General features: G+C 41.0%; 8 protein-coding genes, 1 long non-coding RNA gene and 1 other non-coding gene across 19 annotated transcripts; 5 read left to right on the top strand and 5 right to left on the bottom strand.

Moving 5' to 3' along the window:
- The first annotated feature begins 10,451 nt into the window (after nt 1-10,451).
- Nucleotides 10,452-36,669, top strand: LOC127774019 (serine/threonine-protein kinase TOR). The gene is made up of 58 exons (XM_052300289.1): nt 10,452-10,615; nt 10,742-10,797; nt 11,629-11,967; nt 12,038-12,112; nt 12,769-12,941; nt 14,790-14,888; nt 15,095-15,254; nt 15,414-15,557; nt 15,644-15,816; nt 15,889-16,084; nt 16,154-16,351; nt 16,957-17,109; nt 17,931-18,052; nt 18,130-18,229; nt 18,314-18,409; nt 18,493-18,623; nt 19,810-19,912; nt 20,469-20,651; nt 20,728-20,820; nt 20,914-20,949; nt 21,766-21,867; nt 21,991-22,101; nt 22,404-22,566; nt 22,651-22,772; nt 22,881-22,933; nt 23,129-23,252; nt 23,761-23,943; nt 24,774-24,926; nt 25,231-25,383; nt 25,468-25,539; nt 25,625-25,759; nt 25,834-25,895; nt 26,094-26,191; nt 26,725-26,834; nt 26,929-27,102; nt 27,189-27,254; nt 27,944-28,012; nt 28,086-28,196; nt 28,515-28,655; nt 28,735-28,863; nt 28,961-29,126; nt 29,271-29,485; nt 30,951-31,157; nt 31,965-32,078; nt 32,157-32,348; nt 32,556-32,636; nt 32,721-32,795; nt 32,879-32,945; nt 33,359-33,519; nt 34,010-34,183; nt 34,276-34,404; nt 34,488-34,571; nt 34,656-34,717; nt 34,795-34,867; nt 35,075-35,209; nt 35,857-36,027; nt 36,121-36,386; nt 36,507-36,669. The coding sequence occupies exons 1-58, from the start codon at nt 10,570-10,572 to the stop codon at nt 36,523-36,525; spliced, it is 7,398 nt and encodes a 2,465-aa protein (XP_052156249.1). The 5' UTR covers nt 10,452-10,569; the 3' UTR covers nt 36,526-36,669.
- A 3,016-nt stretch (nt 36,670-39,685) lies between these two features.
- On the top strand, nt 39,686-47,072 carry LOC127773467 (nucleosome assembly protein 1-like 4). Its single transcript, XM_052299532.1, has 11 exons — nt 39,686-39,823; nt 44,553-44,615; nt 44,707-44,802; nt 45,234-45,326; nt 45,513-45,567; nt 45,681-45,744; nt 45,899-46,112; nt 46,190-46,354; nt 46,445-46,488; nt 46,675-46,812; nt 46,896-47,072. Exons 1-11 carry the CDS (start codon nt 39,686-39,688, stop codon nt 46,960-46,962), a joined length of 1,137 nt encoding a protein of 378 aa, XP_052155492.1. The 3' UTR covers nt 46,963-47,072.
- A 37-nt stretch (nt 47,073-47,109) lies between these two features.
- Nucleotides 47,110-49,276, bottom strand: LOC127772742 (uncharacterized). Of its 3 annotated transcripts, XM_052298704.1 has the most exons (4): nt 48,957-49,276; nt 48,718-48,837; nt 48,211-48,279; nt 47,110-47,564 (listed from the first exon to the last, which is right to left on the bottom strand). In XM_052298704.1, exons 2-4 carry the CDS (start codon nt 48,760-48,762, stop codon nt 47,406-47,408), a joined length of 273 nt encoding a protein of 90 aa, XP_052154664.1. In that variant the 5' UTR covers nt 48,763-48,837; nt 48,957-49,276; the 3' UTR covers nt 47,110-47,405. The 3 variants fall into 3 exon arrangements, 1 of the variants encoding a protein (XP_052154664.1); XR_008017461.1 differs by lacking the exon at nt 47,110-47,564 and adding an exon at nt 47,572-47,972 and having other exon boundaries at nt 48,211-48,837; nt 48,957-48,985; XR_008017462.1 differs by lacking the exons at nt 47,110-47,564; nt 48,957-49,276 and having other exon boundaries at nt 48,018-48,640; nt 48,718-48,832.
- A 4,506-nt stretch (nt 49,277-53,782) lies between these two features.
- On the top strand, nt 53,783-60,354 carry LOC127774746 (DNA replication licensing factor MCM6). Its single transcript, XM_052301035.1, has 18 exons — nt 53,783-53,962; nt 54,075-54,224; nt 54,467-54,607; nt 54,904-55,066; nt 55,148-55,341; nt 55,424-55,619; nt 55,712-55,789; nt 56,185-56,414; nt 56,825-56,939; nt 57,131-57,205; nt 57,285-57,425; nt 57,551-57,754; nt 57,830-57,991; nt 58,198-58,253; nt 58,334-58,458; nt 58,551-58,673; nt 59,424-59,554; nt 60,045-60,354. The coding sequence occupies exons 1-18, from the start codon at nt 53,886-53,888 to the stop codon at nt 60,174-60,176; spliced, it is 2,493 nt and encodes an 830-aa protein (XP_052156995.1). The 5' UTR covers nt 53,783-53,885; the 3' UTR covers nt 60,177-60,354.
- A 6,756-nt stretch (nt 60,355-67,110) lies between these two features.
- LOC127772729 (uncharacterized) lies at nt 67,111-70,017 on the bottom strand. 3 transcript variants are annotated; one of them, XR_008017458.1, is made up of 6 exons: nt 69,257-70,015; nt 68,714-69,173; nt 68,580-68,632; nt 68,304-68,460; nt 67,667-67,765; nt 67,111-67,484 (listed from the first exon to the last, which is right to left on the bottom strand). It is a non-coding gene; the product is annotated as an uncharacterized LOC127772729 (long non-coding RNA). The 3 variants fall into 3 exon arrangements; XR_008017457.1 differs by having other exon boundaries at nt 68,580-69,182; nt 69,257-70,017; XR_008017456.1 differs by having other exon boundaries at nt 67,112-67,484; nt 68,580-69,173; nt 69,257-70,010.
- A 61-nt stretch (nt 70,018-70,078) lies between these two features.
- On the bottom strand, nt 70,079-84,949 carry LOC127772728 (uncharacterized). The gene is made up of 2 exons (XM_052298686.1): nt 84,841-84,949; nt 70,079-72,744 (listed from the first exon to the last, which is right to left on the bottom strand). Exon 2 carries the CDS (start codon nt 72,700-72,702, stop codon nt 70,639-70,641), a length of 2,064 nt encoding a protein of 687 aa, XP_052154646.1. The 5' UTR covers nt 72,703-72,744; nt 84,841-84,949; the 3' UTR covers nt 70,079-70,638.
- Nucleotides 76,249-76,355, bottom strand: LOC127775245 (small nucleolar RNA R71). The gene has a single exon (XR_008017921.1). It is a non-coding gene; the product is annotated as a small nucleolar RNA R71 (small nucleolar RNA).
- Nucleotides 84,950-93,566: 8,617 nt separating the features above from the next.
- LOC127772535 (cyclin-A1-4) lies at nt 93,567-96,496 on the top strand. 4 transcript variants are annotated; one of them, XM_052298468.1, is made up of 11 exons: nt 93,567-93,734; nt 93,909-94,297; nt 94,384-94,523; nt 94,742-94,837; nt 94,939-95,072; nt 95,171-95,246; nt 95,321-95,397; nt 95,478-95,511; nt 95,595-95,744; nt 95,834-95,968; nt 96,062-96,496. In XM_052298468.1, the coding sequence occupies exons 2-11, from the start codon at nt 94,150-94,152 to the stop codon at nt 96,143-96,145; spliced, it is 1,074 nt and encodes a 357-aa protein (XP_052154428.1). In that variant the 5' UTR covers nt 93,567-93,734; nt 93,909-94,149; the 3' UTR covers nt 96,146-96,496. The 4 variants fall into 4 exon arrangements, with proteins under 4 accessions (XP_052154428.1, XP_052154430.1, XP_052154429.1 ...); XM_052298470.1 differs by having other exon boundaries at nt 94,163-94,297; XM_052298471.1 differs by having other exon boundaries at nt 93,602-93,734; nt 93,989-94,297.
- A 1,563-nt stretch (nt 96,497-98,059) lies between these two features.
- On the bottom strand, nt 98,060-102,174 carry LOC127773179 (cytochrome b561 and DOMON domain-containing protein At3g61750-like). Of its 2 annotated transcripts, XM_052299208.1 has the most exons (5): nt 101,810-102,174; nt 100,224-100,626; nt 98,725-99,008; nt 98,545-98,620; nt 98,342-98,429 (listed from the first exon to the last, which is right to left on the bottom strand). In XM_052299208.1, exons 1-5 carry the CDS (start codon nt 101,987-101,989, stop codon nt 98,407-98,409), a joined length of 966 nt encoding a protein of 321 aa, XP_052155168.1. In that variant the 5' UTR covers nt 101,990-102,174; the 3' UTR covers nt 98,342-98,406. The 2 variants fall into 2 exon arrangements, with proteins under 2 accessions (XP_052155167.1, XP_052155168.1); XM_052299207.1 differs by having other exon boundaries at nt 98,060-98,620.
- A 1,378-nt stretch (nt 102,175-103,552) lies between these two features.
- LOC127773081 (serine/threonine-protein kinase AGC1-7-like) lies at nt 103,553-107,340 on the top strand. Of its 2 annotated transcripts, none has more exons than XM_052299095.1 (3): nt 103,553-103,747; nt 104,515-105,361; nt 106,139-107,340. In XM_052299095.1, the coding sequence occupies exons 2-3, from the start codon at nt 104,559-104,561 to the stop codon at nt 107,073-107,075; spliced, it is 1,740 nt and encodes a 579-aa protein (XP_052155055.1). In that variant the 5' UTR covers nt 103,553-103,747; nt 104,515-104,558; the 3' UTR covers nt 107,076-107,340. The 2 variants fall into 2 exon arrangements, with proteins under 2 accessions (XP_052155055.1, XP_052155053.1); XM_052299093.1 differs by having other exon boundaries at nt 103,554-103,747; nt 104,521-105,361; nt 106,139-107,339.
- Nucleotides 107,341-121,363: the final 14,023 nt, after the last annotated feature.

Genomic DNA, 121,363 nt, shown 5'->3' on the forward strand with positions numbered 1-121,363 from the left:
CTACCATGCACACTTCTCGAAGTCCCTATCGTTGGTGTAACCTCTTTCCCCATCATGCAAATCTTATCTACGGCTGTGTTTAGATCCAGGAGTGTAAAGTTTTGTTATGTCACATCGGATATACAAACACACATTTGAAGTATTAAACGTAGACTAATAACAAAACAAATTACAGAATCCGCCTGTAAACTGTGAGACGAATTTATTAAGCCTAATTAATCCGCCATTAGCAAATGTTTACTATAACACCATATTGTCAGACCATGGAGCCATTAGGCTTAAAAGATTCATCTCGCAATTTACACGCAATCTGTGTAATTAGTTATTTTTTCGTTTATATTTAATACTTCATACATGTGTCCAAACATTCGATGTGATAGGATAAAAAATTTTGCCAAGGGATCTAAACAGGGCCCACATCATGTTCATAAGTCTCGTTTCCAACTTCATCATTTAGCAGGCCGTTGTGGACTTGTGGTCTCCATCTCTCCCTACAAGGCTACAACCTTATCTTCACCAAGGTTGATCGGGCATTTATAATTAGGCATAAAACCCTTGTAATAAGATGTGAATGAACTTGTCGTGCATGAAATTCTCTCTCATTCCTATGATCAACAGATGAACAACGCATGTATTCTCGCAAATCCACTAATTTGGAACTCGTCACTATGGTCATGAAGGTAGTTACTCTTTTGAGATATACTCTATGAAGCTGTGTAGCACATCATATTCTCTCTACCTATGAAACTATTTAAACTAAATATATGCCATAACAATATCGACATACACATATCACTTACCATAAAAATAATTATTTATTAAAATTTCTAGTTAAGTCAATTTCAATTTAATGCATGACCTAGATTCATCAAAACAGTTATTGCTTACTAAAAGAAGTGCAGTCTCTAAATAACTCTAACATTAACAGGTGACCTAAGTTTATCAAATAGTATCCCAACCTCCCATAGTTACAAACTACTGTGTGAGGTACAGGAGACCATGCTAGCACTTACATGAACTAAAAAAAACAACTGCAACATAATCTAGAACAACAAGAGAGCATTGCATTTAGCAATTCAAAAAACCATGATGATAATCTACCATCTTAAATAGAGGAGATGTAACACTTAAATGAACTCAAAAGGAGAAATGAAATATCGAGGTCTAAACTAGATCTCCACCGACTTCCTCATCTCCTGGATCCTCGCTGCTGGATTTGCCCCCGCCGGCTGCCACCTCCTAACCTATTGCTTCGTTTTCCCCCACTGCCAACTGTCGACACTGCAGAGTTGGAGGAGTAAGGCCAAGAGAACAAATTGCAAAGCACAACCAGTGGACAAAAATCTTTAAGATTTGAGGATGGATTTTTTATCGACAGATGGTTAGAAATTTTGTTGGCATACATTGTTATCTGTGACCAATGATGCGGAAAAACTAATCTGTGTAGACACGCAAATTCGTTAACTCATGTATGTTGCAGCGCACCAGGCTCATACATGTGTTAGCTTCATGCAGCGTGAATTTTTGTGTCGGGTCTGCTTTGTGGGCCGGTCAAAAAATGGATTTGGATGAAAAAATCACGAGTTTGTGGTATTTTTCATGATTTCTTTTAATCACGCGTGCATGGTTTTATTTTTGCAATTTTTTTTCAATATTTTTGTAATCACGTGCACACACGCGCGCGTGATTCAACTCAAATTTTGAGTCAAAAGTTTCTAAAATTTTTGTTAGAAGTTTTAAATTTTGATTTTGAAATTTTTTTAAAATTTAATTTGAATTTTTTGAATTTTGATATTGAAGTTTTCAATTGAGTTTAACGTTGTTAAATCCAACTTAAAAATTTTCAAATCTGAGTTGAAAGTTTTCAAAAATATTAATTTGAAAGCTCCAAATATTGACTTAAAAGTTTTCAAATATAAGTTTAAAGTTTTTAAATCTTTGTTTTAAATGCTTTCAAATCTGAGTTGAATGTTTTTTAAATCTGAGATAAAAGTTTTCTAAATTATTTATGTGTTTTTCTAAAAAAACTAATAGTAAAAATTATCATTGGTGCTACCTAGCACCATTAACGGTAAGCAGGAGAGGGGGGCACATTAGGAGCACCCCATGATGATCAAACGATCTATCGATTTGGATTCAATGAAAAAGAATACAAAGAAGCTTAATGAATAACATAATATATATGCGCTTGATATATATATATATATATATATATAGGACACTCATATGGGGCACCATGGTGCCCGGGCACCATGGTATGAAATACACAAATTCGCCCAATTTTTTCAAAATTTTCAAATTATGAGTATATACCTAGTTATAAGTATTCGATCATACCCATACCTAGCAACAAAACAACTGAAATTTAACTTTATTTCACAATCCAATATTACATACCTAACTAATTATATGTTTGGATGTTATATACCTAGAATCAAATTCTAATAAAAACATGTTTAAATTCAGTTCAAACTTGTTTTGAACTAGTTAGTAAAGTAGTTAATGTTAATACCTAAACATTTGAAAAAATTTCAAACTCATTTGAATTGAGTATATACTCAATTTGAATCATGGAGCCCGGGCACCATGGAGTACCAAACAAATTTATAATATATATATATATATATATATATATATATATATATATATATATATGTACATATATATATACAAGCAAGTTTTAATTACTAGTAACTGACATAGCCATATATGTAGGGCTGTCAACTAGCCGAGCTTGAGCGAGATTGCTTGTCTGAGCTCGAGCTCGAGCCGAGCCTCGTCAAGTCTCGAGTTTTTAGTCAGGCTCATGCTTAGCTCATTCAAGCTTCGAGCTTTTTCTCGAGAGCTTCGAGTATGTACAAAGCCGTATCATACGAGCTTGTACTACTAAGGCCCCGTTTGAATGTCCTCAAAAGGGTGGATTAAATTTTGGATTGAAGTGGCCTACTTTTCAAACTGCTAAACGGTGCGTTTCGTGTGATTCTATATGAAAGTTGTTCTAAAATATTAGATTAATCCATTTTTCAAGTTTGTAATAATTAAAACTTAATTAATCACACATTATTACCACCTCGTTTTGCGTGAAACACTTAATCTTCATCTTCATCTTCAGGAGATTCAAACACCACCTAACACGCACAGGACAACATGCAAGCTTGTACTACTAGCATCGGGCAGACAATATGTGAGAGCTTATACTACTAGCACTGATAGAGATGCACGTGAATCTATCATGCAGCTTTTTATTGGGGAGTGTGCTAGTGCTAGTAGGAGTACTAGGCTGGTACGAATGATTTAATACTCCATATAAGACAGGTGTGGGCTTACTGCTAGCCCATGGTGCATAGATATAAAATAAGTCAAACATATGGAGTAGTAAGAAAATAGCATGGCACTTTTTGACTGTAGGTGAGTAGCTGAGCTCGTCGAGCTGTTCGAACTCGGTTCAATGAGGCTCGCGAGCCTTAGTGCAAGCTCGGGCTTGGCTCGTATGATGGTTGAAACGAGCTCAAGTTGAGCCTAAGACTAGCCGAGTTCGAGTAGCTTGCGAGCCTCGAGCTTTTTTTTAACACCCCTACATATATGCCAGCCGGATACGTTCAGTTCTATTTTGTTTTTTTCCTGTACACACAGGGCTGAGTGGTAGCTAATTTCAGTCCGGCTGGCTAGGTACGGAGGTACCCAGAGCTGATCCAGATGATTAGTTTAGAGGATGAGCTAATCTTTTTCCTCCTCCAACCCCTACTCTTTCCCTCCTCCCCTCTCTCCTCTCCATGGGATTCAACCCCTAAACTTTTGTGAATATTATTAAAAAACTTGAGTAGTAGTAGTATATATAACAATGAATCAAATGATAGGAAAGAATTAATAATTGCTTAAATTTTTTTAATAAGACGAACGGTCAAACATATTAAAAAAAAAGCCATCGGCAACAAATATTTAGGGACAGAGGGATTAAGTATTGTACCATTACATGCTCATAAATTGATCCATCCATTCATCCATCTATGACATGGCAGGTGGTCCGTCCATCCATTCAACGAACTTCGGGCATGTTTAGTTGGGGAAAATTTTTAGATTTGGGGTCACATCGGATATACGGACACACATTTGAAGTATTAAATATAGTCTAATAATAAAACAAATTACAAATTCCGCCAGGAAACTGCGAGACGAATTTATTAAGCCTAATTAATCGATCATTAGCAAATGTTTACTGTAGCACCACATTGTCAAATCATGGCACAATTAGACTTAAAAGATTCGTCTCGTAATTTACACGCAATCTGCGTAATTGGTTTTTTTCTCTACATTTAATATTCCATGCATGTATCCAAACATTCGATGTGACAGCGTGAAAATTTTTGTTTTAGGAACTAAACAGGGCCTTCATCCATCTATTTGTATATCCATGGATATTTTTATATGCATATGCATGTAAATTAATCCTCATGTTGAGTTGTCAAGATCTCACTCTTTTTCCCTTTCTTTTCGGTCGTTCATATCTACTGCTGCTTTTGTTGTTGTTGTCGTTGTTGTTGTTGTTATTCATGGTTCATTTTTTTCCTTTTATATATTCACTCCCTTTTTTAATAGACTATAAGAAAAATGCTCGTGCGTTGCAACGGGTGAAGATTATTTTAATCTTATAATTGTTATATGGTTTAGCTTGGGCAAAATTCACCGTGGAAATTCGCTTGGATATTTTATTTTAGAAAATCATGAAATGCAGTTAGGAGTCCGACTTTTATCTCAAATTAGCATGCGAGTTTTTTTAAAGATATTTCTTATACAACTCCTTTGGATTTCCAAATTAAAAGCAAACGAACTTAAAATCCGACTGAAATACGGATTTGTATTTCTAAAATCAAACGACTTAGAAAATGACTCAAACACGGATGACGTACCAAAATACCGGCAAAAACATCTTCAACTTTTATAATAGTAGAGATTTGGATGATTTAATTTATGATATTGTCTTGAGTGTATTTAGCGGAGAGCTATTTTCTTGAGTTGCCCTCAAACGATTCTCATGTTGTTTTTTTCCTTGCAAGAGGTTAGCTTTGTGTGTATATCCAACATTTGTTCCATGCATAGGCAGATCTGGATGTTTTGCTCCTTGTTTGGTTGTCTGGCTGTCCTTTGCAGAAATAGCCAATTAGAGCTTCACAACTCGGCCTAGCCCAATGGATGCAATGCGCTGCACGCGCGGGTGCATACAGACTGGCGCATGCGCTGCACCCACGCAGAGGGTCAGTGCCCTGCTCTCTCCCCCTCCTCATTTCTCCCCCTTCCAAAGAAACTAGGGTTTGTTGCTGACGAGCTCACTACCGCCAGGTTAGTCGCGAAACAGCTCACTATCGTTGTCATCATTGTCCATGCCGTCTTCTCCTACCTCCAGCTCACTAGACCCAGGGGCGACGAGCTCCAGACTGCTTCATATCCACTAGACCATCGGATCCGGCGGCCATGAGCCTGAAGCCATCAGATTCGGCAGCCTTGAGCTGGTGGCCATCGGATCTAGCAGCTCCGATGGCGGGGCGCAAGTAGCGATCGGCCGCAACGACGACGGGGTGCAAGCGGTGGGACAGAGCAACGAGGGCACGGTGAGTGGCGGGGCCAGATGAGCGATGAGCGCGAGCTCAGCGGAGCAGCGGCGAGCATCAATGGCGAAGCGACCTTACGTCGGTGAGGAGTGCAAGGGGACGTGAGCTTTCTCTTTTTTATCTTCTTCATTTGTTATATTTATCCAAGCCTAATATATATACTAATATGCGCGGTTGATTTACTGTATAGTATAATCTCAATTGATGAATCGCTTTAAAAATGCTCATATGATAGAATTGCTTAAATAATGCTCATACCACGAATTTATATGAATTTTCACAGTGAAAATAGTGATATAGAACAAAGTCCGTCTAGTCTAAATGGTATGAAATTTCATCCACAAGTCTTAGTGGTAATCATCTCACCCTAAAAAAACATCCATACAACCCATGCAACCAATCAAACAAAATCTCTTTTAACTGTATCTCTCGTGCAACTAACCAAACAAAATCCTATACTAACTAGACTAAACCGATGCAATAACCAAACAATTGCTTGTGTATTCGCTTAGTGGAGAGGTGGAAATGAAAGATTAGGTCAAACCTAGCTTGGATGTATATGAGAGGGATAGGGCATGCCAAGTCCATGCGAGCAACCCAAACAACAAAAGTTGTTGCCCTTTTTTCTAACTGCCTAAGTTGTTGTTTTGATCTTGGTTGAAGACTTCAAACTTTCTTTCTGGGGGGGGGGGGGGGGGGGAGAAAATGGCAGACCTGACTAATGTGAAGGGAGTTGCATGCTTGCAAGCATGTGAGGAGGCTTCACACGATATCATCAAAAGAAAGGAACAATTAATGCAGGCACCGCTAAGATGCCTCTAATTTATAATATGGCTAGAAAAAAGTATCCGTACGTTGTAACGGGTGAAGTCTATTTTAGTCTTATTATTGTTATATGGTTTAGTTAAGATGTAGAAATTCGCTTGGATATATATTTTTAGAAAATCATGACCTGCAGTTAGAAGTTAGCATGCAAGTTTTTTAAACAGATTTCTTATATAATTCCTTCCGTATTACCAAAAAGCGATCGAACTTAAAAATCGACTCAAATACGGATATGTATTTCTAAAAGCAAACGAACTTAAAAACTAACTCATGTACGGATGACGTACCAAAATACCGACAAAAGCATCTTCAATTTTTATAATAGTAGATATTATAGCTGGTCATTACACATTACCTTTCTCGTAAAAAAAAACATTATCTGGATCGTGGCCCATGCAGGCCTTGAGGCCGGATGTCAGCCCACTCGCTATCCTCTATCCGGTATCTGTAATACCTTTTCTTTTTTCTTCTCTTGGAACAAGCGAACAATAGAGATTTTTGACAAGCGAACAGTAACAGATTTTAGACAGGCCTTGAGGATCTCTTGGAACAAGCGAACAATAATAGAATCAGATTGGGAGATGAAAAACCGACGACGTACGGATCTTTTTGACAAAAACATCTTAAACTTTTATAATAATAGAGATTTACCTATATTTCCTAATAAACCAAAACGGCTTATTAGGAAATAAAAAATAATTTAGAGGTAAAACTTTTATATATTTATTCACATCGACTTAAAAACCAATGCTAAAAAGAAATCATGTTGAAAGTATCTTAAAATCAATTTCAAAAATTGGCTTTTGCTTTGGCTTAATAGGCCAACCGATGAGGCTCTACATTAGTTTTGGTCACACCTGAATAATGCATAATGATTATCAGCAGTTTATGCCATCTTTCAGCCGTCGAATTGTGCAGTTCTCCTGAAGCAATAATCCATCTCATGTGTTTTTTGGGACTTATGTTTGCTGCACCAAGAAAATTACTGTGATGTTCCTGAGAAAGGCTTTGTTAATTGAGGGAACTTTTAGCAATCAAGCTCAGATATTATTGGTTTAGCTTTAGTTTTTATAACTCAGTTTTGTACAATTTAATTCTTGTTGTTACTGTAATAGAGATTTACATGTGACGAGTTTATAATCTCAGTGTGCACAAAGCTTCTAATACGAATTGACATGTTTTCTAACTGTTGTAATAATTACGACATAAATTGTTTGTAATGAAATCTTTAAACCTTCGCCGATTCTCTTGGTAAAAAAAAAAAAGAAAGCGAATTGCACTTTAATCACTTTGTATTACTTAAGTTCAGTTTGGATCATCCTCTATCCAAAATTTTCATTTTGTACTAGATATTTTTACCACTTTTTATTTTGTCACATAAAGTCTCTTCACGAGCACAACAACATCATCAAGCACATTGGCACCCTCATGCTGATAATATTCCCTATTTACGTGCATGCCACATTTTTGTAGAAGGAGCAGTCAAATATGGCTAGACAAAAATATTAAGGTGGCCCAAAGTATAATAAAGATAAAAAAAAAGAGTGAAATACATAGCAGATCCCTAAACTTATGGGGTGGTGTCACTTAGGTCCGTGAACTTAAAATTTGCACGTTTCGTTCCGTGAACTTGGTTTAATATATCATCTCGGTCCAAACGTCCTTTGACCGTCAATGTGGCATGCCACGTAGGCAATATTTTTGCTCTCAGCCCCCTCCACATCGCAACACGTCACATATATCTCCTTGTAGCTATATAGTGACAGTGTGACACCAGAATCCCCCCAAAAAAATCCTCGTTCTTTTCTCTCATTCTTCTCCTTGCATGTATAAAAAATGCGGTCCCGGTTAGCAATTGCCATTACTCTGCGCTCCAAAATGAACTTATCCTTGCACAATGGGCACTTGTTCAACAACACATTTTTCGGTGACTTCAAGATGAGGATGAGCTTGGAGAATCCATGGGGATGCCTAGCGTGTAAGCCGCATTGCGCTGCCTCCCGCCGCTAATCCGACCGCACCGTGCTACTGCTAACCCCGCTGCACTATGTTGTCTCCTGCCACTAATCTCACCGCTGAGGCTGCCACAGCCGTTACCTCTCGGCCTCCTTTCGCTAACCTCACCGTCGAAACCCTAGCCGATTTAAGGATATTTGGGAGGATTTGGGTTGAAATGCACTGGTCAGGGCGAGTTATGTGCGAAGGTATATGTGGAGGGGGCAGAGCACAAAAGTGTTGCACACGTGGTATGCCACGTTAGCGGTCAAACGTGGTCAAAGGACGATTGGAACGAGGATGGTACATTAAACCAAGTTCACGGACCTAAACGTGCAATTTTCAAGTTCACGGACCTAAGTGACACCACCCGACAAGTTTAAGGATTGGTCATGTATTTCACTCAAAGAAATAATTAGTCCAAAGTGAAAAGATTGGATAGAAGGTGGTCCAAACTAAGGGTGTGTTCAGTACCCCTTTTCCCAACCCTCCTCCCTCGTTTTCCGCGTGCACGCTTTTCAAACTACTAAATGGTGCGTTTTTTCGCAAAAAGTTTCTATACGAAAGTTGCTTAAAAAATCAAATTAATCTATTTTTTTAAAAATAGCTAATACTTAATTAATCATGTGTTAATGGACCACTTCGTTTTCCATGCGCAAAGTTAGTGTTGGGAACAAGGGCTACCAAACACACCCTAAAACTTCAGTAATAAAAAATGGCACAAAGTACAACCTCTAGGCCCTCTTTACGTAGACTTATAGGGTCATTTAGATCGGTGCCAAAATGAACCTTACTAAAATTTGGCAATGTCAAAATTTTGGCAAATTGACAATATTGTCAAAAAATTGGTAGGATTGGCTTAATAATGATGCAAAAATTATGTACACATTTCCAATATTTGGTAATAAACTAAATGTAGCCATATAATTATCAATTTTAACAAAGAAAATATCATCAATCTGAACATACCCATAATTCAGTTGATGAGGTAAAAAGTTTAAGTCCAAATAAGCAACTTTTTTGTTTGGTTTTTTAAAGCCACAAGCCGCTTTTACATTGTAAGCCAACGGCTTAGTTAGGCCCCGTTCGATCTCTCAGTTGAGAGAAAAAATTTCAACGTACCTAAAAACGAGAAAGCTCATTAGCACATGATTTATTAAGTATGAATTATTATAGAAATTAAAAAAGAATTTATTTGAATTTTTTTAAACAACTTTTATATAGAAACATTTTGTTAAAAACACATCATTTTAAAGTTTAGAAAACATGCTAACGGGAAACAAGAGAGTTGAATTTTGGAGTTGAGAAAAACAATCGGGCGTTAAAGAAGTTATTTTAGTTATGTGAGGTAGATGTATGACTCCATCATAACACTTAAAACTTATGATTTTAATTTCACCGGCTTATAACAAATCATGTACGAGTAAGTCAGCTAGCATAAAAGCCAAACTGAATAAGCCTTAAGCCTTTATTGGGACCCTAAATCAAATGCTACCCCCATGGTAAAGGGGATTGAAGAGGGGATAAACCCAATTACTAGCTTTGATGGTATTATTTACCCGGGTCCTTTTAGAAAACTTATTTGAAGATTGAACCGTGATAAAAACTAATCGTAGAAATAAAGCCTTTTACTCAACACCACTAATGTTTACGCTTTTGTTAATGAAGACCTCAGCGCCAAGTAGTGTGGCGCTGAGCTATGATGATTTGGCACATTCTGGCTACATCGGATGGAATCTCAGCACCAATATTAATGACGTTGAGAAGTTATAGCTCAGCACCATCGGGGTTGGTGCGGAGTAAAAGGCTGATTTCTTTAATTAGTTTTTGCCATGGTTCAATCTTCAAATTAAGTTTTTTAAAATGGTCATTTTGTCAAATTTTGGGGTAAAATCTCCTGTGTGCCTATTGCCGAACGAAGCCACTTCTTCCTCTCAGTCGCCCCGCCGCCAATCGATCCCCTGGGCCCCGCTCCCTGACACCCCCACCCTCTGTGCAGTCTGCGCTCTCATCTCCCTACCGCTCCTGTCGCGCAAGCCAAGCCAGGTCGGGAAAGCTAAACCCTCCCCTCCCCCCTCCCTCTATCTCCGCCTCGGCCGCTCGCCGCCGCGTCGGCTCTGGAGCCGCCGCCGCCGCCGTCGCCATGAAGCCCTCGCCGCACTTCCCGGAGATCGGGAAGAAGCCCAAAGGTGCGCCCCCCTTTTCCCTCGCGGGTTACCACCCCCCCCCTCTTCTCGTCGATTTCACCCCCCCTCGCCCACGGATTCCGCTCCTGGATGCGGCTGAATAATGTCGGGCTCGCTCTTGTTGTGCAGATTTGATAGCCAAGGAGCACGGGTTCAACATCGCGGCGTACATCTCGTCGGGAGCGGTATGTGCTTCGCCCCCCCACCGATTCCCGAGATTCCATTTTTGTTGCTGTAGAACGCTTGTTATGGCTCCCCGGTCTAGGGTTTTGGGCGGGAGCAAAGGTTTTGGTGGGGCTCTAAATTGGTCGAATTCGCCGTGCTGAGTTTAGGCTCCCGAGCCCGATGTGTGGATTTTTCCCGAGCATTTTTGTTGCTCACTAGGGCACGTCGCTAGTGCTGGATGGATGGATATCTGGGCATTTGTATAGTTGAGGTCTTCTCATTTTCTTATCCGAAACCAGTTGGTTTTATTTCTTGTCCAGATGTGCTGCTTGTATTGCTCCTGAGTAGTGGGGGTGGTATAGGCGCATGGCGATTAGCCTTTTGGAGTCAGCTTGATCTGGTTCCTTTGCTTGCGGCAACAACACTATGAAATAATTCGTTTCGCCTGTAGTATCGTGGTCATGTAGCTTCCTGATATATGTGTAGTTGATTGAGGTGGCGTTGCCGTTTTGGGGAATCGACAAGGTCGGGACTGTTACATGGCACATCCTGCAAGAAGACAATGAACGAGTGCTGCTATTATGAGGAAAATTATGTGAAGTGAATAGGCCCAAGATATGCTTCACCTCATGGTGATAATGCAGCATATATTCCAGTATTCCACTAATTTTGTTTTTGGCGTTCGTTTTGATGTTTATGCTTTCTGGGGTGTTTACTTCCCGAATCCCGTGGCTGTTCTTTTGTTGAGTTGACTTGTACCTCCTCTATCTTGAACATGGAGTACTGTTTCTAAGTGTACAAATCTTCTAGTTGTCTATAATTGATTAAGTGTGTTTGCTGTTCACCACTAGGATGTTATTGCTGCCGCCCTAAGAAAACATGTTGAGGAAGAAGCTCGAGATCTGAGTGGCGAGGCTTTTCTGAGATTTATGGAACAGCTCTATGAACAGATATGTAGTCTCTTGCAAAGCAACGATGTTGCTGAAAATTTACTTGCTCTTCGTGCTATTGATGCTTTGATCGATATGCCTTTCGGAGAAGGTGCTTCAAAGGTTTCTAAGTTCGCAAATTTCTTGCGAACTGTTTTTGAAGTCAAGCGTGATCCTGAAGTTCTAGTTCCAGCAAGCGCAGTGCTTGGCCATTTAGCAAAAGCTGGCGGTGCAATGACTGCAGATGAGGTGGAGCGTCAGGTAAACTGTAACTATTTTTCATTTTTCTTGAGCATATTTTTATCACTATGCTAACAAGCACATCTTTTAGATTAAAACGGCTTTAGGATGGCTTGGTGGGGATCGAGTGGAGTATCGCCGCTTTGCTGCTGTCCTTATTCTCAAAGTAAGTTTAATCACCCAACTTTTGTATTTGCTACACACTTTAATCAAGCCTCCCATCATGAAAGCAGATAAATACCTCATTTCAATTGTCCTTTTTTTTTTGCACATTTCTATTTTTCTCACCTGGTGTGCTGTTGGTTGATATTTGGACCCCTATTTCTAAAACATTTGTTTATGCATATTGATTGGCATTTTTTTTGTCTACTAAACATGAATTATGTGTATATGAATCCTTTGTCCAACCTTATAGGGGAGAAAATAGCAACAGGGCCATCGGGTTCATCAGCCTTGTGTCCTTGTCCATGGTGCACTGTGGTTAATTTGTGGTAGTTTATAATGTGTTAATATCAGGGAAATCAGTGGCAATGAAGTCAGCTTAAGTTAGGGTTAAGGGCAAGCTTATATTGTTCTCAACTAAGCAGGAAAGCTGTCTAGACTTACGGGATCTTTTTTTATGTCTGTTAAACCTGGCAAATCTGCCGCTGAAACACTCCTGGTCTTATGTTTAGACTTTGTTGTATCGTGAATATTTTGAATCAAATATCTGATATGAGTTAGTTGGTTTATTGTGATGGTATTAGTTGAATGTCATGCAAATGTTACTCTGGTAAGGCACTGTACCATGTTTATATAAATATATACTTTATCTTATTGTAGGAGATGGCTGAAAATGCATCAACAGTTTTCAATGTTCATGTTCCTGAATTTGTTGATGCTATATGGGTAGCACTGAGAGATCCCAAACAGGCTGTTCGTGAGCGAGCAGTGGAAGCATTGCGTGCCTGTCTCCATGTTATTGAAAAACGTGAGACACGTTGGCGTGTGCAATGGTAAGCACAATTTTGTCTTCACCACATTTGAAATTTGAGTAACTCTATGATCTGTCTGATAGTTAAGATGATTGTTTGAATAATTTCTCTATACTCCCTGAAAGGGGGAGCTGGTGTGCAGGCTCCACTGATTTTCTGTGGATGGATCTTGTAGAAAATAGTTTGTAATTTTTATTATTTTTTAAGAAAATAATTTCACCTATATATATATATACTATAAGTGGATATATCTAGTTCATACGATTTTATTTAGTTTCAGATTTCAAAGTAATTATTTGTTATCTTCAAATTATAATATATGACATGTATAATGTATTTATATGAAAGCTTGTGCAATGGATGGTTCATTACGCTAGCTTGTTTTGATATGTTTACAGATGGTCAAAATAATTATTTATATCTTTACGGATGGTCATTATGTATGTTTCAGTTTCATGACATAAAATTCACATGTAATTTGGGGTGATTATTAGTGCTATGTGCGACACTAGTAAATGAGCATGCTCTCAATTAGCAAACTGTGCAAATTTGGGGACCTAGTTGAAGCTTGAACTAAAGTTTGGGTACCAATAGTTAGACTTGCTCATTGGATGATTCTCAATATGGTTGGTGAATGCATAGATGCTACTCTTCCAGCAAAAAGCATATGGTGTTTGACTTCTTTCAAGTCAAACTTTTGAAACTTTACTTTCACTTAATTTAAGATACTTCAATACTTGGTTTGAAAACATAAAAGATGGTATGTGTAGATTTGCCTTGGAAAGTACTTTCATGATATTATAAACTTATTAGAGTTCATGCTTAGTATAGCAATAAAAAGTTAGGTTCAAATTTACATCTCAAAGACTGTAAAAAAAAATTTAAACATCATATGATTGGAGGGAATATGTTGTGGTGAAAGTCTCACCTTGAAGACTAAAAAAAGTCAAACATGATATATATTTGACCAGAGGGAGTATGTCACTCTTTCTACAGAGTAATTCATCTTATGTAATGTGTTATGACGATTGTGAACTGCCATTGATATACATGTTTGTCCATGTAGCTTTCCGTTTTTGCTGGAAGGACTGACATGATTCATTAACAGAAATACGTTAGCAGTGTGCTACTATAGTTGTTGCTGTGGTGGGTGAAGTACAGTCCACATTAAGCCACGGTTCCTTTGATTGGAATATTTTCTTTTTCTGTTTGGAAAATGCCTCACATGCTAAGAATTCTATTCCAATTGCTTACAAAACTAATGGCACCCTTATTAGCTTCTTACATCCATTTCCATCTTTGTTCATGTTAACTACTACTATCTCTGTAGATTTTTATAGGGTGTATTTTATTTGAAAAAAAGTTTTCCAGATCAAAATTTAACCATTGATTTCGCATAAAATATATTCTAACTATCTACAAAACCAACATTTTTTTCAAAGTAGATTGAAATATAAGTCTATTAGTGTATGTTCATACACTAAATGTATTTGTATTTGACTAATTGCTGGTCAATTTTTTAGAAAGTTTGACCTTTTCTATCGAAATACGCCTTACAAAAATGAATGGAGTGAGTAACGTTAAAAACTAATCACTTAAGTCTGCTAGTCTGACTCCCTGAATTCACTTTCCAAGAGCGTTGTTGACAATTCAAACTTTTTTGACTCAAATTATATGGGGCCTGCTCTACTTAAAGGGGAATTATAGAATCCTGTTCTGTCCCTAAAGGTTATTAACATTTTTCTGCCATCAGCAACCTATGTAGCTACTTATGCTAGATCATGAGTAATAATGTATAAAGTGCCTCTGTGGTTGGATATCACTTAGCCTTACCATTTTGCATGTCTTCTCATTTTATGATTATGTTAGGTATTACCGCATGTGTGAAGCAGCACAGGTTGGTCTTGGAAAAAATGCCTCTGTTCATAGCATTCATGGCTCGCTATTGGCTGTTGGAGAATTATTGAGGTAATACTGTTTAGTTGGTAGGGATTTATTTATTTAATTTTCCCAACATAATCATAGTTTTTGTTGCAAGATTTTTCTTGGATTTGGTTGTTGTATCGCATTATACTTTATTTGTCTAATTTTTTATTTAAGAACATTGATATAGCAAAACAACTTAAAACGATGCCAACTTATGTAATTCTGTTGTTGCATGAAAACTATTGCAGGAATACTGGGGAGTTTATGATGTCTAGGTACAGAGAAGTGGCTGATATAGTCCTCAATTACCTAAGACACCGGGATCAGCTTGTTCGTCGTAGTATAACTTCGCTTCTTCCTCGAATTGCTCACTTCCTGCGTGACAGATTTGTGACCAACTACTTAAAGGTTTTCTAACCACCATTAGTCCTTGAACTGAAATATTTCATCTACTCTTCTTCACATTTCCTTTTCTTGTGTATATCTTACTCTTTACACTTTGCCCTGAAGTCATTACCAAAAGACAGACATATTAAAATGGTACCATAATGCTATTCTTATTCTCAGATTTGCATGGATCATATCTTGTTTGTTTTACGTACACCGGATGAGCGTGCTAGTGGCTTTGTTGCTCTTGGAGAGATGGCTGGCGCTCTTGGTGCTGAACTTGTGCCCTATTTGCCTTTAATTACCTCACACTTGCATGATGCGGTATGCCTCAGAACCCCTAGTTTACTCTAGTGTTTACTTGAATTTTGCCCTGCTTTCTTTGTGCATGACTGCTTGTTTTTATGCAGATTGCTCCTCGTAGGGGACGCCCATCTCTTGAGGCAATTTCTTGTGTGGGAAGTTTCGCAAAAGCTATGGGTCCTGCAATGGAACCTCATATACGTGGTGGACTACTAGATGCGATGTTTTCTGCTGGTCTTTCTGATAAACTTGTAGAGGCACTTGAGTCTATAAGTACCAGGTATTATTTCCTTGATTGAGCCATCCATATTATTCTGTCTTGGCCATAATTTCACATTTCCATTTCCTACAGCATCCCATCTCTACTGCCAACAATACAGGAACGATTGTTGGATTGTATATCTCAAGCACTGCCAAAGTCATCCGTGAGGCCTGGTGCTGCTGTTGGCCGAGGAAGCAGATCAAGCAGTTTGCAGCAGTTTGTGGATTCTGGTGGTCCAGTTCTTGTGCAGCTTGCATTGGGGACTCTAGCAAATTTCAACTTTAAGGTTTGAAATACTCAGCGAAGTTGTGCATTGCTACTGTCTTTGAGATGTCACAATATGAATTGGTTTCAGGGTCATGAGCTTCTGGAATTTGCTAGAGAGAGTGTCATCCTTTATCTGGAAGATGAGGATTGCAGTACCCGTAAAGCTGCTGCAACATGCTGCTGCAAACTAGTTGCGCATTCCCTTTCAGCTTCGTCTAGCTCACAGTTTAGCTCAAACCGGCCAAATCGTATGGGAGGAGCTAAGCGTCGCCGCCTTGTAGAAGAGGTCTGTCTCAGATTTCTTAGTGTGTTATTGTTTCTTTGCCATGTATTCAAAACATGCTTACTACTGGACATGCTTGTTATAAAGTATATAATTTTTTTGGGAGATTGCATAGCTGAACTACTGAAGCGAACTGTTTAAAATGAGAAATTATGAACTGCAATTTTATGGGAATATTTCAAATGCTGTGTCTGGAAATATGATTTCAGTAACCAATGCAAACATGTGTTGCAAACTAGTGGGACAGGTCGGCAGTTCAAATCCTAATCCTAACTGTTTGTTATAATTGATACTTCTATTATACTTGACTCTTCACATAGTTCATGATTGGATCTAATCCATCTAGGGTGCAACATTGCTACATACAAACAGGACATGCAAAAGAGGAGCTAGTTATTTGCTAAGAGACATGAGTCCATTGCAATGCCACTCATCTTCAATCCGTCAATCTTTATAGTAGAGAAATATTTTACGGGCTGGGACTTGAATCTGTGTAATTATGCACTTCTATGTTTCTATGTTGTAAGCACGGTCAATGATGGTCTGTTTTCATAATTTAATCACGTTTTGTTGCTTATGTCTATATGCATTCTTAAATTCCTCTGCAGATTGTGGAGAAACTTCTTATGGCTGCAGTTGCTGATGCTGATGTTGGTGTTAGAAGTTCTGTATTCAAGGCTCTATATCGGAATCCATCTTTTGATGATTTTTTGGCCCAAGCTGACATCATGACTTCAATTTTTGTTGCCTTAAATGATGAGGTATACCATATTACTCCCTCCGTCCCAAAATATAAGGCACCCACATGTTTAGGAAAATCAACATTTGTAATTTTTGAGTTTTGACTAATAATTAAACTAACAGTATGTTTAGTAAGCACGGGTGTGTTATCATTAGATTCGTTTTTGAAGTACTTCCATGTGATGTTAATTTCGTAGTTGTTGATATTACGAAAGGCTAACACACTTATATTTGTATATTTTGGGATGGAGGGAGTACACGATTATCATATAGTGTGGGCCACTTACATTGTACATGGTTCTATCAGCCATTTGGTTTACCTCTTATCTTTTCTTTATGGATCTTTGAAACAGGGTGAAAGTACTGTTATTGTTTTTTTTATTATAGATTGTGAGGGTCCCTTTTTGTATTTCACCATTCAGTAACATTTGAACATTGAACTGGACCCAGTGCTCTAAAAAGTCGGCGATAGGTGCCACCTAGGTGCCTATATTACATATATATCTGCATGACATTTATGTGTGCATTTGTGCATATTCATGTCGATTTATTACAGTACATCCTTTGTACTCCAGTATTTATGAATGGGTTCCTTTTGTGCAAGTATGCAACAGAGGTGGGATCATCTTGTGCCGCTTTGGTGAATATTGAATGACATCATGTATCTTGTGACTATTATGTGCCTTTTTAGTAGTGTATCCAAGTTTGGTATCTTCTACGTTTTAGCAAGAACATCATATTCTTTTTATTTGGCAACCTTAACATCTTTTACATAGTTTAAATCTCGAAATGTAATTGTCCATGTATTTGCTGATAATTTTATTTCTACCCTTTGGCTTAGGAGTACCATGTCAGAGAATTGGCAATATCAGTTGCAGGTAGATTGTCTGAAAAAAATCCTGCTTATGTACTGCCTGCCCTTCGCCGTTATCTTATACAGTTGCTCACATATCTTGACCAAAGGTTTGCTGCCACAAAATTTTTGCCTCATATAATTATGTTGCTTTGGCATCTTCTGAAAATCTTTACTATTCATACAGTATGGATAGCAAGTGTAGAGAGGAAAGTGCTAGATTGTTGGGTTGCTTAATTAGGAGTTGTGCACGACTCATTCTTCCTTATATTGCTCCAATTCACAAGGTTAGTAATAAACAAAACCAGTGTTATTCATTCTTGAGATATTCTTACCTTCTAGAGTTCTAGTCTAATTTCATTTTCTTCCAGGCACTAGTGGCTAGGTTACGTGAAGGAACAGGACCGAATGCTAATAATGCGCTTGCAGCAGGAGTGCTTGCTACTGTTGGAGAGTTGGCCAAAGTGGTACGTTCTGTTCTCGAGCGTGCAATCTTTTATATTTTGTTCAGTTATCTTGCTTGAACACTGAAGTTAGCTCTTCATGGTAGGGTGGTTTTGCAATGAGGCAATATCTTCCTGAGCTAATGCCTCTAGTTGTGGATGCTCTTTTGGATGGAGGTGCTGTTAGTAAAAGGGAAGTGGCAGTAGCAACCCTTGGACAAGTTATCCAAAGCACAGGGTATACTTCTGATCCTTCATGCATCCATGCTAATTTATATGTTTTGTGCTAAATTCCTGTCATGTTTGCAATTCTTAATTGCATGAGTTCTGCTCTCAAATTCTGTCTGGTCATCTTTTGAAATTTGTTACCGCTTTGACTTTCTCATAAGTGGCAGCATATCTAGTGTCTGTAAAACACTTAAGGTTTGGTTGTTAAATTATTATGGCTTTAGTAAGTCTTGCATGACTCTGAATAATAGTTATTATCCAAAACATCACTATTTTTCTTTGTGCGAAACTTTGGATATTTGCCAATCTAAAGATTGACATTCCAAAAAATGCCACCGGACAAATCTAATTAGTGCACAGTGAATGCACATTTCAAATGGCCTGCAATATATATACACCACAAGTGTTGAGTGTTTTCTAATGAAAAGATAATGCTATCATGTAGTCAAACCCATTGCATACATACAAGTAATATCATATCAATAAACAATTACATATACATTGCAAATAATGTATTAGTTTAACAAAACATCCTGCAAATAATATACACATACTACAGTAGATTTAAATTCTCGATAGAGAAGGTAATGCCATTCTAAAAACGAGGTAATCATCTGTTTGCCATTTTCACCATTTTTTAATTGATGTGCCTCTGGTCCAAATGAATGATACTTAGGCCCCTCCATTCGTTCCTTTGTTCCTCCCTTAGGAGGTCATTGTGTCCCCATTCCCCCTCTTCTGTCTAAATGTGTCAGTCTGAATCCTCAAACTGTGAGCACTCAATGTCATAGTGGGGTGAGTTGGGATGGATGGGCTGTGTTATTTTTTGTCATACTAGCTTATTGCTTGTGTGTTGCTATAAATATCAAATAAATATAGTAATGTAAACTTAAAAGGTAAAAGTATTCTCAAATCCAAAAACTATGTACGAGATGTCTAGATCACATAAAATCAATTAGCAACCTAAATTTGTAGAATACACATACCATACGGAGGGAGTACTTCCCTTCCTTTCTTCTGGGCAAATATGGATGTGGACTCCTGATAACATCTAAGATAGCTGCATTTTATTTTTAAACCTATATACTTTTGTTCATATATATATTAGTAATCGTTTCCATTCAATATTAAATGTATTATGGCAGCTTGGGCGTCACTAATGTTTTCTGAATTATTTTTCATGGATGTTCCACCAGCTATGTTATCTCTCCTTATAATGAGTATCCTCCATTGCTTGGTTTACTCTTGAAATTGCTGAATGGCGAATTGGAATGGTCTACTAGACTGGAAGTGCTGAAGGTATTTATTCATTCGATAAATTCCATCAATACCTCTCTACCAGCTTAAACTACCACAAAACCCTGCTGTTTATAATCAATTTTTGAGAACACTACCTCTTTGTAGTACAAAGCATGAAACTCACGAAATCACACTTTCTTTCTTTGAAACATTTGACGAAACTACTCCCTTTGGATAGAAAGAGCCTGATGCTAGGCCCACTCATTGAAACCACACTTAATTATTATGGAACATCTGATGCTAGCTAAGGAGCTTGACAGGACGGTCCCTCTTGTCAGTGTCACATGTAGTCTGTTTCAGCGGAAATGACCTATTTGTATGACTAATGTCATGTGTTGGTCTGGTCTGTCAGGCTCATCTAATTAGATGAGAATGCAGTTTTGTGAAAACGCTTGAAAACATTAAGTATGGATTTCTGCAGTTGTTCGTTAAAAAATGTGTCATGTTAGCACAGTTTTGTGAAAATTACTCTTTCTATCTGGTTCATGCTTACTGGCTTTCTCAAAATTAATACTACACCCTTGATCTGAGCAGTGAGGAAATATGTTTTTCCTAGGTTTTAGGTATTATGGGTGCATTGGACCCGCACGCACATAAGCGTAATCAACATAAGCTACCTGGTCAACATAGGGAGGTCTTGCGGCCAACGATGGAAACAGCACAACATATTGTTTCCATGGAAGAACTGCCAACTGATTTCTGGCCATCCTTTTCAGCATCTGAGGACTATTATTCAACAGTATGTTCTGTCTTGCTTTGTGAGGCGTAATAAAAGTTTGTACATTAGTCTCTGTGATATTAATCTTCTATTGCAGGTTGCAATTAGTTCTCTCATGCGGATTCTTCATGATCCTTCCCTTTCAAGTTATCATCAGATGGTGGTTGGCTCTCTTATATTTATTTTTAAGGTAATATTTCTATTTTTATTAGCGTTTTTCAACAAGATTTTGTTTTTTTCCACTGTAATAATTATTTTCTTCTTCTCTATGATACACTTATAGTCGATGGGACTTGGCTGTGTTCCATATTTACCAAAGGTGAGTGCCTCTCAACTTGCTTTATTGTACTGTAAATTCTACAAATTTTCTAGCAGACCCATTTTGTTTCACATGGTGCATAGATGCATCATGTTCCATATTTACCAAAGGTGTTCAATTCTGCTCTTGTTTGACCATGGCCCACTTGGTCTTTAGCTGATGCCGTTCCAAAGCTCACAGCATTTGATTTTATAGTACTCCCTCTGTTTCATATTATATCGCTTTGACTTTTTTCCTAGTAAATTTTTTTAAGTTTGACTAAGTTATAGAAAAATATAGTAACATTTTTAACACAAAATTTTATATTATCAAAATATATTAGAAGTTGGTTTTAATTAAACTAATTTAGTGTTGTAAATGTTTGCTAAATATTTCTATAAACTTGGTCAAACTTAAATAAATTTGACTAAGAAAAAAAGTCGAAGTGACTTATAATATGAAATGGACGGAGTATATCATTTGTTAGACAAGCAGGCATAGCATTGAGAGCCTGCTGCTTCTGAAAACATGACTGATTTTGCCAATTACCAGTACACTGCAGTATTAAAGTTTCTGAGTTGCGTCCTGTCAAACTAATTCATGATGTTATGCGGGTTAGAGGTTATAAAGAATGGAGGAGTGTAAATTTAACCACTGGATACTGTTTTTTATGAGAAAATGTCTTCAAAATGTTAGCCATATTTTCTGCTTCCTCTGATGGTAGTTGCCAAGTTGTGAACTGAGGCAATATAATTATTATGGTTTTGGATGCAAGACAATTTGTCATTGTGGGAAAAGGCCCAGTTGTTCTGAAATGCTTTACCCTTTCTTCTGAAGGTTCTCCCTGAGCTATTCCGTGCTGTTCGCATGTGTGAGGATGGTGGTTTGAAAGAGTTCATTACCTGGAAGCTTGGGACATTGGTATCTATTGTTCGACAGGTAAGATGGTCCTTTCAGTGTTGCGCTTTTGCTTATTGTAGTTATTGGAAGATTCTTAATTTCTTTCTATTGCTGTTGATATCTCATATATTGCATATTTCATCAAGCTTATTTATTTTACAGCACATTCGGAAATATTTACAAGAAATACTCTCTCTTGTGTCTGAATTGTGGACTTCCTCATTCAGCTTACCTGCACCAAATCGGACTGTCCAAGGTCCACAAGCTTCTCCGGTAATAATACATTGGGCTTTACTTGTCATGTGCTCTTGTTAATATTCTCTGTTGTCTGTATAATGCTACCACAGCTAAAGTTCTCCTAACTTCGATGAGGCATATGGTAGGCCAATATATTTTTGTCATGTCATCAGTTAGGAAGTTAGCAAAACAAAGAGCAATCTCTGCAAACTAATAGAGTACAATAGGAAACTTATGCTCCAATTCTTATGAGATGCTTGTGCATGGGAATTAGAATTGACATTTTTTCCCCATCTATATATACTGTTGTTTTCTTAATTACCATCTTGTGTCTCCAGGTTCTTCACCTTGTTGAACAACTATGCTTGGCACTGAATGACGAATTCAGAATGTATATACTTCACATATTGCCAAGTTGTATTCAAGTCCTGGGTGATGCTGAACGCTGCAATGACTATTACTATGTTCCTGACATATTGCACACCCTAGAGGTGTTTGGAGGTCCGTCTCCAGTTCTGTTTCTTCTTATGTCCACAACAAATCATTGGTCAGTTTTAACTTGTTATGATGAATTTCTCCTTTTAGGAAATTTGGATGAGCACATGCACTTGGTTGCTCCAGTACTTGTTCGGTTATTTAAAGTGGAGCTAGTTGATATCAGACGCCGTGCCATTGTCACTTTGACTAAACTCATACCTACGGTGCAGGTTGGTTATTGTTCAATTTTAGTTTGACTATTATAGTTTTTACCTAATACACAGAAACTTCTGTGCCTTTCTTCTGTACATCATGTGTTCTCAACATATCTTGTCCAGGTTGGTACTCATGTTTCGGTTTTGGTGCATCATCTAAAGCTAGTTTTGGATGGGTAAGACTTCTGGTGACAAGTAACATTCTATTTCTTGTGTATTATGGTTGTATCAAGAAAACATTGAGGGATTATGAACCACTATTTCTTGTTTTCAGACCATGTTTATGAGTATAATGCTTATCATCTGTTTGTCAACTTTTGTACTTTTTAGTTGTGCATCACCAGATTGTTAATTTGTCTTTCTGTGGCTAGAAACAATGATGATCTACGGAAAGATGCAGCAGAGGCGCTTTGTTGTCTTGCACATGCTCTTGGAGAAGATTTTACAATATTCGTGTCATCAATACACAAGCTTCTTGTGAAGCACCATATGCGGGTACTTGTTTAGTTTGGACAAAATCTGCTTAGCCCCCTGAAGTATCAGGGTTTGTCTACTTAACCCCATGAACCTTGAAAAACAGTTCAAATAAATCACTAGAGTAGTTTTTAATTGGTTTTGCTATGTAGATGATAACGTGGCAGCTGGTTATTGCTTGCATGGCCGACATGTTAGCCCATTTTACGTAAACCAACCCAACCACTCCCTTTCCCTGATAGGTGAACCCGGGAACTACTCATTAGTTGTGATGTGCTTCAATGCCAGGCTGTCTTGTTGAAATACATTTAACCAAATCCATTGCCATCTCACTGTCCTCATCATTATTCATGCGACCAAAAGTCCAAAACCACTCTAGGGAATTATTTGAACTGATTTTTGTACTTCAGGGTTTAAGTAGACTAACCCCAAACTTTAGGCGGTTAAATAGACTTTTTTACTTTTAGTATTTTGCACATAGCATTTTGAATGGCTTGGTCTAATTTCTAATTACTGCTATCTTTTACAGTACAGAAAATGGGATGAGATTGAAAATCGATTACTAAGGCGAGAGCCACTCATCTCTGAGAACTTATCAGTACAAAAGTACACACAATGCCCGCCTGAAGTCATTAGTGACCCTCTTGATGATTTTGGTGGTGTTCCTTCTGAGGAGGCTGATGAAACACAGCGGCAACCAAGAAGTCATCAAGTAAGATGCTTTGTTGTTTGGAAAACATTGGGACATTGGGACACTATGTATTCTCTGTGCCATTGTGCAATTTACTAAAGTTCTTTTTTTGTTAAGTGTAGTAGTGTGTTACGATTTTTTTTTTTTTGGTAAAACTGCTTTCGGACATTTGGCATTTGGCAAAAAGCATGATGTTTTTGCATTCTGAAAATATGAAACAACTGTGAGACATGACAATCGGATGACATTTTATTTAACCTTAATTTTATTTGCCAAAAAAACCTATAAGAATCCTTGTTTGCATAGCAACTTAAAAAGATAAGCATAGTGCAGCATAGCACAACCACCACAAACCAAGCCTAATTGTTATTCACTGTTCAGCTTGGTTTTAGGGCTCCAGGCTCGTCTTAGTTCATAAAACCTTCTGACTTTGTTGAAGTCTTCAACTATGCTTTACCTGTGAAGATCTTTGATCTTTTTGGGAATTTCAATCTTACCCAGCTGCTCTGCATAGCTTATTAGTTCTGAACCTGCAGTAAGTGTATTTGTTTAGCTGAGCTGCTCCCTGTATCAGTTAATTATGTTTTGAAAAATGAACATCCAAGAAGTAGCGGGTGAGTTATTGTGAAGTGTACTGTTGGTCGTTTTGCCTAGTTTGCATCATATTCGATAACTGTTACTCTTAAGTTCCTGTGCGCCCCTTGTCCACACCTAAAATAAACTACGTATTTAATAGGAGGGGATATCCTCTAATATTTTCTTTCATGTATTAATACCCTGCATTTTCGTTTACTTGTAATATTAAAAGTTGGTTTGTTCTTTTTTAACATTAAGGATTTTGACTTCTACAGGTCAATGATGTTCGACTGAGAAGTGCCGGTGAGGCTTCTCAAAGGAGCACTAGAGAAGATTGGGCTGAATGGATGAGGCACTTCAGTATTGCGCTTCTCAAAGAATCACCATCTCCTGCTTTACGCACTTGCGCAAGACTAGCACAACTTCAGGTGAGATAGTTCTTACCAAACGCTCGAGGAAGCTTAGGGTAATACTTTCGCATCCATTGATTCTCCTGTATAAGCTCTCATCCACTATACTGCCTTTGCCAAAGGCAAATAAACCACCTCGGACGTCAGGGTGTCCTGTAGCATTTCATATTGTTTTGTTGCCACGGCATATAGGCCTAAAATGCTGTCCCTGATCAAGCACAGCAGTGCCACTGAGAATGGATTCATCTGTGTTCACTTTAAAAAGACCAGCTGCTGGTGGGGTCACAACTCACTGCTTGCTTTCCTGATGCAAATTTTTCAGCCTTCTGTTGGTCGTGAGTTGTTTGCTGCGGGCTTTGCAAGTTGCTGGGCCCAAATGAATGAAACATCCCAGGAGCAACTTGTGAGAAGTCTCAAGACTGCATTCTCATCTCAGAACATACCTCCAGAAATTCTTGCCACACTGCTGAACTTGGTAAATTACTAAATTTACCATTAGATTTTTTAATCATTTTTACACTTTGTCATCTTGCTTCTAATCGGTCCTTTGCGTAAGTAGGCAGAGTTTATGGAACATGATGAGAAGCCGCTTCCAATTGATACAAGACTGCTCGGTGCACTTGCTGAAAAGGTTAGTTTTACTTTATGCATCTTCGGCAAATTTTCGTGTTCCCATGTAATCTCTGTTTCTGTTGAAACCTTTGAACTTTTTTCAGTGTCGAGCATTTGCAAAAGCACTGCATTATAAAGAAATGGAGTTTGAAGCTGTATGTTCCAAGAAGATGGGTGCAAATCCTGTTACAGTTGTTGAATCTCTTATTCATATTAACAACCAATTACACCAGCATGAGGTTGGTTTCTATGTCATACAAAGCTAAGAAGAGTTATGTGTCGTGGCTTGTTAATCCTCTTGTTATTTATGCAGGCAGCTATTGGGATATTGACTTACTCACAACAACATTTAGAAGTTCAATTGAAGGAGTCCTGGTACAGTTGCCACGAACCTATGATCCCCTGCTTTATATTTTGTTGGATTAAACACATTCTTTTTACATTTTGTAAAACTATCAAACACTTTTGAAAAATTTAACTGTAATGATATATGTAAATTTTGTGGAAACATGGATCACTCTAGACTTCATCTAAGATCTTGCTTCAATGCTTGCTCTAATTTTGTGCAATCAGGTACGAAAAATTGCACCGTTGGGATGAGGCCCTGAAGGCATACAAAGCAAAGTCATCTCAAGCATCTGGGCCATTACAAAACTTGGATGCTACATTAGGTAGGAATTTTTTTTCTGTTTTGTTTCTTGTGTTGCATTCCCTTCCATTCTAAAATAGTCGGCACTTTCCCAATTCCTCTTATCAACCTTCCTCACTTTCACTACTGTCATTTTGTGCTTTTATTATGGAGGGCGTTTATCATATTCTATAAAAATATGATTGCCTGTACACAGACTGTTCAAAGTGTCAAGTAAACAGAAATGGCAGATTTTTGTTCTCTCTTACTACTCCCTCCGTCCCATAATATAAGGGATTTTGAGTTTTTGTTTGCACTGTTTGACCACTCGTCTTATTCAAAAATTTTTGGAATTATTATTTATTTTTTTTGTGACTTACTTTATTATCCAAATTACTTTAAGCACAACTTGTCGTTTTTTATATTTGTACAATTTTTTTGAATAAGACGAGTGGTCAAACAGTGCAAACAAAAACTCAAAATCCCTTATATTATGGGACGGAGGGAGTTGTCATTTTCGGCTTTCTTTTTGCATATGCAGTGAAAGTAGCTAAATGAGATGCATTCTTCTGTCAGGTCGAATGAGGTGTCTAGCAGCCTTGGCCCGTTGGGAAGATTTAAGTGCATTATGCAGGGAGCAATGGACTGGCTCAGAACCATCTGCCCGACTAGAAATGGCTCCGATGGTTGTGGATATATCTTGTTATCAATTTACTGTGTATCTTTAACTTGTAGTTCTGCTAATTTAAGTTCTAATTTCCTTTTCTTTTTTTTTTCTAGGCTGCCAATGCTGCTTGGCATATGGGTGAGTGGGACCACATGGCTGAATATGTTTCTCGTCTGGATGATGGGGATGAAAACAAGCTCCGGATATTGGGTAACACAACAGCTAGTGGTGACGGAAGCAGCAATGGTGCTTTCTTTAGGGCTGTTCTTTCAGTTCGTTGCAAAAAGGTATGCTTGCATATTTGTTGATTTCTTTTTCCATTTCTTCTTGAAAATTTGGTCATGCTTTTGGTTACTTGGCATTTGTTTTGCAGTATGAAGAAGCTCGTGTATATGTTGAGAGAGCTCGGCGGTGTTTGGCTACAGAACTTGCAGCATTGGTATAACATTATAGTCAAATATATTCTTTACATAATCTCCATTATTCGAATTTTCATATTATGGAGACATTTGTTTTTGTTCATGTTTAGGGATTTGCCATTGGTTTTTGGGTATTGTGGGGTGGGGCCCTAAATACTAGTAGCTCTTACTGTCATAGGCAGTGGGCCGAGTTGTCCAGGCCCTAGGGGTAGGGATCTGTTCTAGAAGGAAATTTCGGTGATCTTTTCTGAGACCTGGAATAAATATTTGGAAAACAGACATAATAGTATTCACGGGTCAGGTTCTGGTTGAGAATGCTGTAGAATGGACATTGAATTGTTAGCTGATAGGATGTAAAGGCTAAAAAGATGAACTTCTGATTTTTAACAGACTGTATAGATCGTTTCGATGGTTGGATGAATCATACAACCACTGATCAAGGGGATAAATGGTGACAAAGTAAATTTGAATGTGAAGCAATTAGGTGTAAACCTTGGAACTCAATATTTATAAGATAATATAACAGTTGAAATATCTCTCATGTGACTGGTTTGAATAAATTGGTTAAGTAATTTTCTTTAGTTCTTTTTTTACTTAGAAAGCAAAGGTGAATGTTTATAGTACTGATGACTAATATCCCCTCTTAGAGTTCAGTAATTGTAACAGAACATCCTTGTTTTCCCTTTCGTGATCCTATTCTTGTGACCAGGTACTTGAGAGTTATGAGCGTGCTTATAATAATATGGTGCGGGTTCAACAGCTTTCTGAGCTGGAAGAGGTATATCCTCATTTCGGTTACTTTCTAAAGAAACTTATTGTCTTGCTAACCAAATATATGACCTGGACTTCAGGTGATTGATTACTGCACTCTTCCAATGGAAAGTCCAATAGCTGACAGCCGGAGGGAACTTATCCGTAATATGTGGAATGAGCGTATTAAAGGAACAAAACGGAATGTTGAGGTCATATTATGCTTCTTTTAACTGCCTTGTGCCTTATACATATACTCCCTCCGTCCCAAAATATAACAACTTCTAGGCTTCAATATTTGTCCCAAAATACAACTTCTCCACCTACATTCTGTTCTCTTCTCAACCAATCACAACCTTCCACCATTCAAATTCCCTACCTACCTCCTCTTCTCAACCAATCACAACCTTCTTCTATTTAATTCCACCAACTTTCTTAATACTCATGTCTAACCCTCAAACTCCTTATATTTTGGGACGAAGGTAGTATAATCTTTTTCATATTGGCTATGCTGACTAAAAAAATTGCAGGTGTGGCAAGCCTTACTTGCTGTTAGAGAGTTGGTTCTCCCTCCTAATGAAGACAGAGACACCTGGATAAAATTTGCCAAACTTTGCTGGAAGAGTGGCCGCATTAGTCAGGCTAAATCTACCTTAGTCAAACTCTTACAGGTAGGCTTTAGTCATTGTTCATCAGTGTGGCTGTGCTACTCCCTCCTATAAAATAGTTAATTCCTGTGTCAAAATGCAGTTTGATCCAGAATCTTCCCCTGAATTGACGCTGTATCATGGACATCCTCAAGTAGTCCTGGCATACCTGAAGTACCAGTATGCTGTTGGAGATGAGCTTAAACGAAGGGACGCGTTTTGCAGGCTACAGGTGAGCTTGTTATTGTCCTTCGTCTTTGACCCCAAGTTGCAGAATTATTCTGCATTTAAGTGGTTTTTTATACTTCCTTTTTGGTTTTGTGGTATAGGATTTGTCTGTGCAGCTTGCTACCGCAACAAATAGTTATTCTGGAACATTAGCAAGCCAGGTTGCCACATCAAATGCTGGAGTACCACTTATTGCTCGCGTCTATTTGACACTTGCTAGCTGGAAGAGAGCATTATCACCTGGGTTAGACGATGATTCTATTCAAGGTCTGAATAACTTCAGTTTATTTCTCTCTTGAGGGGTGGGTGGGCAAGATTGCCTACCAAAGTATTGAGACTTGAAAAAATAGTTATTTTACTTTTTGTCTGCCTGCCCGTTTTGATGTAAATATACTTTTTTTCTTTATCCAGAAATATTGGTCTCTTACAAAAATGCCACACTTAATGCCAAGGACTGGGGCAAGGCATGGCACTTATGGGCCTTGTTCAACACTGAAGTCATGTCCCGCTATACTTTGCGTGGTCGACCAGATATTGCAGGAAAATATGTTGTTGCAGCAGTAACTGGGTATTTCTACTCTATTGCTTGCGCATCCACGACAAAAGGTGTTGATGATAGCTTACAGGTAAATCTTTTTCCCCTTTTCCCCCCATAAGGCTGATTCTGAGCAAGAGCTTTTTCGAATGAAAAATTCTCATCCTTGAGCATCTTTATAGTTACTATTCTTCATGAACATTGTTAAAATTGATGGAAACTTAAATGATGACACTTGTTCGTTTGTGACCATAGTACTACTCCCTCGGTCCTAAAATATAGCTACTTCTAGCGTTCAAAATCTGTTCCCGAAATATAGCTACTCCACCTCCCTCATCTCAACCAATCGCAAACATCTCTCATTTAATTTCTCCACCTACTTCCTCATATCGAACCAATCACAACCACCCCTCATTTAATTTCACCTCTCCTTAGTCTCCGTGAAAAACTCCAGGGGTAGCTATATTTTGGGATGGAGGGAGTATATTTTATAAAGTTTGTGAATGGAGATTAATGTTGTTTATAGCCATGAACTTCTAGAAAAAGCTTGCATCTACTGAGACTTAGCCTAAACTATCACTGGTCAACAACTCTTTTAACTAAAATAATTTCTACTGTGGTTTGTTGATAGTCTAGGAGATAATTCTTCCTCTCTTTTTTTTCAAAAGAGCATAGCAGGAGCTCTGCCCATTTCACTTAGAAGAGAGGAGAAACAAAAAAATACAAGATAGAATCGATCATGTTACATGCCTCGATAGAAGCAAATGACAACTAAAAAGACCAACATAAAGAGAGAAAGGGATAAAACTCTCTCAATGGTTCAGCGTGTTGCCGTTTGATCTGGAAGCTATGCATTGGATGCTGGAGCTAATTGTTGCATACTCTCTTGAACCGAGAACGAATGCTGCTTATTTAATTTTTGGCAAAATTGGTTATATAGCATCGAAAGTTCACGTTTTTGGTTTTATAGCACCGAAAGATACCGGTTCACTTTAATAGCACCCAAAGTTCACCCCGTTCCCATTTTTAACACTTCCGTCAATTTTCCGTCCGTCTTGATCGTAATTGACCCAGCCACGCACACGATATGACGTTTCTACCCCTCATTGACATGCATTCTACTTGTACTTGTGAGGGGTAGAAACGTCATATCGTGTGTGTGGCTGGATCAAGACGGACGGAAAATTGACGGAAGTGTTAAAAATGGGAACGGGGTGAACTTTGGGTGCTATAAAACCAAAAGCGTGAACTTTCGATGCTATATAACCAATTTTGCCTTAATTTTTTTTACTGATGGCAGAACTACAGTGGTGTGAATGCAGAAAAAAATAATTCTATATGATGTCTTGTTGCAGAATAATTTTGATAGATGGATTTTACAGTGTTCTAAAAGGCAGCGACCTAAATAGCGTTTGCCATTTTGCCTATTCAGATAGCTGTCTAACCTGAAAAGTCAGAGATGACTAGATGGATTGCAGGATGCCGAGTAGCTCGTGCCTTATAAAACACTGGAATTTTGACTGATGGAGATTATTTCTGTGCAACTGCTTTTGTAGGATATCCTTCGTCTCTTGACTCTTTGGTTTAATCATGGGGCTACCTCAGAGGTTCAAATGGCACTGCAGAAAGGCTTTTCACTTGTCAATATAGAAATGTGGTTGGTTGTCCTTCCCCAGATAATTGCAAGGATCCATTCAAATAATAAAATAGTGAGAGAACTGATACAGTCATTGCTGGTTCGAATTGGAAAGGATCATCCACAGGTTTGCATTTTTTCTTGACATAGGTTCTGGCTAATGACTGGGAGTCTGAGAGGCTCCACTTGAATATCTGTTCTGACTTCTGAGTGCAATTTACTACACCCTCTCTTCTCGAGTAGACGACATTTTAGAAAACTTGCAGTCAAACCTTGAAATCTTGAGTCGCTAATGTATGAAAAGAATATTAAGATTTAATATATGCAAACGACATTAGTAGATTCGCTATGACAAATACTTCTGTGCAGTTTATATTTCATAATAATTTTATGAATATATAATTAGAAAAACAATAATCAGACATGTGCATCGAGACTTCCAATGTCCTAAAAGACAAATAAAAATGAACAGAGGTATTATATATTATGCTGTCCTACAGCAACAGTACCAAACTTGCTGTTCTTGGTTTAACGATAGGACATGTCATCTATTAAAAGGAATAACCTAGAGAAAATATTAAAAATTGAAGGAACTGAATTTATAGCACAGGTCTGCAGGAGGCTTGATGAAATATTTTAAAAACAATGAGGAAATATTTGTCTATTTTCTCACTTGTTTGTCTTCTTTCAATGTTTTACTTATGTCCTGTTTTCCTCCTTTCTCCAGAATTGAATTTGCTTAGCCTTCTAGTAGTTATATGCATTTCAAATAGTTGTGTATATCCTAATGCTGCTGAAACCTGCAATACCAGTTAAAACAAGTATGACTGGTGACCACCTGATAGGAACCCATTAGAAAGTTTACCTACATTAGTCTTGACAGTTATTTTACATGACCTAACTATTGTTTTGGTTACTTTGCTATCTTAATCAGGCATTGATGTATCCTCTGTTGGTTGCTTGCAAATCAATAAGCATATTAAGACAACGAGCGGCGCAAGAGGTCGTCGATAAGATCCGCCAACATAGTGGAGGTCTTGTTGATCAGGTTAGCATCAGCACCTATGGGGTCTGTAAAAAATATTCATTTCACTCCTGATATTTCTGTGAATGTTCGTTGTTCCAGGCACAGCTTGTTTCAAAGGAACTGATACGAGTTGCCATTCTGTGGCATGAGATGTGGCATGAGGCTCTTGAGGAAGCTAGCAGGATGTATTTTGGTGAGCACAATATTGAGGGAATGCTTGCAGTGCTTGAACCATTGCATGCAATGCTCGAGAGGGGTCCTGAGACAATAAAAGAAAATACTTTCATTCAGGTGGCGACATCTTCAAAACTTAGTGCCCTATGCCTTAAATACTTTACTGTGACACCAATCCAGTTCTTCCTGGAATTTGGGTTGTTTTTCATATTACTTTCAGTTTGTCTTAAGAAATAGGTCACCTTTTGTACCTTAATGTCTTTGGTAAATAAGTTTATCCTGTGAAGTGTTGGATAATAACTTATATCATCATAAACTTTCCAGGCTTATGGTCATGAATTACTGGAAGCCCACGAATGCTGTTTAAAATATCGGGCTACAGGAGAGGATGCTGAGTTAACTAAGGTACATCAGACTGTTAGTGCAAGATAAGTTATGTTGGTTCCTTCATGGATATTGGTTGAAGTTAACATTTTTATTGTTTTTTAGGCATGGGATTTGTATTACCATGTTTTCAGAAGAATAGACAAACAGCTTCCAAGTCTTACAACTTTGGATTTGCACGTAAGCTTCTTATATTATTATTGTTTGGCTGGCAGTTTCTTTTCATTTTCTATCCCTTGTTGACTTTTCAATGTTTCTTTCAGTCTGTGTCACCCGAGCTTCTTGAGTGTCGAAAGTTGGAGCTTGCTGTACCAGGAACTTATTCTGCAGGTTATTTGACTAGGAATTGTTTCTATATGTTGTTCTTTAGTTCTTATCGAATTCATACTGCTTTCTTTTCTGCATTATTTAGTTTCCATAATCGAAAATTTGGTTTATCAACATTTTGGGAATAAATGGTTTACATTTGCTATCTGCGTCAACATTTTAACTATTTGTACTAGCCTTCATATTGTTTTTTGATATGTTATTACTGGAACCATGTGAAATAAATCTGTGAAACTTGAGGCCTATGAAGTCAACAAGACAATTTAATCTGATTTCAAAATTATTTAAGTTATGATTGGGCCATCGATAGTAAAAAAGATAGTTTGATTTTTCAGTGCTATTAGCCTTTGTAGTCATATTTTCCTTTTGTTATAAGGACATATTTTGAAATAAAAAAAATGGATCTTTGCTTCCAGATGCACCACTTGTGACAATTGAGTATTTTGTTCCTCAATTGATTGTTATAACATCTAAACAAAGACCAAGAAAACTGACAATTCATGGAAGTGATGGCAACGATTATGCATTCTTGCTGAAAGGCCATGAAGATTTACGGCAGGATGAGCGTGTAATGCAGGTTTGTATATATATGACAATCTTTTCTTGATCTGATTCTGTGAGTTCTTTTGATCACCATAGAACCTGGAATGATGAGCATATTTTTGTATTCTGTACCCATCAATTGCTTTGAACTCCATTCTCCTATGTGGAGGGGGCAGCTCTTTCGTTTTTCAGTACCCTTGTGCTGCTTTACCATATGAATAGTAATGTTTACGAATCGTCATTTTCTTTATCTTCGATTATACACAATTAAGGAAGACTAGTAATCAGGACTTGATCAATCTAGGATCTTGCAAGCCTATGTAGAACTACACTGCTATGAACCCACTTAGTGGATGAAACTTATCATTTGAACATAAAATAACACTTGACATTCAACTCTAGAAACATCCTATGATTATAATTGTAAGTGCCAATAGTACTTACCTACCCTAGATTAGCTGGAACCTGTCTTACTTCTGTGAATATTTTAATTTTATACCTAAATATTTTCCTATTCATTTTAGCTTTTTGGCCTGGTGAATACTCTGCTGGAGAACTCTAGGAAAACTTCAGAGAAAGATCTGTCAATCCAAAGATATGCTGTCATACCTTTGTCTCCTAACAGTGGTTTAATTGGATGGGTTCCAAATTGTGACACACTTCATGCCCTGATCCGTGAATATAGAGATGCCAGGAAGGTTTGTCTGATGCAACCACTTCTTTTCTTCTGTAAGAAGAGGGAAACACTTTTATTTTTCATTGATCATTTAGCGTTTCCTTTTCTTTTCAGATTTTCTTAAATCAGGAGCACCGATGTATGTTGAGTTTTGCACCTGATTATGACCACTTACCCCTCATCGCCAAAGTAGAAGTATTTCAGCATGCCCTAGAAAACAGTGAAGGAAATGACCTTGCAAAGGTACTGTGCTGTTTTTGTCATGCCAAATTGGTGCTTTCTGAGACAATGTTTAACATTAATCTACCTGAACAAACTTGTGTCAGGTTCTCTGGCTTAAAAGCCGAACCTCTGAAGTATGGCTTGAGCGGCGCACAAATTATACAAGAAGTCTGGCTGTTATGAGCATGGTATGATTTACTGTCATGTTCTGTTTTTGTTTTTGAATTAAATGTTCTTTTCCATGTTAAGATGCTTCAATGGTGATTTTCTAGGTTGGCTATTTGCTTGGTTTAGGAGATCGGCATCCAAGTAATCTTATGTTAGATCGTTATAGGTACATCTACAAAACTTCTCTTCCTGTTCATCATTGGGCAATTGTTTTCATTGTGTCTTCTTTTTTTGTTGCTTCAGTGGAAAAATATTACATATTGACTTTGGCGATTGCTTTGAGGCTTCAATGAATCGTGAAAAGTTTCCCGAAAAGGTAAGGAGGTGTTCTGGACATTATCTCTCTCCAATTAATAATTTATTCTGTAGCTCGATGATGTATCATTTTATGGTCTTCCTTTGACATCAAATTATTTTTCATGTGAGGTTGTCATTATCTCGTACGCATTGATCCATAAGAGTATGGCATTTTCATTATTGTATGCTATTGTTGTTTATATATTATTTGCAATGTCTGGTACAGGTTCCATTTCGCTTGACTAGAATGCTTGTGAAAGCCATGGAAGTTAGTGGTATTGAGGGTACCTTCAGAACCACTTGCGAAAATGTGATGCAAGTACTTCGAACAAACAAGGATAGCGTTATGGCTATGATGGAGGTAAGAACGTTGTGTTTTATATTGCACATTGCATCTTAATACTCAGTTGAACTCGTGAATATTTTTATGTTCCATGCACTTCTGCAATAATCTGTACGCTTGTGAAGTTGTAATTTTTGCATAGGATGTAGCTCTTAAACTTAGTTTGCTAACAAGTATAGTTTCTTATCCATGTATACTCTGGACTGAGACACCTGGTGTTTCGAAAAACCGAACCAGTGTTACATCCTAATGTACTTATAGGGATGTTCGTTTTTTATTCAGTTTATGAAAACTGTTTGCTTTGTTCTATTTTGTTTAGTAATATCCAAATACGGATGTTAATAAATTATTTTACGAAAAATGTGATTCATGGGGTAGTGTAAGGCTAGGGCCATAAGGGGACTCTTTGATCTGAAACTTGAGAATGCTGGTTGTAAGAACAAGTCTGAACTGACCCATTTTGGATAAACGTTTCTAGAACCGTTGCCGAGAAACCTTTGTTTGCATCTGGTTCTGTCAGGCTTTCCAAACCCTTATCACATGAACTCTTCCTCAACAACTGCATTACTAAATGCAGTTTTATGCTTCATCTGCTGTACCTACCTCCTTACATATTTGGTGACATGTTATTATCAAACATTCATTAACTTGTATTATTTTTTCAGGCATTTGTGCATGACCCATTAATCAATTGGCGTCTGTTCAATTTCAATGAAGTCCCTCAAGTTACAAACTATGGAAATGCTCACAGTCACACAGTTGTCAATAGCGAAGAAGCTGCTAATCGGGAGCTCATGCAACCACCCCGGGGAGCTCGGGAGAGAGAACTGCTACAGGTCTGCCTTCTCTTTCTCAACCTTGACTGTTCAGCTAGTCATTATAGTATTAACGACGTACCGAAATATTAAGCGTTTTTTATGCTCATGCAGGCGGTCAATCAACTCGGTGATGCTAACGAGGTTTTGAATGAGCGTGCCGTAGCTGTGATGGCACGAATGAGTCATAAGCTCACAGGGCGCGATTTCTCTTCCGGATCATCGTTGTCGGGGGCGGGAAGCTCCACCCAACATGGTAATGAGCATCTGGCTTCAGGAGACACTCGAGAGGTGGAACCTGGTTTATCCGTTAAGGTTCAGGTTCAGAGGCTTATACTTCAAGCGACTTCGCATGAAAACTTGTGCCAAAACTACGTCGGGTATGGTTCCGCAATTTGTTTACCAGGCCCCATGTTTGTCGTACTGCCAGAAAAAAAAATAGTTGACCACTGATTTTGTCAAGTTACTCACAGTTTGCTTGTTTCTGCTATGTTCCACAGGTGGTGCCCGTTTTGGTGAGCCTTCCGTAAGCAGTGCCATGTACATATTGTAAATAACGTGTACATATAGATAGATATCTTGTAAAGAGTGTTGTATTTGGGCAGTGTACATGTACCAGAATTTCATTTGTTAATGAAAGCCGTCATTGGCATCTTCGTGTTATTGGAATTGCCAATTTTTTTGGTGGGTTGCATGAGGTCAAAGCTAAGCAAGAGTTCCACACTAATGGCCGCTCGGCAGACCTATGATTTTTATCGTGGGTGTGCCCACTACCCACACAATTCTAAAACCTAAACCAAAAATCTTAAGCGAAAAATACAATTAAGCCTTGATTTATAAAAAATAATATGCCTTGTTTTTTTAAAAACCCTAACTGATTTCTTTGATTTGTGTATTCTTTTTGGCTCAAAAGACCACATATTCGATGGCTACTCAACAAGGCAGTGTGCATACACAACCATCAAATCTTTCAGTTTAATTTTGTACAGGTCTCGGTATATATAGGTTTTAGGGTGTAGTGTTACCTTCTTAACTTCTCAGTCGAAGTGAAAGGAACTGTTGATTCGTTGAAGCCTCAGAGTATTAGTACTCGCTCCGTCTAAGAATATAAGAATTTTTAGAGTTGGATACAGTTATTAAGAAAGTAGGTAGAAGTGAGTAGTGGAGGGTTGTGATTGGTTGCGAGGAGAATATAGGTGGAGAACTAGTTATATTTTGGGACAAATTCTGACAGCTAGAAATTGTTATATTTTGAGATGGAGGGAGTAGCAGACTATTGATTCGGTGAAGCCTGGACGGTCAGAGTATTAGTATAATAGCATGATACAAGCCAGTTATAAACACATATGGATGAGAGGATCGAGTATTAGTATAATAGCATGATACAAGTCAGCTATAAACACATATGGATGAGATAAGAAAAGAGAGAGAAAGAAAGCGGGTTATAGATTCGTAGCCACTTGCAGGACTCCAAAATGATATGTTTATATGAGAGGTGGGATCATATATTAATGGTGTAATATATATGCATAGATAACTATTGTATGAATGAGCTATTAAATTGGGTATATATAGTTGGAGTTAGTAGTTGGCTGTATTATTAAACTTGCTCTTAGAGCAGCTAGGCTGGACCGTAGATTTTTTATTTTTTTTGGACACAAGACCGTTGATTTCTTCGAAACTTGATAGCTGCCTGCCTCATTGTCTTGCACCTTTGGCCTTTGCTATTGCCGCTATGGCACAGGCACCAGCCCGGTAGTAGCTAACACCTTCTACCTCTTGCGGCAGCTCGTCTCCTAGCCGCGGGGGGGCTGCACCGGCGCCGCCTCCCTTCGTGTTTGGCACGAGAAGTGAGCCAGCCACCGTGAACAGAACGATGCCCAGCTTGTTGTCCGCACGCAAAAACCTTAAATCTATAAAGATTTTAGTTTTCGGTGAGGTACGGCCACTGCACGCTCCTCCACCACGCAATCACGGTACTGCATGCTGCGCTGTTCAATCGCTATGCCGTCGTCCAACGTACGGATGGAAACATCGCTTCTGGTCGCGTATTAAGTTCTCTGTGTTTAGGTTCCAGTCAGCCATTAGATCTCTTCCCTGTTTATCGTGCTAGTGTTGCTTTCCTGTTAATCTCGCGACACATGTATATAGTGAGCGGTCGTGCACGCATGCAGAAGGAGGAACGGCGTTTCCTGGGACGACGCTCTGCAACTGGGCATGAGAAGTTTCGAGCACAAGTTCTATAATCTGTTCACCTGCAATTGCTACTCATTTGTGGCAAACTGCTTGAATCGGCTTGCCTACAATGGCTCCGTGAAGTGGAATGTGTTGAATGTGGCTGCTCTTGTTTGGTTGCATGGCCAATGGGTGGATAAAATGCCTGTTGTTCGTTCATTCTTTACTAATAGGGATGGCAGCCTTCTCTTCTCTCTTGATTGGATGGTTCGTATTTGCTGTATACTACATGAAGGATCTAGTGTGCTGACTGTTTTAAAGAACATTTGCACTGAATCCTGTGATGAATTATGGAACGAACCAAGAACTCACTGAAATGATTCATTCTCATGATTATCATGGAATAAATCACACTTTGTATTGAACTTGGAAGAAAACACATGTTACCTACGACACAAATGTGCTACATGTTATGATGTCCTCTGTTTTTTTTGGTGATCCTAAATCTAAGTTGGTGGCATCCTGCAAACGGTGGACTCCTTGTTCTTATTAGGGTTTTTATTTATCCATTGCCATCGCCGTTCTGTTAATCTGTCAATCGTACGCAAAACGAAGGCGGTTGCTGCACCATGTTCACAAATTCACGACCACATGGCGCGGTGAAAATTGCCGGCCGGTCATCGTGAGAGTTCGTAAGGTGACATGGTTGCTTTACGACTTTGTCACGTGTGTGTGGATCGCCCAACAAATAATGAGCTAGACCAATCATAAAGCTAATAACTCCTCCTGCTCCCACCTAACCTAACGCGACACATGAAAAAAGCACGCAATGGGAGGGAGACACGCGGATATGATACCAGACCGGCTGCCATGCCAACTCCTTTGCCTTTGCGAGCAACAGCCTCGCTGAATTTTGGAAGAAACTGGCCCACTCCAGCGAAAAAAAGAAAAAAAACAGAGCAAGGAGAGCAGAGGAGCCGATCACGGCCCTGAAGTCTGAATCGAACTCGCGGCGACCGGCGGGGCAAGTCCAAACTCCACACGAGCGCGAACCCGCATCCTATTCGGCCACATCTCCCTCCCGCGAAATCTGGGCCATCCGCTCTGTCACTTCCCCCACCCTTTATCGTCGTAATTAATATTTGTGATGAATAAATTGGCTTTGCAAATGATTTAATTAATGAATTGGTTTGAAAAGATGTGTGGATGTTCGTGTGAGTGTATGTGACTAATTGGGGTCATGTTGTGATATCTATGCTCAGGAACGGTTGTTTTGTCTGATTGTGTGCAGGTGACTTGAGGTCAGCCTTGATCAATGATGAGGACCATAACTATGGTTAGGGAGGAGCGGGGGTTTAGTGCGGTCGGAATACCGTGTGAGAAGGTGACTAGAGTCAAGATTCTTGGAGATCAACTTTGATCAACGATGGGGATCGGGACTAGACTCAGGGAGAAGTTGAGATCCAGATAGTAAAGGATACCGGGTGACAAAGTTGGATACGAGATGGCACATGGTGGATGGGCACCGTGTGGAAGAGATCTTCGCAATGGGCTTCACGAGATGTGTGTGCAGGCGTCGGCGTTTGCGAAGAAAATTGGAAGAAGAATTGGAGTGAAGCATATGGTTGCTACAGTACTTGAGGTACTGTAGTGTGTAGTATACAGTATGCACGTATGTGTTGTACATGTGTACTGCAGGTGCTTGTCGACATGGTCCAGAAATAAGCCTGCCAATGGGTTGGCATCCACCCCGAATCCAACCCAACCCAAAGTGACTATAGCAAAATTGTCACTCCAATCCAGACCAAGAATTCCTTGAGCTAACCCCACCCAACCCAACCCACAAAGTTGCTCAGTCCAAATTCAACACAATCCACGGGTGGAATCCATTTTCCAATCCATACCCAATCCATGGCAGGAAGCAGAGCAGAGCAGAGCAGTCGGCGAACACTCACACTGCATACAGCTACTAGCATACTTACAAATAACATAAGCAAGATGCAAAAATAATCAATCAACGCTGCTAGCATACTTAGAACTTTTGATGCTTTAAGTAGTGCCATCCAACAAGTTTTGGCAACTAAATATTACAATTATCACTAGAGATTCTACTAGAGCAACAGGCTCAAGAGAAAATCTCCAACAAAAAATGCTATCAAGCATTACAAGCCTCGGAACCATGTATAACTGAACACCAACAATTTCTTCATGTCTCAATCTTTAGATTGCCTTCTAAGATAACCAAAACCAAAAACCCTTCCAATTCTCAGCCACACATTCTTGCAGATGACAGTAACCTGAAAGAAGTAGATGTCATCAGAAATTTATATCTAGGAATAACTAGAAAATTGTGACTTCGTTGCTTAAGAAAGCAAATATACAAAATTACAATAACATTTTAAATAATGTGACCTTTGCAGTGTTATCAAAACAATGTGCCAAATTGAATCAATTGGTAAATAATGAATAGTAACATTTTATATACAAACAAAATAGGCAACAAAGTGGTAAACTCAAATTTGGAAAAATGCAGGTTCAAGAGAAGTATTCCATTCCAAATTTCCAATACGCCAAAGGAAAAGTTGAATTTAAAGTTGCATATATGTATATGGAAAGTCACCTTTCCATCTTCTTCACTTCACCACCTGAATAAATCAGGACAAATTTCCACCTGTAAATGATATATGATCACTACTTCATGATTGAAATACACAGAACATTTATGGAGGAATCATTTATCACTATTATACCTTCAGCACCTGGAATATTGATCAAAGGATCGTTGGCTTTAATTAACCAATCTTTCGCACAAATGAGAGCTTCAAGCATTTCAGGTGTTAACGAACTTCGTGTGTCACCAAGTATCCTGCCCCCACAACTGAATGCTGATTCGGAAGATACAGTGCTGAGGGGTATTGCTAGGAAATCTCTGGCCATAGATGACAATACCGGGAATTTTTGAGCATGTCTCTTCCACCAGTCCAAAACATCGAAACTCTCACTATCCTCCTCAACATCTTCTTCTAAATATATGGCAAATTCTGATTTCGTTTGCTGTGCAGTCCTCCTTCAAGACTTGTATAAAGCAAACTCTTCCTCGAGTTTTCTTTTCTCAAGAACAGGTGATCCAACACTGCTGCTGCCTTCACGAGAATGTGAAAGCATGTGAATATCATTTCTTCTTACAAACCCTTCGTATTTTTCATAATAATCCTTCAACCAATCTTCAGCAGAACCCACTTTTTCGACAATCTCTGTCACACTGTTAGATGTTTTCTCATAAAAGAAATTCAAATAATCTCCTTTTCTTCTTGGATCTAACATTGTGGCAATGACAAGTGCAGAGTTAAACCCACTGTCCCAAAATTTGACAAACTTTGAGAGCATAGCTGCAGCCAATACCTTTAAAATATCACTAGTCTGCCAATCAGGGTCATTCAATGCATGACGAATTTGTAGCACCAAGGGCAAGAACCTATGTGCTGTTGGTTTCCTATCTGCTGACACCGATAATGTGGCTTCTTCAAAAGCTTTAAGAAAAGCACAAATTGATTCAACTTTCTGCCATTCTTGTTCAGTCGGTGCAACTTCACCATGTTGATTTGCATAGCTATCCAGGACAGATCTGTACATTAATCCTTCTACAATCATTTTATAGGTGGAATTCCATCTAGTCGGTGTATCAAAAGAAAAACTCAACTTCGAAGGAAGATTTTTCGAGTTTGCCATAGAATTGAAATCTTGCATTCTTGATACTGAAGAATCTAAATGCTTCAACAACTCACGTAGCTTGTGTATTGTAGGTTTAATTATCTTCATACCATCCTGAACCAAAATATTTAGGATATGGGCACAACATCTAACATGCAAATGCTGACCCTCAAACATCAATGCATTCTTGTGATTCTTTATCAACTCTTGACATGCAAAATTGTTATTACTAGCATTATCTAAAGTTATAGTAAACAGTTTGCTTCTAATGCCCCAATATGTCAAGCAACTCATTATAGCTTCTTCAATGGCGAATCCCGTGTGGGGATACTTCAATTCCTTAAAGCTTATAATTTTCTTCTTAATGTTAAACTCTCTATCAATATAGTGTGCTGTGACAACCATGTAGCCTATATTTTGAATTGAAGTCCACATATTGGATGTTAGACATACGTGCGAATCAAGATTATGTAATTCAGCGCAAGTCTTCCCTCATTCGCTCATACAAGTTAAAGGCATCATCACGAAGTGTTTGACGCCCCACAACTTTGAAAGTTGGCTGCATGGACTCCACCCACTCCAAAAAATAAGGATCCTCAATTTTCTTGAATGGCACCTATGCATGAATGAAGAATCTGACCATTAGCTCCCGGCTTCTCTTAGGATCAAACACGAAACCTTCCCCAGTCTGTTTCTTAATTGTTGCAAGGAAGTTGATTCTAGCATCACCATCAATAGCTGGACATGATTCGGCTATGTGATTAATAAGGTGACTTGTTCCTGACTTTTTGGTGGCTGTCAATCTTAAGCTACAATATTTGCATTGAGTCTTGGGGACACCATCTATCATTACAACCTCTTGCTGAAAGTGTTCCCATACTTTAGCTCTCTTACGTGTTCTTGAAGATTGATTATTATTTGGACTATTAGTACCTGAACTCTCTGACATTTGTATGGACATATTTATTATTGAGTTTGTTCAATTGCCTGCATAGAGGAAGAAATCTAAAATCAAGATAGTTGAAAGAACATGGTCTATAATTATTTTTTTCACACATTGTACACGTGCTACAATCTAAAAATTGCACACTAAAATTCCATTGACCATAGAATTAATTTGCATCTCAAAATCATATCAGGACTCAATCTGTAATGATATGTTAAATAATTTGCATTGGGAGATGAAGGGAACCTGCATTCACTATACCTCCTTATCTTTTTCTTGAAATCTTGGAACTCCTGCACATAAACCCATCGAAGATTGTAATTTTGAGCAAGTTAACTCCTCAGTAAAACCAACAAAAAAAAACAAAATCTTATAGAAACTATCACACCAATCACACTGTTCACATACGTCGTGGTACTTGGGCTTCTCCACTTGGGCTTCTCAGGGAGATTGGCGACGCGGCCGGACCGCCGGAGCATGACATCCTCGCCAGCGCCCGGCAGCACACACACCTTCCTCTTCTTTTTCTTCACCTGCACCCGCAACCACCAAGATCAGGAAGAGACCCAAAAAAAAACACAAACAAAACAACCAAGATAGATCAAAGACCGAGAAAAACCAGGGAAAAAGAAAAGAAATGGTGGTGGGGGAGGGAATCTGACCGGCGACGGCTTGGCAGCGGATTCGCGGACGGTGGCGAAGAGGTGGAGGAGGCGAAGCAAGGGGAGGGAGCGGTGGCGGCGGAAGGAGTGGAGGCTGGAGCCGTGGACGACTGACGACGCTAGGTTTGGAGAGTACCGGACTGTCTAGTGCATCCAAAGAAATCCATGGACTGAATCCAATTTGGATCCAAAAATCAGAAACCAAAAACCAATCCAGTCCAAACCGTTTCCACCTCCACCCTAACCAGTCCAGCCCATTAAACTCCTCAATCCATTTCCATCCATCCAAACTACACCCAAAGCTGAAACTAATCCATTGGGCCCATTTCAATCCAGCCCATTGGCAGGCTTATCCAGGAAGCATATGCATGTATGTGTGGTGCATGGCATGCATATGTGTGTTGATCTGATTGGTTGGTTTTGGAGCCCAGCTGGTCTACACAGTAGATGGGGCTCATTGGTTGGCTGCATGCCGAGTGGGCCGGCCCAGGAAGCAGCAGCGAGCGGTGAAGGCCTACGCATGAGGAGATCGAGTCCGACTCGGTGTGATTGTCTGTGGCCGGTGCGGCTGCAGGTTTTGGAAATTGTATTTTGGTTTGGAAATCGAGGGATGAGTCCTATTAGAAATAGGAGCTCTACTCCTATTTTGAGTAGGAGTATTTTTGGTATGAATAGATGAGAGGTTGAGGCTAGAAGCATATCGACTTTTTGGAGAGAAAAGTTAGGGTTTGCTTCGAGACTTTAATTCTTGTTGGGAGAGAAAATTTAGGGTTTGCTTCGAGGCTTTAATTCTACTTAAGAGTTTGATCCTAGTAGGTTTGTTTGGTCTTCCGCTCTCCCCGCCTTGCTCGCCTAATCCGAAGCCCAAACTCTCCTCGCTCGAAAACTTGCCGCCTCATCACGCCGGAGAGCATCATCACCGCCATCTCCTACCGCAGCAGCCATGAACAGGATCGGTGAGCACTCGCCTCTCCCCTACTTCGCTTTTTGTCACACCCTTGCTGTTTTTTTGGGTGATTCCGTGATTGGGGTTTATGGCTTATTGTTTGCAGTGGCGGGTTTCTTATGCAGAGCTCTCATCGGAGGACAAGGCTAACCTCGTGGAGACACTCAAGGTATAACCTCTTCCTCTCTCGCTGTGATGATCACTTCAATTGGAGCGATCGTGCAATGATGTTTTGTTGATTCGGTGATGTGCTTGTGCAGAACAAGCTGCAGGCGTTGGTGGAGCAACATGTTGACGTGCTCGAGAGCCTGGCTCCCGCAGTCAAGAAGCGCGTTGATGTGCTCATGGAGATTCAGGTAAAGACAAAATTGCTAAGACTAGAGAGAGCTTCGATTCGCAGCATATTTTCGTTCATCCTACTGTTTATTATGCAAACCCATTGTGGTGTACATAGTGACAATATCATCAATGAAACATGAGATTGACTACGAGTTTTTGCATGGTTTAATTCCCTCTGATCCAGAGGCTTCCTTATGCATATTTTAGTATTGTTATGTTCGTGAGTATAAAACGGTTGGATTAGATGTTTTATCCTTTATTATCTGTAGTTGCTTCTATACTCTTAAGAAATTACAAACTATGCTCTCGTATGCCAGTGATATCCATTGATTTCGTAAATAGATTTTTTTACCTTAGCCTTTTAATGTTATTTAGTTGATTGTGTTATATTTGCTACAAACTTTATTCCACATATTTAAAAGTTTCTAAAACATGTTAAATGTTTCAGAGCCAACATGATGAACTAGAAGCGAAGTTCTTCGAGGAAAAAGCTGCTCTAGAAGCTAAATATCAGAAGCTTTATGGACCATTGTACTCAAAGGTAACACATACTTTTTGTTGCAATGTAACGCAATCTGGCCTTACTCACTTATCTTTCCTTTCAAAAAGAGTTGCATGTTTTGTGTACATGCAACTCTTCTCTAAGAAACATATCTTGAATTATGTTTCTGAGTTTTCAATATGATGTGTTGTTCTGGTGACATTTTTTGTGCTTGCAAATTTCCAGCGTTCTAAAATTGTGAGTGGTGTTCTTGAAGTAAAGGGCGAGGCCGAAGAAAGAGGTGATATATCATTCTTGTTCATACAATAGGTGTTCTGGGCATGTCTGGGGTTATTGATAGATTCGGTACCCTTTTAGTTTTTTCTATAATCTTGTTACGATGCTTCCATGCAGAGGAAAAGGGTGTTCCATATTTCTGGATCAATGCAATGAAGAACAATGAGATTCTTGCTGAGGAGGTGAGAGGCTTTTCTAGTTTGTAAATTCCCACTTTCCAAAGTTATAAATGTTTATGCTGTCATTAGAACTTGAGCTTATTTATTTGTTAAGTGTGCCGATTTGCTTAGTGCTGATGATTTTTTAATGATTTTTTTTCCTTTTCCACTGCCACGGATCCATGAGAGTGATGAGGAAGCTCTGAAGTACCTTAAGGACATCAAATGGTGCAGAATTGATGATCCAAAGGGTTTTAAGTTCGAATTCTTCTTCGATACAAATCCCTTTAAAAATCAAGTGCGGACTAAAACATACCACATGATCGATGAAGATGATGAACCCATCCTAGAGAAAGCAATTGGGTATATATCATTTTGTTCCTGCAAATTTGTGTTTTTGTTAGGATGAAAAAAAAATCTCTCTTGCATTTCCTATTTGAAATATTCCCTGACTGCTTTATTTTTTAGACTAAAATCGAATGGCATCCAGGATATTGTTTGACACAGGTGCTAACAAAGGAGAGTTCAGAGAGCACTAAACCTATAACAAAGATTGAAGAATGTGAGAGCTTCTTTAACTTCTTCAGCCCCCCTCAAGTTCCAAATGACGACACAAAAATTGACGAAAATACCGTAAGTTGAACAAGTAATTATTCTATATACATTGATTCCTAAAACATTATGCCCAAACTTATGGCCTTTTTGGTTGTTGCTTCTTAACAGGCTGAAGAATTGCAGAACCAAATGGAACGAGATTATGACATCGCGTAAGCTATTATGCTCCATTGCATTCTTAACCGATTAGAATTTTTTTTATTTTTGGAAAGGAGAAGCGATTACTATTGTGTTATTATGCATGATGTATACTGAAACACAATTCTTTAAATTATTTATGAACAGCATACTTCATGCATATATTATCTGGTTATAAATTAGCTTGCCCATATTGCCAGATCTACTCTCAGGGATAAGATTATACCACACGCTGTTTCTTGGTTCACTGGAGAGGCTGTTCAAGATGAGGATTATGGGACTTCTTGGGTGGATGATGAAGAAGAGGATGACGACGACGATGAATATAGTGATGAAGAAGCATAAGGCATTCAAGTGTCGTTTGTTCTACTGGGGTATTAGAACATCAGATGCTTTTATCTCTATTGTTATCCCTCTATTTTGAACGGAAGGCTGGCAGAGTTGCTGGACAGCAGGATGAGCGACCTGCGGAGTGCAAGCTGCAGTAGTTTTTCTGTCTTTTTTTTTATCTTAGTTCTCCGAAGTCAGATGGAGTGAAGGATATGTAACTACTAAAAGTTGATTTTATTTTAAAGAATACTAAAAGTTGATTTTCCAACTTTTCTATGTGCTTTTTTATTTTCTCCCATTGTTGCCATATACAAGCGCGACGCGATGCGGCGCATGCTAACATCTGCATAGGGTTAGTAAGAGGCATATCAAAAGCAACAACATCAAATCAACGCCAAGATGAAGGAATCCAAAAAAAGAAGTCCCAAATTTTCATGCTTCACCGATCACACACAACCACACAAACACAGGAAAGAAAGTGAGGCACCTTACCCACCGGACCATGAACGGTTTGGCATAGCCCTCCACCAGCAAGTCCACCATGCTGGCGACGCCTCCTTCCTCGAGCAGCTCCACTCCTCCTGTGCCGTGCCCTGTCCCGCTACCTTAGTTGTAATACCGCTGCAAGCTTCAGCGTGGCAACGGCAGCCAATGTCACTGTGAACTCCGGTGGTTTCCTCATCTGGCACTCTACCTTGTACCCTCTCCCCGCTCCATTCCCAAAGGCCGCCAGTGGGGAGAGAGGAGCGGCGCTGACAGCCTATAACCATATGCAGGGGCTACATTCACTATGAAAGGTTTTGAGCAATAGACAGGATTAACCGAATTCGGTCTTGCCTTTTCCTAATAACAATTCATTCCTAAGTTTTGACTAACCAAACTTTGCTAGAAACCGAATTAATTAACCAAAAGACTGAATGCACACCCGTAGACAGGAATCAATTATATAACCAACTTATTTACTACGGCACTGTAACTAAACACTTTCTCTGAAAGTTTCCTGCATGCTTGGAACCAAGAATATACATATATATAGCTATTAGAAAAACATTGATCCCAATTGCTGTAAACAGAAGTACATCACTGAAACACATGTTCAACAGAACAATTTCCAAGACAAGCTCATCCCTGAATCAAAACTTACACTGGCATTCATGGTAAAACGAACCTGATACAAATACAATCACATAAAACAAAATCAATTGCGCAGGATAAAAACTGAAACAGGTATGAACATGAACTATGAGAATCAATCAAAACATTGAAGATAAAATATTTTCTTCCTTTATAACATAATGTGTGCAATTGTATCACAAGATAATTCAGATATTCCTCAAATCTGAATCTTAATGAGCTTACAAAGTTACAACTTACAAATCAACAATAATCAATGGAGTAACCATCACCTCAGTTCTGTCGATAGGCAATATAATTGGCCAGGTGTAGAAGTGGTGCTGCCTTCTCTTGATCAAATCCTGAAAAAAGTTGTTCCCTTGCATCAGAAAGCAACTTTTCTGCAAACCCCCGTGATTTCTCCAGCCCAAGTAATTTCGGGTATGTCGTCTTGTCACTCGCCAAGTCCTTCCCTGCTGTCTTGCCAAGCTCCTCAGAAGACTTGGTCACATCAAGTATATCATCAACAATCCTATCGACCTCGCATACATGCGCAAACGTTCAATCTGCTCATAAGAGCGACCTCCCAAGATTGCCCCAATAACCATTGATTCCTCAAGGATTTGATGCCTATTCTTTTTTCTAATTAAAATGTTTCTAATCCAACCAATACACTGTAATTTCTTCAGTAAAATTGTGCTTAACCAGCTGTGAGCTGTGAGCCTAAATGATATCTCGAGTTAAATCTTGCTACTTATTTTCAAGTATTATACCACATGAGGGAGAAGCAAAAGCCTCACCTCATGGTCGCAATCGACCATATGCTGCTCGGAGAGCATGTCCATCTTGCCCGTTGCTAGGTAGCTCGCTCCCTCTAGCGCCCCGGATGCGCTGAACGACCAGCACGAGCTGCACGATCCCTACAAAAAAAGTGAGAAACACTAAGACAGCAGATAAAATCTTGGAATAGAGCGGTCCATGAGTCAAAGGGGGAGTTCTTGGTTTGGGGGGAAAATCGGTGGGAGCCAGGAGGGGGAACCTGGTTCTTGACAGAGCTGACGGCATCGTGGTCCCTCGAAGCGAAGTCGTCGGTGGGGAGGACGGCCGCCTCGTGGGCCGACCCGCCGAGCTCCTTCAGGAAGGCGCGGCACGACGTGCGGAGATCCAGGTAGGTCCAGCGAAACTCGGCCAGGGTGAGGCCGGAGAACTTGGTGACGTCGTGGACTGCGGAGGGGTCGAGCGGCTGGTGGCGGCGCGCGCGGTGGAGGTTGGCCTTGAACACGGACAGTTAGTACGCGCGCTCGTCGGCGTCTCTGTAGGACTTGCCGAACCTCTGCACATGGCATGCATGCACTGTGAAACCGGGCACCAGCGGTGGAAGAAACAGGCACACGACATAGTCAAAGGCGAGATTAACAGTGAGATTACCGGCAAACCGCGTTTTCCCGGTCGCAGACGCGCTCGCGAGGAGCCGTAATCGCAAGACAACGACGTGTAAAAAAAACGAGGTAGCCAGAAAAAAATTCAAAAAAAGAGAAAATCTGTACGGTTAGGGGAGTTATTGATTGATTGATGATCTATCCACCTACCCCTCCGAAGCACATCTTAATTCTTGACAAGGAATTTTGTTGGCACATCTTTAATTCTTGACAAGAATATTTTTTTGTCATCTTGCTGCATGGCTGGCATGAGTGTCGCAGCCTCATTTTTTCTCATACTTATACTTATAAGCCAAAATTTAAAATTTAAAAAATTATTTTAGAGTTTATTTTATAATATTTGTTTTTAAATCGCTAAGAACATATATATATATATATATATATATATATATATATATAAGTTTTAGCCATAAATTATTTTTTGTTACTAATAAATCAGACGGATAAACATACGTATAAACAAAACGATGGGCTCTATCTCTTGAAAGTTTGTAGAAAGGTCCTTTTCAACAAAACAGCGGCGAATTGAGGAATGATTTATACATGAAAATTCATGTAGTGTATTTTAAAACGGATGGTTGATTAATTCATTACCATTCTCACGCAACATACCTCATGTTTGAAATATAATACCAAAAAATGTGACAACATGATGATTTGGAGAATTTGAAATCTTATGGGCGAAGTGACACGCCATGTGGATAATAACATATAAAAAGTCATGTTTATAAGTAGAAAGGCTATTATACTTTTTAAATATATTTTTTCAATATAAATTTGTGCACTTTAAGCGTATGTGTTTTCCGCGGCAAAGCGCAGAGGTGTCGTCTACACTAGCATGGGTTCGGTCATCTGTAACGGGCGGCAAGCCTCATCTCTATTGAGTAGGGCCCCCGTCACAGAACAAAGGTCACTGATGTGGTAAAATATCTCAATCGGGCATCCGGCCATCACGGATGACACACATGTCAATCGGACCAACACAAAAACCCATCATACATGACACTCATCTCTAACGGGTCTAAACTATAGCCTGCCACAGATGAGTATAATCCAAAAAAATAAATTTTGTTTTTTGCTAGCCTCAGGCGCCTCTCCCAGGTTGGGCCAATATTTTCTGCACACTTTATCCTCACTCGTGTGCACCCGGAACGGTCATCCGTGACGGACACCAACTTGAGGCCCGATTGAGATATAGAATGTTATCTCAATCGGGCCTAAACTACGGCCTGTCATTGATATGTGTCATCCGTGACGGGCCTGAGTTTTATGCCCATCTAACATCTCTATATGACCATATCTCAATCGGACGTTTTTTTTGGCCCGATTGAGATGGCTTTTTTATGACGGCCCGCTAATTCCAGATATGTTAGAGGCCATCACAGATGGAAGGTTTTGTAGCTAGTTAGTTCGACTACGCGAGCAGCCAACACTGATGTGTGTGGATCCGCCAGGACCAAGTTGACTCTGAGACGAAATTCTACAATTGCTCCGTCTTGCAGCAACTGCCTCTTGAGTCATTAACATGACGGCGGCCTCACAGGGTGTTTTGCTCCTCCGCTCGAGAGCGTTGTGGTTAATCAGTTGATACTAGGGATGCCTGCTTCGGTTCAGTATTGTGGAGCAACATATAACTTCCTGGTCTAGGTATTATCATTTTTCTAGGACAACATTCAATTCGCATGGTAGATATAAATTGAGTGCAAACTGTAGAGGGTAGAAACAAAGCCTTCAATATCCCTGTCCATAGTTAACGCTTTGGTTCTCCTCCATGTAAATATTTTAGGCATAGTAGAGAGTTCCTCAGACAACACATATGGTGCCTCCCTGAGCTATGTATTCAGAAATGTCGCTCACAAATTTTCATTTAAGCTTTCATGGCTTTGCTTTTTAGGGATACTTCCATCCACCATAGAATCAAAAGTGATAATTATTGACTGCATGTTAAGTAGTGAGTTAATTAGCATGAGAATGGAAGGCATTGGGATGCCATACTATCCAGAAATATAACATGAAGCTAGTTCAACTCAATTCTCTCTGCACAGCCTTATGTGGTGAGAAATACCCAATCAAAGAGAACATGGATTGCTATTGCAACACCAAACTATGTTCGTCAACAACATGCAACCCTATAGCATCCAACTAATGGGTTGCAGGTCAACTAAATGCAGGGCCATCTTAGGGATCTAGGCCGGTTGTCTTCTAAAATATAGAGCCGGTCCTAACCGAATGTAATACGTTGTAGAATTATCGTCTATGGCAAACTATTCTAGACACAAAGAGAGGAAAATGATATGTAAGGGCCCAAGAATTCATGCTATTTTTCCTTAAAAACTCATATGGGTAATTAGTCCTTGACAACTTTGTAAAAAAATAACAACTCCTTTGTTTTTCCTTATAACTGTCCATAATGCAGCCCTACCTTTGATAGATGAATATTCACACCAAGGTCAAGAAAAACCAAAGAATAATTACATTTTTGAATTTCTTATGAAACATTGCAATATTGAATTGTTGACCTAGTTAGGTAGTATTTTCGACCTAGTCAAGCAGTATTTTCTTTAGGTGGATAACGAGGATGTAAATTTTGATTAAAGGTAGAAACTTCAATATCTCTAGAGGGGGAATATCATGTTTTTCCCTAAGAAAGAAACAAGGCTTGTGATGTAATTTTTATTTGCAATTTATTTGTTTTGAGGAAATGTTAATGTAATTTCAAAACCGACAATGGGTAGAAGGCTAGAACGAACAAGGAATGGCAGCCCATTTGCATAAGACCGCCTATTGGACCAAAGCCCAACTGAAGAACCACGAGTCTCACGAGTGAGCTGATACCATTTTTTCAGTGAAAACAATTAATTCTATGTGATAGTCGACTAGTCGTAAATTGATTGTAGACCATAGATGGTAGAAACAAGCCTTCAATATCCTTATCCCTAGTAACACTTTGGTTCTCCTATTGGTGAATATATTAGCAGAGATAGGCAGCTAGCTCCTCATAAGTTGTAACCAACACATATGGTGTCTCACTGAGATAAAGAATAAAATGGTGCTCACAAATTGCATTTTAGGTTTGTTCTCAACTTATCATATCTTTTGCTTCCTAGGGATGTATATATTACTTCCATCCACCATAGAATAACTGTGTGTTAGCTATGAGTTAGCATGCATGAGAATGGTAGGCATTGGGATGTTATAGAATCCATGAAAAGAACAAGCGTCTAGTTCAATTCCATTATGTCTGCAAACCCTCACGAACTGAGATACTCAATCAAGCTAAGGCAGGGATTGCTGTTCGTGCACAACAGCTTCTTTGTCAATAGCATGCAGGCTTTAACGCACATGATGCAAACTTACTGAACAGTTCCATCCCAATGCAACATATTTGAGATGCAAAGAAGAAGTACAAGATGTAAGATCCCAAGCTCATTTTTCTTATAAAAATTGTAGGAATAAGTTGTCCATGACAACTTTGAAAGTTCTCAACTCTTTTACGTTTCATATTGCTTTTCCTTATGTACAGCCATATTTCGATCAATGAGCCTTTCTCTCCGAGATCAGGAGAACTAAAGAATTCGAGAGAAGATTAAATTGGTTAAAATCTCGGAATCCTTTTTCTTCCGAGACATTGTAATTTTGAATGGCCGATCTTAGTGAGGTTGTAGATTTCGACCAAGGTATATGTAAAATTTCAATATTTCGAGGGTAAAATGCATGTACTTTCCCTTAGAAAGAGTAGAGAAATGCTCATGGGTTTTCTGGCTAGCTCTACAAGGTAGTGAGCTAGATGACTTGGGTTCGAAGCCTCACCCCTTCTAATTAATTAATATTAAGTCATTCTCTAATATTCGCTTCTTTTCTTTCTTAGAAAGATTACGAGAACTGTAGTGTAATTTTATTTGCAATACTTTTTGTTATATTTTATTTTCTTCAAGGGTGTGTTTGGAGCTGTTAGCATGTGGTGATGGTGTGTTTTTATTTTCCTTTTTGTTTTCTTGATTATAGCATCCCAGGGTTTCTTGTATTCTTTTTTCTACTATATTCAATGAAATTGACACAATCATGTCCCGGTTCGTTAAAAAAAAACTTTGTTTAGAGGAAATGGTAATATGCTATTTGAAAATCCACATGGAAGGCTAGAACAACGGCAGCCCATTTATTATTATAGAATGCGGCCTGTTGGACCACAGCCCATCTAGAGAACCACAAAAGCATAACGGCCCAATCCAATAGCATCACGTGCGCACACGCTGGTGGACTGGTGGTCCCATCTCGTCAACTCTTGGGGCCCCACATGCCAGCGACAGCCAACCGCCTCCGGTTCACCGGACGCGGTCCACGGAACACCACCACCCATTTTTGGCGGGAAGAATTGGCGCCAAGCCGCCGCCTCCTTCCCGCCAAGAACACCATCCCCCACCCGCCTTGTTCTTCTTCTTCCCCCAACCAAAACCCTCGCGCACACCCACGCCGCCGCACTGCGCAAATCCCCCCCACCCCGAGCAAGGTTTCGAGAGGTCTCGTCGGAGATGGAGGCGTTCGGCGGGTTCTTCGTGGACGAGAAGGCGGCGCGGGTGGAGAACATCTTCCTCGAGTTCCTCAGGCGGTAAGGCCGGAGCCGTCTCCTTCCATTCCATTTCTAGGATTTACGCGGGGTTCCGGTTCGTCTGACGCGTGAGGTGGGGGGGGGGGGGGGTTGTTGAAACTTGGATCTGTAGGTTCAAGGAGGCGGATGCGGCGGAGGCGTTCTACGAGACGGAGCTGGAGGCGATGCGGTCGCGGGAGTCCACCACCATGTACGTCGACTTCGCCCACGTCATGCGATTCAACGACGTCCTCCAGAAGGCCATCTCCGAGGAGTATCTCAGGTGAGATTTGATTTTATTTGATTTCTTTTTTTTTTGGTGGGGAGTTCAGATTGGGAAATTTTGGGATCTGTCGCTGGATTGGGGGCGGAAAGGTGACAAATTTAGTTTGTTTGCTCGGATTTGTTCAGGGAAACTAGGTTGATGTTGACTTAACACAAATAGATTTTCTTTTATACAAATTGGTTTACTCATCTGTGACAATTTGGAACTGACTGCTTATTTGGTGGATTTCATCGCATCAGGTTCGAGCCGTACCTCCGGAATGCGTGCAAGAGGTTTGTGATGGAGCAGAGGACTGGCGAGAACCGTGCACCAATCATCTCTGATGATAGCCCTAACAAGGACATTAACATTGCCTTCTACAACATACCAATGCTGAAGAGGTCCGCACTTGCTCCTCCAGGTGTAACAGTTTTTTTCCCGTAAAATTAACTCTGGAAATAACAGTTATCTGACGGCAAATGAACGAATTCTGCAAATGTCCTGAAATTCACTACAAAAGTGTGATATATACATATATTCAAGGGTGGGGCTCATTGCCCCTGGAATTTCATGTTAGTACGTTTCCTACATTTGGTAGAAAATTATGTCTCACTTGTTATCTTGCATTTCTAATTTGTCATAGGTTTTATGCTAAATTGTATGATGGTTGCCATGACTAAAATTGTTGTTGTAATAGGTTGAGGGAGCTTGGAACAGCAGAGATTGGTAAGCTCACGGCTGTAATGGGGGTGGTTACACGGACAAGTGAGGTCCGGCCTGAGTTACTGCAAGGCACCTTCAAGTGCCTTGACTGTGGAAATGTTGTAAAGAATGTTGAGCAGCAGTTCAAGTATACTGAGGTTGTAACTGTGAACCTTATGTTCTATTTTTTTTCTCTCATGCAATGCGTCTAATGAAAGGTTTATGCTCCTTAACTTCAGCCAATAATATGTGTCAATGCAACATGCCAAAATCGATCAAAATGGGCCCTTCTCCGACAAGAGAGCAAGTTCACAGATTGGCAGCGGGTCAGGATGCAGGAGACATCAAAAGAAATACCTGCTGGTTCACTACCACGCTCCCTGGATGTCATTCTGAGGCATGAGATTGTTGAGAAGGCTAGAGCTGGAGACACGTGAGGAACTCTTGCTGGAATTGCTTTGTACCCACTGGATTGGCTTCACATTATTAAAGTATTCTGTTTCGGTCATTTTCAGGGTCATATTTACTGGAACTGTTGTTGCTGTTCCTGATGTTATGGCTCTAACTTCACCTGGTGAGAGAGCAGAGTGTCGCCGGGAGGCTCCTCAGCGAAAGAATGGGTCTGGTGTCCAAGAAGGTGTCAAGGGCTTGAAATCACTAGGAGTACGAGATCTGTCATATCGCCTTGCTTTTGTAGCAAACTCAGTGCAGGTATGACCTCTTTCCAGCAATAAAGATCCATCTGGTTAGCTTGGTTATAATATTTTTATTACAAGGTTAACCTTTCTCATTAATGTTATTAGGTGGCAGATGGAAGGAGAGAAGTCGACATCAGGGACAGGGACATAGATGGAGATGACAGCGAAAGACAGAAGTTCACTGTAAGTTCAATTCAGACTTAAGACTAGTGACTCTGTTTCGAAGAAGGAAAAGGGGACTAGCCTTGTAAAAAGAACTATGAGAAATTCTGCTTCATGGTATTCGAACATTCTGTTGCATGCTAGCAGGCTGGCATGGATAGATGTAACCATACCAGCGTCCTTTTTCTAATTTTTTGACAATGCGTATCATTCAAGCTCCCTAAACTTTTGCATGATCCTGGTACACTGTTGATTTAGTGTGTTACATATTCATGTAAGGATGTTAGATCATGAAATGGTTATCATTCCATTTTTTTTTGTTTTTGTGTATTATATGCTTTATTTTTGACCATATAGTTTTTTGTCATTAAAGTGTTTATATTATTGATTATCTCCCTCCCCCCTCTCTCTAACAGGAAGAAGAGGAAGATGAAGTTGTTAGGATGAGGAACGTCCCTGATTTTTTCAATAAGATAGTTGATAGCATATGTCCCACTGTCTTTGGGCATCAAGAAATTAAGAGAGCAATCCTTCTCATGCTTTTGGGTGGTGTTCACAAGATAACACATGAAGGGATAAACCTTAGAGGTGACATCAATGTCTGTATTGTTGGTGATCCAAGTTGTGCGAAGTCTCAGTTCTTAAAGTAAGCTTCTCATTGTCATAATTCCTATTTTCTTTTTCTGTGTTGAATAAAATTTAAGTTCATCATTCAATGTTGTCATTCTGGGATATATAAAATCTATTCTGCTGCTTCACCAGATCACATGTCAGTGTGCATAACTGACTGACCATTGCTTTCTCATAAGGATCTCTCAGCATGATGCAATACATCTTGCTAATTCTACTAGTTGAATTTAAGTTACTATAAGCTTTTTCACAATGTTTTTCTGAATGATTTTTATGGGTTGACAACTTGACACAAAATCCAGAATACTAGTTGCTCATGTAATTTTTTTTCTTGGATTGGACTTCCTATCTTGTTATAAGTACCATTCATCTTAATGAAATTTATTCCATGAATCATCACAAATGTGCTATTAATCCAATCCTCAGATATACCGCTGGTATTGTTCCACGATCTGTTTACACATCAGGGAAGTCCTCATCTGCTGCTGGTTTGACAGCAACTGTTGCTAAAGAACCAGAGACTGGTGAATTTTGCATTGAGGTATTATCAAAATTTTTTGATTCCATCCATTTGTATTGCTAATACATATTTAGAAGTGTACCTTTGCTTTGAATTTCATGCTTCAACTAAATTGAACTCCAATGAGCTCGGATGCACTTTGTGTGCAATCTTCCTAGTTCTTACTTCTTCTATTGCCTTACCTCTTTTGCTGCTACTGGTTATTTTTGCAGGCAGGAGCACTCATGTTAGCTGATAATGGCATCTGTTGCATTGATGAATTTGATAAAATGGACATCAAAGATCAGGTAGGCTTACAGACTTTTACCTATTGTTGCCTCTTTTCTTATTGAGCGTTAGTGTCCCAATTCCATTTCTCCATTGTAGGTTGCTATACACGAAGCAATGGAACAGCAAACCATTAGCATAACAAAAGCAGGAATACAAGCAACTTTGAATGCAAGGACTTCAATTTTGGCAGCAGCAAATCCCACAGGAGGGCGTTATGACAAGTCGAAACCACTCAAGGTAAGCCCAACAAATTATAAATTTTACTTCCTAGTACTTCTGAAAAACTTTTACATCCCTGTATTTTGTTGACATGTGGTAAAATTTTAGTGTTGAGATCTAATATTTCAATCGTTGCAATCCAGTATAACGTGGCATTACCTCCAGCTATTCTTTCAAGATTCGATCTGGTATACATAATGATCGATGAGCCTGATGAAAGCACTGACTACCACATTGCTCATCACATTGTGAGGGTCCATCAGAAACGTGAAGAAGCACTTGCCCCTGCATTTAGCACTGCAGAATTGAAACGTTACATTGCTTTTGCAAAGTCCTTGAAACCTCAGGTTTAAATCTTTATATGCACTTCATATATAACTTTCAACTTGTCATCAACTTATAGATGCTTTATGTCAATGCAGCTGAGTTCTGAAGCAAAGAAAGTTCTTGTTGAATCATATGTTACCCTTCGTAGAGGCGATAGTACCCCTGGTACTAGGGTTGCTTATAGGATGACAGTTAGGCAACTAGAGGCATTAATCAGGCTTTCAGAAGCTATTGCCCGAAGTCATTTGGAAAGAGTTGTAAGTAAAATCCTCATTCATATATTGCATGTTTTTTAGATTATGCAGTATGGTGTCTAAACAAATTAACTTCAGTTCAACTATCAGGAATAATTAGTTGGTTCTGGTGTTAAATTTAAGGCTGACATTTGTTCCTTCCCTTTGAATTGGGTTTTCACCTTTCTGCATAATATTTCTGCTGAGTTCATTTGGTATTAATTTCACAGGTTCTCCCAGCTCATGTTCGCATGGCAGTTAAATTGCTCAAGACATCCATCATCAGGCAAGTTTCTTGAAATTGCTCAAGACATCCATCCATCATTTGCATGATGATTTGCTAACAAAATCTTATTAATTGTGCAGCGTGGAATCAAGTGAAGTCGATCTCTCTGATTTCCAAGATGCTGATGATGGCACAAATGTACCAGCCGATAATGATGCTGGTCAGCCAACAGAAATGGATGCTGCTCCTCAACAAGACGGTCCAGGTAGGTTTCCCCTTATTATTAAAATGGTTTTTTTGTGTGTTCTTGCTATTATTCTGATCATTTCGGTACCTTGTTTTTAATGTAAAATGTAGAAAATGAGCAAGCGGCAGATACTGGCAAGAAGAAGTTGGTTATAACTGAAGAACATTTCCAGAGAGTCACACAAGCTTTAGTTATGAGACTACGGCAGCATGAAGAGTCAGTCACGAAAGATGGTATTGATACTGGATTTTACACTACTTTTTCCATTTTTGTTTTGTTTTGACTTATTTGCTATTTTGTATCCTTAACCTAGCAATTTCCAACTGTAGATGAAGCATAGTAATATCTGCTTAGGTTCAAATAAGTGAATTAATTTTCACTGCTTATGTCCCATATAAGGAGTAACAAGATCCTTAGTTGTGATTTATTTACATAACTATGAGCAGCATTTCTGAGGCATGCTTTCTCTCGAGAACAAATAAAATTACGATCTCGTCTAGATTACAGCTTCCAGAGGTCTAGGTTGGGAGCAATTCTTTTTAATTGCGTAAATTAATAAATCCTTTGTTGATATTCTAAAAAAACATAATTTGCAATAATGGTCTAGTACTATTGTATTGCTTTAGCTTTTGTTCTTCTCATACATCTTACTAGAAAGATATATGCATCAACTTAAAATTGAGGTGGAGCCTCATGCAGGCTTGTAGATGCATCAATGTGATTAACTTGTACGCCAACCATTTATACAGTGCAGTAAGCACAAATTGTAGTTATGTCTATTCTCTGAAAAATAGGTTTCACCATGTTGATGTCTCGTTATATTGTTAGGTCTTAATGCCGTCTAATTCCGCTCCTGTATAAGTCATTGCTTTTAGTTCATCTTGTGCCACCCTAAGTGTTTCCTTTTATGAACAAGGATGATCCTTGTCAGACCTCCAGCTGATATAGATGTCAAACTGACATGTTCCAACATTGAATTGCAGGAGATGGTCTGGCTGGCATGAAGCAAGGGGATCTAATAATTTGGTATGTCGAGCAGCAGAATGCCCAAGGCGCCTATAGTTCTACAGCAGAGGTGAAGGAAGAAGTGAAGTGTATCAAGGCCATCATAGAGGTAAAAGCCTATCAGTTTGCCATCTTGAAGTAAATTCCAGAAAACTGCAACTTTAGTGACAAAACTATTATCAGTTTGCTGCAACATTAGCGACATGTTTCAGTTTGCTGTAACACTAGCGTGGGAAATTATCACAAAACTGTAACTTTTACGTTATATGCTGCTACCGTACATATAGGTGACAACTGTAGCAGCATATAATGTAAAAGTTGCAGTTTTGTAATAATTTCCCACGCTATTGTTTTAGCAAACTGAAACATGTCGCTAATGTTGTAGCAAACTGACTGACTGAAGTTGTAGTTTTCTGAAATTTACTATTGATCTTATCATTTCAACAGTATGGTATGGAAATTAGCAACCTAACAAGACTACAATTAGGCATTTAGCTGCATCAATTTGCCTGCACTGCAAGCTCAACATTGACCTTTGCATTGAGCATTACCTCAGCTTTCCATATTGCTAAAAGTTATCAATCGATTTGCAAATGCAGAGGTTAATACAGAGGGAAGGCCATCTCATAGTGATAGACGAAGGAGCAGCCCCAGCGGCTGACGACGGTGCTGCACGAAGAACATCAGAGAGCAGAATCCTGGCAGTTAATCCGAACTATGTCATCGATTAACCATCTGAATCATGATACGCAGCTAACACAATCCAATCGATGTGGTTAACCGATAGAACCAAGAGTAGATTCTAGTGAGAACCCCTGGTGGGTTATGCTATGCACTAGACATGTTGTACCATTTCCAACTGTGGTCGTCTTTGCAATTTAGTATATGATCTCTTGACAAATTGTACAATTAATTCTTGGAAGCAAAGGTGTAGTCAGAGTTATAGTTGATGTCGGAAGAGCTAAGAACGCATCAAAAGAGATACATTGAAGACAAATCAAACATCGTCAATGACTTTCATTCAATAATAATCAGCAGGAAAGCATCTGAACTCCAACATCAGCATATAATAAGCATTACTATAAAGTTCTATGAAAATTCATTGCCACCGGCACTGGAGTGGACGTGTTTGTACGTGCCATTCATGATTCATCTATATGGATCATATCCAAGCCAAAGACATCCATTGCCTTCAACATCATCCTGGGTGTGGACCTATGATGTAAAATTTACATATGTTGTTAGGCTAAGTTGCCCCATAGAAATTGACACCACTAACTTCTCTGCTCCTCAATGGTCTTCCTGATAGATAAACTAAGACATGGGTTCTCGAATGTGCCTATGTCAGTGATGACAATATCACCACACCGATATATAGCACATACTTCCATAAGAAAGGCACCAACAAGCAATGAGTAGGTGATTGCAAGATTGGCCATATATACTTCGAGGCTGCTACAAATAGTGCAAAAGCAACTATCACAGAGATGTGGGCTAAACACTGTAGTAGTACTGGATCACCCCTATGTCGCTTAGGCCTGGGCGGTCGGCGGCACAAGCGGCGGTGACGGCTCCCGAACAACTGAACAAGTCGCCGGTAAATACACAGCTGCAAGGACGACAGCGGCGGGACCTTCCTTTTCCCCCTGGATGTCCGAGGTTGAAGCCCACGGACCACTGCGGCGTGGGGGTGGGGAAGAAGGAGAGCTGACGGTGCAGTTCGGGAGAGGGTGCGCGGCGCCCGGAGGAGCCAGAGGGTGGCCTCCTTGCGAGCGAAGGGGATTACAAAATTTTTGGGGTGAAATTTATATTTCTTTTTCTAATTTTTGGGGTGTTTAGCGTAAAATATTGTGGTTTCCTATAAACTAGTTGGGTGCCCCACGCAATTGCGCGGCTAGCACCCATATAAAATTATATTTTATTAATATTATTTTACTTAAAATTTATTAAATAGTTATCTCGTTGTCTTAATACTTTGAAAAATCAAACCTTATCGTCCTCACGTTTTTAATTTTATAGTCACACCAGTTGCTATTTCCTACTTATGTCATATCCTTCCTTATTTGCTTACTTGATCTATCACTGTTTCTATTTATTATCTTTGGAACCTTTAAAAATTAGATCTCATAGTTTGTAGAGTTTATTATCCTGTTGGATTTCATTTTTATAATTTCTAGAAGTTCCATCAAACGCTGCCATCACACTCCTCTACGATCGTCCACTGCATCTTCTCTTTATTGTCATCGGTATTTTAAAAATTGAACATAATTATTGTTAAGGTTCATTTTTTTACTTCTCTACGGCTCGCCCGTTTCCGTCTATCTTTATTTTCATTAAGATTTTAGAATCAAACATGACTATCATTAGGGTTTATTCTTTTTTACTTTTTTTGTCTCGTTGGGTTTCATTTTTTTATAATTTTTAGAAATCTCGTCAAATGCTGCTGCTATACTCCTACTCTTTATTATCATTAGGATAGTAAAAATCAAACATAATATCGATGGAATTCATTCTTTACTTTCTAGAAATCACACCAACCATCGGCGGCTCTGTCATTGTATTTCTGTATGACCTGTCCACCAGCTCTCATTTTTATTGTCATTGAGATTTTAAAAATCAAATATGATTATCATTGGAGTTTATTTTTTTTACTTTCTAGAAGTTCCGCCAACCGCCTTGACTGATTTTTTCACGACCTGCCCGTCGTACTTCCTTTTAATCATCCTTAATATTCTATTTGGTGTTTTATTAATAGTTTTTAGATGTCCTATCAACCACCATCTCTACTCCTTTAAAGACATGTTACTTAATTAATCTCATCATGTGTTTTAGATGGTCTTTTTTTCAATAGTCTTTATTTTTTTATCACCAATTTTAGTTATTTATAAATTGTATTCTTAGTTGAAATTTTATTGTTCTTTTTCTAATTTCAAATTTGTTTTATTTTTTGTTTCGAATTTCAACTAAAAATGTATTGTGTTCTTTTAATATTTTTATTTTTTATTTTTAATTTCAGTTGTTGCAAAATTATATTCCTACTTGAACTCTCTTTTTCATTTGTCTAATTTCGGATTTTATTTTATTTTTTATTCCGAATTTTAATTAATCTACTATTGGTTCTTATATGTACTCTTATTTCAATATTGCTTATATTTAATTCCGAATTTCAGTTAATTTTAAATTATATTCCTATTTGAACTCTTCTTTTCTTTTATTTTTTTCTAATTTCTATTTTTTTATTTTTTATTCCGAATTTTAATAATCTCGTATTGGGTTTGTATATGGACTCTTCTTTCAATATTGCTTAATTTTACTTTCGAATTTTAGTTATTTTTAAATTGAATTTATACTCGAACTCTTTTTTTTCCTTTTTTGCTAATTTCGGTTTTTATTTTATTTTTTATTTCGAATATTAATTAATCTCGTGTTGGGTTCATATAAGGAGTATTCTTTCAATAGTGCTTTTTTTTAATTCCGAATTTCAGTTATTTATAAATTGTATTTCCACTTGGACTCTTCTTTTTTTTTCTCCGATTAATGTGGAAATTTCTAATACCCACAGCGAACGTGATGTCTCTTTTTAAAGCTGTTTTAATAATATAATAGATTACAAAATATGGGGACTATAATAAAAAATAATAACGGCCTGATATGCAAAACTGAAACATCACTGAAGCTACTTTGCACCGTGGGAAAGGTGATTTGAGACATGTGTCTTTATTCTATGTGATACTCTGAGGCTTCTCTTAGTAGTCCTAGTTAGGTGCCCGTGCGTTGCAACGGGTTTAATAAATTATATCGTTTATATATTGCATAAAAAGGTTGTAGACCCCCGTTTTTATAACAGGAATCAATCGTGTAAACAGTACCATTTCCCTGGATCAAGTAGTCTGGTACACACGAGTTCATAGCTGAAATACCAAATACACATACACGAAAGTCTAGTGTGAATTATTACATCAAAAGCCCGCAGGCATAGTCTTAATCATCGGACCGAGCGGTCCGGAATACATTCCAAAAGCAGAAGTAGGTAAGGCAGCGGAGTTAAGGCAGCGGCACGCCATTGCCACAGGCAACGACCGTAACTAAGACCTACTGAGCGCCATCGTCGTCTTCTCCCTCCTGGTAGTAAGCGTAGGGATCCTCCGTAGCTTCATCTCCGACCTCTGATTAAGTTTGTATATTGCAAGGGTGAGTACCAACCGTACTCAGCAAGCCACCACAACAATAATGCACATGATAGAGATATTCAAGGAATGGCTATGGTTCTTTTGCGCAAAGCAAGTTTTGAAATTCCTTTCACAAGCCTAAGACCTAGCATAGACTGATCAAATTTTAGTACCAGTGTTCATATTAAACAATGACGGTTCTGTCCACCATCCATTGTAATCCCAAGGATAGCTTCCCGCCATTGAGTCGTCATGGTTTTCTGAGGACGTCTACATTCCCGCCTCTTAGGAAGTGGCTCCATCAGCATAGAAATCATCATGCAATATCCCAACCCACACAAGTTAAGAATTTAGAGTCTAGCCAAGTGTAATACATGTCCTGGTGCTCAATAACCGCAAGCACGGCTATTCGAATAAATTTATTTTACTCACACTACAGTGGATGTACACTTTACCCGCACTCCGCAACTGCCCAACACATGAGCCTCGTCTCAACACATGAGACGCGTCACGGCAAAGCTTTTCGATAACCTCGCATTGGCAGTACCCGCTCCATGAACTTTACATCCTCATGCACTCTAGGCGTGCACGGTTTCTAGCAGTGAGAGGAGTTCTGGCGCACCCGGGAAGGGAAGACTCACACATGCATTAGGTTATAGTTATGTTTAGATTCTCTCGTGGCAGTCCTACCGATGGCGACACCACTGTAGACACCCGCCTCGCGGTCCTACCAATGGCTGCCCCACCGTAGAGCCCCTGTCTCACACATCAAGAAACCACTATGCATGGATACTGCCTCCGCTCAGCTATCTACTCCGCTAGGTCTATACCCATACGAGAAGTGCGGTTGTACGGGGGTCGTTTCATGCTTAACTTCATGGCTCGGTCCTTAATTGACCGGGGACGGCACTAGCCTTTTCCGGATACCTCCCAAATCCTCCGTCCGCCTCAGTCGAAAACAGTTGTTTAGTTTATTTCTCCTTTCACAAATCATGTCATCAATATCATGGCAATGTGGCGCTCATGTCTCCACATGCCGCATCTCAATTACCTTCCCAAAGGTAATTGCCCAAGCATATAGCATTTGATAAATATGAGTATGCATGATTCTAGAATTGCATTTCTAAGTAATTGTCATAATTGACTAGGGACTCATACGTCAACATGGTTACGAAGGAATAAGGGGTAAACAATAATCAAGGCATGGCATAATCACGAGTAGGATGTTCATCATTGCATGTAATTTATTTGTAAACAAAAATAATTTCGCAATTGGGATCAACATGTTCAAAGAATAGTGATGACTTGCCTTGCTCAAAGTCTTGTGGGTCTTGACCTTTACTTGGATCCGCAACTCCCTCGGGCTCTACAATTACGTGCGAAAATTGATTTGAACTCGGTTAGAATTCAAATAAAAATCCAAATAAATCCAAATGGAAGTCGAATGCGAAAGTCGATTCTTTTATATTAACTTTACTATTCGCGAACTAGGGCAAATCCAATTTCGATTTACACATCCTAAACTATTTTGCGGGTATAAATATTTTGTTAGCATAAGTTTTTAATTTAATCTACCCGAGTATTATATCCATATAATAGGTTAGAAATTTTTATCGCGAGTTAAATATCGAACGAAATCCAAAAATTATCTTATATTATTGCACGATTTAATTTAGTCTATGACTAAACGATTAAATATAATACACGGCTAAAATCTCTAATAATTAAATCCGAATTTCTACCGTGAATTGACTACTTATAGAGATTACCAAAAATAATCTATAATAATCTATATTTATAGTATTATTTTGCAAATACTACATTTTAGTTAATCCTATAATTAAATTCTAATATTTTAAATATCCTAAATCTCCCCTAGTTTCCTATTTATTTTCCTTTTCTTTTTCTCCCTTTCTTTTTCTTTTCCTTCCTTTTCTTTCTTTTTCTCTCTCTACCGGCCTCTCCTTTCCTCTCTCTCGGCTCTCTTCCACCCGAGCGGCGGCGGCGGTGGACGTGAGGGGGGGGGGGAAAGGACGGCTCACTGGCGGCGGCGGTGGCGACGACGACGACGGCGCACGGCGTGGCGCACTGAGGCGGCGGCGCGGCGGCACGAGGGCGGCGGCACGGCGGCATGACGACGGCGGCGCGTGGAGAAGGGGGAGAGGGAGAGGGGATGGGTGTGGGAGAGATGAGAAGGTTTGGGGGGGTTTTATAGGGTGCGGGAGAGGGAAGAGAGGGGGGGAGGCGGTGAAGGGGGGGACGCGACGGCGGTGCGGCGGCGCGGGGCGCGAGGCGGCGATGGGACGCGCGCGGCGACGGGATGCGCGCGGCGACGGGACGCACGCGGCGACGGGACGTCGACGGCGACGGCGATAGCGACAGCGGTGGCGCGCGGCTCGGGGCGGGACGCGACGGGCGGCGACGCGATGACGGGACGGCTGCGCGGGGCTCGGCGCGGGGCGCGAGACGCGACGACGACGGGCGAGCGGCACGCGGCGACGCGACGGCATGGCAGCGGCGCGGGGCGCGAGGTGGTGACGGCGACACGGCGCGGTGACGCGATAATGACAGCGATGGCACGATGGCGACGGCGGCGCGGCGGCACGGGGCTCGGGGGAACGGGCGAGCGGCGCGCGGGCGGCAGCGAGACGCGTCGGCGAGGGGATGGCGCGCGGCGCGGGACGGGCGACACGACGGGCGAGCGGCGACGGGACGGCCGACGGCGATGGGAACAGGCGACGCGACGGCGTGGCGTGGCGCGGGGCTCGGCGCGTGGCGATGGCGACAGTTGGCGCGGCGCGGTGCGGGGCTCGAGGGCGACGGCGACACGTCGGCGACGGCACGGCGATGGCGACGGACGGCGCGGCGCGGCGCGGGGCTCGAGGCGCGGGGCGACACGTCGGCGATGGCGCGGTGATGGCGACGGACAGCGCGGCGCGGCGCGACAGGGGCGCGGCAGGGCTAGGGAATCACATCGAGCACCTAGAGTGCAATGAATAGTGTAATTTCCTATTTATCCTGATTTTAGCCTATTTCCTATATAAATTTAATTCCAAAATTCCTAATTTTTGCATATATGCATTGTACTCAATGTTTGTGTTATCTCAACTAATGAATTCACCCTAGATTAATATTACTCATATTTTATTTATATAATTTATTTGAATTTTTAATTAGGGTTAATTCTTATTCCATCGCATTTAAATTTAATTGATACAAATATGGTCGTGATAATATTTTATTTATTTCTATCCACACCTAATCTTTATTTTAAATTATATTTATTTTACCAATTTATTTTTAGGGTTTATTCCTAATTAACTATTCCTTATTCGCGATCTACAAACTCCGAAATCAAAATTCAATGGAATGGGCAAATAAAATCGGCATGATGCAATTTATTTAAAAAGTTTTTGAAGGTCCGTAATTTTAGAGTTCTGATTTTGTCAGTCGAATTTTCAGGGTGTTACAAAGGTGAAATGATATTCTTTATATATATTGAACAATGTAACAATGTAGGAGTCATCACACGATTACTGATTCAACAGAGTACATACAATATTTAATTACAAACTAATTGTCAAAAAAAATATTTAATTACAAACTAATACATATTGTTAACGACTACATAAGAGAATCCATCCAAAAGCTCAGATGCATGTCACATATTGTTTACTTGTCATAAGGATCAAGTAATTGCAGTACAAAAGGCAAACAAGTCACAGTTTCTAACCCTAAGTTTCTATGTTATGTATCCACCTATAGGTATGTGAACAAAGTATCAGTTGAATCTGCTGCTGCTTGAACAAAATATTTCTTTTGCAGTTAGCACTTATATGTTGGCTCAGAATACATCTCCAGCAAAGCCCCCTGTAAAAAATGGATTATCACAAGCGACAACTTGAGCAATACTTTAGAAACCATTGTATGAATTAGCTCCTATCAATTTGCACACCTGTAAAAAATACTACATATCTTTTTTGTTAAAGAATAAGCAATACTTATCTCGCAACAAAACCTTGCTTATTTGTACTGAAACTAAAAATGCGTACATGGCAGCATACGTAAAAGCAGGGTACGGCAACAAGAACTTCTGGAGAGATTGAGGTCCAGACATCAGCTAGGAGAGATTGAGGTGGTGCAGGCCGCTGCTGAATTCATGAAAAAATTGCAGTAAGGTTGTTAGGTAAACTGAAGCATCAGGGTCCAATTCTGTCTCAGCCTTCAGCTAACTAATATTGTACTGAGCTGTGCTGCTTTATTTAGATAGCGATAAATCGGTACTATATATTGACTTAACATGCAGATCTACTTAGAAGAATTGAGATCAAGCATGTAGCATAAAACAAAAGACAAAACATTTTACTGAGCTCATCCGCACCTTGTGGCAGTGGCGGGATCAGCTTTTTAAACTTGTGTATTCGAAATAGGAAAGAGTAAAAAAAAATATGTTCATACACCTAAAAGCCTAAAATTAGCTTGTACTCCTATATTATAACACACTAATAATTACAATATATAGCGTATATAACATAAAATTGATCATACATTCACATATTAACAGAATTGATCATCACTTGAAATTGTTTAACATATAGAGATTCTACAAACTAAGCAAGCAAGCAAGTACACAAAATCAATGAAAAGCTTTTGCATTAAATAAATGCCCAACTTAGCAAAGAGACCAACCTTGTTTAGCAAAAATATTGCATATGCTAATCTTGTTGTCTCCTGGCTTTCAAAAAAACAGAGGGAATTCCATTGTTCTCATGCTTGTGCTCAGAGCTATAGCAGAAGGACGATGACTCGACTGAAGGCGCGTGATCAAGAACATATGACCGTGAACCTCCCAACCACAGCGGATATAGAAGAGGAACATCAAGATACAACGCAATAAGGGACACTGCCTATGATAAAAAAAATGAATGAACCAAAAAAAGGCAGTAAGTAGAAATAATTGGATACCTCATAGTGCCACGTCTATCACTGTAAAACCCTGGAGTTCATCGCAGGAGTAGCTGAAAACCATAGCCAGAATCATGTCTGAGAAACTTGCTTTCGCAAAGGAAGGTTCAGTAGTAGAACAAATTTCACCCAACTGCCCATGATGCAAGCGACTTAAAAGATTTAGTTAGCTGAGTCACGTGAGCTTTGTCCTAGACTCCCAAAGTAACAAACAAGCAAGAAGTAAGTAACATTGTATTCACCACACCGAGTAATAGCCAGCATGTCTCTCTTGGAGCCTTATCTACTGAACAGGCAGAAATCAGATTCAGTAAATCTCCTAACTCATCAGTTAACGGATGCAACAATGGGGGTAAATCTCTAAATTGATTCGTATGTGGGTGATTCAGTAAAAAAAAGGAGAGAGATTCAGGAGAGGGTCGACGGCGTCGAGGAAGCCCGCGTGGTCGGCGGCGCGGCCGTGCTCGGAGGGGATGACGTTGGGGATGGCGCGCAGCCGCACGCCGGGTGGCGCGGAGGGGGCAGCGGCGGAGGAGGAGGAGAGGAGGCCGAGCCGCACTGGCGCCGCGCCGCAGTCGCCGGCTTGTGGTCGATCTGCAGGCACTTGATGAATGATGCAAGAACAATGGTAAATGTCATATTCAATTCAGGGTTCTTGTTCTTGTGGAGTCACTCACATTCAGATGATGCGGCTGCGACGAGGGCACATCACCCAGCTTCTGCTGCTGATACTTGCTCCCGTTTGCCTCCTGCAGGAGATCACCATTGAAGAGGCTGCCAAAGCCGAGGCTGTGCGGCGTTTCTTCTCCCGCGGCCATGGACGGGACACCTCCCACGGCATAGGACGCCGGCACGTGCTACTCTCCGACGAGGAAGTCTCCTACTGCAGGCAGGGCGGAATGCTCGCTCCCGCTGCAGATCAGGGGGGGGGGGGGGGGGGGGGGGGCGCACGGCGACGTGGCTCAGGACAGGTGGGCGGCGCGATGTGGACCGGTAGTGGCGGCCGGCGAGGACGGCGAAGGGGCGGCGCGGCAGATGGGGAAGGCGAGGACGGCGGCGAGGCGGTGCAATGTGGACCGGGAGTGGCGGCCGGCGAGGACGACGGAGGGGCAGCCTGTAGCGGGGTGGCGCAGCGAAGAGGAGGACGGCGCGGTGACGGGGAGGATGGCACGGTGACGGGGAGGACGGCGCGGCGATTGGGGGGGAGGGGGGGGGGGGGCGCCGGCGACGGCCGACGGGGAACGCGAGGCGTGGGGACGCGGCGAAGAGGAGGACGGCGCGGCGATGGGGGCGCCGGTGACGGGGCGCGGCGATGGTGGCGCCGGCGGTGGAGGCGTGGTGGGGCACACCGAAGAGGTGGGAGGCGCGGCGAAGGATGAGGGGAGCGGCGTCAGCGCGAGCGATGCGGGGAGGAAAGCCAGAAAAGCGAATCACGTGCGATGGGATCTCAGCACCGTCCAATGTTTCGATCCAACGGGTAATATCACGCGTGACTGTCATGGTTGGAGTCACCGTCACCCCTACGGAATTTTAAAGTAGTAAAGATATTGCACTGTGAATGGACCTAGAGCAAACAGTAATAATAATTATGATAAAGAACAAGCATTATTATTGATTCTTTGTTTGTTTTAATGCTACCAAATAGTATGCTACTCCTTCCGTCCCATAATATAAGGGATTTTGAGTTTTTGCTTGTAACATTTGACCACTCGTCTTATTCAAATTTTTTTTGCAAATATAAAAAACAAAAAGTTATGTTTAAAGTACTGTAGATAATAAAGTAAGTCACAAATAAAATAAATAATAATTTTAAAATTTTTTGAATAAGACGAGTGGTCAAACGTTGCAAGCAAAAACTTAAAATTCCTTATATTATGGGACGGATGGAGTAGCAGATACATAAGTATGTAGATAAGGACTACAAAATAAGCAAGAACCGATAAGAATTGCTAATGCATATATACAAGTAAAATCCAATCTAATCGATAAGGTCAGGGATACACTTCGCTGTAGCGATCGATCTCGTCCGTTCGCTATGAATCGGACAGCTGAAAACACCTCAAAAGTCAACTGTGTTCCCGACCTCCACGGAAGGAAATCGGTCGTTGATCATTTCAATTGTGCTTGGCGGGGCTTCCATTGTGACATAGCGGCCTAGTGTTAACCCAAACTCTGCCACATTGCCGAGGCCATGATGAACCAAGAGCAGCCAGATGAAGGTGAGGAGCTCCCATCCGTCGCCCAACCGACGCGCGTGGAGCTCACCGCGGCTCTTGCTTGCGGCATAGATGAGGAGGAGTATCCACGTCTCCTTCACCAACTGAAATAATATGTCATTGACTTGTAGTGGCCAATTTAAGCTACCTGTATGACCTTCCGTCCAGACCCTAAAAACCTCAATGTGGTCCTTAGCAACAGCAATGAGGTCAGAGTTTGTCTTGCTTGTCATATGCTCAAGAGCTTTGAGCAGTAATTCCATCCTTGCGAGAGGACCCTGCTTGTCACTAGCATCTTTGTTAGTGTCCACTAATTTAGCCATATAGCTCAAATGTTCCATCACAGCGTAATCACTGCTGACAGGCAACATGGAGGGGTGTGCTACCAGGAGGTACATCATATAGTTTGATAGCTTCTCACATTCCCTTGCGACAACTGTCATTTGTTCCATGCTGCCCGATATAGGAAAACCAGACATTTGTTCCATGCTGCCCGATATAGGAAAACCAGATAATAATACCGAACTTGCCAAAATATCTGTGAACAAATGCAGTTGAATGATGCCGACCTCAAAACGCTGAGATAAGCTCAACAAGTTCAACCTGACATCCACATTCCCTTCTTTAGAGACCCCCATAATTACCTCGTCCTGATCATTATTGGATGGTCTATTATTAAAACAGTCTACAAAACAACCAACAATCCCAGTGGCATCAACATGTTTCACATGACGTACATCTCTATAGATCTTCTCCAAGCCAAATGCATACAACACCCTAGACATTATCCTGGGTGTGGACCCATCATGTAAAGCACATGTTGCTAGGCTAAATTGCCCCAAACAAATTGGCACAACTGACCTCTCCTCCTTTGCTCCAATGATCTTCCCAACAGGAAGCAAACCAACACAATTGTGCCTTCTCCAACGTGCCCATGTTAGTGGAGATGCCGCTACCACACCAATAGCACATGCTTCCATAAGAAGGGCGCCAGCAAATAGTGTGTAGGTGATTGCAACATCAGCCATTCTATGGCCATGCTTTGGGGTTACTAGGAATAGCACAAATGCAACAACCATAGCTATGTGGGAAATACACCGTAGTATGCAACCGATCCATGTCTGAAGTATCGTTGCCTTGGTGTAGAGGATGTCATACATCATGCTAAGCTCCAGCTCTACTATTTTTGCTTTCACATAATTTTCACACCCTCTTATACCATGTGTTAGTTCCTTTCTTACTTTTTGGCCAAGTTGTGAGACCGTGACCCCCGCAAATAATCCTCGAGCATATAGCACCATTTGATGAGGATAGAAGACCTTGCTAAGATAGCTTCCATATTTATTATCCTTTTGCTCTTCCTGTTCTTTGTCTTTGTAACCACCAGCTGAGCTCTGAAGGCCATCTAGGCTCCCACACTTGAGTGCCCATGTCCTCTCCCCATACTTGATTATACCAGCAACAAATATGAAGATTGCAGGAACTACTAGCTGCAAACTGATATGACCGAGTGAATTGCAGAAGGCATACAAGGCAAGACTGACCTGAACAATGAGATTCAATAGGTGTCTTAGCCATAGATTGTTGTCTTCGATAGAGAAGGCGGTGATGGTATCTTGCCCACCAAGATGAACCAGGAGAAATGGAATCCAAATGACTGTCAAGGAGTCACTTCCAATTTTGGATTTGTATTCATATCGAGAGAGGAGACCAAGGGCATAAACAGCAACTAGGTCTGCTCCCACATAGGCCAGCCAAATGAATATCAGTATCAATTTGTTGGTTCTACGGCGTCGGAGGCCTCCAGTGAAGAAGAGAAAGAGCTGAAGGAATAGACTCAAAAGAATCATCAATTGGATTTCCCATCCACTCCATAGTTGCACCAGATTGGCCCATGTTCGCTTCATACTGTAATCAATGATCGATGATGGTATTTGTCCCTTGGGCTACTGTTTGTTGCATATGTTCAAATGTTAGTGACAAAATCATGTACTGAAAATATTAAAAAGCCATATATTACAAGTAATGCAATCACATAGGTCATTTATAACTTTTTTAATTAGTATGAACTAAATAATTTTCTCAACAATAAACTATGTATTTCACGTACCAAAATCATTGAAGAGAGTATTAAAATGATTAAAACAAATGTAGCATACATCAAATCCATGGAAAGTGTGGAAAAGTGCATATGTAGTTTGTATCGTGTTTTCATATCTATATTTTCTATAAAGTTAAAGCTCACTAAGTCTAAAGCTCAATATGCAAATATGCCACCTCGTCATCCACGAGCAATAACTACTTATCAAAAAAGCTCATGCAAATATGCAATATCATCCATAATTTATTTAATTCTACAAATCAAAATACAAATAGATCCAATCATCACCTCTCTCATCATTTCCGCAATATTTCAACAAATATATCCACAATTTTTATAATACTTAACATACGTTCATCCGTATATCCCGTATCAAAGCAGAGATATTATTTAGTTTGTTACATGTTTACTACTAATAAATGCTTGCTTTTCATTTCTTTTTTCCCTATCTTCTGTTTCTTGTGATACAAATCTTGGCCAACCTAAATTTCATCTATAATCTTTTACAAAGCCTATTAAATTTATTTCTCTTCAAACATGGCTTGGCAAATCAGTTTTATTTGTTACTAATAATTAACATCAAGCTTACTCCTTGCTCGATTATTGAAAAAAATATATATTTAAATTTACTTAGTAATTCTCACAGCAAAGTGCGAGGAATCACCTAGTTGTTTATTAAAAAATAATGGCGTAAAATCAAAATATTTGATTCAATGCTTCTCTTTGCAAATTTAGCGTCATATGTTGGAAACCTAATCTATCTCTTCAATAAAATCAATATTAATAATACAAAATCCAACGTACTTGTGCAAATCGTGATGGGCCATATTGGCAATGTATATATTTTATTGTGATATTATCAACTAAATATCCTTCATAGGAAAATGCTTTAACTGCTCTTACTTTATATGCAGTAATCACTGCTACGAAAACTATTTTCGCATGTGGCCAAAGTAGATCTTCTTTGCATGCGGCCAGCTGCTCCGTCTACGATCAAAGGCTATTTTCAAAGGCAGGTGACCAACTAAGTTATGTTGTCCGCCTACGAAGAATGTTTAAGCGCTAAACAAATCAACAGCCGCTTGACGCCTGTTGACGGTCGTTATAGACCAATTTCGACCATCAATATACTCAAAATAAAGGAGAACTAGATATGCTTACAATGTATATTTGTTTTAGAATAATCTACTTGTACTTGGATTCTATTTGATTTTAGAGATTGCTATATAAAGAGAAGGAGAATCGACGGAAAACAAACGAACAACCAATCGGAAGCCGTCGAGAGGTAGATTTGTGGATAGATGGGCCTACAAATCCAGAGAAATAATCTCAACAGGCCCAAAACACCACGTCACTGGACTGGGGAATCAACGGGGAGGAGGCCTGCCAAAAATTGGGCAGATTGGGCTAGGTCACGGTTCGGCCGAACCCCCATCTCAGCCGTTGAGGCTAGTGTTTGGCATGGACGTTCAGGATTCACTTCCAACGACGGCTGTAGGGCATTTCCAACCTTTCCATCCGCAATAACCATCATACTCACTCTATAAAAGGAGCTCACTTCACTCACTTCTCCACAGACTCAACAAGAAGATCAAAGCTCTCTCTCAAGTTTAGTTAGTATTCTAGTGCTAGTGGAGTAGGAAATAGAATAGTTTTCTTAGTCCTCGAGTCTTCAGGAGAATTCGGGTATGGCTCTAGTAGCTTCTCTCTCTTTTATAAGACTTACACAATTAACGGAATATGCTTCTTTATTCAGTTTCGGTATTTTACTTCACTCTTATTATTTGAGTACCGACTTCACTTTACATTTATCTCGATATAATTGTGTAGCTAGCTTACCAGAGATATGCAATGGTGTGGGTATAATGTCCATGCAAATGATTGCTCTATGTCATGGTAGCGGATATAGAGTAGTATTTGATAATGTAAGCATGGTGCTTAGATTATAAAATATCATTATTTTGGGTTATATGCTGCGGGACAATAGAGATTGGCCGCTGATGGTGACAGCTCAGTACGAGTGTTCCTCCATGTTAGTATATAATCCTAAGTTAATTTCCTGGTATGGGTACTCCTCCATATTCATTTCCGGTTGGACGGCCATGACGGGTTGTCGTAAGGAACTCGGCAATCAGGGGTGATCACTTGAAATACCAGGAGGGCTTAGTTAGGGGGTATTGGCTGCATGATTGTATACTAGATAGTGTAAATTACAGATCCCTGTATACTGGAAGTATTAGGATGAATTCTTTTCTTATTCTTTCTCCACTTAGCCTAGGATTTATTCAATGAGAATAACTTCCTTCTTTTTCTTCGTGTCACTCTACCCTTGAATTAATTAACCCATGCTTAGACTGTGACTTATACAGGTAACATATAAATTATTAGTATAGTCTTCTCTTATCAATCTTCCCTTGAGATTAAATAAATACGATACCTTGGAATACTTCGGGGTGAAATGCTACAATGGTATATCCGTGTGCTTGCGGATCTTTCTGCGCACTAACCGTAATATACCAGGAATATTTCTGCGCCATTGCTGGGATTTATATTTCTATAATGTCATTAAGAAACACTAACAAACATTTTTGGCACCTTTGCCGGGAAGATTAATAAAGAGATTACTATATGCTAATAACTTTATATTTACCTCTGTATAGTCACTGTCCTTTGCAGGCTAACCTTAGTTTTTTTCACTTTTGCTGTGAAAACAAGGTAGTGTATAACTGGTTTTGATTTGCCGAAAAACTTCCAAGACAATCCAGATGCTTTCTTCAGGAGTGTGAAGCCGCGAGTTGTCCCTCTACAGAAAGCTCTTTCGACAAAGAAAGCAACCATCCCAGTATCACTGAGCTTTCTTTCGACAAAGAAAGCAACCATCCTAGTATTACCGAGCTTCAAGAATATGGCTGAGAAGACCCTCCGCGATTTCGCTGCTCCATCTACTGACAACGTGCAGGTTGGGCCGCAAATCAACTTGGGGGATGGCGATTTCGATCTAAACACCAGCCTCATTACAATGGCGCAGGCAAGCCTGTTCTGTGGCAAGCCTAACGAGGATGCCAAGTGCTTATCTTCAACAGTTCCTGGAGATCTGCAGCACGTACGCAATGAAAGGCGTCAGCCCAGATGCTGTCAGGATCAGACTGTTTCCATTTTCCCTTCTAGGGAAGGCGAAGCAGTGGCTCTACATCAACCGTGCATCGTTGGATACCTGGAACAAATGCTCTACGGCATTTCCCTTCTAGGGAAGGCGAAGCAGTGGTTCTACGACAACCGTGCAACGGTGGATACCTGGAACAAATGCTCTACGGCATTTCTCTCCAAATTCTTCCCGATGGGCAAAACCAATGCCCTTCACATGAGAATCTCAAGCTTCTAGCAAAGAAGGGATGAGTCGATTCCTGAAGCATGGGAAAGGCTATAGGAGTACGTGGCCACCTATCCTCATCATGGGATGGACGACTGGCTGATCCTACAGAATTTTTATAACGGACTCACTCCCTTGTCCTGGGATCACCTGGACGCTGCAGCTGGAGAGGCGTTCTTCTCCAAAACGGTCAGAGGTGCCGTCGATCTGATAGAGAAGATGGTTTCAAACATGGGCTAGAGCGAAGAATGACTCCAGACCCGCCAGTGTGGCATGCATACTGTCAAGGAGATAGAAATGTCAAGGAGATAGAAATGCTGGCCGCTAAGCTAGACCTCCTCATGAAGCGCCTTGAAGACCAAGAGAAGAACAAGCCCCAAGGCACCGTTAAGGCCTTGGATGCGCACATCACGTGTGAGGTCTATGGCAACTCGGGTCATTCCGAGACAGACTGTCTTGAGACCCGTGAAGAGGCGATGTTCATGAACAATGGATATCATCCACAAGGAGGTCAGGGGTGGAACCAGGCCCACCCGTTTTACCAAGGAGGCAACAACAACAACAGTGGTAACTTCAATAACCAGCCTTCCTTGAAGGATCTCATCTTTGCACAAGCTAAAACTACTGATGCTTTAAGCAAGAAGCTAGCTGCCAATGATAAGATCTTAGAAAATATAAATGCTAAGCTAGAAGGATTCCGAATTAGATATCAGTACTATCTTAAAAAAATCCCATATACTTTTTTTAAAAAATCTAATAATAATACGATTAAAATAGTTTTTACCCGTTGCGACGCACGGTTATCTTTTTCCAGTACACACATATAGGTCATGGAGGTGCCAGAGACTCTGGATCCGGCGGCCGTCAACCCGCAGTGTGCTAAGTCTCCAATCCTGATCCCTACCAAAACTCTAGCATGGCCAAGTTTGAAATCAGTCATTACTGTGCCCGTCCGGAGCAATTACTTTGCCATCCTCAGGGAGAAGACGGGTGCCATCCACCCACCCTCCTATGAGGCTACAAACGGGCAGCCTAGCACAAGGCGTCACCTCCGCACGTAGACCAATCGCGGTGGTCTTAATGCTGCAAACGACAGATGGACTCAGGTAAAGGCCCATGGTCAGTAGAGGACGGCACAGCCTTCACATCCCCATTCAAGCTCAACGCCAACCCCACGTCCTCGCTTCGTGCCTTTTCAAGAGAAGACCTAGGGTAGGTGCTTCATCTGCCTAGCTAAAGACCATCGTGCGTCCACCTGTAGAGACCCGGTCCAATGCTTCTCCTGCAGGCGCTTAGTCCACTGGGCTTGCGATTGCGATTGCCGCACTACCGCGCACCCTCACCATTGCTCCTTGCCACGCGAATCCTCCACGCCCCGCGCGCCCACACCTCCACCCCGTCCCTCATCAGCCTTGGCCGCCATACTGGAAAAGCTCTTAGCCGGCCTAGCCAGCCCACCTAGAGCGCCTGCCACCTCCGTCGCCGTGTGCTCTGACCGGGAATATGGTGCTTCTAGGCAATGCCACTACAAGGCCCATGCATGATGAATGCATCAACCCTTCCTCCTTCGCCCTTGAGCAGGAGCGTCATGAGTAGGAGGAGATCGCTATGGTCTCCTGGGCAATGAAGGCCCCGTCGACCACGACGGCCAAGTAGGTGGAGTAAGTGCTAAAGGATGAGTTCGACCTACACGGTGATGTGGTGGCGGTGACGAAACACCACGCAAAGGCTTTCCTCATAAAGTTCCTCCATAGTCGACACTCCGCGACGCGCTCTGGAAGGGGTACGACAATCGCTGGGGTATCGAGATACACTTCATCAAGTGGAGGAGCCTCAAGGATGCGCTCGGCATAGCCCTCATGTTCTGTGTGTGCCTAGTGCTCGATAGAGTTCCCCGCCATGCTTGGATGCTAGACATCATCGAACAAGTCATTGCCCTCCGATGCGCCTTGGAATGAGTTGATATGAACCTCGTGCAGCCGGTCGACACACGCTTCATCAAGCTCTGGACATGGATGGCGAACCCGAGCGTGATCCCCAAACACGTTTGGCTCATCTTCACAAAAAAAGTGTGGGATGGCTCAACGAAGTCCGTCTTGGTGACAGAGACATCGCTAGAACAATGGCAGCACGGCGGCAAGTATCCGGTGCTCCTCCACTACGACGAAATCCATGACAACACCACGGTGACCGTCGACCTCCTCAACCCGGTCAAGTACGAGCCAATGAAGAGAAGCCTCCTGGCCTGGCACCTTGGGGTGATCGATGGCAAGCAGTCGCTGGCCTGCGTGTTTGAGGAGTTCCCCCATCACCCATAGCCGCCGCGTCTCCCCAAGGAGCACGATGGGCTGCGAAGTGGAAACAAGGATAAGGGCTGCAAGGAGAGCAGTAGCCACCGAAGCTGCTACAACGATGACCACCCCGACGAGCTATGGGACCATCCCTAACGCCGGTCATACCGCGACGACGACAAAGACGATAGAGGCAAGGACGTGGGGCGTGGCAGTGAATCAAATAGATGCGAGGGGCTCAACGGTGCGCTCCAGCGCACGTAGTCGCTGCAGTGTTGAATGCTGGAGAAAGCAGCCGCCATGGCATACGTCATGATGACAGCGACGATGGTGGCCAACGAGCTGCTGGTCCTCCCTCCCGTGCACAAGAGCCTGCCAACCGATGAAGATCTACATGCACGCGAGGTTAACAAGTTAAAATTGATTTTCCACCTTAAGCTCTCGGCCTTGCAGCGTTCTACAGCTATCATGGCGTGCACCCTCAGCCCCTCCATGGTCGTTGACCGCCTTGCTACGATCATGGGAAAGCTCTCACTACACGTGCCAGGCAGTGAAGCCTGGTCCGAAGCAACCAGCCCGGTTCACAAGGTCTTTAAGCGCATCAAGACCGATCTAAAAGGGCCTCCATCGCTGTGGGAGCTTGATGACACCCTTTAGGAAAGGCAGGAGTGGGGCCTCCTTGTCGACGACCCAAAGGGACCGGAGCTGACAGCTTTCACATTGCTTGGAGCAAGAGAAGCGCCACCGACCGCTGGGGACGACACCCAGCAGTTGCTGCTACAGCAGCTCACCTCGCCATCGCCGACGTGAACTCCAATGCAACCGATGGACGCTGGGACCAGAACAGCTGGCACCAGAGCAACCGGCCCTGAGGAATGCTGAGGACGACGACGACAATGGAGAGGCCCTATGCGCCTTGTTCAAGCTGGTGGCCCTAGCAATCCTGCCTATGCAACGGGTGCCCTATCCAAAACTTGCCATTGGGGACGATGCCATAGAAGACAACGGGGCGCGTAGGAGCAGGCGACTGGCCAAGAAGCCACTGGCTAAATGAAAGTGCTGGTGGCGATCAAGGCGCAACTTAATTTGTGCCAGCAGCTTGGCTTTATTCCAACTGAAAGGGAAACTCACCGATCAAGCCCTTGTGGAGTACAAGGCAATGTTCAACACTCCTTTGCCACCTGAGGTCATCCAACGCCTCACGGCCTTGTTCTCCCTCGACAACAAAGCATCGCAGAAAAGGGACGATGCCCCCACTGCATATGTAGGCCCATCGGACGCTGACGAACTCCTGGAGGTGTTTGCCAAGGCTAATGTGTAGTCCCGCCCGCGTGAACTGTGCACTGGCACCACGGCGGCCTGCTTGCTTGCGCTCACTTGCTTTTGTTGACATCGAGACGATGCCACGCTGCTTGCTATCGTGTTTGAGACGCTGCGACGAAGACTTCTATCGTCGCAATTCAGCAAATTGGTGTTCCTCCTACCCCCCCTTCGGTGCAGAACTCCATGGCCAACGTAACGGTCCTGCCCTGGTGCCGCAATTTCACACCCATGTTCGTCGTCATACCCTCTACCTTTGTTCTTCTTTGGCGCCGCAAATCCACGCCCAACCCCCTCACCGCGACTGCCATCACTGCCTCCCGACTTTAACGTTGCACTACATCTTCGCTCGCTTAGACTCCAATTCATTGGAGCGGTCAGAACAATTTACAACCAGACTATTTGGAAGTGCTTGGCTCCGTCCAAATGCAAGTTCTTCTCTTGGCTAAAAATCAAAATTAGAGTATGATGGCTGACAGATTATACAGAAGAGAGGGTGGAAGCTAATCAACATTTTTGCACCCTCTGTCGCACCGTGCCCGTATCAGCCCTACACTATCCAAAATGATCTGGGCGGAAATACAAAGATGGACAAGGGTGGACCTTTGACTGCAAGAGTGGGAAAGACTGCGCAACGGTAGAAGATTGGTGGTACAAAATCTCGCGCACGGTGAACAGCTCAAGAAAGGCACTTAAATCGTTGATCATCCTGATAGCGTGGGAGCTTTGGTGCGAAAGAAATGCTAGAATTTTCAGGCAAGTGGCTTCTATACCGGCCACCATCATCGTCAAGAACAAAGAGGAGCACTACAAGAGGTATGTGGCTTTTTGATATTTTATTATGTCATAATATGTGAAATTTATGTCAAAAATTAAGATTTGTGACAAACGGTTGACGTAATTTCAAACGTCAAAAAGCCACCGTCATAAATTCATCATGTGACGTTTGTACATTCATTGTCACAAGCATATGACATTGCTTTATTGTCACAAAATCCTGGGGCTTGCCATGTGGCAACTGAATGGCAGTTGACATGGTTAAAAAAAACGTCACGGAATAAGATTCGGCCTGCTAAAGCCCATGTAGCTCATGGGCCACAAATATATTTTTTCTAGGGTTGTTGCTAGCTGGCCCAACATATTTTTTGCTTGTTTGTTTGAGTGCAGCCTATACAAATTTTCAACCCACATCAATTCGGCCCATATGATTTTTCCAACCCGCACAATTCAGCCCATATGATTTTTCCAGCCCCCACAATTTACATATCTCTTATATGGTTTTATAAATTATAAGATAGATTTGTAAATTTTGTGAACAATGTTACTATCACTTTGCCAGATGAAGATATGACCAAAATAAAAGTTATAGATATTCATGAGTTATACAATTTTGTTGTTGATGACTTTTTAAGTTGAAATCATTTAGTATTTGAAAATGTTATTTGAAGTTGTCCTAATTTGAAATTCAAATTCAAATTATTGAAACAAAGTCATATAGCAAAATGACCAAAACAAAAGTTGTAGATCTCGATAAGATATACAACTTTGTTGTTGACAATTTTTTCATTTGAAATCATTTACCACACAAAAAAATTATTTGAATTTATTATATTTTAAAATTCAAATTTTATATAGGTCAATCAAACTCAGATGGAGAAATAACCAAAATAAAATTGGTAGATTTAAATAAGTTATACAACTTTGTTTTTGACAACTTTTTCACATAAGTTTATTTAGTATGATAAAATTCGATTCAAACTTTTAATATTTCGAAATTAATTGAGAGGAGGGAGACAAAATGGACTTATCGACTCGCTAGGAGTGCGGTGTGGGCTAAGTGGGAAGGTTGGAGGCGTTAGATTAGTTTCTTAGAAGATGTAAACGTGATATATAAAATAAGGGAGTACCTATGCATCTTTCGAAAGATTTTTATAATCGTATCACACAGATTTTAGTAGACACAGTAAAAGGCAAAAAGCAACTAAGAAGCACTATAATGGATACTAAATTACCATATCTTCAAGAAAAAGACCAAATCCAATGCAAATTTAAAAACTTACATGCGAAGATTCAAAAATTACACTGTAAATTACAAAAGTTACAATGTAAGTTTCATAAATTACACTGTAACTTACAAGAAAATGCACTGTAAATTTAAGTGAGAAAATCGAGTGAGAGATAAGAAAAAATCTTTCGAGTGAGATATAGCAAAATCGATAAAATAATATGCAATGTCTAACAAAACATCGTGTGTAGCGTAGTGGTTTGTAGACCATGACAGAAATAGGAGCTCGTGGGTTCAACTCCCTGCACCCAACATTTTTTTTTAGCTATTTTGCTGAGTTAGGCGCACGGGTTGGCCCATTTCGCCCAACATTTTTTTAGTTATTTTGCTGAGTTAGGCGCACGGCTATTTTGCTGAGTTAGGCGCACGGGTTGGCTCATTTCGGGTATGCGGCTGTTGGGCTAGCACCAGGTTGGCCCATCTAAAAATGAAAAAAAAACTGATGTGGCAGTAAGGCTTGCCTACATGGATAAAAACATTTAAAATAATATAATAAATAATTTGTGACACATAAATAGGCCTTATGACATAGTAAATATTGTCACTGGATGACATTAACTATATGACATTTATTGTGACACACAATTTTTTATTGTCATTAAGTTGACGTGCTTGAAATAAAATGTCATAAAAATAAGATGATATAGTGACATTATGACATGTGTCATATTAAACACGTCAAAACCTGGAGCGTTGCGGGTGCGACAAAACTCACAGAGATTACCCCAGCAGAGTAGGTCCCATCGGTTTCTTTTGCGGGCCCGCTTGGTTTCTTGTACCCGTACCCGGTAAATATTTTGTAGTTTTGTTGTACACTTGTACTCCTTATCTATCAATACATAAGCCGCATCCTTCTCCATCAGTACATATATAAGCGACAAAGATTCTGCCCTTCTTTTTAAAAAATAAAAAAGACATTGGTGTCGCTCCCTCGCTTTCAATTACGGTGGCCGTCGATAACCAGAATGAGCAGGAAGGGCTGAGGGAGAGGGGTGGTGAGGGCAGAGGTGGGGACCGGCCCCGTCCCCTGAGGCTGTGGCTAGCTGCCTGGGAGGTGGGATCCAAGACGGAGAAGGCAGCCATGGACGGCAGATCCACATCAATGCAGGATCCTCGCCACCGCCGGCGGGGCTTTATCGGATTGGTCGCCAGCGTTGGGCGGATACGAGGCGGTCTATATCGTGAGCGACGGTGGACACCAACCTTATATAGATGCGTTTCGACTGCTGCTATCTATGCTCGCGTGCAGGAGACGCATATATATATATATATATATATATATATATATATATATATATATATATATATATATATATATATATGGCAACATATCATATGCACACAGACCCTCACGTGTACACACGTGCACACCAACTAAAAAATATCACCAAAAAATCTAGAAAAAATCATACACATACTTTTAATTGTATTACACCTAGGGTTAAAATCTTAACGTCAAATTCATTATATTTTAGCCGTAACGAAAAAAACAAAAAATCTGACAGTTTTAAGGTTGCAATTTTGTCAGAATTTTATCTTTTTTGTTATTCACTATGTAGAATGAATTTGAAGATGCGACTTTGCACGTAGATGTAATACTATTGAAAGTACATGTATGAATTTTCCTAGAATTTTTTGTGATAATTTTTAGTTGGTGTACATGGTGTGTACACGCGAGGGCATGTGTGCATAGGATACGCTCCCTATATATATATATATATATATATATATATATATATATATATATATATATATATTAGATCGAATGTACTCTCTACATAGTAAAGAAATTACTATACTCATATATACGGTATTGAGAACATCCAAGTAGTTACTATCTCCGTCCTAAAATATAACCACTTTTAACTACGAACCTGAACACACCGTTATCTAGATTTATAGCTAAAAATGTTTATATTTTGAGACGGAGAGAGTATATTACTACTTGCAATAAACCTCAGTAAATAAATTGTTATGGATGAAAAGCGACAAGACATGGAAATGTTAACGAGACCTTATCTGGCATTGACTTTTTTTTTTTACTTTTGGGCGATTGATGCATGCAAGGCAGGAAGCAAGAAATTTTTTTTTTAATTTAATTACTGCCAGGACTTTGTAGTGTGATTTTCATTAAAAGAAAAGTATTTACAAAATGATAATTACAAAGGAACCACTAAAAACATCACAAAGGTTGTAACCAATAAAAACTATTTGCTTTAATGGGAATTTTTTTTTCTTAAATGAAGCAAGAAAGTTTTTTTTTACTGAAGCAAACAAGTTTTTTTTCCTTACTAGGCGATGGATGCATACGGACCCAGAGAAAAGTAACTTTTTTAATGCTCTGACGGGTGCATGAGGGATGTGAGGAACAAAAGATAACTCAGGAAGCAGGAGGAGAAAAAAAGAGAAAATACCAAGGAGCCTCCTGTGAGGTGTGCTAGCGGTTTCCTAGCGCAATACGAGTGATGTAGCGTTACCAGTCTCTTAATATCAATATGCTTACCAACTACCTGATCCCCTGTATTTCCAGTCCCAATCAAAATATGCGTCCGTTGATTACGATTTATGTAACAATGTTATTTTTAGTTGGCATCCGTATCATTAGCTTAAAATAGTTAGAAAAAACAGAAAGAGACAGCAACTGCAGATCATGGCTTGATTGAAGTTCAGCATTTTGCATTCATTGGCTATGCATGTAATTGTTTAATTTGAGACCTCGTACACTAGCTAGTTAATTGCTTAAGTAAGATCTCAGACAATGCCACCTAGCTAGCTAATGATATAGTATACACAAATTTGACAGACCATATTGATTCATATAATAAAATATGTACGGTTACAGGAAATTAAGCAGCAAGCCACAAACGAGACTATAAATCGGTTTATAGTAACGCATACCGTAGATTTCTTTGGGCAGTTCCAACCAGATGGCAGAGCTAGTTACACAGATGCATACAACTTCGGTTGGTTATGGAAATGTGCCTATAGCTGGTGGTAGAAACCTTGTCTTGTTAGTGATAGAAGAAGGAGAGCCCTAATTTCTTAATGATCTTTTAAAAGGAGTTGAGAGAAATAGTGCGCCCCATAAGGCAGGATGGGTGGGGCCATATCAAAAAATGAACACGAAAAGAATTTGATTCTTGAGGTGGGGACATTAATTACTAAGGCATATCGGTGCTTACTGAAGCGGGAGATAAAGGAAAGGGATGCTCAAGCTTCTGGAAGCTCCCTAGACGAGGTAATGAATATATTTAGAACCAGTCGATACTCCGCGCCTTGCTTTGCTACGGGACATGTGACTGAATGCATATTATATAATGTATGACGCCGTTGACTTTTTTCTAACGTTTGACCATTCGTCTTATTCAAAAAAAATTATGTAATTATCATTTATTTTATTATGACTTGATTCGTCATGAAATGTTCTTTAAGCATGACATAAATATTTTCATATTTGCACACAAATATTAAATAAAACGAATGGTCAAACGTTGGTCGAAAAGTCAACGGCGTCATACATTAAAATACGGAGGGAGTACATCATAGAAAGGAAAAAGTACGAATTACCCCCACCCCCGAACTATCGCGGTCGATCAAATTACCCCTCGAACCACAAAACCGAACATTCTTCACCCCGAACTATGTAAACCGGACGAATTACCCCCCCTCTTGACCCAATCCACGGTGGTTTTGGTCTACATGGCGTACGCGTGGTAGTCCAGTCAGCATTCTATTTATAAAAAAATATGGGACCCACCTATTATACTCCTTCCACTCTTCCTCAATCTCTCACTCTTCCTCTCTCTCTTCTCTCTCTCACTCTCTGTCTCACTCTTCCTCTCTCTCTCACAGGTCGGCCCGGCGGGGGGAGGGGGGACACAGAGCAGCGGCGGCGGGAGATGAGGAGGCGGCTGCTCGGCGCGCTTCTCCCCTCCCTCTCGGCGGTGTGCGGGCGGTGGCGGAGTGCAAGGAGGATGCGACGGCAGTGGGCAGCACCGAGGAGGGCGTTGGAGGACAAGGGCGGTGGGACGGCGGCAGGGGCGGACACAGCTTGGGGCGGTGGCATGGCGGCGGAGGTCGCTCGGGGCGTCGAGGACAACGGCAGATGGCAGTGGGACAACGGCAAGCGAGGGTCGGTCGCGGCCTTGTTCTTCCGGATGGAGGCCACCGACCGCCCGGCGCCCAGCCCCACAGTCCTCCAACATCCGGCCCTGTGGCCATCCGCCGCCCGTACCTCCGATGGCGACCGTCGACGCATGGATCTCCGTCGTCAGGCCCTCTCTGCCACGCCACTCCTCTGCCACTCGGGGGAATCCTTTGCCGCCGCCAAGGGAAACAGCCACCTCTTCACTGCGACAAGGTGCACGGCTGGCGTCGTCGGGCCCCCTCCACCGCGCCGCTCCGACGGTGCCCCTAACTCCACCGCTGGCCAGCTCCTCCGCAGCTGCTGCCTCTCGCCCACCCAAATCCCGCACCGACGATGGGCGCCCGCCGCCGGCTACAGGGACCTCTCCTCCGTATGAGACCGCCGCCGTCTGGACTCCGCCTTCTCGGGGGGAACGGGGCTCGATCCCGCTGGACAATGGCGCCCCTTCTCCATCGACCTAGAGGCCGGCCTGCCAAACCCCGCGCCGAGAGAAGAGAAAGGAAGAGTGAGAGAGAAGAGAGAGCATGATAGGTGGCTCCCACATTTTTTTTTTATAAATGGAATGCTGACTTGACTACCACGTGTATGCCATATAGGATAAAACCGTTCTGGATTGGGTCGAGGGGGGTAATTTGTCCGGTATTGAAAGTTCAGGGTGAACGATGTATGGTTTTTGGGTTTAGGGGGGTAATTTGGTTGACCGCAATAGTTTAGGGGGTAATTTATACTTTTTCCTTATAGAAATGATAAACGTATATGCCTAAATAATGTAAAAATGATGTGGAGATAATGATTTGGCATTACTTGCATATTAAGTTTTAAAAATGCAATAAAAATTATGAATAATTTGTCATATTTGCATGATATTTAAAATGTTCTATATAATAATTGCTAGTGAGTAATGATGTGGCATACTTGTATGTTAAGCTTTAGAAGTTAGTGGACATTAACTTTACAGTAACATAGGATACGATGTCAATCCTAAAGTAACACCTTGAAAATTTCATAAATAAAAATATTATAAAAAATTAAATATGTTTTTAGGTTCGTTCAATTTTAAAAATACAGGAGTCGTATAAGAAATTTCTTTTTTAAAAAACTCGCATGCTAACTTGAGACGACCAGTCTCCTAACTGCAGCTCATGATTTTCTAAAAAATATATATTCAAGTGAATTCGCACAGTGAATTTCACCTTAACTAAACCATATAATAATAATAAAATTAAAATAGCCTTCACCCGTTGCAACACACGGATATTTTTCTAGTAAATAAAAATTTCATAATCCAAATTTATTGCTCAAAAAATTCTTACAAAAATTTGCATCATGCTGGCTCTTCCAAATTTTGTTCTGTTATTTGCCGGTGCCAAAAATAAGGTAAAATTAAACCCTAAGGGTTTGATAAATAAAAATTATCTACTTATGATTATTTTTTATTTTTTAGAAAAAGAAAATTTGTTTTGGAAAAAGGTATAACCCAAAGTCTTTTTAAGCTCCTTAACCAATTTTCAAACAGTCTGTAAAAGGGTGCCCTACTTTTTACAAAAAGTCTACTTTACCTCCTTGGTGCCCAACTCCTTTTTCCTTCCCTTCCCGGCCCAATCTAGCCAAGCCGACCCAGCCCAGTGTTGGTATTTCTTACGACCATAGATAAATCCGCAAGCGCACGGAATACCGCTGCAGCACTTCACCTTCGGGTGACCCTAAAAGGATATCGAACTCAGGGAATGGGTGTGTTAACGACCAAATTTGGTAAACCATGAACCAGGTTCAACATCGGAAACAAAGTGGATTCGGTGAAGGATCGTATTTAGGAAACAGAGTGCGTATCGGCTGCAAGGGCATCGGCTGAAGATGGCATCAGCTGAGATGGATCAGACAGGAGATAGCCGATATAGCCGATTTCGTTGAGATGGTTATGAAACTGTTTCCGGAATCGACCGACATGCTACATCAGGATTGCCACGATAGAGATAAGCTCGCAGATAGATAATTGTATCTACTAATTAGGATATTTTGAATAGTTTCTTTAGAGATATGTTTCGGCAAGAGTCTGCCGTAAAGATTCGTTTGTATCTTAGAGTTTGTTAGAGATAAGAGTCGTGTCCGGCAAGGACTTATCATGTATCTCGGGTATAAATATGACCCAAACCCATGTAATTAACAACAACAATTCAGTAACACTTTCGGCGCATTGTCACCATTTTCTACTTTCATTGTTTTCGACAAGTTCTTATTTTCGGGTTGAGCTGCATCGATTTCGATCTTCAAAAAGAGGTAAACTTGTCATGGCGGCTTGCGTTCTCGGAATTAGTGCTTCCATCATTATGATACTCTAATCTTGTTTATGTAAATCGTCGAGTTATCATATATGCTTCATAATCTTCATTAGTTTCACGATTTAACCTCTGATCGATTGATATCTGTTACCGAAGAGCAGTCGATAGAGTTAGATTTCGTTATTAATCTAGATTATATAGCATATCTACCATCTTTTAGAGATTTTCATCATCTTGCTTAGATCTTGTATTTATTCTTATGGTTAATGTTGCATTGGTTGAGTTCGATCTATTAAGTAATATTTATAACTACTAATATCTAGCTCTTTTATGATCATCAATAGAGATAGTATCGGTGTTTCAGCCGATCTTACCTGATTTAGCTATTTTGTCCAATGTATGCTTGATTGACATGATAAATCTGCCCTTTATGTTAAAATCTTATTGCATTGAAGAGAATTAGGTTTATTATCTAATATATCTTGTTTGTTTCAATATCTTAGTATAGAGTGGTATCGGAGTATTAGCCGATACATATTAGATCTATTTGATCGGCTATGCTATAAATGTATATATAATCTTCATCTTAAAGTACTTTTGAGTATAAGTGATTTATACTGTCTCGACTTGCTGTTCGATCTGTCCCAATCACATGGTTCAAATATATTTTAAGAAGATGATTATATATCGTTAATATCTACAGACAATCGAGTAGATTTAACGTTATATTATTTTTATTACTCATTGCCGATCTATTACCAATACTATTGGCTCAGAGTTTGAACGATACGTCATCGGCACTAGCCGATCGTCTATCGTCTTTGGATTTAACCATGATTTCTTTGTGCTTCTTTCTCGTTGATTGCAAGATCAAATCAACTGGCACGCTTTGAACCTAAGAGGAAGATTTAGGACCTGCACAGGAGTTAAGCAGATCTCCCAGGCTAGCATGTGTGTTTTTCTGTAATCTACCTAAGGCTAAGACAATTCAAGGACAACAACTATAGATATGCTAGGCAGGCTAGAGAGGAATTTCTATGTGTTTTAATTATCTAAGCTAAGTTAAAGGTAATTTCCTATTTATTGCTTCGGGCACCGACCCCTGTTGGTCTGCCAGCGTGGTTCCGGCTATAGCTCTATGATGTATTTGAACGTGGAGGATTACTAGGACGGGATTCAGGGCTGTCACCACCTGCCACCTACCTCTGACAAATCCGTGGGATACACAACAAACAAAGATAATCTCTAACCTACACACCACTTCTAAGTTATTAATTACTACTCTAATACTTGCGCAGGAACTTCCTTCTCTATCCAGAATCCTAGTACTAGAGCACTTGGTACGAATACTAAACAATGAACCCACAAAGATGGAAATATATCTTACATAGACAAAGTAATTAAATAACATAAGAAAGGAACACGAATGCTTACTTTACAGAAGAAGTTCTCCGGACCCGGAGCAGAGTGTACCGACAGCTTCGGTACTCCTCCAGAATTCCTCCTAGGAAGCTACACTCGTCGAGAAAGAAGTCGGAGAGAGCGCCAAACTTTTGGACACCCTACAACCGCCATAGGGGAAATCCGAGCCGTCCACGTGAAGCCAGATGGCGGGAGGCGCTAGGATTGGTTCGGCCGAACCGGTTTGGTTCGGCCGAACCCAAAAACCGTCCTCTCGGCCTCTCCTTTGGCCGGTAGTTTGCCTAATGGGCCCCCAACATCTTGCACAATGTTTTGGCCCAATTTCTAAGTGGTTTTGGTTGACATATGGGCCCTCCTGAATGCGCGGAGGTGCATTTTGTTGTATAACGGATGTGTTTTCTTCTCAAAATACCTACGTACACATATTTTGCCAACACTAGTAGAAATGATCAGTAATAAACCCTACCACTAAGTTGGATACCATATTTTATTTCGTTATATAAGTATTGACGGTCAAATATTATGATTTAATTACCATCGATACACAACACTGACCGTTGAGCTGAGCCGACCGGCTCGTTCCCCTCTCCCTCCCTGTTCTACTCTACCTGGCCGACCCAACGCCCCGCCGCTCTCGCCTCTACTGTGGGTGCGGGCGACCTTGCGCCATGGTAAGGTAACTGCCAGCTCGCGGTGCGGCACCCAGCGCCGCAAATATTTCCCGGGAGTACCTATGCATCTTTCGAAAGATTTTTATGATCTTATCATACATATTTTTAATCTTTGAATTAAAACCCAATAGCCACAGTAAAAGGTAAAAAAAACAATTAAGAAATACCATAATAGACACTAAATTACCATATTTTAAGAAAAAAAACCAAGTCCAATATAAATTTTAAAAACTACAAAAAAAAACTTATAAAAGTTACAATGCAAGTATCATAAACTACACGGTAACTTGAAAATACACTGTAAATTTAAGTCAGAAAATCGAGTGAAAAATAAGAAAAAATCTTTCGAGTGAGATATAGCAAAATCGATATTTCCCCGAGGATCTGGTTCCTTCCCTTCACGAGTGAACCAGATAGGTTCCAAAAAGGGCTAACCCTCATCATCGTCAAGCGGTCAAAGTAGTCGTTGGAGTCGGACGAGGTCTGGGTTTTTCCCCGACTCCGCCGGTCGCCGCAATGCCGAGCTGTGCCGCGGGCCGCCGCCGCTCGCCGGTGTCGGCCATGGCGGGGAGCGCCGGAGCGGGCGGCACCACCAGGTCGGAGAGGCGCATGCCGCTCCGGAACCTCACCAATGTCGTCGGCGGGAGGGCCCGCGCGGCGAAGGCCGAGGTTTGTGCGGTATGGCTTGTTGCGGGATTTTGGGGGGTTATGTTGCTCGGCCGATTTCTTCGGCAGTAAGATTGTTTGGGTTCTCGTTCGTTGAAGGAAATGGAGTATAAATGTAGAGAAGGGGATGAGTTCGCGGCATTTCTAGCATGTTTTATTGGATCAGTTTGATTAGGCATTTATTAATATTACCCTCGTCTTGATCAATTTTGTGCAGCATTTATCCGATTTCGCAGTGTTTACTACCATGTACGAATCATCCGTTTCCTGCATTTGTTTCTCGTAACAAACATATAATTATTTCGGTGTCTGCGTCACTTCATTTTGCTTGTCCAACCAGCTTTGATGCAGCATTTGATTGGATTCGGTGTTGTCTGATACTCTATTTTCGTCCATGCCACTGAGCTTGTTAAGTTCTACAGCATGTCATTGTATTTTGCTTAAATTCTATAATATACCATCGCCGTCTATTTAGATTCCGTTAGTACTGTATAATTTTGTACTAATGATTGAAATATTCCTAGGACAAAAATTTCCAAAATTTGGCCGAAAATTCTGAAATATCATATTATAAACTAGGCAGAGAAATTGCCCATCTCAAACTCTTTAAGTTTTACAATCTATATAATAAAATTGTACAATACTAACGGAGGCTAACTAGACGATGATGGTATATTATAGAAGTTAAGCAAAATACGATGCCATATTAGAACTTGACAAACCCAATGACATATTGTAAGCAGGGACAAAATCAGTGACACACAATGAATTGTCTCTATTTTTCATGGTTGTTCAGTTAACTACCTATCTACCATGATGCGGCATTCATTTTTAGAAAAAGTTAAATCTTATACTATAAGTCCATATCTTACACATTAAATTACATACACTTATAATATAATTTTCAAATTATAAAATGCCCTATTCTATTTTATAGGAGAAATATGGAAAAATGATGTATTATCTATTTAATTATGAGAAATATATTAGTCCAAATTAACATATATGTAGAAAATAAAAAACAATATGAAAGAATTACGGAAATACGTACTAATGTAGTTATCATATACTATCTCCATTTTTTAATAGATGACGCCGTTGACTTTTTTTCACATGTTTGATCTCTCGTCTTATTCAAAAAATTTACATAATTATAATTAATTTTGTTATGAGTTGTTTTATCACTCATAGTACTTTAAGTGTGATTTATATCTTATACATTCGCATAAAATTTTTAAATAAGACGAATAGTCATACATGTGAGAAAAAGTCAACGGCGTCATCTATTAAAAAACGGAGGCAATATAATACAATGAGAAAAGAGTCGAATGCTTTATTATTGAGCAAAAATGATGGTATTATTTTTATCATCTTTTAGCGGAATCTATCTAACCATAGTTAATCAGCCTGTGTTAGTAGAAGTCTGTATCGTCATGCATCAACATATCATGAGATTATTAGTTATAGCTAAGTACAGCAGTGTAATCATACTTAGCATATTACGAGACTATCGGGTAATGGACAATTATCTTTAATTGTGCTAGAGAAAAAAAAAGTACTCCCTTCGTCCCATAAAAAACTAACCTAGGACTGGATGTGACACATCCTAGTAAAACGAATCTAGACATGCATATGTTCAGATTTGTTGTACTAGAATGTGTCACACCAATTCTACATTCATTTTTTTTAACAAAGGGAGTAAATTACAATCCATACTATGTATTCTTAAAAATTCTTAAAAGTTTTCATATAATGGTATCCTTTAACCATTTTCATTTACACAATAGCTAACTTTACATTTTAATTTGGACCACCATATTCTATCCATCTTCAAGTCCGGTGACTCAGTAATCACTTCGCACATTAACTCTCTCTCTCTTTCTCTCTCTCAATTTTCTTTTTCCATACGACAATTGGATAACCGATAGATCTAGCAAGAAAGAGCCCGGATATAGTGCCTTCGCTCTTCGTCGGGTCAGCTCCTGCCTTCCAAAGTCCATGCAAGCCCGACATCTCCGACCTCAATGGCAACGATAATAATAGTGCGCATCACGATAGGGGAGGAGAAAAAGACTTGTCGGTTACTAGAGGTTAAGGCTGTGCATGTAAAGGCAAAGGAGAGGAACGGTGGTGGTTCATGGAGAAAGAGCAGTGATGGCGGTGCGTAGAGTGGCAGTTAGCAGTTGCTGGTGGTATGAGGAATTTGTTATCGACACAATCGTTTAATTTTTTCCTAAGTATTGATGATACATGGGTCACCAGTTATATAAAGAAATAACACTAGCTAGTTTTAAAATACTACCTTGTCCCAAATAAGTGCAGCCATGAAAATCCATGTCGAACTTTTGACCGTTCGTCTTTGAAAAGTTTTCAAATTTTCAAATAAGATAAAATGTTAAACGTTGGATGTGAACCTTGCAAAATACTTATTTTAGTAGGAAGGAAGGAGTGGTAAGTAAAAATATTGAGATAAAGGACAGAGTAGTCGAGTACCTCTCGTTGTCTCCTCCGCTCCTTGCCTCCTTGCGCCGCCGCCAAGACGAGTCGCGGCTGAACAGGGGAGGGCCGGGCGGCGATCTCCATCGCAGCGGAGGGGAGGGGATCCTGGTGCGTCCTCTTTCTGATTCCTCTCTCTCTCTCTCTCTCTCTCTCTCTCCCACCCCACCGGGACTGGAATTTGCTTGCGCTTCTCTTCTAGATCTTCTCCTCCTCCTTAATTTGATAGCCTTAAACCTCTCTTAAATAATTCAAGTAATAACAGTTTGTTTGTTCACCCAAAAGTTTGGGGGTTCAACTGAACCCCCATGTCCCAAGTTGGATCCGCCCCTGATTTTTGGGAAGCCTTTGCAATTTGAACACAGAAGGGGGTTCTGTCCCAAAACCAACTTCTGGCCAGTTTGATCAAGCAATACCACATCGAGGCAGTACCCTTCAGAAAGAATTAGCTTGTAGCCCTTATCTGCCCACCATTGTGCCGTCAGTGGGGCACCATGACTGTTCACCCGGCCTATCTGACAATTCTATGTCTAAGGAAGATGCTATGTCAACTGGTGATTCAACGGAAAGCCTTGATATTGATTGCCTTGATGATGGGGACTCCGAAGTGGTATCTTCCTTGCAACATTTGGCAGATGATAAGCTTCATATTTCTGACAACAGGGATGTTGCAGGTTTGTTTTCTTGCCGGAATTGGCAATTCTGTTTTGGCCATTTGTGCATCCTATGAAAGAATTGGTGATTAGTGGTTTGTTTACAGGTGTGGCATCCAAATGGACGAAGCATGGTTGTAATTCAGTAGAAATTGATTATATCGTCGACATTGACAACAACCATGAGGATCCACAGCTGTGTGCAACTCTTGCTTTTGACATTTACAAGCACTTGCGAGTGGCTGAGGTGATAGATTCTTTTACACGCCATATTCCGTCACCTGTATAGAGTGATGCATTGCGTCATCCTTGTCTGCTTTCCGATTTAGCTTCTTGCTTAGCATATTCTTATTGTAAAATATAATGCTACGTAGCATCACTGACTTGGTTATTCCCTGTTTGTTTTGCTCACAAAAGAATCTGATATTATGTTTGTTGCTGTTGTGTTGTGATGCTGCATTTTAGCAGACCAAGAAAAGGCCTTCAACAGATTTTGTGGAAACCATTCAGAAGAACATTGACACAAGCATGAGGGCAGTGTTAATAGACTGGCTTGTGGAAGTAAGCTACTCTATTTCAGGATAAAAACAGGGTTCAGAAGCTAGAGGCACAGCAAATGATCCATTTAATTTCTATTACATTCATGACTCGTACCAATTCAGGTCACAGAAGAATATCGGCTTGTACCTGAAACCTTATACCTCACAGTCAATTACATTGACCGGTATCTCTCGAGCAAGGTGATCAATCGGCAGAAAATGCAATTACTTGGTGTCGCTTGCCTGCTTATTGCTTCGTAAGATCCCATTTGCTTCTGTTTATGTTCTCTTGTTTTTCTTTTATCTTCTTTTTTATGTTTTATTCTGATTCAGTTTATATATGGTCAAATTTCAGTAAGTATGAAGAGATATGCCCACCCCAAGTAGAAGAGCTCTGCTATATTTCTGACAATACATACACTAAGGATGAGGTCTGTGTCCCAGTATAGATTGGGCTTTGTTCTTTTTATTTCCTTGTCTCTTATTCTCATCTTCTAACGAACAGGTTTTGAAAATGGAAGCTTCTGTCCTGAAATACTTGAAGTTTGAGATGACTGCACCTACAACAAAATGCTTTTTGAGGTAGTATTTTCTGTTACAACAATGATTATTATCATGCCTATAGTTTCTAATACCAAATATTGTTCATGGTTCCACAATAGGAGATTTCTACGAGCTGCTCAAGTATGCCATGAGGTACTTGTTTTCTTCAATAGCTTACAGTCTCTGCCACTCCTGCATTCTCATGTAGCTTACTCAATCAACCTTTCCTTCTGCAGGCTCCAGTTTTGCATCTTGAGTTCCTAGCTAATTACATTGCGGAGCTATCACTTCTGGAGTACAGCTTAATTTGCTATGTACCGTCACTTATAGCTGCGTCTTCTATTTTCTTGGCGAAGTTTATCCTTAAGCCAACAGAGAATCCTTGGGTATAATGCTTTAAACTTTGCAGATTTTATTGCTATTCTGCAAACTAGACTAAATGTATTGATTTCTTTCTCTCTTAAATTGGAAACAGAATTCAACACTTTCATTCTACACACAATACAAACCATCCGACCTATGCGATTGTGCAAAAGGACTACACCGGCTTTTCTTGGTTGGCCCTGGAGGCAACCTTCGAGCAGTTAGAGAAAAATACAGTCAACACAAGGTGAGTGAAGTCAAAATAAGGCCATTGTTGCTGGAACGCATTTACTTCTATTTGGTAATAAATTGTTTCTATCACCTATCTATTTGTTCTCAGTACAAATTCGTAGCAAAGAAGTACTCTCCACCATCAATTCCAGCAGAGTTTTTCGAAGATCCAAGCAGTTACAAGCCTGATTAACTCCAGTTACTCCCTGAAGTCTTGCAGTAGCCCCGAATGGTAGGCTGATTTGTACAGATTGCTCATGCGCAAGGCAAGCACACGCCACGCGCCCTTGTGTTAGCAGATTGGTAGATTGTACATTGTAGATGAAGTGGTGGAGCTGTACATCAAGTTGGCCTCATTTGTGTATGCACGGCAAGTGCAGTTCTCTGGCGGCGGCTTGCTTACAACCACAGTGCATAAAGCTGCTAGTCCTTTCCTACTCTATCCATTTTGCTTGCTCCAAGCTTGTTTGATATGATTTTACCGTGTTACTGTAAACAAAATGGATATGCTGGATAAGAGATAAATGCCTGAGGGCAAGTGAAGTATGAATATATTTGTCCTTCTCAGTGGGATGAACTTGACTGTAGCTATTCCTTTGACCTGAACAACCTTTGTTTCCATGTGGTAGAATAATTGTTTGGATCTTTTTTTTTTTTAATTTTAGTTTTCATTTTTGTACGACTATATGGATCCATGTTAACTCGTTAGGATGTTGCATCCCGTTTAACACTTAAAAACATACTATGGTTTAGAAGGTTGAGACTTGAGAGGAGTGACGTCCTCGATAACATATATTCGGAAACCTACCGAGAACGGGAACGGGACATTTACTCTTGGGGTTAAATCCAAATACACGTACAAGTCACTACTCTTTCTACTCTTCCCTCTACAACTCTATTATTGTTCAAAACACTCCACATAAGTTAATTTCTCTTTCAGTTTCCCATCCCTATTTAGTTTTCACGATTTCTGCTAATACACTCTATTTCTTGTTATTGTGGGCCTTCATGGTGACTTGCAGGCACAATTGCCCCGTGCCAACTTGATGGCAAAAGCACACGGATCTTCTTCCACTTTCCAATTTGAAAAGTGGCGATTGCGGAATTTAAGCTTGCGAAAGATGAAAAATGGAAGGAGGTGTGCACGCTTTTGCCACCAAGATGGTACGAGGCAACTTACCCCATGGGATGTGTTGAAGGCCCACGATAACGAGAAATTGAGGGCATCACGAAAAATCGTGAAAATTGAATAGTGGTGGGAAATCCTTTGAACAATATTGAGTTGTAGGGAGGAGAGTAGAAAGCAGAAAGAGTAATGAATTGTAGGCGGGTATTTGAATTTTCTCCTAACTCTTGTTATACAATTCTTGTTCCCAGTGATGAAACAAAGCGTTGGATATCTCGTTGATTTGCATGAGCTTCCCACTTTCGCAGCCGCATGGAAGGAAGGAAGGAGGCACCCCTCTCTCCTAGTCCTATAGCTGTGAGTGCCCCTCTCTCTTTCTCTCTCTCTCTTTCTCCAAGTGACTTATCTCCAATATTTTTTGGAGCGTTTCTCGTACCATATGCATATATTCTGCGAGTATCGGAAGCCGAATTCATGTTGCGCGAGAGACCCTTCTAGTCTGCCGATTGGTGATCTGACAATTTTAATTTGGAAGATGCGTTGTTAAACAGTATTATTATTATTATTTTTGCTCAAAAGATAATTTAGCAATTTAATAGTAGTATCATTCACTGCTACCTGGTAACCGATACCAATATTCGTCAAATCCGTTTGTTAGTTATGGTTTCGTGTTGCAGATGCTCACTGATCACCGCATCGCCTCATCACAGGCGGCTTGGTTAGGGGTCATGCTTCCAACCTAATTTGTAGTTCCCAATCTTGGAACATGGCCATTAATGACAAAGTTCTGAATCTTAAATACGCATCCTTTAACCCACATTGTTCTTGAATCTGGAAAGAACTTTAGTTTAATTCATGCATAACTTCTTAATGGACTCCTGTTATGATGTGAAAGTGTTTAAGGAAAAAATATTGTACAATCAACTTGAGATTTCTTTTTCATTGATCAGAAAATGACATGCTCATGTCAAATTAAGAACTTACTATAGATTGAACGAGTGCAGTCTCTAACAATTATGGTTAGAATGTTAAGTTGTTGTTAACCATAGAGTGAAGAAACTGATTTCTAAAAAAAAACACTCTCTTCTTCATTACAGGAGGAAAACTATCAAAAACACATTGGCATGTATCAACAAAAATGGTTCTAGAAGGCTGCCTATTTCCCAAACCAGTAAACAAAATCACCAAAAACTAAAAGAATTGAGATCATATCAGAAACAAGGTTAAAAATCAATTGTGTTAACATCTCTATTTTTAAGAATTGGGATGATGAGTTGGCATTTGGAGTCCACCGTTACATGTGCCTTCCTTGGGCAACTTAGTGCACATCATGACCTCCAGAAATGTGGTACTGATTATCATAACAGATATTATAGCTCCATAAATCACTTTCCATGAGATGTTGGTGTCACTTAACTCAATACCAAGAACAATGTTAATGGCTGCCAAGAAAATACAAATCCTACCTAACCAATGGTGGTACTGGTTCCAGCATTTCCGCACTTGAGAATCCTTATTAGGATGAAGGAAAAATGCAATAACCTGTAACATGTAGTACATCCAATGGCTTCAGACATAACAGAAACGAATCAAATGATAGGCATTAGCAGTCAGGATGGCAAAATTAGTTGCATGATCATACTAACCTGAAGAGAACCGAGAGCAAGAACTGAAATGCCAAGGCTTCTATGCGTAGTAAAATTTGAATGGGTCCTGTTGTACAATGCAATGCCAGAAACAACACCCGCAAACCCAATGATGTAACCAAGAAATTGCACGAGGACATGAAGGTAATACCAAAGTGGGTCCTTATGTCTGAGATAACGAGCAGCAATTGCTCCCAGTGGTACCAGAACACCCCAGCCAAAAATTGCAAATGCACCATGGTTCCTCTTCAATTGGTATGGATAATTAGTACTAACAGAATCACCTGCGTAGAAAAAAGTTAGGTTCAGGTAGTATTGAAAAAACATTTTCTAAAAGAAAATTTACATTGCAGTAAAAAATGATGTGAAAAACAGATAAGGCTTGCACTTGTACTATCATTTATGTTGAACTTTTGCTGATGTATGGTGCTAATATTTTATTACTTCTACAAAATCAGTTGAATGTAGAAAGTGTTTTTTAAATGTTTATGTTATGATGTGGTATCACCATATAGTTGATCTGGTAAACATTCTTCTTTTACGAGTTCTAACAAACATTGGCTGAACCTTATTATTTAATGAGATTGTCTTTGTGACAATCAGGTAACTGATTCAGCTAGATCGATTGATTTTTTTCACTGTATGCATTGCATAATGTATTAGCTGGGATGTTTTTTCATGTTATCCAATACAAATGTCAACAATTTTTAGACTCTTGGTTTTATATCCAATAATCACCTTCTTCTCAACTGCTCAGTACATACCCTATTCCTTTGCTGTCTGCTATCAAACACCCCAGGAATTTAGCCATTTATGTGAAGGCCCCATTTATTGCATGTAAAAATTACTCCACTCCTGTAGAACAACGGTTTCCTGTGATGGAGTTCAAATTCCTGCATTCCAGATGGAGTTCAAGTTCCTGCAAATTTCTTGTGACATTCCAAGCGGGGCTAAAATTGTCTCTGCTAATTTTTCTACTTCTATTTTTCTGGCGTTATCTTCAGGTATCACTGATCAGATTCTGTTCAGCGGTCTCAAAAGTCTAATGCATATTCCCCTTAATACAAAGATGCGCTCCCTGTGTATTCCCAAAAAAAAAGTCTAATTCATCCTTCTGAGATCAGAATTTAAATCGTATTTACATATGTAGGTAATATTCAGAAATGCAAATGCCCGGTTTTTGGTTAACTTTTCTAATATTTTCTGTTTTGTGGGGGCGCCAGATACACAATGTAGGAAAATTAATCTTCATAATTGTATTTCTTTAATCGTAACAGAGCATGCTCAAGCAGTTTAGCATCCTTTTGAGCTGAAACATATTTATATTGGCATACTAGATATTATCAATCTCCAGTGGAGTGGAATTAGGTACAGGGTAGTTGATTCTTGGGCTGCGTTCAATACTCCAACATAGCATGTACCATTAGTCTGTTACCAATGAAGCATAAAAACAAACTCCAATGGAAAACCAATTCAGTTGTGCTAGAACATAACTGTACCTGATGAGAAGTCAAAAGACAGAGTCGTTTTGTCATCATGTTCTGCGAGGTGGAACTTATTTGGTGATATCTTCGAAAAAGCCAAAATTACGGACTGTCGAGCAATGTGAAGAGGGAATTTGACTTGAAATACTAAGTAAATATTGTCTCCATAGAGCACAGCTGCAGAAGGAACGTCTGTTGTGAGCAACTTGCCTTCATCTACTTTAACTCCTGAGCTAGTCTGATTACTTAAGTAGTATTGCTTGATGTATGCTCTCCCTTGATTATCAATCCAGCCAACCATAGCACTTGACCCAACCATCTTTCCATCATTTGAGAAACCAATCCCAACCCATCCAGATGAATAGGGTGCTGAAAGTACAATGCTGGTGATGTTATCTTCACTCTTCAATTTTGAATACTGCAAGATGTGCAGAGACCACATGAACTAAGAATAGATTTGGCAACTTTTTATTATGAAGAAAGCGGAACATAGCACTTTACAGTATTTGTTTAAAATAAACAATTATTGATGTTGAAAGAAGAATAATATCAAATTTTACATGGCCAGTAATTTTTTTTCCTAGAAACATGTGCATGTTTCGTAATATGTTTTTCAGTAATGTCAGTCAGATACTTCTCTTTGAGAATGAAATGTTCAATACCTGAACATTTTTGGATATTCCTGTCTAGTACAATATCTTTCTCTCTAAATTTGTTTCTTAGAAAATGCTTTCAGAATTTTCAATTCATTACCTGTGGCTATATATTATACTTTCAAAGTGTTCAATTTTAATTCTCCCGCAGATATCTTCTGTAGAGTAAGTTTGCACAATTTAAAGATCAATAGTTCTGCTTTCCACTATTTTCTTGGTGGCCGTGGTACTAGTCTGTGAAACGAGGGAAGAGAAAACCAAAGTACAAGATCGGATTCACATCTTGGACTAGTGTGAACATGTGCAAGGGACAAGAACTAACGGACTTGGGCAGCCCAAGTATTTGCTGGAACATATATGGAGATTATTTTTCGACTGACTTGCTGACTGACTACCATTTGCATAAGATATTTCAATGGTTATAAGTTACTAACAGGGGTTCACAATGCACAACAAAGAAAAAAGTAACCATGTAAAAATTTGAGTATCAGAGTAACTTAATTTTTTGTTTTGTAATTGAAGAGCATTCAGAAGAAATTACTCACCATTATCTGAAGATCAAAGTATGAACTTTCAGTATTCAAGGAACCTAACAATAGCTATGTTGATAACAAAAATGCCAATTTATTTCTATCCTGCTTTCATTCAGCACATATATGGTACTAAAGTTGTGTGATGATGATCGATTAGGATTATGGATTCAGATACAAATGTATGCACAATGCAGAGAGACAACCTTTGTACCATTAAGAGGCACTGATACTTTTATTATAACTAAGCATACTAGAACTTTGCTGATTCTTGCCTTTTTCTCTACATTTGATGGTAAAAATTGTGATTAACATTTGACAATAAGTCAGGAATATCTATGTTAGGAAGCTACAATAATCTTTTTTGAATTCATTTTTCTTTTACAGATGATAACTTTGGCTAGATAAGGAATGTTACCCGGAGTATGAAGCTGTTCCAGACTGATTTGCAGAGGAGCGCGGATGATTTGAAAGGCGCGGGAAGGAAAGTGTTCAGCTCAGCACCACAGGTATCCCTCTGTGCATGGACGGCCACTGCAGTGAGGATCACTGTGATGTACACAAACAAGACGACATGAACTCGCCTTGGCACAGCCATCTATGTTGATGTAGAGAAAGGAGCAACTACCAGCTAGAGGTAGAGGATGTTACAATAAGATCATAGGAGCAATGAACCCTACTGTTGGGATGAAGTAATGGGCTCATGTGGAGTTGTTGCATGATGATTGATTCTATATTTCTGGACTGATGCTTCCAGTGGGAGGAAGAGAAAAGCTGGGTAGTTTGCAATGGTGGTTATGGTGGTTGGAGCCATCATGGCTACTTTTCTAAAAGAATGCTAAAAGCCTACCTTGCATCGTACTTCTTCAGCTGAGATGGAAAATGGCTCATGGTAACACCAGCCACCAGGTGTGGAATGGAAGTGATCAAAAGTGGCTTTTCTGCAATATTGTAGTTGGATTTCGCTTGCACAATCAATGGCGGCAGTAACCAGCAAGAAAGCAAGCTGTAGCAATGTGACAGTTTACCCTTAGGTATTCTATCATCGCATGATTATATGGATGAAAACGACATGATCATTGATGCATTATTCTTGGAATATCTCTGCATATTGGGTATATTAGAAGGAAGATGGAGAAAAACAAGAAGGGCTGGATAATGCTGCCTCTCTGAATTAGCCAGGTTCCAGGCATGAAAGAGAGAAGGCTCACAAGTCACAACAAGGAAATGAAAGAGGTCAAGAACTTGAACAAGAAGGATCAACCAAAAAGATGTCAGCACTGATGTCTGTACTCTGGAGACAGTTAGTTGTTCAACCAGGAAAGGATTTTTTGAACATAACTGCATCGATAACTCTTCTGATGGCCTTTGATACTCTTGACCGGTAAGTGAACAACAGAACGACCAATATTGGTATGTACCACCTCTGTTTCTTATTATAAGTCGTTTTGACCTATTTCCTAATTAGTTTATAGAAAAATTTAGCAACATTTATAATACCTAATTAGTTTCATTAAAACTAATATGCAATATATATTGATAATACATTTGTTTTGTGTTGAAAATATTTCTATATTTTTCTACAGACTGATCAAACTTAAAAAAGTTGACTATAAAAAAAAAGTCAAAACGAATTATAATATGAAACAGAGAGTAGTAATTTCTCGTAAAACCAGAACAAAACTCAAGTTTAAGTAAAACTGGATTATTACAACCAAAATATATCATGCCTAAGTCGTTGGACCAACGCATGGAGGGGAATTGTTTCTAGTTAACCTTCTTGGGAGATTTGGATCATATCACCTCCGTTTAGATTTTAAAAAAATTGACATGTGAGGTCATGTGAGGTCGCTGAGACTCCTTCCTCAATTGAGATATAAGGAGAAGGTATATGATCAAATTTTTACTGTAGCTAACCTATGTTTCCATGGGTCACCCAAAATTCATGCACAATTGACAATTCCTCACGTTTCGAATCAACTCTGTAACGGAAGACCCAACCAGAACAAGAATAGGGAGAGACCATGGATGACCCAGAATAACTCCCTTGTTTTGCACTAAACTTAGAAGTGCATTCTTGGTCCATTCATGCCCTCCATCCTAACGGATTATTCTCTCAACCCCACGAACCATTCAACGCGAAGTCTGCACGCATTTTTACTCTTTTCCTCCCAACAAAGCAATCATTCCCCTGTTTTGCTGCCAATTGCAGCTTTCAAGCATGGCAAGACGAATAAGAGACCCTTTTCCTTAATTTTGTTTGATCATTCCCTTTCAGCTTTGATTTTCCTGGTATGACATGAAGCATTGTTCAGATTATTTGTTGTCTGAAGCCCTTATCAAGATTTGATTCCAGGTTTGTATTTCCCTATCTGATCTTCAAGTTGTTTTCTTCTGATAATGAGGTTCCCCATGCTGTGGTACCGGTTTTATTTGATGTTGATAGCCATAGCCTTTCAGAATTTCCTCCATAATGAGTAGTCTTAGCGCAATGCAATTTCAACATCCCTTACAGGATTCACCATAGTGCAAATGACCTAAAAGTTTCGAAATTATGAGTTTAATACATTTAAAGTTGTAAAAGCTTGCTAAATGTTCAGTTTCAAATTCATTTTAGATTTCAATAAACAAAGAATAAGCACAATCAACCTAAACTGTTCATCAAGCGGCTAGCAACTTGTCAAGGAGGCCTGAGAGTAGCAGAACATTTTTTTTCATTTCTTTTTGATAAATGAAGCTTTCTTAATCTCAGACAATTATATCCAGGTGATAAAATTATACTAAGACTACTCCTAATTTAAGTTTTTCCTTTTTTTTAAAAAAATAGATTAGATTAAACCCGGCCTCTGCATCTTTGTGGAGTATATACAGCCAAACAAAGTCACGAGTACGTAAGATTTTGCCATTACATGGGAAAAAAAAAACTAAGTTTAACAGATCCGGAAAGAAGAACAAAAGACTAAGCTTCGATTCTTCTTCTAAAATTCCAACCAAAAGTAGAGTAAAACTCCAAGACTCGTTTTCTTCTTCAGTTTTACCTGCATTGTAATTTTTTTTTCATTTTCCAGTTTTTACACTTTCACTCAAATTACCTATCAAATTTTGACATTCTGCCCTGTGAAGTTTCAGATTACCTAGAAACTCAAGCTTTCAATAAACTAACAACGATGGAGGACGGCATGGATTTCAGCCCTCATAAAAATAGCACAGAACAGAATCGAACCAGCTTTGAAGAAGATGATCAATTCAGCATTCGATCAGCGCCCTCCAAACCATCTCCAGACAAGAAATCGAAGCCCAAGAACAAGCCGAATCATCACTCCGACAAGACGGCGAACCCGTCGCCGCAGAGGCCCGAGACGACGGCGGCGCCGGTGACGACGACCGCAGCAGCAGCAACAGCAGGAACAAACCGTGGCGAGGCCGTCAGCAACGGCAGCCTGGACAGCATCAGCAGCGGCAGCACACGGAGCAACAGCCTGGAGAGCAGCAGCACCGGCGCCGCGGCGGCGCCAACGGTGCTGACGACATCGGCGTCGACGGCGTCGGTGTCGGCGTCGGGGCAGAACGTGAAGCGGCACACCGGCGGGGACAGCCGGTGGGAGGCGGTCCAGGCGGCGACGGCGCGCGACGCGCCGGCGCCGCTGAGCCTGGCGCACTTCCGGCTGCTGAAGCGGCTGGGGTACGGCGACATCGGGAGCGTGTACCTGGTGGAGCTCCGCGGCACGTCGGCCTTCTTCGCCATGAAGGTGATGGACAAGGCGTCGATCGCGAGCCGGAACAAGATGGCGCGCGCGGAGACGGAGCGCGAGATCCTGGGCCTCCTCGACCACCCCTTCCTCCCCACGCTCTACACCCACTTCGAGACCGACAAGTTCTACTGCCTCGTCATGGAGTACTGCTCCGGCGGCAACCTCCATTCCCTCCGGCAGAAGCAGCCCTCCAAGCACTTCTCCGAGCCCGCCGCCAGGTCAGGTTCCACTTCGGAATTTTAACAAATTGTTTCCACGGAGCTTGGAGCAGTTTGAGGAAATTAACCTCCGTCAAGTTTGAACAAATTTAGACAGCAGTAACTTTGGTACCAGGAGGCAGGGTTCACTCTATCGGTTAACCCCTTTTGATCGGAGGTCACCGAAATTTCCAAAATTTAGTTGAATTTAAACAAATATTACTAAAATTCATGAAAAAATTGAAAAGTTTAAAAATTTTAGCCGAAGTAATATTGTATCGTAGGGGAAATTTCCAGCCCTGGCAGGAGGTGCTAAAATTTGCAGAATAATTTTAGAAGGAATTTTAGTCATTAGAAAAGTATCTCGAGGTATTTAAATTTGACATTAGAAATTTTAGTAATAGTACATGAAGGTACTAAGTTTTATATTTGAAAATAAAGGAGCTCCCAATATCTTTTAAGGATGATAAAATTACCCTATTTTTTAACATTGCTAGAGTAATTAATTCAATATGCGGTTTGACAATACTAACCTTATTAGTTGCTTGAAAAATCAACGAGTGATTTTCCTACGCTCGAGGATGTACCAAGAAGCACAATATTTTCTAGTATAAATTTTGGTACATTTATCTATAGTCATGTATCACGATTGACAACAAAATATATCAATCGCCTGTACCTCATGTATCATCATTCTATTGTAGATTTGATCTGAAAATTGAAACTTGCGTCCGATAATTTGATCTAAAAAAAATATGAAACTTACGTGGGAAAATTTGAACTTTGATGCGTCGTCAGGTTTTATGTGGCAGAGGTGCTACTGGCGCTGGAGTACCTGCACATGCTGGGGATCGTGTACAGGGACCTCAAGCCGGAGAACGTCCTGGTGAGGGACGACGGCCACATCATGCTCTCCGACTTCGACCTCTCCCTCCGCTGCACCGTCTGCCCCACCCTCGTCAAGTCCTCCTCCGTCCACGCCACCGGCAGCGGCGGCAGCGGCAGCTGCGGCGGCATAGGCAGCAGAGGAGACGCCATCGACGGCGGCGAGAGCATGCCGGCGAACCAGGGCTGCATCCAGCCCTCCTCCTTCTTCCCGCGCATCCTGCCGCGGCGCAGCCGCAAGGCGTCCAAGAGCGACATGGGCCTGCTGCTCAACGGCGCGGCGGCGGTGGAGTTCAACGCGGAGCCGACGGAGGCGCGGTCCATGTCGTTCGTGGGCACGCACGAGTACCTGGCCCCGGAGATCATCCGCGGCGAGGGCCACGGCAGCGCCGTCGACTGGTGGACGCTGGGGATCTTCCTCTACGAGCTCATCCACGGCGCCACCCCGTTCAAGGGCGCCGGCAACCGCGCCACGCTCTGCAACGTCATCGAGCAGCCGCTCCGCTTCCCTTCCGACGGCGGCGCCAGCGCCGTCGCGCGCGACCTCATCCGCGGCCTGCTCGTCAAGGAGCCCCACAAGCGGATCGCCTTCACCAGGGGCGCCACCGAGATCAAGCAGCACCCCTTCTTCGACGGCGTCAACTGGGCGCTCGTCAGGAGCCTCACGCCGCCGTCGGTGCCGGAGCCGGTCGACTTCCGGCAGTACGCCGCCGCCGCGTCCGCCACCACTCCCAAGGACAAGAAGCCGCCGGAGAACGCCGCCGCCGCCGCCGCCCCCGCCGCGGCGGATGGTGGCGGCGCGGCCAAGTCGAGCACCGGCGAGTCCTACACTGACTTTGAGTATTTTTAATTAGTACTATATATTTATTCCTGACAATATTGTTGTGCACACCAGATTGTTTTGATCGATGGTTGTGAAGTATGAGAACTCGATTCGTGATAATTAAGTTGTACTAACTCATTCTTGGACTATGGTAGATTCATTGTAAACCTAAAATTCATATGAAAATGTAGCGATTTCATTTGATTGGTTTGTTATATGTGAAGATCTGTTACTTGTTATTGTAGTATATGTTCAAACTAACACGTGATTTTAGTACGTGTATATACTTCAGTTTAATTGTTAGATTTCATATGCTATTTTGCGCAAAGGTAGGTTTTCAAGTTAAATTGGATTTGATGTAAGCACGGGTTCTATCTTGATATTTCTCTGGGCAAGAGATTTTTTTTTGTCAATATTTATCCTACGTCCTCTAAGAAATAATCAATTGCTCCTCAAGTTCATAGGTATTATTTTTGTTTTTTGGAACAACTAATACCGAGCTAGGTTTTGCGGCTGTCGCCTGTCACTGTCTATCCACAACTAATTGCTCCATTGCTCCACTACCGACCATCCGCCATCAGCGTGAGGACACCGCTGACCCGATGCCCCCCCCCCGCCGGACAGCCACCGCATGCCTCTATGGCACACTCGCCACTCTGGCCTCCCTGCCATCGTTGCGTCCTTCCGTGGCGTTGGCTAGGTCAGCCTCCCTGTCGACCCTTGCACCGACCTCTTGCGCCGGCCTCCCACCGGCGTCGGCTGTGCCTCCACGCCAGACCGGCCTCCTACGCGCATCCTCGCGCCGCACGGACCTTCCGCCGCCGGCTGCGCAACTCGCACCGCGCTGACTTCCCGCTGCCTCCGGCCGCGCATCTCACGCCACGCCAGCCTCACGTTGCTGCCGCCACGCATCTCGCGCCATGCCGGCCTACCGTCGCCACCAGCTGTGCCGCCTGCTTCTCCCAGGCTGCCCGCACCTCCACGGCCTCCTCACCACCTCGTCCTTCTCGGAGGAGCCGAACCTGGCCATCCCGCGCCTCCTCCGCGCGAGCACGCCATGGTCTCCTCTGCCGGTGCCATGATCTCCTCCACCGACACCATGACCTCCTCCGCCGGTCCTGAATGCGGCGCGGCCGGTGTGCTCCCTCTCGATCCGGTCGCGAGGGGGCCAATTCTACCTCCGTCAGCACCGGATCGGCCGTGTCCAGCCCAAACGGCGTCAGAACCCGTCGTCGACACATCGCGGCCCCTCCGCCCGTGTCCCGTTGATGCCCCAGCCACCGGGTCTTGGAGCGAGCTAGAAGGCCACACTGCTGCCCAGCTTTGCCGGTGGCTGCTCGGGTGGCGGCGAGGCGGAGGAGGGGAGGGTGGCGGCTGGGTTGGGACTTGCCACCGTGTCGCTAACAATTGTACATTAGAAGCTTCATATACAGCTACATGACTAGAATCGTTTTCGCAACACATAACATGAGTGTTCTACCATTAAAAAAAATAGCCGTTATCAAACAGCGTCAACTCTAAGCCATTTCTAAATTCAGTAATCAACACCTAGAGAAAAAGGGCAGCTAAGGCAAGAGCATCAAAATTTTCACTATCCAACTGATTTTGTATACTCTAAAGAATAATATCTTTGGGAAGAAAATCATGCCTAACATGTCATATATACATTCTTGAATGAGTATAACTGACATTATTCATAAATAAGGGGGAAAAAATAGCAAGGGACTTTCACAATTACTGAGCACAACTAAATTCGTAAGCCTTAAGTACAATGGACGATACCCCTGTAATTCTAAATATTTCACACTGAAGAATAGTGCCTTCATTACTGTATTGATACAAAATGATAGTATACTTAGTGCTAATTTTTGGCTTAATTTTCCTACAATGACCAAGATTTTGTTTAATTATTCAAATTATAAATCATTATAAAAATGAGAGAATCTATTATGTACCCCTAATTTTTTATACTAGTTCAACAATTTGCCATCGACTTTGTCTCCCTCTATAATAAGCCACCGACTTTGTAATTTTTTTCTAGAATATACCTCTGGGGTGGGTACTTCTCAAAAAATGCCTAAAATTTCCTTCAAGCCATTCTCTTTCACAATTGATTGACTAATTAGAAGTTTCAAAAAAGTATAAAAGTTTTTGTTAGCTTTCTTACACAATATAAAAGTTTGTGTATATATTTTAAGATTTTCTGTCATGATTTCTTTTGAAAAACTATTTTTATGTGGCATGTGAAAGAGGAACCACATACACAAAAGATAGCTAGATTAGAAAAATAATTTTATGTAGCATATGAAGGATGATTTACGTAAAGAGCATCAATACAAGAATATTCTATTAGCATATGAAACATAAATTTCATTTTGCAAATTGAAAATCTTGAAATATACATAGACTTCTATATTATGTGCGAATGCTATGTGAACATTTTCATATTTTTCGATACTTCTTGTATGTCAATCAATTGTCGACCCTTATATGTTCGAAGGGCATTTTAGGTGTTTTCTGAAAAGTATCCACCCCCAATAGCATATTATATAAAAATTTGATAAAGTCGACATATTACAGAGAGAGATAAAGTCGAAGGCAAATAATTGAACTGAAGTTTCTTGAGACAGGTGATATATCTGAAGAAAACGCTTCAATTACAGGATATAATATGGGCATGATCAGGATTTTAGAAGATATAAACCACAGGTTAAAACCGATAAGATGACCTTAACAGTATATATAGAAATGACATCTAATTCTAGCCAACTCAAAGCAGTATATATATGGCTCATAGCTACCTACTAAATAATGCATCTTCATATTCTTAATGTACCTTTAAACTTCCATAAGCCGATTAATGTCTATGAACCAAGCATGCACTTCTCTTGCAGGGACTAACTTGCAGCAAGCCGTATATATCCAGTTGGATGTAGAGGCCGTGTAAAAAATACCATTCTCTAAAAAAATAAAATTTTAAAAAAGCAAAATGTTAGTTAAAAACTTATTGGTGTGGTGGAGTGCAAGTGATCCCTCTGTCCACGAAAACCTCGTTCTGTATTATTGATCCATAGAGAGTAGTAAATCCATGGAGTCGAGTCCTACCAAGTTGCCATCACTGAGTGCAATTGCAAATCAACAGCTATGCGAATTTTGTTATGCAAATATGCAATGGATGAAAAAAAAACATATGGCTTGTCAGGGAGCTTATAATACAGCTCTAAATATACAATGAATAATACCAGGTTGAGTGACAGGACAAAATTAAGAAAGTTAAGTTTTGCACTTTTGTTCAATCTTTTATTACAGTGTTTCATGTAGATTTATAACAAGAATTATATGCATATTTATACAACTAATATCTGCAATTAGGAAATATATGCACTGATACAGTTCAATTTTTTTTTTATCTTTTTTAGAGAAGGGTATTTTTACCTGGCCTCTATATCCAACCGGATATATGTAGTTTTTTTAAATTAGGAACTGGAACTTAGCTCTCAAATAATCCAATCTGAAATTCGCTCCTATGGAGATTTGAACTCAGGGTGCTACTCAGGTCACTGCAACCACTAGGCTACATGCCCTTTCACGATACAGTTCAATTAAACACACCTTTTAGCAAAATCTGTGCAATTATATATTCTCTCAAACCATACTTTAGATATGGCTGCTCCTTCCTCCAGAGATCCTTTTTAGATGCACCACTATACTTGTCTCCCCAAGACAATTCATACTATTTTTCCATATAGTAACAGAAACGTTCTTATTCCTCACAGTATGAAGCAGGTATGTGATTAGCAACAGAAAAATCTAATAAACCAAGCAAATTCACCTATTCTGCTAGCACCAGATCTCTGTATTTCTGGAGCATATCATTTGTCAAGATTCTAGAAACAATTGCACTCTCCTAACTTTTCAATGTACTTCAAGATTTCATTAATCATGGACTGCCACAACCTTCAAATTACATGGCACTGGTTTTGACACAGATGGTGTACTTTACATCTTAAAGATTGTGTCCTCATTAGTGGCAAGTCAGTTAGATATCAACAATATTTCTGATATTTTCAGCAATGAACAGTGTAATTTACGTACTCCTGTATATCTGAAAATTCTAATACAGTAGACACAATGAAAAACTTTAGAATAGGTCTATTTGGACGCAATGAATTAGAGAGATAATTCTGAATTCAAACAATGACACCGGTTAAACCCATCGACAATGCATGAATATCAGCACGTATACCATCAGAAAATTAATTGATTCGAAGGGAACGTTGATCAAACAAGAAAAAAAAAAGATCTGCTTCCAATTCCTCTAGAAATATGAAAGTGAACATTATTAATCCATGAAATAATTTAATTTGGGACGACAGAAGTACAGTAGTCAGGCATAAACACAAACACCTTCAATGCATCTTTCTGACAGAACAAATGTGCAAGAACAGAAAAGAAACATCTCCACTCCAAAGCAACAACAGATCGAAGAAGAAGATGAAAATACCTTCCGTTCAAATCCATCTCCTAGCTAGCGTGTTCGATCAACTTGGTGCCACATCGGCTTCTCCGATCAATGGGCGACCGGATCTGCATCACACTGCTTGGGAAGACTGCAGGACGCACGACGCGAGAGGGAGGGTAGGGAGGAGGAGCGCCGCGCCGCCGCCGCCGACCGCTGAGAGGGAAGGTGATCGCGTATTCGCGTGCGAGGAGGAGTCTCCGGCTCGTAGGGAAGAGGAAACCGCGATGGTTTGGTTTGGTATACGTGCCAGAGTTCGTATGAATTACCAAAGTAGAATCCATATCAAACACGAAGAGCCTCCCATGCATACCGCGCTCTTCGAAATTGATCGATCGATCGATCCTCGTGTCGTGCGTGCCACCCCGGCGGATGGATACATCAGGCATGTGCGCCGCTGCGCAGGTTCCGAGGCGGCAGAGGTCGCGGCGTGAGGAGTCGATGGAACGCACGGAGGGCCAAGTGGTGGTCTCGACGCCATCCGGGAGTACTGGCAATGGAGATGGAGATGGAGCTCTGGTGGTGTCGACCACGTCGTGGGACAGAAATAGAACGCCGCGAGTTCGCCCGAGGGAGACGACGACGGTAGCGGCGGCCGCTGACCGTAGCGTGCTCGGCGGCAACGGTGGCGGCAGTGTTGACGTGGCCGACGGCGACTCCAACAATGCCGAAAAGGAGCAGCGGCGCAAGGAGGAATTCGACAGAGAGCGGCGGCGCAAGGGGAAGATGGTCGCCGAGGAAGAGAGCCCATCAACCGCCAGTGGCGGCGGCATGCCAATCGGCCTGCCCGCCGCCGACAAGCTCATGGGTTACGCCATCCGAGGTGGCCGACGACAGCACGTGACGACAGCGATCGGAACCTGCAAGAACACCAAGCGGCGCGGCCACGGCAAGTTCTGGGCCAGCCTAGGCAGAGACGGCGCGTCGACGTCTTCGGCAGGGTCCGACATGGTCGTGCCGCTTGACGACATTGCCGTCGTCCACGACCGGCTGCGCAGCCTCCTCAACGGCCTCGGCGCCGTCTCGCCGCCGGTGCGCGTCTACGGCAAGATGATGTGGCGTTCCGACCGTTTGAAAAGCCAAAACCGTTTACAAATATCACGCAAGAAGGATGGCAAGTTATCCCCGTTTGATAGCATCCTAACGCTGGCGGAGAAGTCAGCCGCCACAAGTAAGCGCAAAAAGAAATCCAGCAAGCCTAAAAATAAGAAGAACGGTGAGTCTAAAGAGAAGAAGGATGAGCATAAAGAGTACAATGACAATGGCACGAACAAGCCTAACAATGAGCCTAACAATGGTGATGATGGGCTGTTCGTGCAGGCCTACGACCGCACCGGCGAGGAGTACATCCTCACGCTGAAGTACATTAAAGCTAATAACTCGTATCGTCTCATGGGTCGTCCATGGAAGACATTTCTGAAGAATTGCAGTCTTACCCTCCAAGAAGACGCCAAGAAAAAGGGTAAGAAGGCCATCAAAAAGGTGAAAAAGGTTGCCATTGCTAACGAGGCCATGATCGATCTATGGGTGTTTCGTTCTCAGAAGTTGAGCCATGGCAAAGACGACCACAATGACGGCCGGCTCGGGCTGGTTATGGTGCACTACTTCAAAGGTGATGCTCCACATGCTGACGCCGCCTTCAAGGCCAACGAGGAGCTACTACTGCTTGCGCCCAAGAAGAGGAAGAAAAAACATGAGGGTGCGTCCTCATCGCATGATGCGGTTACGGAGGCTTTGCCACAGGAGGAGCCAAACGTGGTTACCGCTGTCGAGCTGGAGATAGCGGCCGTCATGGCCGGGGAGACTGGTGTCCAGGGAGGTGCGCCGGAGCCACATCATGGAGTGGAGGTAGTTATGGAGGGTGTACAGTTGGAAATCAGGGATATTGACCTTGAGGTGCTGTTGGCAGCACAAACTCTATTTGAAATGAAGAATTCTGGCCGACGGTGATATGGATGTTACTTGAGTTATAAGTAGTTAAAATTAATAGCCACCATAGTTTTTCCTTCATATATATTATTGGATGTCACGGTTAGTACTAGTAATTTAGACAAATTACCTTAAAGGAAGTTGACTTTGCATTTGAGTATGGTCTAATTTCGGACTTTGCATCACCAAACAACAATTGAGTTGATTGGAAACCTGATGGCTACTAATATTGATTGATACTCCCTCCGTCGAAAAATGTATGACGCTGTTTGTCACGTCTAGAAATTCGCTAACCCGAATTTCAAGCAGAATCTGTATTAAATCTCTGTCCAGGACCAGTCAGAGTACATAAACGACAAGTTGATAGACAGATCCACGTCTTACAAAAATAACAAAAAGAAACTCACACATACGCAGCGGAAAAACAAAATAAACTAGACTTAATCTTCACGACCAAAGTGAAGCTTCCTCCATAAACCACATGCAATCCTCGACGTCCGGAACAAGCTCAATCGTGCATAATCAAAGAGTATGTGCACAATCGGGCACACCTAGAAGGATGCACAACCAAAGAGGTAATTGAGTGTTGTATATGTTACATAAGGATGTAAATGCCATTGGGATACTTATGCCTAGACATGAGGGAATATTGATTGGGAAGGGATCTAGTCTAACTTGGCTAACTATAAGGGATGGATAGGGTTGTCACAACTTGTCGCCTATGGTCCCCCGTTGATCTAGACTACCTTCCCAAATAAACTTGTAGCTAAGCCCCACGCTAACGTATCATGCTACTACTTTGCTCGGGTGCACATACTAGCAAAGCAATAAAGATAAATAAAGTAAGACCTTTATCTAAATTGAAGCAAGAATCGATAAGTATGGAATCAGTAAGATGACTTGATAAGTAATGCAAAACAATAAGATTCACATTGTCGAACCAGGAAGATGAAGACGGTCACTTTGATTGGATGACGACCATCGACCGATCAAAATTCGACTACTGACAAACCACAGATCAACCACCGAATGTTGACGAGGCCAAAATTTCCCAACTTCTCCGCATTAGAGAGTTGGCGAAGTCCGACAACCGTAGCGTTCTCATCCAAACTCCCCACTCACCTATTTGCTGTAACACCGTATCTCCAACATCTACAGTTGTTTGCTCTACACATTGAGCGGGCCACGCTCATATGGTACCCTACTTATAATTTCGTCCTCGTTTCGTGTAAAAAGGTTGACCAGGGGTACCATGGTTGGAGCACAAATGCTTATAAGCAAACCTTTACCCACCTAAACTTCCTAGGTGGTATTGAACCACCACCACACCTGTAACTATAGGCTTAAAATGGGTTGGAGTATTACATTTCTACTCTATTTGGACAACATGGTGCTAACTAGAGCTTGATCTTTAGCTACCGGTGTTTTGCAAATAATGTGGAGGGGGAGGGGTAATTTATAGCCTGGGGGTAAGTCGATTTCTCGGTCGACCTAGGTTAGTGGTCCGGCCTACCTGGGTTAGGTCATCTGAGCATGTGGCACTGGTTGGATCCCTTCATTAGGTCGATTGGTGTCACCGACGGTTCCAATCGCACCTTGAAGTCGGTATCGCTTCTCGAATACTCCCCACGTGTGGCCAAAGTCGATTGAGGATTGGGCTAGGTTGGCTGGGCTAGGAAAGGGCACCTCCTCGATTTGGCTTGTCTTGGTGAAGTTGGGTGACCGGAATCGTTTGACACCATTTTGTGATCATCTATCCTTCACCAGCACCTTTGTGATAGGAGTTTTGGGCTCACTGTGCACTTAGGTGAGTAACATTTGTTAACAATACAGAAAAATGTCTTGATTGACATGCCATTAAATAATATTATAAAGTTGTTTCTGTTGGGATTATACCATTTATGTACAACAATTTATTACCTCATGGAATGTCACGCCCGGAATTTCTATCCAAAATTCCAAACGCTTACATGTGTGTTAAATCCTCATCCAGGAATCAGCCGAGGCACACAATAACAAATTGATAATAGAGCACTATCAAACTACTAATTAATATTCGCAAAATAATAAATTATTACAGAGGTGGATAGTTCCTCTCAAAAGAATAAAATTCTACGCAGCGGAAAAACAAAAGACTAAACAACTTCCTTTCAAAAAAAGACTAAACAGCTATGGCGACTCCACTCCACAAGCAACTTTACCCGTACAAATCCTAATCCTCCAGATCATCACCTTCACTGAAATACTCCTCTGATGAATGAATATTGCAAGAATGAGCATATGACATACTCAACAAGCCACACAGCAAATATGCAAGTGCACAGGATAACAAAGGATGGCATAATATAGCTTATTTGCTTAAACAACATTTAATAAACATTTAAGAGAATAGTAAAACAGTTAAGTAATTACGCAATATTAAATAAACACCATACAACACACCCGTGTTGCATAGGCCCAACCTCATCTGAACAACCAACCCCGGTTGTACAAATCAAACCTCTATACCTGGAATATACTATTCCAAACCAGGAGTCAATTTAATTATCACAAATTATCACCAATAGTGAGTAGTGTGGGACTAATCACGAAAAACATTGTTAGAACCACCCATAACCGCGGGCACGGCTATTCGAATAGTTTTACTCTGGCCAGAGATGTACCACTGTACCCACAAGACACAGCTCCACGATATGTCACCATGCACCTCAATACCACCACGGTGCCTCGGAAAGGAACTGTGACAATACCCCTCGCACAACACAACTCACCACAGTGCACCATTCCTGGATAATAATCTCCCCCTCAAAACCAGAGGCATGGACTCCTCAGCGACCCCCACGGACTTCTCGCCGCTTCTCAGTCTGGCACCCCATAATGAATCATGCTATACAAAAGGTAAAGCCGTTGCCCACGCTGGCTTGTGGTTGGCACGGTAAATGTTTCACAACAGTAGCTCGCGAACCGGTCCTTAATTGTCATGAGCACGACCATCAAAACCATGTGCTCACAACCCACCATTAATCAAGTTTTAATTATCAATTAATTATCATAACACGATTAACCATCGTGAGCTACCATTAAATATAACCATAAATAATAACGCAATATATATGATTCATCCCATTAATGAGCTTATCATATGTAGCATTTAGCTGAACCAAACCAATATATAAGGTTCTAGCAAATCAAATTATAACCCATAGGAAAATAAAGTCATCTTCGGCCATAATTAATTGGGAAAGGCTCACTACCCAATGACATTCGAAAAAAATGCATAAGTTGAAATAAAACATTAGCTTTAAATGGGTTCAACATGCTCAAAGGGTTGTTTGGGATCTGTGTGACTTGCCTTGAGCTTCCTCAAACGCTTCTGAACCTTCCTCAACGTAAACGCTCTCCTCCGGAACGTCGGAAACTAAAGCAAATGAACAAAATCAACAAAACAGTACAAAAAAAAAGCATAAACAGTACATGTGGATATTTTTAACATGTAGATCTCGATTTTAGATGAATTTAGCAACTTGAACCACTTGAATCCGAGTTACGATGATTTAGTTATGAATTTCCGAAGTTTAATCAGATTTTATCTAATACAGAAAAACTAATAAAATGATTTATGACGTCATCGCAGCGCTGGCCATGGCTCTGAACCATGAGGTCGCCGGAGCTAGAGGACTCGGCCGGGTCTTCCGAGGACACCCATGCGAAGAGGACGACGACGTGAACTCACCAGTGCGAAAAACAACGACGGACGACGACGAACGAAGGCCGGCGACGAACTCCAACGGCGGCTCGCCTTGACTTGACAGCGACGACGGCTCTCCGACGGTCTTCGGCGGCTGCAAAGGGGCGCCCGAGGTGCTCCTCCTCCGTGCGAACCCGACGGCGACGACGCTAAGCGGCGACGGCGACCACAACCACGGCGCGTCGCGGCTAGAACGACGACAACGACGGCGGCGGCTAGGGCTACGCGGTGGCGGCACTACGGGCAACGGTAGAGCTTGGAACTTGAGGCAAACGGAAGAGGACAACTAAGGGATGCTTTATATAGGCACGGGTGAGAGAGATCGAACTCAAAACGAGAGGATTTTAACCGGAAAATCCGAGGGTTAGTTTGGAGAGATAAACTCGAAAACGAGTTTGATTTGGATAAAATACAAGGATTTAGGTTCCGATTCTTAGGGAAAACGAGAGAGGAAGATAAAGAAAATATTTCCCCTCAACTAATTTTAGGAAAACACAAGAGAAAAGGTCAGGTTTAGATGGGAGATGATAAATGGTCCTTCCCATAAGGGAGATAACTTATGCCTATCTTGCGTAGATTGAATCTTCCTCAAAACCATATCTCCGACTAAAAATGTGCATGATCTGACATTGTGATTGTGATAGCGCCGCAATCCTTGTAAATACCGAGCCGACTGAATTAATGCTGCTTTTCAGGCTTCTTCCAGTCGGTTGAGATCATTTACTCGGTCGTCTTTGTAGCGCTCCTCTTTGAAATTACGAAATCACAGAGATTCAAATTCCACCTTACTTGGCAACATTGCTTCTGCACCATAGACTAAGAAAAACGGCGATTGGCCCGTAGCCCGACTGGGTGTAGTGCGAAGAGACCAAAGAACTTATGGTAGCTGATCAGCCCATTTGCTGGCATAGGGACGCAGTCGGTCAAAAACTCATACTTTGATGCCTTGAAGTACCATACCATTGGCGTGTTCAACCTGTCCATTACTCATAGGATGTGCTATGGATGCGTAACAAATCTTGATACCAAAATCTTCGCAGAAGTCTTTAAACACTCCACCAGTAAATTGGGTGCCATTATCTGTAATGATACGATTAGGAACCCCAAACCGATGCACTATGTTGATGAAAAAATCTCGAGCATTGTCGGCAGTGATTGTAACGACCGGCTTAGCTTCGATCCACTTGGAAAATTTATCCACTGATACAGAAAGATGAGTGAAACCACCGGTAGCCCTTTTGAAAGGACCAACCATATCGAGCCCCCAAACCGCAAAAGGACAGGAAAGAGGGATAGTTTTCAACTTTTGAGCTGGTAGATGAATTTGTCTAGCAAAGAATTGACAACCTTCACATGTTCGCACAACCTTCTCAGCATCGGATACTGCGGTGGGGCAGAAAAAACCCTATCGGTAAGCTTTGCCAACGATTGTTCGTGCGGCAGCGTGATTTCCACAAATGCCAGAATGTATGTCCTGTAACAATTGCCTTCCTTCATCTAAAGAGAAACAGCGTTGCAGAATTCCTAACGGACTTTTCTTGTATAACTCGGTCTCAATCATAACATAAAGCCTGCTACGTCGACAAATCCGCTCGGCTTCGTCTTTGTCTTGAGGAAGCTCTTGCTTAGTCAAAAATTTGATGAAGGGTTCTCTCCAATTGGTATCAATCACGCCGACTTCTTGGGTCCCTGCCTTCTCGATTACATCCTTTCTTGGTACTGTTGGCTCATAAAGATGCTCAACAAAAACATCTGAAGGAGCCGCTTCTCGCTTTGAACTAAAATTGGCTAGTCTGTCGGTCGCTTCGTTGTCGTGCCGAAGCACATGAGTTAACTCTAAACCATCAAATTTGTCTTCCAATTTATGGACTTCTTGTCGATATGCAGCCATATTATCATCTAGGTAGGACCACTCTTTCATAACTTGATTGAGGACCAACTGGGAATCGCTAGGAACCACCAGACACCGAATCCCTAGAGAAACAACAATCCTTAGTCCATGGAGAAGTGCTTCATATTCTGCCACATTGTGCGACGCAGAAAAGTGTATCCATAATACATAGCTCAATCTCTCTCCAGTCGGGGAAATCAACACAACCCTAGCTCCAGTGCCTGAAAGCCTCTTTGACCCGTCAAAATGCATAGTCCAATACTCCAGCTTCTCCACAAGTGTATCTTCTTGACACTCAGTCCATTCGGCAACAAAATCTGCTAAGTCTTGGGACTTGATTAAAGTGCGTGGCTTGAAGGATAAATCCAAAGACATCAACTCTAGGGCCCACTTCGTGATTCGCCCGTTTGCCTCGCGATTATGAAGTATGTCTCTGAGTGGAAACGATGTGACCACCGTGACCGGGTGACTCTGAAAATAATGGGATAATTTCCTGACGGTAATTAAAACACCATATAACAACTTCTGTACCAAGGGATATCCTGTTTTGGAGTCGGCCAAGACCTCGCTAACAAAGTAGATTGGCCGTTGAACTTTTTGAACATGGCCGTCTTCCTCTCGGTCCACAACCAGGACCGTGCTCACAACTTGCGATGTTGCCGACACATATAATAATAGCAGCTCTTGCGGATGTGGTGATGCCATGACTAGTGGAGTTGTGAGAAGTTTTTTGAAATCACCAAAAGCTTGCTAGGCTTCGGCTCCCCACTGGAAATTGTCAGTCTTCTTGAGTAGCTTGAAAAATGGCATCCCCCGCTCGCCGAGTCTTGAAATAAACCGGTCGAGCGCCGCCATACACCCAGTCAGCTTCTGTACATCTTTCTGGGAACTAGGCGGTTTCATGTTGAGGATGTCATTGATTTTCTCCGGGTTGGCTTGTATGCCCCTACGAGACACCATAAAGCCAAGCGGCTTCCCTGACGATACTCCGAAGGTGCACTTTTCGGGATTCAACTTCATCCTAAAAGCGCAGATGCCAGCAAAGGTTTCTTCCAGATCAGCGATTAGGTCATCTTTTTGTATGGTTTTGACAGCTACATCATCAATGTAGGCTTCAACATTGCGACCAATCTGAGTTGAAAAACATCTCTGAATCATGCGTTGATAGGTTGCCCCAGCGTTCTTTAATCCGAAAGGCATGGTGATATAGTAGTAAGCTCCAAATGGTGTGATGAACGAGGTCTTCAAGCAGTCGAATTCCTTCAAACTGATCTGGTGATAACCCGAGTAGCAATCCAAAAAGCTGAGTAGCTCGCAGCCGGCTGTTGAATCAACCACTTGGTCAATTCAAGGTAACCCAAAGGGATCGTTAGGACACGATTTGTTGAGGTCGATGTAGTCAACACACATGCGCCATTGTCCTGTCTTCTTCCAAACCAAAACTGGGTTTGCCAGCCAGTCGGGATGTAAAACTTCCATAATGAAGCCTGCTGCTAACAGCTTGGTTAATTCTTCCTTGATTGCGTCTTTCCTATCTTGTGTGAAACGGCGGAGTCGTTGTTTGATAGGTCTAGCATCTTCTTTAACATTTAAGGAGTGCTCAATCATCTCTCTAGGAATACCAGGCATATCCGATGGTTTCCATGCAAAAATATCTTTATCAGCTTGAAGAAAGGTGATGAGCGCGCTTTCCTATTTACAATCTAACTCAGCGCCTATTACAACAGTTTTGGATAGATCAGATGGATCCAAGGGAATTTTCTTGGTCTTGGTATCGCCTTCTCCGGTCTTCGGTAACTTGGTCACAAGCACTTTTCCTTCGGTTGCGGTTGATGCAGCCAGTCGGATCTCATCGCGAGCATGTGCAATCTCACAGGTCTGGGCCATCTCACAGCTTTCCTTATCGCAGGTGACGGCTTGCTTGATGTCGCTCCGCAAAGATATGACTCCTCGAGGTCGTGGCATCTTCATCATCATGTAGGTGTAATGTAGGACTGCCATGAATTTGGCTAACGCCGGGCGTCCGAGTATGGCATGGTATGCCGTCTCAAAGTCAGCAACCTCAAAGCAAATATTCTCTGTGCGAAAGTTCTCCCGAGTGCTGAAGGTGATAGGCAAGGTGATCTGGCCGAGTGGAGTAGAAGACAGCCCTGGGATGACTCCATGGAAGGGAGCGCTACTCGGCTTCAGCTAAGTGCGCGAGATCTGCATATCGTCTAGAGTTTTGT

The sequence above is a fragment of the Oryza glaberrima genome, chromosome 5, assembly GCF_000147395.1.
Source record: "Oryza glaberrima chromosome 5, OglaRS2, whole genome shotgun sequence".
In the NCBI taxonomy this organism is placed as follows: domain Eukaryota; kingdom Viridiplantae; phylum Streptophyta; class Magnoliopsida; order Poales; family Poaceae; genus Oryza; species Oryza glaberrima.

Excerpts from the sequence above, each read along its gene's own strand:
- LOC127774019 (XM_052300289.1), top strand. The coding sequence starts at position 10,570 with ATGAAGCCCTCGCCGCACTTCCCGGAGATCGGGAAGAAGCCCAAAG. Across the intron at positions 25,760-25,833 it reads ACCAATTACACCAGCATGAG|GCAGCTATTGGGATATTGAC; the intron begins GTTGGTTTCTAT and ends TTATTTATGCAG. Across the intron at positions 32,079-32,156 it reads GTGGAGGTCTTGTTGATCAG|GCACAGCTTGTTTCAAAGGA; the intron begins GTTAGCATCAGC and ends TCGTTGTTCCAG.
- LOC127773467 (XM_052299532.1), top strand. The coding sequence starts at position 39,686 with ATGGCACATGGTGGATGGGCACCGTGTGGAAGAGATCTTCGCAATGGG. Across the intron at positions 44,803-45,233 it reads ATGTGCTCATGGAGATTCAG|AGCCAACATGATGAACTAGA; the intron begins GTAAAGACAAAA and ends TAAATGTTTCAG. Across the intron at positions 45,745-45,898 it reads AATGAGATTCTTGCTGAGGA|GATCCATGAGAGTGATGAGG; the intron begins GGTGAGAGGCTT and ends TCCACTGCCACG.
- LOC127772742 (XM_052298704.1), bottom strand. The coding sequence starts at position 48,762 with ATGGACATGCTCTCCGAGCAGCATATGGTCGATTGCGACCATGAG. Across the intron at positions 48,280-48,717 it reads TGGTCGATTGCGACCATGAG|GATTTGATCAAGAGAAGGCA; the intron begins GTGAGGCTTTTG and ends AACTTTTTTCAG. Across the intron at positions 47,565-48,210 it reads TGCCTATCGACAGAACTGAG|GCTGTCAGCGCCGCTCCTCT; the intron begins GTGATGGTTACT and ends ATATGGTTATAG.
- LOC127774746 (XM_052301035.1), top strand. The coding sequence starts at position 53,886 with ATGGAGGCGTTCGGCGGGTTCTTCGTGGACGAGAAGGCGGCGCGGGTG. Across the intron at positions 57,426-57,550 it reads ACAAGTCGAAACCACTCAAG|TATAACGTGGCATTACCTCC; the intron begins GTAAGCCCAACA and ends GTTGCAATCCAG. Across the intron at positions 58,254-58,333 it reads CTCAAGACATCCATCATCAG|CGTGGAATCAAGTGAAGTCG; the intron begins GCAAGTTTCTTG and ends TTAATTGTGCAG.
- LOC127772728 (XM_052298686.1), bottom strand. The coding sequence starts at position 72,702 with ATGAAGCGAACATGGGCCAATCTGGTGCAACTATGGAGTGGATGGGAA.
- LOC127772535 (XM_052298468.1), top strand. The coding sequence starts at position 94,150 with ATGTCTAAGGAAGATGCTATGTCAACTGGTGATTCAACGGAAAGCCTT. Across the intron at positions 94,298-94,383 it reads TGACAACAGGGATGTTGCAG|GTGTGGCATCCAAATGGACG; the intron begins GTTTGTTTTCTT and ends GTTTGTTTACAG. Across the intron at positions 95,745-95,833 it reads AGCCAACAGAGAATCCTTGG|AATTCAACACTTTCATTCTA; the intron begins GTATAATGCTTT and ends AATTGGAAACAG.
- LOC127773179 (XM_052299207.1), bottom strand. The coding sequence starts at position 101,989 with ATGGCTGTGCCAAGGCGAGTTCATGTCGTCTTGTTTGTGTACATCACA. Across the intron at positions 100,627-101,809 it reads GGAACAGCTTCATACTCCGG|TATTCAAAATTGAAGAGTGA; the intron begins GTAACATTCCTT and ends CACATCTTGCAG. Across the intron at positions 99,009-100,223 it reads GTCTTTTGACTTCTCATCAG|GTGATTCTGTTAGTACTAAT; the intron begins GTACAGTTATGT and ends TTTTCTACGCAG.
- LOC127773081 (XM_052299095.1), top strand. The coding sequence starts at position 104,559 with ATGGAGGACGGCATGGATTTCAGCCCTCATAAAAATAGCACAGAACAG. Across the intron at positions 105,362-106,138 it reads TTCTCCGAGCCCGCCGCCAG|GTTTTATGTGGCAGAGGTGC; the intron begins GTCAGGTTCCAC and ends ATGCGTCGTCAG.